The sequence below is a fragment of the Mesoplodon densirostris genome, chromosome 10 (genome assembly GCF_025265405.1).
Source record: "Mesoplodon densirostris isolate mMesDen1 chromosome 10, mMesDen1 primary haplotype, whole genome shotgun sequence".
Lineage (NCBI taxonomy): Eukaryota > Metazoa > Chordata > Mammalia > Artiodactyla > Ziphiidae > Mesoplodon > Mesoplodon densirostris.
The window spans coordinates 69,241,746-69,382,596 of NC_082670.1; the positions used below are offsets into that span (position 1 = coordinate 69,241,746).

At 44.8% G+C, this 140,851-nt stretch overlaps 2 protein-coding genes across 7 annotated transcripts; one reads left to right on the forward strand and one right to left on the reverse strand.

Moving 5' to 3' along the window:
- Positions 1 to 15,003: 15,003 nt before the first annotated feature.
- KIF9 (kinesin family member 9) lies at positions 15,004 to 64,046 on the reverse strand. Of its 3 annotated transcripts, XM_060109422.1 has the most exons (21): positions 63,663 to 64,046; positions 59,371 to 59,468; positions 57,536 to 57,701; positions 55,375 to 55,481; positions 53,314 to 53,538; positions 45,785 to 45,868; positions 45,582 to 45,674; positions 44,673 to 44,820; positions 43,508 to 43,572; positions 41,413 to 41,490; positions 35,749 to 35,817; positions 34,805 to 34,909; positions 33,026 to 33,081; positions 32,154 to 32,244; positions 31,534 to 31,667; positions 29,785 to 29,976; positions 28,403 to 28,617; positions 25,215 to 25,391; positions 24,670 to 24,785; positions 24,151 to 24,255; positions 15,004 to 15,774 (listed from the first exon to the last, which is right to left on the reverse strand). In XM_060109422.1, exons 2-21 carry the CDS (start codon positions 59,461 to 59,463, stop codon positions 15,724 to 15,726), a joined length of 2,370 nt encoding a protein of 789 aa, XP_059965405.1. In that variant the 5' UTR covers positions 59,464 to 59,468; positions 63,663 to 64,046; the 3' UTR covers positions 15,004 to 15,723. The 3 variants fall into 3 exon arrangements, with proteins under 3 accessions (XP_059965405.1, XP_059965406.1, XP_059965407.1); XM_060109423.1 differs by lacking the exon at positions 24,151 to 24,255; XM_060109424.1 differs by lacking the exons at positions 34,805 to 34,909; positions 35,749 to 35,817 and having other exon boundaries at positions 63,663 to 64,045.
- Positions 63,936 to 118,246, forward strand: KLHL18 (kelch like family member 18). 4 transcript variants are annotated; one of them, XM_060109427.1, is made up of 10 exons: positions 63,936 to 64,264; positions 95,017 to 95,147; positions 98,312 to 98,452; positions 102,878 to 103,076; positions 105,272 to 105,432; positions 106,678 to 106,814; positions 108,350 to 108,587; positions 112,451 to 112,555; positions 114,159 to 114,270; positions 115,007 to 118,246. In XM_060109427.1, the coding sequence occupies exons 1-10, from the start codon at positions 64,136 to 64,138 to the stop codon at positions 115,391 to 115,393; spliced, it is 1,740 nt and encodes a 579-aa protein (XP_059965410.1). In that variant the 5' UTR covers positions 63,936 to 64,135; the 3' UTR covers positions 115,394 to 118,246. The 4 variants fall into 4 exon arrangements, with proteins under 4 accessions (XP_059965410.1, XP_059965411.1, XP_059965408.1 ...); XM_060109428.1 differs by having other exon boundaries at positions 108,365 to 108,587; XM_060109425.1 differs by lacking the exon at positions 63,936 to 64,264 and adding an exon at positions 88,252 to 88,342.
- The last annotated feature ends 22,605 nt before the right edge of the window (positions 118,247 to 140,851 follow it).

A 140,851-nucleotide genomic window follows, 5' to 3' on the forward strand; every position in this document is an offset into this window, starting at 1 on the left:
AGTTTCCAGTGAGAAGTGCAGCTATGAACTGTAAACAATTAATACAGCAGCTGAGGGATGGGTGCATCAGCTCTGAAGAGGGGATAGGATAGAGCCCCACAGAATCCACTAGAGAGAAAGAAGTCTAGCCTGCAGGCAGTGATGTCAGACAAGTATTCAGCATCGCACAGGAGGTGGAGCTCAAGGAGCAGAATTAGAACAGGCAAGGGCAGCTGGCATTTTGGCGTTAGAAACAGGTCCTGGGAACAGCTTACTGGGCATGAAGAGACCACATGGTGTGAGAAGGTTCTGAGCTGGACATTTTACTTCTGGCCTGTGTGTTTAGGGGCTGAATGGTCCAAGTAAAAAGAAATCGCAGGATCTCTCAGAGTTGCTTCCTTTCAGTTCATTAACTTCAAGTGGCAGTTGTGATTTAGTTATGTGTTGCTTTCCTCCTTGAGTATTGAACTTAAGACAGTTGATAAATTGACCTCATAAAAAATATAAGCTCAAGGGAAATTCCCTGGCTGTCCAGTGGTTAAGACTTGGGCTTGGGACTTCCCTGGTGTTGCAGTGGTTAAGAATCCGTCTGCCAATGCAGGGGACACAGGTTTGATCCCTGGTCCGGGAAGATCCCACATGCCACGGAGTAATTAAGCCCATGCACCACAACTACTGAGCCTGCGCTCTGGAGCCAGTGAGCCACAACTACTGAAGGCCACGCACCTAGAGCCTGTGCTCCACAACAAGAGAAGCCACTGCAATGAGAAGCCCGTACACCACAACGAAGAGTAGCCCCCGCTCGCTGCAACTAGAGAAAGCCCCTGCACAGCAACGAAGACCCAATGCAGCCAAAAATAAATAAATAAATAAATAAATAAAGTGATAAAGGTCTAATATAATTAAGTTATCCATTTTATAATTTTATTAAAAATAAGATAATACATCAATATATTGTTTCTTACTAATTTCTAATAATGCAGTGTAATGTGTAGCTAAAATTATACATTACTTGTGAAACAAGGAGTATGATAAATGCATGGTTTCCCTGAGTAAAGAGTACATATGTGGATGTGGATGTGATTCAAATTCTAGTGTTTAGCTTTTTAAAAAAAATAAATAAAAATCAAGTATAAAAAGAGTAAATAACTCCGTTATAGGAAATCTTTTCCTATTTAATGAAATAGAAACGTATTTACTGCTAAACACTAATTAAACTAGCCTGTACTTTCTTTTTTTTTTTTTTTTGGTCAATAGAAGGTAGACAATATTTAACAATTTTTAGAGAGTTCTCTTGCTGTCCAGTGGTAGTACTCGGTGCTTTCACTGCCGTGGCCAGGGTTCAGTCCCTGGTCAGGGAAATAAGATCCTGCAAGCTACATGACGCAGCCAGAACAAAACCAATTTTTAAAACAATAAGGATTTACCATTATAACAAATACTTCATGATATGATTTTTTTTTTTGGCTGCGTTTTGGGTCTTCATTGCTGCACGGGGTCTTTCTCTAGTTGCGGCGAGAGGGGGCTACTTTCGCCGCGGTGCTTGGGCTTCTCATTGCGGTGGCTTCTCTTGTTGCAGAGCACGGGATCTAGGCGCACGGGCTTCAGTAGTTGTGGCTCGCGGGCTCAGTAGTTGTGGCTCGCAGGCTCCAGAGTGCAGGCTCAGTAGTTGTGGCACACGGGTTTAGTTGCTCCGCAGCATATGGGATCTTCCCAGACCAGAGCTCAAACCCGTGTGCCCTGCATTGACAGGTGGATTCTCAACCACTGTGCCACCAGGGAAGCCCATCATGATATGATTTGATAAAAATGATTTTAACTACCTAATCAAGTAATGCACAACAAATCTAAAATAAATCAGATAAAAGTTTTATCCAAGATATCTGGAAAGATTTAGTAGTCCCGTGAAAACGTTCCAGGTATATTTAAAAGAATCACTGTCAACAGTCCATACGTTTTTTCTTTCCAAGAATGATCATTTAAAGACCTGCTTACATTAAATACATATAGAAAGACATTTTTGGCATTCAGGACAGAATTTCTTATCATGCTTTTTTTAAATTGAAGTATAGTTGATTTACAAAATCGTGTTAACTTCAGGTGTACAACACAGTGATCCAGTTTTACATATATATATTCCTTTTCAGATTCTTTTCCCTTACAGGTTATTACAAAATATTGAGTATAGTTCCCTGTGCTGTGCAGAAGGTCCTTGTTGGTTATTTTATATATAGTAGTGTGTATATGTCAATCCCAATCTCCCATTTTATACCTCCATCACCCCCCTTTCCCCTTTGGTAACCATAAGTTGGTTTTCTATGTCTGTGAGTCTCTTTCTGTTTTGTAAATAAGTTCACTTGTATCTTTTTATTTTGGCCAAGCCATGCGGCATGTGTGATCCTAGTTCTCCGATCAGGGATTGAACCTGTGCCCCCTGCATTGGAAACTTGGAGTCTTAACCACTGGACCACGAGGGAAGTCCCTGTATCATATTTTAGATTTCACATGTAAGTGATGTCATATGATATTTGTCTTTCTCTTTCTGACTTACTTCTCTTAGTATGATAATCTCTAGGTCCATCCATGTTTCTGCAAATGGCATTATTTCATCCTTTTTTATGGCTGATACTCTTGCCTTTTTTGTTCTGCTCTCAAGTGATTATCTAACAAGAGCTAGGCATTCTTGGGCAATAGTCAGGGGATAGAAGAGGCAAAATTATTGAATAAAAATTGTCAGTACTCCCACTGCGTCTATCATTTATCCAAATTCAAAACTTGGGGCAGAATGCCCTGGTCTTAATTTAACTTTACTCTTAACAGAAATGAGCCCAAGACAGGGAGAGACAGGAAGCCCTCTCCAAGAGTAAAGAAGGGTAATGCCTTTTTCTTATAAAGGGACAGAGGGCTATTGGTGATCCAGGCCTAGACTTGGGCCAACCAATGTTAGAAAATTTATGGGCAATGAAGAACTGGAAACATGTATCAAAGCCCTAAGAAGGCCTTCTCATGCCCCAGTGGAATCAGATCCTGGTTTGAAGACCACATATCTTGGTCATAGTGGAGCTGGTGAAGTGATATTGCCTCTTCACTCTACCAGATCCAGAAGGAATTGGAGGTAAATCCCTCGGCCAGAAAAGGGAGGGACTATGACCTTTTAATGAGTAATTAATAATAATAATAATAATACCTTTTCTTCTTAATTTATTCATAGGTTTTCATGAATAAACTATATTCTATTACTTTTTATTATTTATGCCTAGTGCTCAAACACACTGGTTTTCATGTTTACTTGACATTAAAATTGACAAGAGAGGTCTTTTAATTCTTTTAATAGTTAGCCAAAATTTGATTTTCTCTTCAGAACTTTTTTGTTTGAAGATCTGTAATCATTTTGTGACTTTGTTTAAGTTCCTATATTGAGATCACCCCAGAACACTTTTTAAAGGGGACTCTCAACCACTGCACCACCAGGGAAGCCCACCCCAGAACACTTTTTAAAGGAACAATCTACCTAAACTGTTACACTTGGGAAATGGCTCAAGAGATGCTAATTTATCAACATAATGAAATACCATGCAGTCAACAGAAACGGCAATGTTGAAGGCAAATGATGTGGTTGTGTACAATAGCATTTTAAAAAATTTTATTGGAGTATAATAGATTTACAATGTTGCATTAGTTTTAGGTGTACCACATAGTGATTCAGTTATACATATACATATATTCATTCTTTTTCAGATTTTTTTCCCATATAAGTTATTACAGAATATTGAGTATAGTTCCCTGTGCTATACAGTAAGTCCTTATTAGTTATCTATTTTATATATAGTAGTGTGTGTATGTTAATCCCAAGCTTACAAAGCATCTTAAATGCAGAAACTAGAACACTGATATCAGTGAGTCAGGTTATGTTGGTTCAGAGCTGAATTGGAGAAATTTAACATATTAAGTGGGAGATATATGAGGAATTTTTTCTCTTAAATCATTTTCTTAATGTGGTCAAAATATGTGTTGTACAATAAAAATATGCAGTGAATGTTGAGAGCAATGATCACTGTTAATGAGTAAACAAAAGTGTTCCTTGCAAATTAATTAGTAAGTAAAAGGACTTTCAAAGGGCAACGAGCTTAAGTTATAAAAGGGAGAGGTGGTTATAGAAAAACCTATTTGGCAAAAGGCTGCCAAAGAGACCCTAAAACATCTCTCCAGGGGGTAAATTCAAGAAAGGCCGAAGTAATAGGCTTATGGGGTAATGAACAAATCTGCAGAATGAAGGTCCAAGGACCTGTTGCTATTGATAAGCTTGAATATTTTGACATCCCCTCTCAAAGCAAGAAAACTAGCCAAGACAAAGGCAAATGTAGTGTGTATAAACTCAACAACCACATATCAAATATGTGTAAACCTCTGCCTCTGTGTTTCAGCATTTGCCCCCCTCTCAAGGGTTCTCCTCTTTCCTCTTTCCCTCCTTCCTGGGATCCTGGGTAAGGAAGCTTGAACAGGGGGAGTGGTTGGTCGTTGCTCATTAACCTATTTATCCCACTTGGATTCTGCCTCTGCTCTGGCACCTCACTGGGATGTGCTGGCCAGTAAAGCTTACCTCAAGCTCCACTGCCTGGGAGTCTTCCTCAGCCACAGTTACTCTACAGCTCAGTTGCCTTGTTGGTTCTGATGTCATGTTGAATGTAGCACCATGTTGAATAGAGTACCACTATGTGGTAGGGCCCTTCGGATGCAGCACTATGTTGGTGGTGGCAGCATGTTAGAGGAATTCCATGTTGGATCGAATGCCACATTGGCAACAGTGCCATGTTGGATGTAGCACCATGTTGGCAGTGGCACCAAGTAGATGGGGGCATGTTGGTGGGCCATCTGTGATTACTGAGTGCTGCACGGGCTCTCTAAATGACTGCTCTAGGGAATCCAAGACAAGCTGTCTACTCTGGGATTTCTCATCCCACCCCAAAACTGTGGGTCCTTAATACACATACTGTCCTTGGAAGTTCAATCCTGAGAGAAGTGTGGAACTAGAGCCCCATCTCTGACTTCTTCCTCTCTTCCAAAAAATCGTAAGAAAGTAAAAATCACCCATCATTCCACCCTACATAGATAGCTACTGTTGATATTTGCATAATAATATTTTTATTTGTGTGTACATTTGAATGAAATGGTACATGTTATACATAATGTTTTATAATATTTTTATTTAGTAATATATTTGTCAGTCTTTGTGTATGTGTGTGAGATCTTGTTTTTTTAATTTTTCTTGAAATATAATTGATTTACAATGTGTTAGTTTCAGGTGTACAGCAAAGTGATTCAGATATATATATGTGTATATATATATATATATATTCTTTTTTAGATTCTTTTTCATTATAGGTTATTACAAGATATTGAGTATGGTTCCCTGTGCCATACAGTCCTTGTTTTTTATCTATTTTACATATAGTGGTGTGTATATTTTATACTCTTTTTTCTTTTTTTGCGGTACGCGGGCCTCTCACTGTTGTGGCCTCTCCCGTTGCAGAGCACAGGCTCCGGACGCGCAGGCTCAGCAGTCATGGTTCACGGGACCAACCACTCCGCGGCCTGTAGGATCTTCCCGGACCGGGGCACGAACCCGTGTCCCCTGCATTGGCAGGCAGACTCTCAACCACTGCGCCACCAGGGAAGCCCTGGTGTGTATATTTTAATCCCAAACTCCAAATTTATCTCTCCCCTGCCTTTCTCCTTTGGTAACCATAAGTTTGTTTTCTATGTTTGTGAGTCTATTTCTGTTTTGTAAATTATCTTTATTTTTAATGGCTGTATACGCTTCCATAGTATAAATGTACAACTCATTTAATCAATTCCCTCTTCATTTTGGGTGCTAACAATTGTTCACTCTTTTTTTTTTTTTTTTTTTTTTTGCTGTACGCGGGCCTCTCACTGCTGTGGCCTCTCCCGTTGCGGAGCACAGGCTCCGGACACACAGGCTCCGCGGCCATGGCTCGCGGGCCCAGCCGCTCCGCGGCATGTGGGATCTTCCGGGATCGGGGCACAAACCCGTGTCCCCTGCATCGGCAGGCGGACTCTCAACCACTGCGCCACCAGGGAAGCCCTGTTCACTCTTATATAAACAGTGGTGTATATCCTTGCAGAGAAATCTCTGTTCATCACCACGATGTTTTCATTAGTAAATTTCCTAGAATTAGAATTTCTGGGTCAAGGGATAAACTAAAGTGATGCATGCTCACTGTAAAAATTCAAACAATACAGAAGTTTATGTTGCTAATAGGTGTATACACTTCCAGCCTTTTTTCTCTGTATGTCCACACACATATGTGTGCACACACACAGACACACATTTATAAAAGGTAAAATGGTATCATACTATGCATATTATTCCACAGCTTGCTCTTTTATAAAAACTAGAGTAGATCATGAACATCCTCCTAGTCTATAAGTTTACCTCATTTTAAGTTGCAGAGTATTCCAGAATAAAGGTATATTTTGTAAGCCATTCCCCAGTGGACAGACATTTAAGTTGCTTCCAGTATTTCTCTCTTATAAATTGTGTGGCAGTAAATATTCTTGTTTGTATAACTTTGCACACTTGTGTGAGTAATTCTTTAGGATAAATTTCTAGAAGTGGATTTCTGGGTCAAAATGTGTTAGGAACATACTGAAGTTCAGTCTCAGCCTTGGTATTCTACCAAAATTTGATATTTGCGTTTGGTTTTAGCCAAAGAGCAAAATGCCTATCTTGTGATCACTTCTGACTTTCCTGACCTCGTCATCAGTGATCACATGGTAGCCCTGGACATCAACAAGTCCATCTAGTCAACCAAGCTCCTGCTTCGCTTATTGACTCTGGTAGGTAGAATAATGCCCCTCCCCCAAAGATGTCCATTTCTCTCTCTTTTTAAAAAATTTTATTTATTTATTTATTTATTTATTTTAATTATTTATTTTTGGCTGCATTGGGTCTTCGTTGCTGCATGCGGGCTTTCTCTAGTTGCAGCGAGCGGGGGCTACTCTTCATTGCGGTGCGAGGACTTCTCATTGCAGTGGCTTCTCTTGTTGCAGAGCATGGGCTCTAGGTGCACGGGCTTCAGTAGTTGTGGCTCGCGGGCTCTATAGCACAGGCTCATTAGTTGTGGCTCACGAACTTAGTTGCTCCGCAGCATGTGGGATCTTCCCGGACCAGGGCTCAAACCCCTGTCCCCTGCATTGGCAGGCAGATTCTTAACCACTGTGCCACCAGGGAAGCCCAAGGTGTCCATTTCTAATACCTGAAACAGTGAATATGTTAGGTTACATGGCAAAGGGGGATCAAAGGTGCAGACAGAATCAAGTTTACTAATCAACTGATTCTAAAATAGATTATCCTGGATTATCCAGATGGGTACAAGATAATCACGAAGATCCTTAAAAGTGAAAGAAGGAAGCTGAAAAGAAGGGTCAGAGGGAGACAAGACTATGGAAGAACAGTCAGAGAGATGGCTGTGTAGATGGAGGAAAGGGACCATGAGCCAAGGAATGTAGACAGCTCCTAGAAACTGGAAAAGGCAAGGAAATGGATTCTTCCCTATTGTCACCTTGATTTTAGCCCAACGTCAGACTTCAAACTATAAAATAATAAATTTGTATTGTTTCAAGCTACTAAATTCGTGGTAATTTGTTACAGCAGCAATAGAAAACTAATACCATGATCAAGAGATTTCTGGTCTAACAGAGCTAATCTGATTAAGTAAGTATTTATAGAATGGAAAATCGATCAAGAAAATGTTTCATGAGTGTCCTTGACAATGGAACGCACATGGTAAAGCTTGTGAGTGGTTTTGGAATCAGAGACATACAGTGCTCTGTCTATACCTTTCAGATGTTTCTTCAGACAGTCCCTTTAGTGCAGCAGGTTGTGTTGGTCAAAGGCAGAGAATGGGCTGCTTTCATCATTTTTCTTCAGGCAAAGACATTACCTGACCTGTCAGAGATTTTGGGAACTGTCTTGTCATACATATACAAGTTGAAATGGCAGCCATTAGGTGTTTAAGTACAACTATAACAAGAAGACTTTTCACTATTTTTCAATAATAATACCAACACAGTAGGACTTACTAACAACCAGTTGTTGCTTACGATAAAAATAGTTTGCAGGAACCTGATAAAGAGAACTGAAACCAATTTAATTTCCTCTCTCTGGATTAAAAAAAGTACTGGGTCCAGGCATACTTTCCTGTCATTATACACGGAGAACAAGCAAAAATAACAGCTATTTGTTCCAACAAATACTTGCTCCTAGAAAACTATGAACTAACAAAAAGAGCTTACTTATCAAAACTAGCATTTTACTCATTGACGCTTGCTTAAAGACTGTTGCCTCACTGTGCCTACCAATCCAAAATTATTGTTATAAATTCTGCCTAATCTCGATCAGTTTCCTACTTTGCAAGACCCTCCTTTAAACTACCCAGTTTGGACCCTAAAGCCCTGTAAACATCCTTCCCTGACTTTCCCCCTCTGAGAAATTTTTATGACTTTGTCAATTTGGCATTCTCTTTAATGCTGTAAGTTTATTAAATTTAACTTAACTTGAACAGGTTTTCAGGGGGTCTTTTGGAGTCTTTTCCCGATAGAGGTAATCTTGAGGGTGCTAGTATACTTTCCATGAACGCTACTCTAAAGATTCTCCTATATTCTCACTCCAGGGAAGATACTGAAGTTGGTGTGTATGCAGTGGAAGCTGAGTATCATATGGATATTCATATACAGTTTTATTTCCTTAAACACAAGTCACCTTGCTCCACAGCAACAGTTCTAGGTCCAAAGTCAAAGGAATCTATTTATTAGAAATAAAAATATGTAAGTGAAAGTAGCAATGTTACATCTACTATTTAGTAGGTGTTTTCTTCAAGCAAAGCAAAGCTCTTCAGTTTGTGTGTTTGCTTCAGTGAAATTGTATCATCAACTTAGCCTCAAGTCCAGGAATTGAAGAGGAGATAAATCTTTACCCAGTCAGCTCGCTATTAGAGAGGAAGGAAACTTTAATAACTTGATGACAACATCACTGTCAGTTGAACACTTTACTGCAGAACCTACAGAAATAAATCTGGCTCCTCCACTCACCTTTGCTGACTATACTGAAAATGAATGACTGTTTAGTATCACAAAAGTACACGTAGCAATCGAGCAGCCCATGTTACTTGGAAATTATGGTGCCCATAAGTATTAAAATGTAAAACTTAAAAAATTTGGCTACTAAAATAAAATAATTATAATTATTTATAAAAATAATTACTATATAATAATAATTTTGAAATAATTCTAATTAAAATTTGTATTTGAACAAAATGTGTTTATGGTATACCTCTGTTAACACAATTAAAATTGTTAAAGGTATCACCAAATTTTTATCCAAGAAGTTTGTACTAATGTAAAAAGTATGTACCAATATACATTTTTAAGGCTCTGGAGATAGACTACCTAACTGTCCTCCAGAAAACATGAGCCATTTGATTCTGCAACACTGAAGAAGAATGTCCATTTATGTGTTGTTAAAGGAGAATTTTTCAAAAAAGTTATAATCGTGAACAGGAATAAATAATGGGCATTTATGAATTGCAAAGTCTTCATAGACATTAACTTTCCTGGTCCTTTTAGCATCCATGTAGTAGGGAGGGCAGTAACAGCTGCTGCCTCCATTTTACAAATGCAGAGATTGAGCCTCAGAGAAGTGGCACCTAAGGTCACAGACTCTGAGTGGTAGCATGTGGACTTGGCATAGGGTTCTCAGACGCTGTGTTCCTTTTTCATGTACCTGGCCACTTATGTGACCACATTCTCTATGCTCTCAGCGTCTTTGGGAGCCTTCCAGTTCCTCCTTCAGCCCGTCTCACCTTCTGCAGGAGAAGGCCAGGCACAGCCCTATAGCAATGACAGTTTCTTCCACCCTTGCCATCTCTGCCCTTGCCATCATTCCCAAATTTAAGAACAATACTTGTCCACTTGGGACTACCCTGGTGGTCCAGTGGGTAAGACTCCATGCTCCCAGTGCAGAGGGCCTGGGTTCAATCCCTGGTCATGGAACTAGATCCTGCATGCATGCCGCAACTAAGAAGTCCACATGCTGCAACTAAAAGATCCCTCATGCTGCAACGAAGATCCCGCATGCCTCAACTAAGACCCAGTGCAGCCAAAATAAATAAATAATAATAATAATAAAAGAACAATACTTGTCCATTCCACACACACTCAACTCTAGCATCCTAATGCTTTTTGCGGCTTTTCTGGACAGAGCAGATTCTCCTTCAAGGGGTGTATAATAGGAAAATCCCACTTGTTTCTTAAAAGCCATTTAGTTATCAAATCACACAATCATGGCTGGCCTTTGAGGTAAGCCCCTTCCCTGCATGCAATACTCCCTCTTTTTTCTTCCAGCCGTTGCTGATACATTTCTGCAAATAGTGTGCCTCTCCCTTTATTGTTGGAAAGCTGAGCTGGTAAAAATGTTTTTCATCTGCTCATATAAAAATATCTTTCTAAATTAAATGTTATTTTTGTTAAGAAAAGCAAATTATATTTAACAGAAAAATTTAAAAATATTTTAAAATTTAAGGGGAAAAATCACTTCCAGTTTCATCCAGAAATAACTACTTTTGACATTTTCGTCTTTTTTATTCATATATATGTGTGAATATCTCTGTATATGATATAATTTTCAACTGATATGTTAAGTAACTTTTCCACAACTGCTTTTATAGAATCACAGAATCTAGATTTAGAAGAAAACTCGAGGCCTTCAAGATATTTCTTCCTGGTTTGAGGGCTTTGATTGGGTCTGCCTAGACACTGCTTGTATCCTCCAGGGACTGGGAGCCCAGTTTGTACCAAGAGAATCCATTCCTGGTTTGGAAAATTCTCATTCCGTTTTTGTCTCCTGAAATGACAGAATATGAATATGAATATGTCCTATTTGGATTTCTCTTCTCAGATTGAATATCCCTGGTTTCCATGATTATTCCTTGCTTGACAGAATTTTCAGAGCCACTCATGATGCTGGTCACCCTCCCAGGGGAGTCTGTTCACTTATAACACTGCCTCCAGTCCCTGACATGAAGTCCCAAGTGCAGCCTGGCAGATGTGGTGTGTAGTGGGGCTGCTGCTTCCCTAACCCCAGACACTTGACCTCCAGTAACACTGCCCAGGATGGCACTATATTTTTAGCAGCTACTTTTACTGTAAACTTTTGGGTTGGTCTTAAAAAGCCATCAGTCAGGATTAATTGGAGAAAGATAATGCCAGTCTGAATGCCAGCCTTCTCAAATCCAAAATCTATTTTGGGGAGTGGAAAGGGAGCCTAACATTGGTTGGTGTGTGTGTGTGTGTGTGTGTGTGTGTGCACATGTGTGTGTTTGTTCACCATCTATCAGATGTAATGCTGAGCACATTCATATCTTTATTATTATTATAGTTATTGTTACTGTCATGGCAGTTTCAGTTGGTTGAGGTCCTACTGTGCACTAGGCATAAATTAATTTCATTTCACAGAGCCCCAGGATAATTAATTGTTGTTTTACACATGAGGAAAGGAAGGCAGGGAAATTGGACAACTTGTTCCAAGGTCCCACACCAGTAAGATGTTTACGCCCATATTCTACCCCTATATCATATTGCCTCAGAAAAGTGCAACCACTGATCAACAGTCAAGTTCAGAGTGAGACTCCCGGGAATTCCCTGGCAGTGCAGTGGCTAAAGACTATGCGTTTTCACTGTGGAGATCCTGCAAGCTGATAAATGATCAGATTTTTAATATAGTTCAAAGGTTAATGTCCACGGAATTTCTTGACAGATTCAATGTGGGGTGTAAGAGGAGTGAAATACAAAACTAAGGATTTTAGCCTGAGCAATAGGGCTGAGATAAAGAAGGCTGTGGGTGGAGCATGTTTTGGAGTGGCATTTGAGCATTTAGGGGTTTTTTTTTGTTTTTTTAAAAATAAATAAATTTATTTATTTATTTTTGGCTGTGTTGGGTCGTAGCCGCCTGTGGGCTTTTCTCCAGCTGGAGCAAACGGGGGCTACTCTTCGTTGCAGTGTGCAGGCTTCTCATTGCAGTGGCTTCTCTTGTTGCAGAGCATGGGCTCTAGGTGCACGGGCTTCAGTAGTTGTGGCACATGGGCTCAGTAGTTGTAGCTTGTGGGCTCTAGAGCGCAGGCTCAGTAGTTGTGGCTCATGGGCTTAGTTGCTCCACAGCATGTGGAATCTTCCCGGACCAGGGCTTGAACCTGCGTCCCCTGCATTGGCAGGTGGATTCTTAACCACTGCGCCACCAGGGGAGTCCGAGCATTTAGTTTTAAACATGCTGATTTGTAGATATCTTAATAGACACTCAAGTGGAGATGCCAAGTTAGCAGTTAGCTATACAGGTATACCTTGTTTTATTACATTTTGCTTTTTGCACTTTGCAGATACTGAGCTTTTTACAAATTAAAGATTTATGGCAACACTGCATTGAGCAAATCTATTGGTGTAATTTTTCTAACAGCATTTGCTCAACTTGCATCTCTGTGTCACATTTTGGTAATTCTCACAATATTTAAAAAATTTTCATTATTATTATACTTGTTATGGTGATCTATGATCAGTGATCTTTGATGTTACTATTGTGAAAGATTACAACTCACTGAAGGCTCAGATGATGGTTTGCATTTTTTAGTAATAAAGTATTTTTTAATTAAGGTATGTACATTTTTTAGACATAATGCTATTATACACTTATTAGACTACAGTGTAAACATAACTTTTATATGCACTGGGAAACTAAAAAATTCATATGACTTGCTTTATTGAGATATTCACTTTATTGCAGTGGTCTGGAATCAAACCCACAGTATCTCCAAGGTATGCCTGTACAGTTTTGGAGATCAGGAGAGCAGCCTAAGCTAGATATATAAAATTGAGACTTGGCACATGGATGATGCTTAAAGCCACAAGGCTGGATGAGGTCACCAAGAGAGTGATCTCCCTATTATCTCCTCTGGATCTGTGATTAGATGTTTCCTAAATCTTCTCATTCTCTCCACCATGACTCTTATCCGTGCTTTCAATTTTCTTTCTCTTCCTCCCTCTATGCTACAAGTCCCAGCAGTTTCTTCAGATCCAACATCTAGGTCATTAATTCTCTCTTTCACTGTTTATAGTCTGTCATTTTAACTTTTAGAACTACATTTTCTTCATTCCTAGAAATTTTTTTAAAAAAATATGCACTCTATTTTAATAGCCTTTATCATATGTTTGACACATACTTTGTCTTTATTTAAAACATAACATATATATTGTATAATCTTTATCCAGTAATTTGTTATCTGAAGTTCTTAACTCTGAAACTCTGATTCTGTTTACACTGTGCCTCCATCATGCTACATTGTTTCCATGTATGCCACATGTGCACACATGCATGCATATGCATGTGTGTGTCTCTGTGTGTTAATCTTTGGAGCTCATGTTTACTAGGGCTTTGTGGGAATGCTGTGTAGCTGGATAAAGGGCCTGAACACTAGATTTTAAAATTTGATTCTACTAGGTGTTTCAACCTTGGGAAAATATTTTTTTTCTGTCTAAAAACAAACCTTTAGATCTCCAGTTTTATTGAAGCCTTGGGCTAGTTTTTATGCTAATTCTTCAGCCTGGTGGCTCCTGGACCACACAGTGTAAATTTGAATCCCAAACCTGTGCATGGTTGCAAATTCTCACAGGACCTGTTCTCCCTCATCCCTGGGGAAATGTTATTTCTCCATGTCAGTGGGGAAATTTTTTTAGCTCACCTCTTCATCGGGTGCTACCTTTATGCAAGGGGTCCCATTTCCATCTTCCTATGAGGCATGGGCCATAGTCTTATTTCTCACACTTATGTGGGCATTAACACTCAAGAGCAACCGTCCACTCACACACCTTCTACTAGCCACAGCCGGTTCACACACTGACCACTCTGGTTTTCAATTCTCCAGCTCCTGGCAGTTCCCTTTCTTTCCTGCAAATTTAGCTTTGCATTTAAAAGAATGTTATACTTTAGACAGTATCTGTTTGTAGCCAGAGTGTTTTCAGGTTACCTGATCTGTCACATTGATGGAATTGGAAGTCCCTTTAGGGGTGAATGTGATGGTCAGATTAGCTCAGCAGGAACTATTTTCTAGAACAACAGGCATGTTTGAGTGGATATCATGCCCCCTAGCTCCCTGTCATGTTGGAAGCATCTGCTTCTGTGAGGAGTTTGCATGGAGGGTGATCTACAGAGCACTGTTTGGCTTATTCCTGTGGCTCTGCCCACGCTGATGATTGTTTGTTTGTGCCAGAACTGACTGAGGCGTATGTGGTGATGAATGAGCTAGAGACACATGAGACCAACTGCCATGACAGAGGCCCAGCCTGCCCTGACCTGCAGGCCCCAGGACTGGCTGTCCAGGAATTCTGTGCAGGGACGTCCAGCATGCCATTCTAGCCAGTGACAGGGAATGAAGGGAAGGGGGACTGGTTATACCACAAATGGCTGCTTCCTGTGGCTCCAGCAGGATGATGTACCCCTGTTTACTATGTTCTATTTCCTGAGCTGCTCCAAAGATGCGGGAACCCCAAACAAGTCCTGGTAAGGGCAAGGGCAGCCAAGAAGGGAAAGAATCTGAAATCTCTAAGGCCTCCAACTCATCAGCTGGGATGATGAGCAGAGCCTGGACATATCTGCCTGTTTGGCCACATTTAAAGGAAACATGAGGACTGACATTCCCCGTGTGTCATCCAGGGGAATGAAGTCAGGGGACTTCAAAGCTGCTCCGGGAAGCCTTGGCATAGAAGGAGTCTCTGAAAGCTGTTTCAGGACCATTGTGTATCTGCCAGTCAGTGAAAGAGAAAGGGGGTGGATAGGAGAGAGGGCAGAGACCTTAAGGAAAGTCTTCAGCTTTCTCTCTTCAACAAAACCCCCATCTGGCTGCTCACTGATGGGCTGAAGAACAGAACCACAGTGTCTTTGATTGGAAAGATGCCATTTAGTTCAACCTTCCAGCTAGTGCAGGTTCTGCAATCTCCTTGCCAGACAGCCTCCCACCATGGGGTTCTCACTGCGAACTTCATGGTAGGAATGATCTCATTTTAAGCCTCTTCTTATTTTGAGGTAAAAATCTGCCTTTCAGTCATTTCCACCTACACCCCATCCTCTCCTGGTTGCTGAGGAAGAAGCACCTCCTGCCTTCACTGGCTCAGGAACACAAAGAGGATTCCCTGCGAGAACCTACAGTCTCACCCATGAGAACCAGGGCTCCTCGGACCCAGCTCATCCCCAGGATGGCCATCCAGGAAAGGAAAGAGGCTGACCAGTGGGACAAAGGCCTGCCAAAGGGAGACTGGCTGAGCTACTTTTTCACTTTCTTACTGGAGACTCAGTTAGGACCCCACCTGTACATAGGGAAGACATCCTCCCAGATAGGAAATAAAATAAAGTTCTTGGATGAGCACCGAAAGCCAAACTAGGAAGTTATTTTATCCTGTCCCTGCATATAAGATAGTGAATTGAAACCAAAAGTGTTCTGTGAAGATATTCGAAGGTGTCCTTTGAAGGCTGTTCCTCCTGGCAGGCAGGCCATTGTGTGTTCTCTGGGCTGCACCCAGCCTTGGAGCAGAGGGATTGGAGTCTGGGCAGGTGCTTTGGCAGTGCCTCTAGAGCAGGCAGGAGTAGCTGGTGGTTTCGTCCTTCAACGCAGTGGCAGTGACTCCCTATTTTCTATGTGTCTGCTGGAGGCCCATCATGGTTTTCAGATAATTGTGCTAGACACAGAAAAGGGGAGAAAACAGAAGTTAATTAGGACATGCGGACCTAACAAGGACTCAGAAGCCACACCACTTATATCCACCCCATCATTCTTCCTGCAAATATCACTGTTTGAGGACAAGGATTCCCTCTGACTAGCCCGTTCTGTGAGAAATAATGTTCCATTCAATCCCTCTCATTCTTTCATGCTAAAGAAAGTGTGTAAACCTGTTTTTAAATGTTTAAAAGGAGACAGGCGTGTTTCAAGGGCCCACTTGAAAGCTTCTGAAAAGAAGTAGGTTCAAAAAAAGAAAAGGGCTCTCTCTCCAGAGGGGTGGGGGCCCATGTATTCTGAAGGGCCTTCCCTCTGCAAATCAACTAGATGTTCGTGAATCCTACCCTTTTAATGAACTGCTAGGCTCTTGGAAAGCATGTGGAAAAAGTAAGCTGAAACAGAATCAGTGGGAAGGGCAGTGAGCAAGCAAATGCTAAAAGGAACATGGAATTTGGAGGTGAATCCTAGATTCCCCACATGGTGAATCTGAACTGAAACTGAAGCTCCCACATGAAGCTGGAATTATTTTACCCCAATTTTTTATTGTGGTAAAATACACAAAACATACAAATTTCCATCTTAACTGTGTTTAAGTGTACAGTTTAGTGGTATTAAATACATTGATAATGTTGTGCAGCCATCACTACCATCTATCTCCATAACTCTTTTCATCATCCCAAACTGAAATTCCATATGCTTTGAACAATAACTCCCCGTTCCCCTCTCCCCCCAGACCCTGAAAATCACCACTATACTTTCAATCTTTATGACTTTTTTAAGTCAATCATTTAATTTTTAAATTATTTTTTTAAGTGTTATTGGAGTGTAGTTGATTTACAATGTTGTGTTAGTTTCAGGTGTACAGCATAGTGATTCAATTATACATATACATATATTCATTCTTTTTTAGATTCTTTTCACATATAGGTTATCCCAGAATATAGGTTGTCCCAGAATATTGAGTAGAGTTCCCTGTGCCATATAGTAGGTCTCTGTTGGTTATCTATCTTATATATTGTAGTGTGTTGTCTGTTAATCCCAAGTTCCTGATTTATCCCTCCCTGCCACATTTCCCCTTTGGTAACCATAAGTTTGTTTTCAATATCTGTAAGTCTGTTTCTATTTTGTAAATAAGTTCATTTGTATCATTTAAAAAAATTAGATTCCACATATGAGTGACATCATATGATATTGGTCTTTCTCTGTCTGACTTACTTCACTTAGTATGATAATCTCTAGGTCACACCATGTTGCTGCAAATGGCATTATTTCATTCTTTTTTATGGCTGAGTAGTATTCCATTGTATATATGTACCACATCTTTATCCATTCCTCTGTCGATGTACATTTAGGTTGCTTCCATATCTTGGCTATTGTAAATAGTGCTGCAATGAACATTGGGGTGCATGTATCTTTTCGGATTTTGGTTTTCTCTGGGTTTATGCCCAGGAGTGGGATTGCTGGGTCATATAGTAGTTCTATTTTTAGTTTTTTTAAGGAACCGCCATACTGTTCTGTATAGTGGTTGTACCAATTTACATTCCCACCAACAGTGTAGGAGGGTTCCGTTTTCTCCACACCCTCTCCAGCATTTATTTATTTATTCATTTTTATTTATTTATATTTTTTTGGTGTGTTAGTTTCTGCTTTATAACAAAGTGAATCAGCTATACATATACACATACCCCATATCTCCTCCCTCTTGCGTTTCCCTCCCATTCCCTATCCCACCCCTCTAGGTGGTCACAAAGCACCGAGCTGATCTACCTGTGCTATGCAGCTGCTTCCCACTAGCTATCTGTTTTACATTTGGTAGTATGTATATGTCCACCAGCATTTATTTTTTGTGGACTTTTTCCCCCCCAGATTTATTGAGATGTAATTGCCATATAATATAATATTGCATAAGTTTAAGGTGTACAGTGTGTTGATTTGACACACATATATTGTAAAGTGACTGCAACCATAGCATTAGCTAACACCTCCATCATATCATATAAGTACTATTTCTTTTTTGTGGTGAGAACATTTAAGATCTACTCTCTTAGCAACTTTCAAGTATATACTACAGCATTATTAACTATAATTACCATGCTATACATTAGATCCCCAGAACTTATTCATCTTATAACTGGAAGTTTGTGTCCTTTGACCAACATCTCCCCATTCCCCACCCCCACCCCCAGCCCCTGGTAACCACCATTCTAATCTCTGTTTCTATGAGTTCAGCATTTTGTTTGTGGACTTTCTGATCATCGCCATTCTCACCAGTGTGAGGGGATACCTCATTGTATTGATAGTTTTTGTTTGTTTGTTTGTTTGTTTTAGTTAGTTATTTTGCCCAAGCAGTGCAGCATGTGGGATCTTAGTTCCCCGACCAAGGACCGAACCTGCATCCCCTGTGTTGGAAGCAGGGAGTCTTAACCAGCGCCAGGGGAGTCCCCACATTGAGGTTTTGATTTGCATTTCTCTAATAATTAGTTATGTTGAGCATCTTTTCATGTGCTTTTTGGCCATCTGTATGTCTTCTTTGGAGAAACGTCTATTTAGATCTTCTGCCCATTTTTTTGATTGGGTTGTCTGTTTTCTTGATATTGAGCTGCATGAGCTGGTTGTGTACTTTGGAGATTAATCCCTTGTTGGTTGCTTGACTTGCAAATATTTTCTCCCATTCTGAGGGTTGTCTTTTTGCTTTGTTTATGGTTTCCGTTTCTGTGCAAAAGCTTTTAAGTTTAACTAGATTCTATTTGTTTATTTTTGTGTTTATTTTCATTACTCTAGGAGGTGGATCAAAAAAGACCTTGCTGCAATTTATGTCAAAGAGTGTTCTTCCTATGTTTTCCTCTAAGAGCTTTATAGTGTCCAGCCTTACATTTAGGTCTCCAATCCATTTTGAGTTTATTTTTGTGTGTGGTGTTAGGGAGTGTTCTAATTTCATTCTTTTACATGTAGCTGTACAGTTTTCCCAGCACCACTTATTGAAGAGGCTGTTATTTTCTTCATTGTATATTCTTGTCTCCTTTGTCATAGATTAGGTGACCATAGGTGCGTGGGTTTATCTCTGGACTTTCTATTCTGTTCCAATGATCTATATTTCTGTTTTTGTGCCAGTACCATACTGGGTTTTTGTTTGTTTGTTTTTTTAACATCTTTATTGCAGTATGATTGCTTTACAATGGTGTGTTAGTTTCTGCTTCATAACAAAGTGAATCAGTTATACATAAACATATGTTCCCATATCTCTTCCCTCTTGCGTCTCCCTCCCTCCCACCCTCCCTATCCCACCCCTCTAGGTGGTCACAAAGCACCGAGTTGATCTCCCTGTGCTATGCGGCTGCTTCCCACTAGCTATCTATTTTACGTTTGGTAATGTATATATGTCCATGCCACCCTCTCACTTTGTCACAGCTTAGCCTTCCCCCTCCCCATATCCTCAAGTCCATTCTCTAGTAGGTCTGTGTCTTTATTCCCGTCTTACCCCTAGCTTCTTCATGACTTTTTTTTTCTTAGATTCCATATATATGTGTTAGTGTACGGTATTTGGTTTTCTCTTTCTGACTTACTTCACTCTGTATGACAGACTCTAGGTCCATCCACCTCACTACAAATATCTCAATTTTGTTTCTTTTTATGGCTGAGTAATATTCCATTGTATATATGTGCCACATCTTCTTTATCCATTCATCCAATGATGGACAGTTAGGTTGCTTCCATGTCCTGGCTATTGTAAATAGAGCTGCAATGAACATTGTGGTACATGACTCTTTTTGAATTATGGTTTTCTCAGGGTATATGCCCAGTAGTGGGATTGCTGGGTCGTATGGTAGTTCTATTTGTAGTTTTTTAAGGAACCTCCATACTGTTCTCCATAGTGGCTGTATCAATTTACATTCCCACCAACAGTGCAAGAGTGTTCCCTTTTCTCCACACCCTCTCCAGCATTTATTGTTTCTAGATTTTTTGATGATGGCCATTCTGACTGGTGTGAGATGATATCTCATTGTAGTTTTGATTTGCATTTCTCTAATGATTAATGACGTTGAGCATTCTTTCATGTGTTTGTTGGCAATCTGTATATCTTCTTTGCAGAAATATCTATTTAGGTCTTCTGCCCATTTTTGGATTGGGTTGTTTGTTTTTTTGTTACAGAGCTGCATGAGCTGCTTGTAAATCTTGGAGATTAATCCTTTGTCAGTTGCTTCATTTGCAAATTTTTCCCCCATTCTGAGGGCTGTCTTTTCATCTTGTTTATGGATTCCTTTGCTGTGCAAAAGCTTTGAAGTTTCATTAGGTCCCATTTGTTTATTTTTGTTTTTATTTCCATTTCTCTAGGCGCTGGGTCAAAAAGATCTTGCTGTGATTTATGTCATAGAGTGTTCTGCCTATGTTTTCCTCTAAGAGTTTGATAGTGTCTGGCCTTACATTTAGGTCTTTAATCCATTTTGAGTTTATTTTTGTGTATGGTGTTAGGGAGTGTTCTAATTTCATACTTTTACATGTACCTGTCCAGTTTTCCCAGCACCACTTATTGAAGAGGCTGTTTATTCTCCACTGTATATTCTTGCCTCCTTTATCAAAGATAAGGTGACAATATGTGTGTGGGTTTCTCTCTGGGCTTTCTATCCTGTTCCATTGATCTATATTTCTGTTTTTGTGCCAGTACCATACTGTCTTGATTACTGTAGCTTTGTAGTATAGTCTGAAGTCAGGAAGCCTGATTCCTCCAGCTCCATTTTTCTTTCTCAGGATTGCTTTGGCTATTCGAGGTCTTTTGTGTTTCCATACAAATTGTAAAATTTTTTTGTTCTAATTCTGTGAAAAATGCCATTGGTAATTCGATAAGGATTGCACTGAATCTGTAGAATGCTTTGGGTAGTATAGTCATTTTCACAATATTGACTCTTCCAATCCAAGAACATGGTATATCCCTCCATCTGTTTGTGTCATGTTTGATTTCTTTCATCAGTATCTTATCATTTTCTGAGTACAGGTCTTTTGCCTCCTTAGGTAGGTTTATTCCTAGGTATTTTATTCTTTTTGTTGCAATGGTAAATGGGATTGTTTCCTTAATTACTCTTTCTGATCCTTTGTTGTTACTGTATAGAAATGCAACAGATTTCTGTGTATTAATTTTGTATCCTGCAACTTTACCAGATTCATTGATGAACTCTAGTAGTTTTCTGGTAGCATCTTTAGGATTTTCTATGTATAGTCTATCTTTATGATTTCTGACTACTCTAAGTACCTCATGTAAGTGGAACCATACAGGTATTTGTCTTTCTATGACTGGTTTATTTCACACAGTGGCTGTACCATTTTACATTCCCACCAACAGCTCACAAGGGTTCCAATTACTCCACATCCTTGCCAACACTTGTTCTTTTCTTTTTTTTTTTTTATTACTAGCCATCCTAATGCGTGTAAGGTGGTATCTCATTGTAGTTTTGATTTGCATTTCTCTAATGATTAGTAATGTTGAGCATTCTTTCATGTGTTTACTGTCCATCTGTATATCTTCTTTGGAGAAATGTCTATTCAAATCCTTTGCCCATTTTTGAATTGGGTTTTGTTTTCTGGTTGTTGAGTTTTAGGAATTCTCTGTATATTCTGGATATTAATCCCTTATCAGGCTGGAATTCTTGAAGGAGTTTAAAATGGTCCTGTGTTGGTAATGCCGCATGGCAAAAGCAGGTGCAAACTCTTTCAGGAGGAAAGTAATTTCAGCTTGTACATTCAGGACTCTTAGAGCTGAAGTTCAATCACATTTATGGTCAACTGAATTTCAACAAGGGTACCAGACAATTCAACAGAGAAAGAATCACTTTTTCAACAATTGGCACTGGGAAAACTGGATATCCACAAGGAAAAGAATAAAGTTGGACCCCTGCCTCACATCATATGCCCCCTCCTCTGAGCCCAGAAGGGGTAGGCCTCTCTGTGGTCAGACAAGGAAGCTCCTGCATAGTGGTCACAGTCAAACAATGTCTGAGGCTGGGCTGCCTATGCCTACTTGACCCCACTCCATTCTCTCCCATAGAGCCCTGCCCTCCTACAGGTCTGGGCTTCCTTGATCCAGGACTGATCTGGGCTTCCCTTCAGGGGCCAGAGTTAATAAAGCTTGATGCTCACAGCATAAGGCTAAATGGCTGCCTGGATAAAGCCATCCTCTCTCCTGATGAAGGAGTGGGCCCAGGCAACTAGGATGGGCAGGTGACCCTGCCCCAAGCCACAGCTGACTGAACCAAGAATGCACACTTAACCCAAGAAGAGTCAGTTAGGCTTCTCCCTCCAGAGAGACACAAAGTAAGTAGTCAGGTGATACTGGGCACTGGGGCTGTGAAGTCTTGGAAAATAAGGGCATGCCAGGACCAAGGCTGGAGCTAGAAATTGAGAGGTGGGGAGGGGAGAACAGATAGATGAAGGATCAAACCTCAGGGAGAAGCTAAGGTCAGATCTGGAAGGAGAAAGGCCTGGAGGGAGAGGAGCCTGGGCCCTGCTTCCTACAGATGAGTTCTATGGCCTGCTAATCAAAGTGTGGTCTTGGACTAGCTGCATGGGCACCATCTGGGTACTTATTAAAAGTGCAGACTCTCAGATTCACCCTGGACCTGCTGCATCAGAATCTGCATTCTAACAAGACTCCTGGTGATGTATGTACACAGCACAGGGTGAGAGGTGCTACTATGGAACCTTCAAAATCTGTGTTAACAAACCCCTTCACTCAAGCTTCTTTGAGTGGGCTTTAGCTCCTCACAGCCATCAAAGGTCAGTGAAGGTATCAGTTTAACTATAAATGTAAAGAATGAACTCAGTCAGGAGAAGGGCTTTCTAACTATAACACAAAATCCAGAAGCCAAGAAAGACAAGACTGATAAACTTGATTTCATAAAAATCAGCAAAATAACTGCAAAAAAAAACGTAAGTAAAGCCAAAAGACAAATAGGGGGAAATATTTGCAACTCATATCATAAAGAGCTAATCTCCCCAATATATCAAGAGTTCCTATAAATTAATAAGAAAAATACCAACAACCAATAGAAAAATGGGCAAAAATATCAACAGGCAGTTTATAGGAAAAGAAATTAAAATGGCCCTTAAACATATGAAAAGAAGCTTGACTTTACTGATAATAAGAGAAATACAAATCAAGGCTAGACTGAGAGACCATTTTCACCTTTCAGATTGGAAAAACCCAAAAAGCAGGATACTGCATCTTGCGGAGAGGCTGTGGGGAACTAGCATCCTGTATATGCTGCTGGGGGGTGGGGTGTGGGTGATGGGTTCAGCTCTAGGCAGGCAATTCGGCACCATCTATCAAAAGTACAAATGTCCTTTTGGCCAAGAAATTCACTCCTACAAACTTGCCTTTCACTCCTGTGTGAATTCACATTTGTACAAGGTTAATTATCACAGCAATGTTTGTCATAGTAAAGAAATGGAACCTCCTAAAATCCCTCAATATGAGATGCATTAAATGAATTCTGATAGATCCTTGCAACGGAGTACTACCATGCAGCTGTGAAAAAGAACACAGCAGCACCAACAGGTTGAAAGGGGATGATCTTCAGAATAGACTGTTAAGTGGAAAAAGCGAGATGCAGAACAATGTGCAGGAGGAACACTAGAAATAAGTGACAGCGGTTCCTTGTCAGAGGGGACTGGTGGGAGCTGGACTGATGGGGGACTGGGTATTAGTATTTTCGTGCTTTTTAGTGCTTCAGTTGGATCATCCTATTGAAAATGTAAATGAATACCACAAAAATATTTTTAAAACAATGAGCTCACTTGGGCAGTCACCCCATGTACCGCTGCCACCTGCCGTATAAGAACTGCCTCTGGGCACAGAAAAGCACACAGCATACAGGCCTCCTGTGTTCTGGCTCCAGGCTGAGCCTCAGCAGAGCGGAGACCCTTTGTTCCAGCCCGCTCAGTGAGGAGAGTACCAGGCCACGTCTAGCTTTGCCTTGGCTGCCTGTGGTCCTCTGGTCCCCTGCCACCTGTGCACAGTCGCCTCCACTGGAGAGGTTCTCCCCAACAGGAAGTGGCCTCAGGGGAGCCCCAGGCCCTGTCCTGGCATGTTATTCACACATGGGCTGTCTTAGCACTCACCAGCCATGTCCAGGCCTGGCCAAAGTCTGTGGGACCCCTATTGGTTCCAGCCCAGCCCCAGGACTCTGGAGTTGGCAGAAGATACCCACTGACTCTGGGTGACTCTGGATTTCCCTGGACTGGCTTATTCCTCCTCTGCCTCTCTACAGTGGGGAGTGTAATCCTGGGTGTCCTAGTAATGAGGTCCCTGAGGCCTTGCCTTCCTGGAGACATGAATCCCCCGAGTTACCTTCTGTTCTGTCTTGACTTTGGCATTGTAGAAGGAGACAGAATCAGGGCCCTCTGGCAGCATCGTCTGCTGCAGCCGGCTGAACCTGTCCTGGTCATCTTCTCCCTACAAGAGTCCCAACACAGCACAGTTCCTTCAGCCTGGCATTGTCAGGATCCACTCTGACAGGGCCTGTGGTGAGCATTAGGGCAGCCTCTCGCTGGGTCTGCAGACCTCCACCCAGGATAGCTCACAATCCCCCAGCCTCATGTTTTCCAGTGTCATCACGGACACCCTGTAACCGCCACCAGGGCAAGATGAGCCACTCAGGAAGGGGTGCAGCAGCATGTGGTGTTTTCTGTGTCCTCATCCTTGATAACAGGGGAGAGACCTGTACCTGCCCACCTGCCTGGGCCAGCTGTAGGAGAGGCTGGGAGCCGCCGGTACACTGCCAAGCTTGTGGAGAGAACAGAGGACAAGGGGCACTGCCCACTGCCCTGTGCTTGTCCACCATCCCCACCCCTGCCCTGTGCCACTCACCAGAGACACAATCCTACTGAGAGGCATCATGCCTGGACGGATACTGCCACCTGGCTTCAGTGCCGCCTGCAGGTCCTCAGGGACAAAGAAGGACTCATTGTACCAGATGTCAAATTCTGCAGGGAGACAGGGAGATGGCACTGTGAGGGTGGGGAGTCCCTGAGGAAGCAGGTCAAGGCTGTGTGTGTCTGTCTGTCTTGTACTTGTCACAGCTCACCCTCTCTTCACTTCCTGCTCCAGGGCCTCACCCTTTCCCATCTCCATCTCCTGCCCTCAGAATCCTGGAAACACACATCTAAAGCCCTGTCCAGGGACTTCCCTGGCAGTCCAGTGGTTAAGACCCCAATGCAGGCTTTGATCCCTGCAGCGGGAACTAGGGGAACTAAGATCCCGCATGTCCCAGGGCACAGCCAAAAAAAAAGTCCTGTCCAGCCCCTGCCTCTGCCAGAGAAAAGTTCTGAAGCCACTTCTAGAACCCAGATGGTAGCCCTGCCCTGTGCCTCCTGGAACCCCAGGTGGCCAGCCAACCTTCCCAAACGGCACACCTGTGAGCAGGCGATGTCGACACTGATCCACCAGGTGCTGGCAGTACTCGATCTCAGCCCTGAGGTCCTGTAGGTCCTGATACTCTGTCCGGTACTGCTTCTTGAGGTCTTTAAGCTTCAAGATCAGCAGGAATTCCTCCTCATCAATGATCATCAGCCCCTTGTTCTCATACTCGCCTGCAAGGGGAAGGAGGAGGTTAGGGAATGAGGTGCCCACCTGAGGTGGTCAGAAAGAGGGGAGAGTGCTGGCAAAGCATGAAGACAGGACCTGGGAAGGGCTGGGGTGCAGCATGGAGGTGGACAAGGCATGAGAAGGCCAGGCTACTAGGATATGTCTCACAGGGAGAGGGAGCTCAGGTCAGAGGACCACACTGGCATTTTTAGGACAAACAGGAGGGGTGGGCAGAGGAAAGGGTAGAGATGGCCCACGTTCCATGATTATTTTGACCTTAAACCCCACTAGCCAAAGATATCCAGTAAATACCTCTATTATACAGGTGTTTACTTTTATAAATTATGTAAACAAGCTGCCCCCACCGGCTAGTACCACAAGGCAGTTGGGCAGGGTTCCTTATTAATAACAGATGTAAACCCACATTTCAAATTGTCTTCTTGACGATTTCAGCATTCGCCGGCTACCTTCTTGTCAGAGGCCATCAGACATCTTGTCGAATGGCTGTCAGAGGGCTCCAGGAGGAGAGGGGTCAGTTGTGCTATTAGTCATCTCCTCCGCTCACTGTCTCTTTGAATGGACCTTTTAAGGTCTGTCAGTGTGATGAAGGTTGTTAGGTTAAGACAAAATAATGATATCTGTGGAGCCACTCACCTGGCTGTCTACTGCTCATAGCACCTTGAAAGTTCAGCAAAGGCGTCATGTCAACACCGAGACCAAGGACCCCTGGAGAGTGAGTCCTGTGTGTGACCGAGGTGTGTGGCCAGGGTGCACGAGGCAGTCCCCAGGTACCGGAGGAAAGCATTAGCACTTCTGCTGATGTTTACAGGGAAGAAGTGAGGCACATTAAGTGTCACTGACACCATTCATGGAGAGGCAAGGGTTCCAATTCAAGGTGTTTGCAGTGGCGGGGGGAGTGGTGTCCAGGGTAGCCCTCACCTTCAGTGCAGAGCAACCTGGTTTGCATGCCGTGGGCCTGATGTGGTCACTTTGATACAGACAAATCCGTCAATCACAGAGTAGAGTCTTTAGAGTACTCTGTTGACATGGGGAGTGACAACATCTTTTGTACTACCCAGAGGTTCTCTGATTATCTCCACAGAAAACACTTATGAGAGCTGAACTTAAGATGATTTTTCTTTTTCTTTTTTTTTTTCACAAAAGACTAATTAATGTCTCAAATTCAGTGACTGTTCTGGGCTGATAAGTGGCTGTCAGTCAAGGTACCTAGAAAATATTTTTAAAAATGAATTTACTCGATCTGTTCCCTTAAGATAAAGGTATTTTACTTGCTATTTTAACAACCAATGGGAAAACAACTGCTTTCGGGGGGAAAGAGCAAAAATGTTTTTTGATACTGATAAAAGTTTAAATATTTTAAAATATTGTTTATTTCTTCTTCATCCCATCCTTTAAAAATGTCCATTTTCAGGTATATTGAGGAGTAAGTGATATATCAGCATAGCATACATATATATTATTTAAAATATGTAAATATATAATAAGGGGTTGCATATTCAAAGGAGGTGTGGGGGGACTTCCCTGGTGGCACAGTGGTTAAGACTCCACGCTCCCAATGCAGGGGGCCCGGGTTCCATCCCTGGTCAGGGAACTAGATCCCAAATGCGTGCCACAACTAAGAGTTCGCATGCCACAACTAAGGAGCCCACGTGTCACAACTAAGGAGCCCTGGAGCTGCAATCAAGGAGCCCACCTGCCACAGCTAAAAACTGGCACGACCAAATAAATAAATATATAAATATTTGGGAGAAAAAAAAGGTGTAGGCAGAAGGCACAGAGAAGTGCTTGTTGGTCCTGCAAGGCCTTCACTCTAGAGGTTCTGGGTGGGGGCATGTCTGGAGCCATCATCACCCACCTTCCCCTACTTCCCAAACCCATGGAGGGCTTTGCCCTCTAGAACAGTGTGTTACACTTGGTCCGTAGGGTATGAGCAAAGTAGCCCCAAGAATTTGGAAATAAAGTTGCCCTCTGAGAAATAAGTGAGTAAAATGCAACCTCTATGAGTGAGATGATCCCCCTGACCTGCAGAAAACCAAGTGCCACCTGGAGATGACCAGGTGATCAGTGAGATCATTCAAGAAGGCTGGCCTAGCATAGGGTTGCGATTTAGCAAGGGAAAGCCCAGTAACCGGTCGTGTGCCCTGCCTGTGAACAAGTGTGGCCTCTGAACCACCAGCCTCAGTGTTGGGATGGTTACTCATTAAAATGCAGGTTCTGGGCCCTGCTCCAGATTTCCTGAGTCAGAGCCACTGATTGCAGCCTAGGAATCTGCACTTGACCAGCCCTCCCAAATGAGTCCTCTGCTTACTCAAGCTTGAGGGTTCTTGGTGCACATTGAAGGTATGGGCAGTGTCTGCCACTGGGACAAGGGCACCAGGTCAGGGTAACCAGGTGATCACTCTCCCCACTCCCCACACAGAGGTCCCTGCTCGTTGAGCCTGAGGGCTTCCCACACCACCTGCCTTAAGAGACGAGACTTTGCTAGGCCAGTTTGTTGCAGGGTTGGCATGAGGAATGGTCTTAGTGACAGTGGATCACTTGGCCCTTGGTATCCACATTCTCATTCCCTCCTCAGTTTCTCATGTCTTGACTAGCACCCCTACCCCAATCAGACCACTGTGGTCAGTGAGGAGACAACACCAGGACCCATGGACCTTGTGGTGGCTGCCAGCCACCCATCTCCCTGGGGAAGTGTCTACAAGACCAACATTCTGTCCCTCCATGGGCAGAAGCACATATCAGATGGAAGGTCCAGCACTTAGATCTGAGATAATGCAAGAAAGGGGACTTGCAGGCAGAAGCTAGCTGACAGGGAAGGACTCTGTGGTTCCCCAGGGCTGACTAGAGCCAAGTGATGACCTAGGGATGAAGCCTGCACCCCAACATCCCCTGCTGGCCCCCTACCAACTCAGTCCTCCAGTGCCCAAGTCTGCCCCATCCCGAGCAGGATGACTCAGATGCCACTGTCCCCCAACTATCTTCCCATCACCTTTACCTTGCTTCTCTCGTAGTGACTTGTGGAAATTTAGTGCCTCCTTGGTCATGTCGATTTCCCGCTTGATGGCATTGATGCGCTGTGTGGTCTCGCTGGCCCTTTTCCTCCGCTCGTTCAAAATGGATTTGTTTTCTTTGAAGATGCGGTTGATCTCACTACCCCGTTCGTTCTTAAAGTCCTCAAAGGCCACAGGCTTGGCGGGTGGGGTGCTGGGCCTGAAGATGGAGGGGAAGGAGGAGGGAGAAATGGGGCAGCTGTCTTGGAGCCACCGGGCACTTCACCTTTCTTCCCTGGGGCTTCCGTAAGCAGGAGGTCAGAATTCCTGGGCACCACCTACCCCAGATGGGAGCTAAACTGTGTAGGAATCATTCTCTCGTCTCGTTTTACTGAGCACACAAGGGCACGTGACTGTTGCAGAAAATGAGGAAAGTAAGGAAAAGTTACCCAAAAAACCCCCCAAAATACCACTCATTACCTATTGGCAACCACACTTTGGTGTATCTCCTTCATTTCTTTGATAACTGTTTTAATATTTGGAGTCATGCAATATATATAATTTTACATCTTACTTTTTTCACAGAAGCATTCTTTCATGCTATTAACTCTTTGAGAACTCTAGTTAATAAGATGTAAGATGAAGTGCTGGGCAGGGGAAAGTAGATTGTCTGCAACGTACTTTGAAATCCATTTTTTAAAAAAAGATGGATGGAAGGATGGAGAGAAAGACACATGATGAAATACTATAGTAACATTAACGGTAGAATCAAGAGGGTGTTCACTATACAATTCTTCCAACTTCTCTGAATGTTTGGAATTTTTTCCCCAGGGTGGGGAAAAATTCTTCATGTACATCTTTGTACATTTCAAGGGCAGAGAAAATAATTCACTTAGTGCCCTTTCCCTAATGCCAACTATTGAAGGTGTTACCAAAAATTTTTTATTTTGCTTTTTAAATTAATGACACAATCTTTTTGTATAAATCTTTGTCTACATCTCTAAATATTTCCTCAGGATAGATTCCTAAAAACTCAATCACTGACTCACCACAGAGAGGAACTGGGTGGCTGGAGGAAGGGTCTCATACCTGAGAATTTTGTATCTTTTGAATATATTACTTATTCAAAATAGGCAAATTTAATTATTTAAATAATTGCTATTTGGAGGGTCTAAAATGATTCCGTGTGTAATTGTGTATCTTGGATGACTCCTGAGGTTGAACCATTTTGCACGTGTATAAGCCATCATATTTCTTCTTTTTTGGACTGTGCTCCTAGTCTTTGCCTATTACCCCCATTTTATTTCTCTTCTATCTGCAGGCGCTCTTTTCTTGTCATACTCTGATTTTGTATGATCTGGTGCAGGAGTTACTGTTAGATGGTCACCTGGGTGGGCGTAATTCCTCCTTTGGGGATTCCGAGGCAAGGGGCTCAATACTGGAGGTCTCCCGGTCCTGCAGAAGCATGTCTTTGACATCTCCATCCTTGGAGGATGGGGTCAACTGGGTCTTGGAGGTGGAAGCATCCAAGTCCTTGCCACTCACAGGGCTGCTGGCACCCTCCTTTCTTGCCAAGGAGCTGGAAGGAGAAGGCAGGGAGACCCCAGGCTCAGTGTCTCTGATGCTGAGGGGAGTAATCTTGCTCAGCACTTATACACCAGAAGCCCCAGCCCGCTCAGCTCCTATCTTGAACATAAACCCAGGCCAAAGGGCAAAGAGTACAACCCTAAGCCATGCAGATGGGGAGGAAGAGGAGAGAATTTCTCTCCCTTTTATCAGAACAAGAAGTCCTCCTTCCAGCAGTCTCAGCAGGAGACACCTGGGAAGAATGGGCAGTCTCCAGTTTGGAAGCATAAGGACCTTTGGGGTGGGCCACAGGCTTTAAGGAGCATCATGGCTGCTGAGGTATTAGTCACACAGGCATCCCTGGGAAGGAGTAGCAGATCCCCCACCCAGGGTGCGTCTGTCTGCGGACCAACAGTAAAGAGAGACACGTCTGCCCCGCTGCTCTGATCAGTCCACGACTTGCTCTCCCACCTGTCAGTGCCCACACCAGCTCCCCAGAAAGTAGTCATCCTCCCTCTCCAACTGATGGCACCTGGGGTCTTCCCTCTCAGAGAGGTACATGTGAGCAGGACTGAACTAAAGGGAGGATATACATGGCTCCTTCCACTGTTTCCTTCTCTTTTCTTCTTGCAACAGGTGTGGCTTGGGGGAACCAAGCCTTGATCCATTTGTTACTGCACTAATTACCCAACGGCAGAACAGAGAGGGTGGGGGTGTGACCTCCCTTCCTGAAGAGGCAGGAGGAGGCCAGGGCATCCTCCTACCCAACTCCAGTACTGCATGTGACAGTTTTCTACAATCAGCTCTGGCCCGTGTCCTTTTACAAGTGATAATAATGGTAACAACATATTTGTATTGAGGTCTTCCAGGGACAGGGATTGCATTTACTCACTTATCCTCAAAACCACCCCAGTGACTAATGCTATTATTATTATTATTCCCATTTTAGGGATGAGGGAACAGAGGCAGAGAGGCTCTTATACCTCACAGAGGTGACCCCCTTGGGTGAAAGAACTACTGAGCAGAGAGGTGAGCCCAGGAGTTACCTCCAGAGCGTGTGCTTTGTCCACCATGACACAGCACTTCCCAGCGAGGCTGGTTCATTAAGGGAACCTTGACACCCTCCATCTACAAACGAGTCTTGCCTGAAAGGTGAGCTGGAGTTTTTAGGTGATGTGGGTGCCAATTAGCCGGGTCACAGAAGGAACCTGGTGGTGGGGGCTGGGTTTCCACATGAAGTACCGGAGGGCGAGTGCCAGCCTGGCTTCTCACTTCCACACTACCGCACCTTAGCAATGTGACCTTGGAATGAATTCCCCTCTCTGAGCCTTGGTTTTCTCAGTTAAAATGGAGACATGAACTCCCACCTCGTGGAACTGCTGTGAGGATGACAGGTGACCAGCCCCAGCCTGGGCCCCACAGATGCTGCTAGTATTGGCAGGAGAGGTATCCATTGTGACCACCCCATAGCTAAGATACCAGGGGAAGGGAGGGACAGCTTATGTCCTCCCTTTCACCAGCCAAGGAGGGCCAGGTGCTGATCAGCTGGAGCAGCAGGAAGGTCATTCACCTGAGCTGCTCTTTGAACATCTTCTTGGACTTGGATTTCTTCCCGGGTCTGGTAGAGAAAGGGGCGACTCCGAGTCCGAAGCCTTGTCCGTCAGGCTCGCCCACTAGGTGGCCGTCAACGTCCATGAGCCCTGCCTGGACAGAGGCCAGTTGCAGGTCTGTGGTTAGATTAAGGGTTCAGGCTCCCTGGGGAACCAGGCGTATACGGACCAAAGGTGGACATGTTCATCCCACACACCGAGATGTGGCTCCTGCTGATGTCACTTCAGGCTGTCCCCAGCAGAGCTGTCTCTGACCACCCTACCCAATGTCCACTTCCTACATCAACTCCTCTCATGGTCTGGTGTCTCATTCCATACGCTGAGGCTTTTGGGGCCCGTTTCCAACCTAACTCTGGGAATTGGTCTTGTTTACTACTAGCCACATCTCCATTTTATGGAGAACATTTTGAACTCATATGTGGTTTACTCCTGCCTGGATCACCCCATGCTCATGCTGGTGTTACCTTTATCTGTCGCAACCCTAGATCTGCTTTAATGCAAGACACTCACTGTCTCTGGAAAGATCTGGGGATGGAAAAATCTGATGTGAGTCTTGTCGGCAAGAGGCAATTGTGCTTACCTTCTGGACAGCAGAGATGGCTGCAAAGTCATTCTTGTCTATGAGGGTGTACTTCTTGCGCAAAGTGGACTCCACTTCCTGTTCCTGTTGGCTTGGGAGAGAGAGTGAAAGAACCCCTCACAGCTGGGGCCATGCTGAACCCACTGGGGCGAGCACCAAGTACTGGAGTTAGAAGTCGTTTGTGTGTGGCCCCTGCGACAGAGCCACATCCTCATCATGAACCAGACCAGACCAAAAACGCTCATTCCCCTGCTCCCCACTCCCCAGTGCGTGTACCCATTGTCCAGCCCCCAAATCTGCAGGGGCCACCTTATGTGCCAAGCACAACTGCTCTAAGATGACCTTTAACAAGGACCATAAGCCTGCCTCGGCACCATGCTTTCCCACCTGTCTGTCCCTAACAGGCCCTTCAAAATCACATACCCATCTTCTGTGATACCATCCAGCATCAGCCAGTCAGGCTACAGGTATGTCTGTACCCAAATAAACCACAAATCCCTCCTGAGGTAGGGAGGAGGGTGTGGGGAGTATCAAAGTGTCCTGCTCCGGCCATCTTCAGGGCTGGCACTCCATAAGGACCTCCTGTCCAATTAATAAACTCAGGAAACCGGGGACCACCTCGTTTCTGAGTAGCCCTTGAATGGAGGGCTGTCCTCCCCACTTCCCCCAGGGGAAGGGAAGGGCAGGAGGATATAAGAGCTCAGGGGCAGAGGCTATCGGGGACACCCAGGGCCTGCCATACCCAGAGGCCTCTGATCTGGCTCCTCACACACCAGAGAGAAGGCAGTGCACTTGGAGACCGGCATCCATACCATGGGAAATGAAAATGGCAGCCTGACGTAGCAATGGGGTGGATGGGGTGGGACCCTTACCTCAGAACCACCCGGAACTGGTTGAACACCTCCTGGATCTGTCTGAGGTTGATTATCTGGAGGGAAGAGAACAAGGCAGAGGTTAGACCAAGCACACCATGGGACCAAGGCTGTGTCTGTGTTAGTAGAGAAACCAGGACCCCTTGGCTAACCCGTGGACCATCTGTCTCAAGAATGAGACATCTGGGACTTCCCTGGTAGCACAGCGGTTAAGAATCCACCTGCCACCGCAGGGGACATGGGTTTGATCCCTGGTCCGGGAAGATCCCACATGCCGCAGAGCAAGTAGGCCTGTGCGCCACAACTACTGAGCCTGCACTCTAGAGCCCGTGAGCCACAACTGCTGAAGCCTGCACGCCTAGAGCCCGTGCTCCTCAACAAGAGAAGCCACAGCAATGAGAAGCCCGCACACCATGATGAAGAGTAGCCCCCGCTCACTGCAACTAGAGAAAGCCTGTGCACAGCAACAAAGACCCAACGCAGCCAAAAATAAATAAATAAATAAATATTTAAAAAGAGGGCTTCTCTGGTGGCACAGTGGTTGAGAGTCCACCTGCCGATGCAGGGGACACGGGTTCGTGCCCCGGTCCGGGAAGATCCCACATGCTGCGGAGCGGCTGGGCCCGTGAGCCATGGCCACTGAGCCTGCGCGTCTGGAGCCTGTGCTCCGCGATGGGAGAGGCCCGCGTACCGAAAAAAAAAAAACGAATTGGACATCTGCCAACACCCTCTCAGGAAAGTGGCGGTCCAGCCCTCCTCAAGAACAGAGAAACACCTGATTAGTAGTTGTAAAACTATTTACTGCGACTATAAAAATCACCTTTTCTGAGTGAAGACCTCTATAAAATTAAAATGACTCTAGTTCTTGAGAATACTAAGAAAACATTTAAATAAAATTTATTGTCCTCAGCTCTCTCCTGCTTCCAAAAGGTTCCATTACGAACTTTTCTGTGTGGGCACAGACACACTCACCTGTGGCTGGAGGAAGGCCATCAGCCTCCCTCTTGGGCCTATAGCCCACCAGCATTACCCTCGATGCCTTGGTCAGTCTGGGGCTGCCCTTATTAGGAAGACCAGAGCAGCCTGCCCCTCAGTTGTCCCAGGCTTGCCTCTGGCAGCTGCTCACAGTAACAGGTCAGGCGAGGTTCTGCCCATGAGCTCCCTGATAAGAGGTCTGCCAGCTTGTGCTATAAAAACAATGCATCTTTCCCTGTGTGGCTGCTGTCTCCTCCTCCTTGGCCCACTCCAGCATGGGCCCTGGGGGGTCTGCCTTGTAGACAACCAGCATGACTGTCATCCTTTAATGCCCTCACTCTGTCTGGCACAGTCAAGCCCCTGAGGTGCTGCATCTCAGTTCATCCCAGCTCGGTTTCCCTCCCCACCACACCGTACAGGTGAGGCCACCAGAGTACACAAGCTTGAGCATTTTCCTGAGGTCACTCAGCAAGGAGATAGCTGAGCTGAGATTCGATCCAGGGCAGCCTAGCTCCAGGGTCCACACTTGTGCCCCCAGTGATGGACCACCTCCTGTGTATTCAAGGCTGTTTAAGGCTGTCAGCCACTCTGTGGGTCACCCACAGCCCTGCAACCCTAAACAGGGATGCCGAGACCCTGAGGTGGGCTAAAGGGCCCTGAGGCCAGGAGTCCAGCACCACCTACCCTACACCCCCTGTACCCTCTCAGTGTGAGGTTACAAGGCTAGCATAGTACGCATCGGGGTGTGGCCAGGAGATGGAGGCCTGGGCCAGCTGGACACGGTGGTCCTGAGGGGCTCCTTACGTCAATCTCGTCCAGCGTTCCCTCCAGGTACCTCCGCACCTGGGAGTTGATCTCGGCAATTTGAATTTCATCCATGGGGTCATAGTTAACGAGGGTACGGTTGGCCTTGGAGGAGGAAAAGGAACATATTGTTAAGCTCCAAGCACCCGAGCCCAAGTGGGGTGGCAGGGACCATTCTGAGAACCAAAGTGGGGAAGTTGGGCACAGACCCTGGCCGCCCAAGCCAGCTCCATTCCCTTCATCACCACATCCTGGCAAGGAGGGCCTGACTCACAGGCCAGGTGCTCATGTCAGCAAGGGACAACCAGGTAGGGCGGGGAAGGAAAGGGTGCCCAACAGGGGGCCTGCTACTCCAAACAAGGGGGTTCTGCTGACTGAGTCTCAGCAGACTCTGTAGGATGAGGGCCACAGGACGGAGGGGGCAGCCTCTGCCTTGAGGCTCCTCTGAACCATGAGCATTAGCTCAGACAGGCTACTGGAGGACTCCTGCCCCCACCCCCTACCTTCATGGCTCCCTGCTGGTGTTCCCACCCGACCATCCAGCCTTGGTCAGGGGCCACCTCTCCTGACCTTGACCCATCATGCTGTCTGCCCCTGTACCCCTGCCAGGCCTCTGGCCCCTGCCCCTCATCCCCCCTGCCTACTGCCTGACCATCTGACACCCCTGTCCACATCTTCTTGTTTGTCCAGTGTCCCTGCCTACCAGACATTCCTGGTCCCCCAGCACTTCTGCCCCACCCCCGAGTCTCTCTACTCGGCCCCTGACCCATCTGGCCCCCTGTCCACCCAGTCCCTCTGCCGACCCAACCGGCTTTGCTCATCCAGCATCCCTGCCCTGACCCTTTGCCCCCTCCCAACCTAGCCCTTCTGCCCACCTGGTACCCTGACCCTAGTCCCTCTAGCATTCTGGCAACCACGCCCCACCACCACCTCTAGCCCCTTACCAGGCTGTCATGGATGGCTAGTTCCTGCTTGAGCAGTGCCAGCTCCTTCTCCAGGTTCTTGACCATTCGCTGCCAGGGAAACATATTGTGGGGTCGGGGGGGTGGTGAGGGGGAAAGCAGGGAGGACAGTCAGAGAAGCCACCCTGCCTCTTCCATATCAAGCCTATAATTCCCCACCCGTGCCTGGACATCCTGGCTCTTCCAGGTAATCCATGGGGTGTGATCTCAGCATCTGGATGATTCCCTCCCCACTGGTGACTTTTCCCCAACTGGGTGACTTTAGGGTTTGAGGAGGTCTCAGCAGTCCTTTGGCCTCTGCCTCTTACTGCAGAGGAGACTGAGAACAGAGTGAGCACAGGCACCCCTAGGGCCACCTCAAACCCTGACTCCCAGGAGCTCCAGGATACTCCAGTCCAACAGGGTAATGGCCCTCTCAGTGCAGCCTATGCCTCCAGGATGCACTGACCCTCATCCTTCCCAACCACTACACAAAGCATTACCATTCCCCACTGATAATCAGGTATGCCACCTCCAATTTATTGCTGCTACAAAAAATGCTGCAAAACATCTTTGCACTTACATCTTTGTGTACGAGAACACAGTGATGTATGAGCTCTATGTGATCTGCCCCATTACTTCTTTCCTACTCTTTTCTCCCTGCTCACTCCATTCCCACCAAATGGGCACATTCCTGCCTCTGCATTGTCTGTCACTCTTCTCCCAGGTATTTCCATGGCTCACCTCCCTCAAGTCTTTGTTCAAAAGCTTCTAAATTAGGCGCATCTCTATCACCCCATGTAAAACTGCAATCCCCTCCCCACCCTCACACCACTCTTAAAAAATCTTGCTCTACTTTTCTTTCATAGAACATACCCTAGAGCAGTCTTGTCTAATAGAACTTGCTGTAATGAGGAAAATGTTCTGTGTTTGTGCTGCAAGCCACATAAAGCTATTGAACACTTAAAATGTGACTGGTGGGACCAAGTAAGTGAATTTTTAATTTTATTTAATTTTAGTGATTTCAGGGGACTTCCCTGGTGGTCCAGTGGTTAAGACTCCGCACTTCCACTGCAGTGGGCACGAGTTCGATCCCTGGTTGGGGAATTAGGATCCCGCATGCCGTGTAGCACAGCCGAAAAAAAAATTTTTTTTACTGATTTCAGTAGCCACATGTGAGTAGTGGCTACTGTATTGGACAGTGAAGCTCTACAACTTACCTATTTTGTTTTTAAGAAAAATTATATATATTTAAGGTGTACAACATGATGTGGTTTTTGTTTGTTTGTTTGTTTGTTTGTTTTGCAGTACGCGGGCCCCTCACTGTTGTGGCCTCTCCCATTGCAGAGCACAGGCTCCGAACGCGCAGGCTCAGCAGCCATGGCTCACGGGCCCAGCTGCTCCGCGGCATGTGGGATCTTCCTGGACCGGGGCATGAACCCGTGTCCCCTGCATCGGCAGGCAGACTCTCAACCACTTCACCACCAGGGAAGCCCTATAACATGATGTTTTGATATACATGTACACAGTGAAATGATTACTACAGTCAAGCTATTAACATATCCACTAGTTACCATTTTTTGTGTGTGTGGTATGAGATCTGCTTTCCTAGCAAAATTTCAGTATACAATACACTACTATTAATTATAGTCACCATGCTATATATTAGGTCCCCAGAACTAATTCATCTTAGAACTAAAAATATGTACCCTTTGACCAACATCTCCCCATTTCTCAGCCTGCCCCCACCCCACTCTTGGTAATCACTGCTCTATGTCTGCTTCTATGAATTTGACTTTGTTAGGTTCCACATATAAATGAGCTCATGCAGTATTTTTCTTTCTGTGTCTGGCTTATTTCACTTAGCATAATGTCCTCTAGGTTCATCCATGTTGTCGTAAATAGCAAATCTAGAAATGACTGATTTCTTATGTTTATTATATCTATCTCTCCCACCCCCAGCAGACTGTCAGCTCTTCAAAGACAGAGATTTGTGTTTCTGTTGGTACACTGATACATCCCAAGTGCTTCAAAAAGTGCCTGGCACATAGTAAGTACTCCAGAAATTTTAGCTGAATGAATAAATGATACATTTCTAGAAGCAGAATTGCTAAGTCATTTTACATTTGATAGATACTGTCCTTGTGTTTTTCATATAAGAAGCACAAGGGACTTCATGCTGAGAACCTTCACTGTGAACAACAGGGCTTCCTTTAGTTGTCAAAAAATGGCCACTGGAGGGAGCCCCTGACAGCTGGTTCTCAGGACTGGTGACCAAAGCTGTGACCAGTCTGTAGCAAGGGGTCCTGGTGTCCTGGTGGCTCAGTGGCAAATCAGGGCACAAAGCCTGAACTCAAGACACATGACCAGGGTCCAGATTCTGACTCTGTCCCTCTGGGCATCCTCAAGATGGTCCTTCAGGTGGACTCCCTGTGAGGTGAACGGGAGAGGACTGGTGGCTGGCCCCAACTCATCTCCATCCCTTCCTCTCAGCTGAGGGATCTCAGCTCTAGAAAATGCACTATGCCCAGCTAGGAAAAGTCCGGCTGAGCTTCTGGGGACCTCCAGCTGGATGACTCTGTCCAGTGTGGCATGAGGAGCCAGGTTAGACCTCTGGGCCAATCAGGTGATGGTGGAAATGAGCCATCTGCTCCCATGGGTCACCAGGCTCTATGCTGCACCCTGACAGTATGGAAGCCATTTCTCCTACTACCTGGCAGGCTTAGTGGCCTCTAACTTGCCCTCTTCTACTGACTGGAAAGAAGCTGCTTGGAAATAGGGCTGAAGCAGAAGACCACACAGAATAGGGTCTGGCAGCACCTCCTGGCTGACCAACTCCCTTATAAGAAACAGGGGCATTTTCTGGATGGAAAAAAAATGCCTCAGAGACAGTACAGACCCATGTAAGATCCTTGATGGTTAGGTGTTTCCATCATAAATGTAATGAGGATAATTCAGAGAGTTCTGCTTAAGTCCACGCCAGGTTGTGAGCAGCTATCAGCCTAAGAAGTTTCCCTATTTTGACCCCACGGCAGCGTGCAGGTGTGCTTCCTCTTGGCAGAGTAGGGTACCCCAAGTCTCTCTGCTGTCTGTTTATGCCTGTGGCTCACAACCCTTACGCCACCTCACAGAATCACAGAATGACACAGTGGGAGGGTTGCTGGAAGTCATCAGTCCAACCTCCTAGTTCACAGATGAATATCCTGAGGCTCAGAGCCTGAGCAACTCACCACAGAGAGCTGGTAGCAGAGGTGGATCAGGAACTCAATCCACCACCTTCCAGCCAGCCCCACCAACCAAGGAAACTCTACAGAAGCTATTCCACCCCCTTGAAAACAGGTGTCAGTACTGAAAATGGTGCTGGAAACCTGGGAATACTGGCTACACTCTAGGAAAGGCAACAACCAAAATAATTTTCCAGGTCTCTCTCGAGAACTCATACATATAAAGGAAAATGCTTATCATAAAGATTATAAACACATTTGCATTTGGTGACATGGCAACTTGGCTGTCCAGGAACAACAGTGCAGATTTCAGAACAGGAATTACATTAAAATGAAAGTCCTCACTGCCAGGTGCAACGTCCACTCAGCCAGGTTCACAGGTGGTAATGTGGTAGTCCTAAGCTAAGAGAGCACCAAATAAGAAAATAAGAAAAATAAATAAGAAAAGCTCCAAGCTACAGAAAAGCATAGAAAATAATGCCATGAAACCTTGGGAAGACCACCCTAAAATCTGACTTTAACAGCATGCCACCATGTTGGCTTCAGGTGTTTTTGTTTTTTTAAGAAATAAAACATTTCAGATAAATGTGAAGCCCCTGGCTACCCCACTCCAAATTCATTCCCCACCCTGACATCCAGAAGGAACCTCTGCTCAGTTTGGTCTTTTCACTCCCATACATTTTTTCTTTGTACATACATCTATCCACTAATGATGATCAGCATTGCTTCGTATGTTCTTATACTTGGTATAAACGAGAGATGCCACCATTCAATCCCCAAGTTGTTTTCTCACTAGAGATTATCCATGCTCGCAGCTCACTGACTCCCTCCCTCTGCAACCTACTTAGCTACTTTTCTGTTAAAGGCTATTAATCATGTTCCTAACTTTTCACCATTACAACAAGCAGTGCAGCACCATCTTCTATAACTCTTTATGTGCATATGTGAGAATGCTGCTAGACTATATACCTAGAAGTGATACTGCTGGTCTACAGAAGTGACTATAGTGCTAGCTAACATTTCCTGAGCATTTACTCCATGACAGCACTGTGCTAAAAGATTCCTACCCATTATCTTGTTCTTCACATCTCTTTGAGAGTGAACTCTGTTACTCCTGCCTTAGAAAGAATAAGTATCTCGCTGAGGTTATACAGCTGACGAAAGAAAGAGCAGGCTGCTGAACCAGGATAGCCCAACACAGGGGCCAGCGCTCTTAACTACTGTGCCCCTTATTTTCCAAGTGTGGCCCCAGAACAGCAGCAGCAGCAGCAGCACTGGGGACACTCATGAGAAATTTGAATCCTCAGCCCCCACCCCAGACCGATGGAATCAGGAACTCTGGGAACGGGTGCAGTGACCTGTGGTTCAATGAGCCCGCAGGGTGATTCTGACACCCATTCAAGTTTGAGAACCACTGCTCTAAGCTCTACTTCCTCCTCAACCTCCAAACCATGGGTTAGATCCACAGAGCCCCCGGACTGTTATTTTTTTATTTTTATTTTTTTGGCGGTATGTGGGCCTCTCACTGCTGTGGCCTTTCCCCTTGCGGAGCACAGGCTCCGGACCTGCAGGCTCAGTGGCCATGGCTCACGGGCCCAGCCACTCCGCGGCATGTGGGATCTTCCCGGACCAGGGCACGAACCCGTGTCCCCTGCATCGGCAGGCGGACTCTCAACCACTGCGCCACCAGGGAAGCCCCGGACTGTTATTTTCCTTCAGGATTTAGAATCTAGAAAGTTTAGCTGGTTTGTCATGGGTTTAGGGCATGTATATGCTCCTGTCTCCAGTAACTATGATTGCATAAGCATCTTAAAGGAAAACCAAATTATTGGTAAATGTGTTTTTACTTTACTAGATGTTGCCAAAATGCTCTCCAAAGTGGTTGTCAATTACACTTTGACCAGAAATAAATAAGCATTGCTGTTTCTGCACATACTCACCATTGTTTCTACATTGTCAGGAAATTTCTAATTTTTGCTAGTCTGAGGGTGGAATTCCACTAAGGTTTTAACTTGCATTTCCCTGGCTAATGGTGAGGCTGATCATTCTTCTGATTGGTCAGCTGTTTGCTGAGAGGCATCGCTCAGGCTGGGAAGAAAGAGGCTCTGTAGTGACCTAACCAGATGAGTCTGAGAGATGGTCCACACTGATTTAACTCAGAAACAATTAGCTCTAAGGACTCTCATGCAGAAGCCCAGGGGCACTCAGAGGACTTGAAGCCCCACATATGAATTGGGTGGGGGCCTGACCTAGCCCTTTCACCTTTGTGGCAGCCCCCAAGGGACTCTAAACACTGGTCTATCCCAGAGCAGAAAGGGACTGACCCAGGATCACATGCGTATCTTTGGTCAAGGCAGGAAGGGAAGCCAGGCTCTTGTGACCCAGCCTGCAAACCCATACACCTTCCCCACAGCGAGATACCTGCCTACAAGCCCCTTAGTACCTCAGCGTCATACTTTTCGGTGATGGCAGGCTCAGTGGTGACCAGCTTCATCCTGCTGGCAAACCGCAGTGAAGACAGCTGAAAAACACATCAGACAGACCTCTATGTTCTTGGTCAATTACTTGTGAGTAGAGATATGTGCAAAACAGGTTAAAGGATTCCACTAGAAAACAAGTCTCCCTGCAGAGAGGAATGCTCCATGGCCCCATGGAGTGACATCTGGGGGTCCTGCCTGAGTCCCTCTGGGGGCACAGCCAGCCAGGGGTAATTATGGCTGGGGGGCCCATGGGGTGGCCACAGAAGTGGGCACTTGGGAAACAGCCCCACTGTGTTGATGTTCCATGAGGAGTGGAGGGCTGCTCCCTGGCAGTGAGGAGCAGCCAGTGGCACATGAGCTGCCAGTGAGCCCTGACATCCCAGCCTCATACTGTGCTGGGCTGACTTGGAGCCCTGAAACAGGGAAGCCGACTTGGAGGGGGGATGGGTAACCCAGAAGTAGCCTGAGGAAGGCCTGAAAGGGCTCTTCCATTGGACAGTCTTGCCTAGTAGTTAAGAGCTCTGCCACCAACCAACTGACTGCACAACCTCAGACAGGTCTTGTAACTTCTCTGTAAAGTTGGGAAGACCTGCCTCACAGGGTCACTGGGAGACTTAGTGCTGAGGTATGTAATGTGCTCTGGACAGAACTGGCCCACAGAGAGCCCTCAGGAAGAGACCCCTGTCATTTTAGTTGGAGTTGCTTCTGTGAGGGTGAAATCAAACTCTCCTGCTGTAAGCACAGCAGCAAGTGTGGCCACGACTCCCTCATACACACATGCATGTTCACTGCATAAAACAACACGAATCATGACAGGAACAGTTTTAAAGTTTTAAAGCATTTGGAGAAGAGAATCATGAGCTTCTGCACCCCCAATATGCCTTTGTCCCAACCCCCGAAACTCTTCCAGCAGCTCCTTAGGGCTCCTGTGGGCTCAGTCCTAATCAGAGATCCCAGGTGGTGTGGGCACAAGCCTCAGGGGAAAGCAGGTACCAGGAGAGCTGCTTCCTATGTGACCATCTCAGGGGTGGGGATAAGGGGAGAAAGGGTCTTCCACGATCTTGGAGGACGTATTTCTTAACCAGGCAGCCAGGAGGCCCAATATTCATATGACTCCTCTTGGGGTTCACTCATGCTTTGTTATGCTGTGAGACCAGTAGGTGCCTGAAGCCTTCCTCTGGGGATGCTGTCTGCACGTCAGCTGGAGCTCCCCTCCCTGGCCTCCCAAGTCCCAGGGCACTGGGTATGTGGCGGGAGAACTCCCCCTGGAAGCTGGGATGGTCCCTAATGCACCAAGCTGGGAGGCCCTGTAGGAGCATCTTGCCCTGCAATGTCCCTGGAAATGACCTGTTTCACCTAGTGGATTCTCCAGATGACTGAAGCTTGCCCCAAACATCCACATTTGACCAAAATGTCTAGGGAGAGATTTACAAACCTATCTTATTGAGGATGGGTAGGGAGGAGAGGGGGGAGCCCCAGCCCGGGTGCCGAGCTATGTGGACTCACCCGTGTCACTGGCTCACTTCGTATTCCTGCCTCTGGTTCTCATAAGCTTCTCACCTCCCCAGATCACCTGTTTACTGCTGCTGGATTAATCTCCCTGAGTCACAACTCCGGCCACAGCCCTCTCCTACTAAAACCCTGTGACAGCCCCAGCCACCTGCAGCAGAATAGCCAAGGCCTCAGCATGGCCGCCAGGGCCCATCCAGCCGCTGCACCTTCTTCTTCTTCCTCTCCTTCCTGAGCTCCTCGCTGCAGTGGCAAAATACTCCTGGCATGGGCCAGAAAACACAGTCCTTGCCCCACAAAGCTGGCTCTCAGCCTTCTCTTCTCACATAGGCCCCCACACTGAGCTTGCCACCTGCCTTGCCTCTTGGCTTCTGCCCCTTGGTGCTTGGTATTTGGATCCTGGCTGGGCCCCCTTCAGCAATTTTGGCTCAGACTCATCCCTGGATCCCTCCACCCTTGACCATGTCTATAGCTACTGTGTCAGTTTACCCAGCCCTGGCATGCATGAGAAGGGATGCCATCCCAGTTGCACTGGCTGTCTTTACATACCGTCTCTTCTAACTGGGCGGCTTCTCCATAGATGTTTGTCACAAGGACCATATTGCAATTTCCCCCTGCAGAAAGCAGGACACAGAAGGGCCATGAACCATGTGGGTTTTCTGCCAAGAGATTCCTTTGAGGCGGGTGGGTGGCGGGGGCGGGAGGGCTCTGAACATTTGTGTCCCTTCAAAATTCATATATTGAAGTCCTAACCCTCAATGTGATGGTATTTGGAGGTGGCACCTGCAGGAAGTAATTAAGTACAAGAGGTCATGAAGGTGGAGCCCCATGATGGGATTAGTGCCCTTGTAAGAAAAGAAAAAGAGACCAGAGCCCTGTCTCCCTTTCTGACCTCTTTCTTTTCTTTCTCTCTCTCTCTCTCTTTGCCATGTGAAGACACAACGAGAAAGTGGCCATCTACAGGCCAGGAAGAGAGTTTTCACCAGGAGCCATTCCTGCCAAATCTTGACCTGGGACTTCCAGGTTCCAGGACTGTGAGAAATAGGTGTCTGTTGTTTAAGCCACCCAGTCCGTGATATTTTGTTCTAGCAGCCTGAGCTGAGACAGGGTCAGAGAGGACAAACGCAAGCATGCATGAGGCTGGGAGGCAAGGGGAAGAAGAAGAGAAGCAGGAGAGGCTGTCAAATGTACCTAAAAGAGGAGCTGGGGGAAAAGCAGAGGAGAGAAGGCCTGGGGTAGGGCAGAGGCCTCTAGGCCAGGGCTTTGCTTATGGGGGGGTGGGGGGGAGCACTCAGTTAATAATCACACACCAACCACCGTGCCATTGGGCCCAATGCAAAAGCATGGGAACACAAGGATGACAAGACACAGCCCCAGCTCCTCAGTCAGGGAAGGGAGGACGTCACAGGAGAAGCCCTCCACCTTGGTCTTCAAGGTGATGAAGGATTCTGCCAGCTGGTTCAGGGATGAGGGGAAATGAGAAGGTACTTCCGGTAGAGGCAAAAGCTTAAGCAAAGGTTCTGAGGAGTGAAGAGAATGGCATGGGGGACATGAGAGGGCACTGTGCTTGATTCTGCCTTTCCAGGTGTGCCTGAGGTCACTGTGAAAAGGCTGCAGTTAAGTCCATGCCACCAGGAGGGAACAAATCCATTATCACCAGTAACAGACATGCCAGGCCTGTCCATCCCCTGCTGTGCACCAACCACACCCTCACCTAAGGAATCCTTCAGGGCGTGGGTGAGCTTGCACTGCCGGAAGGGGATGTGGTCTCGCTTCTGGTCCCCGAGGGCAATGATGGCCTGCTCCAGGAATGACAGCGACTTGTTGATGTAGGTGGCTTCCTTCAGGACTCGGCCCTCAGACTACAAACCAAAGGTCAGTTCCTCATCAGACCAAGTGGAGAGGCTGCCCCACAAAGAACACTGCAGGTCTGTGGCCAGGCCAGAGCCTCCTTCCCAGAACCAGGTCTTCTCTCCCTGTCATGGGATTGTATTGTATCCATCTTGGGCTAATGGGAACACTCACAGGAACACTCGTGCAAATATTCTTATGAATGAATGCTCATGTGAATATGAATACTTATGTGAATATGTATATGAATACTCTCAAGAGTCACACTATTATGAATACACATGGGAATATTTGTGCAGATACTTGAGCAAATAATCCTGGGAATATACATTCATTCAATACACAAATACAAACATTCATAAGAACGCACATAGGAATGCTCATCTGAATGCTCTTATGAATACTTATGTTAATACGCTCACATGAATATGTGAGATGAAAAATTCATGCAAATATTCATTGTGTGAACACTCACACTGATAAATAGAGAAACGCTAATACGAGCATGGAGCATTGACTGAGCACTGACTGAGTGCCAGGTACTTTGCTAAGAATTTAGAAGCCATTATCTCATTTAATGTTTACAAAAATCCTGCCAGGTAGGAACTGCCTCTCTGTTTCACCTCTGCTAGTTCTGTCCCTCCAGCTCCACTGCTCCTAGCTCGGGATGGTGCTCACGAATGCCCTATGAGGGACGGCCCAGGTGCACAGAAACTAAGCCGGAAACAGAGCTGTAGCTTCTTGAGGAAGAACTTCCTGCTCCCCCACTTACCGCAGACTTCCCCAGCCTCTCGGAGCCTGCTAGATCCACCAAGTTAATTTTGGAAGTGAGGTACTTTTCGTCTGATAAGGTCCGCGAATGGGCCTACGAAACACCCAAAAAGAGGTTAAACTGTCACAGGGAGAAGGTTCTTACTGAGCAGGCCCCATGGGAATCGACAACCCCTCTCGGCTCTTCAGAGAGCTTGCACTTACCTCCATGTAGATTGTGAAAATGCAGTGTGACCTAGATGAGTTCTTGTTCATTGTGTGGGAGGCTATAATCCTGTTGGTCTCTCCCTGAAGAGGACGGAAAACACAGACATTTTGAAATATTAAAATAACATGGCATTTGGATAATTTTTCAATCATGCAGAAATGATATTTATATCACTGCAATCAGCCAGGCCTTCCAGGGAAATCTCACTTATAAACTAGTAGAATAGAAGACAAATTGGAGTCCAGACCTATACTTTCACTCACTGCTAGAGATGTGTGAATTTGTATAATAGTTTTCTTTCCTTCTTTTTTTTTTGGCCACGCCATGCAGCTTGCGGGATCTTAGTTCCCCGACCAGGGACTGAACCTGCACCCTTGTGAGTGAAAGCTCCAAGTCCTCACCACTGGACCACCAGGGAATTCCCTGTATAATATCTTTCTGAAAAGCAAAGCAGCAATAAGAATTAAGAGGCTTAAAATTGTTCATGAATATTGAATCATAACCAACGTACATATCCAACAATTAGGGAATGGTCTAGTTGTACAATGAAATGTTATGCAGCCAGGAGAATGCTGACAAATAGTTTGTTGTTGTTGTTTTTTTTAATACATTTATTTATTTATTTTCAGCTGTGTTGGGTCTTCGTTGCTGCAGGCGGGCTTTCTCTAGTTGCGGCAAGCGGGGGCTACTCTTTGTTGCAGCGCGTGGGCTTCTCACTGCAGTGGCTTCTCTTGTTGTGGAGCACGGGCTCTATGTGCACGGGCTTCAGTAGTTGTGGCTCAAGGGCTCTAGAGTGAAGGCTCAGTAGTGTGGCACACAGGCTTAGTTGTTCTACGGCATGTGGGATCTTCCAGGACCAGGGCTCGAACCCATGTCCCCTGCATTGGCAGGCAGATTCTTAACCACTGAGCTACCTGGGAAGTCCCGACAAATAGTTTTTAATAACAGAAAAATGCAGAATCCAAAATCATAGCAAACTGACTTCCACAGCACAATAAAAGGACTATATACCACAACCACATCCTTGCATACCCCGGGATGCAAGGATGGTTTGACATACACAAATCAATCAATGTAATACACTTCATTAACAAAATGAAGGACAAAATCATATGATGGTACAATCTAAGGAATGCAAAAGCATTCACAGAAGAAAGAATAGACAGATGGTGCTACCAAGATGTTAATAATGGTCACTTCTGGGTTGGAGTTTATAGGTGAATTTTTATATATGAGGGCTTGTGCTTTCATTTTTTTTTTTACAGTGAACATGTATTACTTTTATTTATTTATTTATTTATTTTTGCTGTACGCGGGCCTCTCACTGCTGTGGCCTCTCCCGTTGCGGAGCACAGGCTCCGGACGCACAGGCTCCGTGGCCATGGCTCGCGGGCACAGCCGCTCCGCGGCATGTGGGATCTTCCAGGATCGGGGCACGAACCTGTGTCCCCTGCATCGGCAGGCGGACTCTCAACCACTGTGCCACCAGGGAAGCCCCTTACTTTTAAAAGTTAGGAAAAGTCAATGATTTGTTTCTTTAAAGGGACAGCAGGCCCTTGCCTCTAATTCAAAGGATTGGGCACTATGACCAGAATACACTTAAAAGGAAATGTGGTGGAAATGGCTGTTCTTAGAGAAAGAGATCCTTGCAGGAGGGACTCCGTCTCCTTAAAGGCCCCTTAGAGGTGCTATGAACAAGCCTCAAATCAGTGATGCCACGTTCCCCTGGGGAGAGTGGAGTACCCGAAGAGGAGGGGAGGCCCTGGGCTGTGGAGGAGGCCTAGCTGGCCTCCAGGCTATACCCTCATTGTCTCATACTGTCCACCTCTCCTGCAAATTCAGTGACATTCACCAAGAGTACAAGGGGTCACTTCACCTTTATCCTTCAGTCTCCTCTTTCTGAAGTGCCCTCTTTGCTTGTCTTTCTGCCTTCTAATTAAGCAACCTCTGAAGGCCAGAGAACTGTCGTTTCCTCCATGAAGAGTCCTTTGCTGACTGCCCTCACCCTGGCCACATCCATCCAGGTGTCTGTCACTCCTGGAGCACAGTTCAGATTGTGCCGTGGTTGTCACGGGTTTCTTCCTCATCCTTCTCCACCCCACAGCGAGCCTCTTTAGGCCTCACATTTATCCTTCCACCATCATTGCCTAGCAAGGACATGGCCCTTGAGGAACTACTGCTGCAAACAAAATGCCTGGTTCAATTCTAAATATGAGTGCTCAGGCAGTGCCAATCATGCTTCTGAACAGCATCCACTGAGCACTTATTGTGTGCAAGGCTCTGTAGTCAGTGCTCAAAATGCTTGATCCCATCTGGTGCCTCTGTTATGGGAAACAATGCGGAGGCTCTTCAAAAAAAATTTTTTTAATTTATTTTATTTATTTTTGGATGTGTTGGGTCTTCGTTGCTGCGCACAGGCTTTCTCTAGTTGTGGTAAGTGGGGGCTACTCTTCGTTGCAGTGTGTGGACTTCTCATTGCGGTGGCTTCTCTTGTTGTGGAACATGGGCCCTAGGGCACGTGGGCTTCAGTAGTTGTGGCTCGCAGGCTCTAGAGCGCAGGCTTAGTAGTTGTGGCGCACAGGCTTAGTTGCTCCATGGCATGTGGAATCTTCCCAGACCAGGGATCAAACCCGTGTCCCCTGCCTTCACAGGCGGATTCTTAACCACTGCGCCACCAGAGGAGCCCTCTTCAAAAATTTAAAAATAGAACTACCATATGATCCAGCAATCCCACTTCAGAGTATTTATAAAATAAATCACAGGGATGTAATGTACAGCATGGTGACTATTAATAATACTGTATTGCATATTTGAAAGTTTTAAAGTTGCAAAGAGAGTAGATCTTAGAAGTTCTCAGCACACAGAAAAAATGTGTAACTATATACGGTGACGGATGTTAACTAGAGTTATTATCGTGATCATTTGGCAATATATACAAATATTGAATTATTATGTTGTACACCTGAAACTAATATAATGTTACAAGCCAGTTATACCTCAATTTAAAAAAATATCTGATCCCATCTGATTCTTATGACAATGTTTTAGGGTAGGTTTAAAAACAATGTCTCCACTTTTATAGATTAGCAAACTGAAGCTTGAAGAGATTAATGATTTGCTCGACATTAAGGCTTCATAGATTGAAAGAAACCTGAATTTGAGCCCAAGTCCCCAATTCTAAGTTCTATACCTTTTGCACTGTATCACAGCCCAAAACATCAAGGGGGCCTTCCAGGAATACAATGGACTAAATATTCAGAAAACTTCCCACTGCAAAACACCTAAAGATGATAGAGAGAATATTTAAAAATTCCTTTTGAATGCATGGCTGAGACTGCAAGAAAGTAAGGCCAGTACCCAGGGCCAGACACAAAGCAGGAGCAGGAATCCAGGAACTGCAAGCCAGAACCAGTGCTCTTACTGCCCTGAGGGCACCTGCACACGGAGGTGCTGTAAGATAGCCCTTGCTGGATTTCTTGGTGATTCTCTGAGTAATGAAATTGACATGTTATAAAGATAGAGAATATCTCCTTTTGCTCCCAGAGCCATTTGCTCTTCACATTCTGAGGGTGGTAGACCTAGAGCCACTTTTGTCTTCCCTCACCTCCCTCCACTCCCATCCCCCCACCCAAGCCATCTGTTACATTCAAAGGGTGATAAGATCTTTCTCCTTCAGAAACAAAAGCTTAACTTCCAGGTAGAGACCTTGCCCTCCTTTCCTAAGAGAGGATTTACTTACATTTCAAAATAAAAGCACATGCTCTCTCTCATCCTCCCTTTCTGTCTCTAGCTTTACCAACCGCCACCTCCGCCCCACCCCACGCTGCAATCTCTCTCTATCCTAACAGAGGGGAAGAGGAGTAAATGTACCAGCTCCTATATAAGCTCTGAGATTCGTAACTTTGGAATTCCTCTCCAATAGTACAGACACCCTCTCCCCTCTGTAGGGCTTCCCTGGTGGTGCAGTGGTTAGGAATCTGCCTGCCAATGCAGAGAACACGGGTTCGAGCCCTGGTCCAGGAAGATCCCACATGCTGCCGAGCAACTAAGCCCGTGTGCCACAACTACTGAGCCTGCGTGCCACAACTACTGAAGCCTGCGTGCCTACAACCTATGCTCCACAACAAGAGAAGCCACCGCAATGAGAAGCCTGCGTACCGCAACGAAAAGTAGCCCCTGCTCGCTGCAACTGGAGAAAGCCCGCACGCAGAAACGAAGACCCAACGCAGCCAAAAATAAATAAATTAAATAAATTAAAAAAAATTTTTAAATCTGATTTAAAGAGGCCCTGGATTGGTAATGTTCCCTAGGCTCCTGAAAGAAAAAACTATACTCTAAAGTAATATAGTCTCAACCCAAGCCTCAAAAAAGACCCACTGATAAAGGGCCAAGGGAGTACAGCTTATAATCAAATTACAAAACATACTTGTTATGATAAGGTAACATTTTATTTTGATTCATAGAACGTTTGGAAGAAATATACAGGGAGGTCCTCTCTACCTTCTACTCAGCCTCTCCTATGATTAACATCTTGTAAAATGGTAGTACAATGTCAAAACCAAGAAATTGACATTGGTATAATCCACAGAGCTTATTCAGATTTCACCAGTTATACAACTTATTTGTGTATGTATGTCTGTATGTGGGTGCATTAACTAACTATGCAAGTTGTTATTTCTAGGAAAAACGAGAGAGAAAATATAAATATGAATGAATATATAACTTCCAAACTAGTAAAGAGGGAAACAAATATAATAAAAAATAAAAATATATAATAAAAAAATCCAATGAAAAAGAAGGCAAAACAGGTAAGAAAAATAAATGGGACAAAGAACACACAGTCAAATGACAGATTTAAACCCAAGTATTTCAGAAACTACGTTAAGTGCAAATGGAATGAAATGCTTCAGTTAAAAGATAAAGACTGTCAGAGTAAATTTTTAAAAATCCTCTCATATGCTCTTTACACAAAAAGCCAAAACAAGAAATTTATACACATTCAACTAACCTAAATTTAAGAATTTTTGTTCATCAAATAACACATCAAGAGAAAAAAAAGTCACAGGAAATAGAAAACATTGTAATACACACAACTGAAAAAAGAACTAGTTTTCAGAATATATAAAGAATTTATACAAACAAGTAAGAGAGAAAAAAAAGACATCTGTAAAGAAAATAAACAAATGACATGAACAGGGAAATCCAAATGGTCAAAAAATACATAGTAAGGTCCTTAATCTCACTGGTAATCAGGGAAATATAAACCAATGAGTGGGACCACAGTGGGAAACACTACACATCAGCCAGATTGGTCAAGATTTTAGGGTCAGAATAATGGGAATTCTGATAACGTGTTGTGGGAGTATACCATTATGGAAAATAGTTGGTATCATTTAAGAAAGTTTAAGACACACACACTGTATGACTCAGCAATTACAGTTCTTGATTTTACCTAGAGAAATTCATGCTTATGTGCCCCAGATATACATACAAGAATGTTGCTAGTTCTCATTCCTAATGGCCGTGTCTGAAATACACCCAATCTAGGAAAACCCAACTGTCCATCAGAAGTAGAATGGATAACTAAATTGTAGTATATTCACACAATGTAATATGATGAAAGTGAAAAATATACAGCAACATCAGATGAATTACACATAAAAAGTAGTTAAAAGGTAAAAGAAATAAGACAGAATTCATCCTACGTGATTCCTTGTATATAAATTTCCAAAAAAGTAACTTATGCTGCTTGAGAAAACATAGGTGGGATGCTCCAGGTGGTAAAGCTATAAAGAAGACCAAGGAAATGATTACCATACAAGTCAGGAGAGTGCTTACTTCTAAGGGTATGAATAAATAATTATTCATGATTAAAAAAACTCTTGGGCTTCCCTGGTGGCACAGTGGTTGAGAGTCCACCTGCCGATGCAGGGGACGCAGGTTTGTGTCCTGGTCCGGGGGGATCCCACATGCCGCGGAGCGGCTGGGCCCGTGAGCCATGGCCGCTGAGCCTGCACGTCCGGAGGCTGTGCTCCACAGCGGGAGAGGCCACAGCAGTGAGAGGCCCGCGTACCGCAAAAAAAAAAACCTCTTCACAAACTTGGACCTTCTTTAAACTTAACTTAAGCCACCAAAAACCTACGGCAAACATTCTTCATGGTGAAATGTCAGAAGCAACGATAAGACGAGAATGCCTCATTGCTGCCACCTGGGAGGCTCTTTCTTCTGTGTACATGCAAGGGATCCAGGTTTATATCACCCCTGAGGACACCTAAATGACATTTAAAAAAAAAGTTTTATTTGACATATATATATATATATATATATATATATATATATATATATATATATATATATTTTAGGCTGTACCGCGTGGCATGTGGGATCTTAGTTCCCCAACCAGGGATTGAATCCATGCCCCTTGCATTGGGAGTGTGGAGTCTTAGCCACTGGACCACCAGGGAAGTCCCCTACATGTATTTTAAATACCATAAGGCTCACTGTTTAAAAAAAAAAAAAGACTCATTGTTTTAAGTATACAATTCAATGATTTTTAAAATCAGTAAAATTACAGGGTTGTGCAACCATCACCACAATTCTATTTTTAAAATGTTGTATCACTCCAAAAAGTTCTCTCAGGTCCATTTGCAGTCACTTCCTGTCCCCTCCCCCAGGCAACTACTAATCTGCTTTCTGTCTCTATAGATGGGGTTATCTGGACATTTCAAATGAATGGAATCATACAACAGGTAACTTTTTTATTTCTTTTACTTAGCATTTTTTTGAGATTCATCCAAGCTGTAGCATGTCTCAGTGCTCCATTTCTTTTTATTGCTAAACAGTTTTCCGTTGTATGGATGTACCACATTTTGTTCATCCATTCTCCATTGAGGAATATTTTGGTTATTTCCAGTCTTTGGCTATTATGAATAGTCTTAATATGAATTTGTGTACAAGTCTTTGTGTGCACATTTCATTTCTCTTGGGTAGATTTCTAGGAGTAGAAGTGCTAGGTCCTATGATAAAATTAATGTTTAACTTTTTAGGAAACTGCCAAAATGGTTGCACCATTTTACATTTCACCAGCAATGCACAGAGTTTTAATCTACATGATTTTTAAAAGAATAACGTATCCCGGGGAATTTTTTTATTGATTTGTAAGAGTTTTTATATACCAAGGACATTAATTCTTATTTTTTTCTATACCACAAATGCCTGTGATTTAATGATAACTAAAAAAAAGGACAATTTCAACTAAGTAAAGAAAAAACTTCACAAGAAAAAAGACTAGAAGGAAATAAGCCAAAATACACATTATTGTTGCCATATGTAGAAAACAGATGAGTGAATTCTTTTTTTGCTTCTGTATTTTTCATTACTATCTGAACTTGCTAAACAAGCATATATTAATTTTCATTCTGGTTATCAAAGTAAGTAAAAAACTAAGGAGGGAGGAAAAGAAAAAAAAAAGTAAAGGAGGGAGGAAAGGTAAGGAGGAAGGAACCGGTAGACTTGATCATCTCACCTCAAAAAGGAGGCTGAATGCATCCTCCTCCTGACTTGTGAGGTGGACCGACAAGCCCTTAATGAAGACCCCCTGAGGACTTTCCACGATGGCCATAGGTGTGACCGAGGGTCCAACGTAAGGCAGAGTGGACAGGAGATCAAACAGGCTCTCATTATAGATTTCCAGGTAGGAAACACGAACAGTGATGGCCTGTGTGGGGCGTTCTTCGATCATCTTAAAAACCTAGATGGGAGATTAGACAGCAGTCACTGAGAGCAGAACTCCAACGGCCAGCCAGTGCTAGGGGAGTTCTTACCTTAGGAAGGAATCCTTGCCCTAGAAGAATTTACAGTCTAGTTGGTGTGATGGTCATCAGCAACAACAATTAGTAGTAGTTGCAGTTTATCAGGCAGTATTTATTATCATCTTGTAGTTTTTTGAGGCCTGACTTACAGATTGGCTAATACTTGTACAGTCTCAAGAAGTAGAGGCATGATGAACAGAAAGGACTCTGGAGTGAAGATCTCTTGTTTTGTGGGGTTTCACCACATATAAGCTTCTTTCACATCCATTTTTTAATTCTACCCTCATGATGCCACTGCGACTGAAGCAGGTCAGGGGCAATACCCATCTGTGGTGGCTCAGCTACTAAGGGAAGAAGTCAAGCCAGAACTCAGCCTTCTCGACTCCTAATACCCTCCCCAGTGCTTATCAGCAGGTGACTTTGGGCTGGTCTTTTCCCCTCTCTAGACCTTAACTTTCTTATCCGTTAAATGAGGAGTTGGGCTGGATGATCCCTGAAGTCCCCGCCTTGCTCTTACAGGCTAGATTTGTGCTGTCCAATATGCTAGACACTAGCCACAGAGGGCTGCTGAGTGCTTGAAATCTGGCTTGTGCAAATGAGGAACTGGATTTTAAATTTTATTTAATTTTCACTAAAAATTTAAAACTGATCCTAAATTCAGTTATTGGTAAACTTTTAAGTATGTTTGGAACAACTTGGGTTTATAAATCTACCTTTTCAACTGTAAATTTCATGAACTGTAAATACACAGCAGCTCTTTCTGATGAATATTTAGTGTCTTAAATAGAAATGGGCTGTAAATGTAAAATACATACCAGATTTCAAAGACTCAGTATAAAGAAAAAGAATGTAAAATATCTCAATAATTTTCATATTGATTACATGTGGAAATGCTATTTTGGCTATATTGAGTTAAATAAAATATATTATTACATATTATTTGAAAATAATTTCACTTGTTTTACTTTTTTAAATGTGGCTATTGGAAAACCTAAAATTGCATATGTGACTTACATTATATTTCTATTGGGCAGTGCTGGGCTAGACTATAAAGTCTAAGATGCTGAGATACTGAAGCATTGACAGTGGGATGTTAAGGATATTGCTTCAAGAAATTATCGCATGGATGGTCATACACTAGAGGGACATCTACACTTCTTACAGCACAGGGCTATAAAACCTCAAGATGCTTTTTAGGGAAAAGTCCTTTGCCTCCCACCTTCAAAAAGAGGGTCCTCACAGAACGCAGGCTAGCAGACTCTGAAGGAAGGCCCATCTGTCCTGTCTTCAGTCACACTTCCCAGACCCCCAAGGCTGACTCGGTCCTGAAAGCTCATGTCGTGCCCTGCTTCTTCCCTTTGCTCTTTCTGGGGCTGTGGTGGTGCAAGAAACCAGAGCAGGCCAGTAAGGAAGCTCTGCAAGGGTTCATACCTCCCTCATTAAAACCAGGAAGGAACAGGATTAGGACCTCTGAATCCTCAATTACAGGGTCACAGACCATCAGAGCAGCAAGAAGCCAGTCAGCACATCTGACTGCCTCTTTAACAAATGAGGAAACAGGCTCAGCATGGGCGTAGGTCAGAGCCTGGAACCTAAACTCTTGGTTTACACACACACACACACACACACCCCACCATGGGTAACCTGTCTCCCCTACAGGCTGCAACTCCTTTGAGGCTGGACCCCACTGTCTCCAGGAGCTCGCCTGGGACGGGCAGCATGTATAGTAGAAAGAGGGGACCTATGTGGCATCCCACCATGGGCCCACTCTCTACCTGTTGTAGGGCACGAGGGAGTATCCCCCGGTGCTTGTAATTCTCAGTTGCCCCCGTCATGGTGTATGTCTTGCCAGCTCCCGTCTGCCCATAACACATGATGGTGCCTGCAAACATTTCAAAACACGTCTTGGTGACATCCAGAAAAACAGCTCCAAGGATAGCTCTCCCATCCCCCAGCATGCCCAGTGCCAGCCAGAACCCTAGTGTGAAGGTGGCCATCAGGAGCAGCCAAGGACAGCAGGAATTCCTGCCATGGAGGGTGGGTGAGCAGGGAAACAGGGATATAAATGGTCAAAACACAGACAGCTGCTCCGAATCTGTGGTCCATGTAGTTCTCTACTGCTTCCTCTCCAAAGAGGGGATCTGATCCTAGGGCTTCTGAGGAGAGCAGGGAATTCCAGGGAACACTGGAATTTTCCTAGAAAGATGAGGGAGATAAGAGCATTGAACTCAGCCCTTCTTTAGCAATATCATGAACACCCAGGCTCTCAGGGCTTGGCCTCCCTGCAGGGCAGCCCAGGCAGGAGGAAAGAAGGGCTTTCAAAATCCCCAGGAAGAGATGGGAGTCAGAAGGGCATTTTCTGTTAGTGATGGGAATTCTTTGTAGACTGCAAGTTCCCACTGGACTGAAGGGCTGCTAGTTGGTCCCAGGCCACTTTCAGAAATGGAACACCATGACCAAGCCCTGATCTGTCACATTGCCCTCTCTGGGAAGACTTTCACTTGCACCTCTCTCATGCTTTAGGTCTACCATCACCAGGCTCTGGGACACAAACCAGTCACAGGCTCCGGTTCCCATCTGCTCTTCTTCCTGGCTTGAGCAGCCTGAGCCAGACCCAACCCAAAGGCTGCTTCTGGGCATTTACAAAACAGATCTGCCCGGGCAATGCTGGGCCATGGAAATCAGTGTTTGCCTTTGCCACGTGAAGTTCCTGGGATTGGTAGGTTTTACACAAGGGGTCTTAATTCAGCATCTGAGCTGGAGTCAGAAGCAGTGTCTATTAATCCTGCAGAAATGTGCAGGAAGGAGTCAGTTCAGCTGGGACTCAGAGCCCACGACTCTTAGCCTCCCCGGGCCTTAGCTCCTTTGTCTCTGCTTCCTCAGGGCCACATCCCCTCAGGACCAATGGAGACCATAGCTATATATCACACACAGGATACGTTACAACATTTAGGCATCTACACTCAACGGACTTTTAAGCAGAAGACCTAAAACTTGCAAACAGGGAACATTCTAGTCAGGAGCCACCAGACGGGCAAAGTCTACAGACTGTGATATACTTTTTTCTATGTATTTTTTCTTTCTTTTTTTGGTCACGCTGCGTGGCATACGGGATCTTAGTTCCCCGACCAAGGATCAAACCCGCTGTCTCTACAGTGGAAGCACAGAGTCTTAACCACTGGACCGCCAGGGAAGTCCCTCTATGGATTTTTAAATCTTTTTAAGATTTTAAGGGACTTTCCTGGTGGTCCAGCGGCTAAGACTCTGTGCTCCCAATACAGGGGAGGCAGGTTTGATCCCTGGTCAGGGAACTAGATCCCACATGCTGCAACTAAGACCTGGTGCAGCCAAATAAATAAATAAATGAATATATTTTTTTAAAGATTTTGAAACAGTCTTAGAGTGAACTAGTTTGTAAAAATTTCCCAATAAATTTTAATTTGTTAAAAAAGCTTTTTAGTTAAACTTTTAAGAAACTCAAACTGTACTCAAGTCTTTAGTGATATATGTAAATAATACTATAATACAATGGAATAGATTGATTGTGCTGGTAGAATGAATGGAAATATCCCCTAGCAGGTAGCCAAGAGAAAAATGTTTTGACTCCATCAAATTTATCATAAAGACTTTATGTTCAAAACTAATATTCAGGGATTTGAAACAGGATAATAGTTGAATCCCCATGACCTACAGAGAGTCAGGGTCATATAATCTTCCTATGAAGGTAGGATCCCAGGACCATGGATCAAGCCATGCCCACAGTATCACCAAGCAAATAAGTTTTCCACCATAAGAACATGGAGACAGACAAATAATCAAACAAAAGTTAGTAAGTGAAGTTGTATTTTATTCACCATAAAATACTTGTACCTCTTCCTGGGTGGGCAGAGGTTCCACAGGTTCTTATGTAAAACAACAATTAATTAACTAAATTACCATTATAGCCATTGAGGGCTTGAGAAACCACATCCTTGGCGACTGTCTCATAAACCAAGTCCTGGGAGGCATCATGGAGAACTCCATCCAGCTTGAATGACCAGTCTGTCTGCTGGTTATTGACAACTCCTCTCCGAGTATCTTTTTTTAAGTGAATATCAATGGTCTAGGAAGAGAGAGAGATAGTTGTTAAGAAACTGGTATAAAAAAGTCACTGATAGCCAAGGCCTGACCTGGAGGAAACAGAGAAGGTGAACTTTAGGAAGAACAGGGACTTGCACGTATTCTGGACGACCTTTGGGAGGTGGGAAGGAAGGCACTGCTGGGAGGCCACACACCCTCAAGGTGGAAGGATCAGGAGACTGGAGCACTTGCTGGTTTCAGCACATCTCACCCTAGTGTTCAGGGTGCTGTCTGTCTTGGTTCCCCCATTTCTGATATGGGGTCAAGCATATTTATCACATATCAATATTTATCACATTAAACAAGCTTTAGATAAATTCAATAAGCACAGGGAGGCCTTGAATTAGGCCAGAGAGAATAGCAGGCTTGGTGATAGAGGCCTGGGCTTGAGCCCCATCTCCCTCGTGACTGGCGGTGAGGCCTCCCTCAGCACTGTGGTGAGCACTTACTTCCACACACACGCTATGGGCTAATGTGAGCAATGATGAAGTGATAGCCACAGGAAAGGCTCTGGACTCCTCAGACACAGTTACTCACTGGTATTAAATTGAGGGTGACTACCTACTTGTAATCAGCAGATTTTTAGATGCAAAGATTTCTAAAAAAATTTTTTTAGAGTTTTAGATCCCTCCATAGCAAGCCACTGTGGCAGCAGCTAGTTTAGAAACATATTGGGTTAGGTCAATGGTAGATTCCTATCTTCGAAATGGGGACTTCTAAAGTAAACAGACTCTCACTGGAATCTTATACTGGCTGCCCTAGTCCAGAAGCCAAGACACAGCCACACGCAGAAAAACTAAGATCAACAGAGAAAGGCTTGGTCTATTCATACATTAAATGCTCTGTGCTTCAGTCATCACTGAATCCATGTCCAGCAGGGTGCACTTCACAGCGCTGCATGTGAGTTTCTTTCTGACTGCCAGGATTTTCGAACCTTGAGAAGTTGGCCTTTGAATTCCTCTCTTAATGTCTCCATGCTGCCCATAGTAGATCCGCAAATGTTTGCTGAATGAAAACATCCCATAGTCTTGAGGTGTCCTAAGCCTGTCACAGCCTTCAGAAGAGTTGTCAGGACAGTGGTGGGGACAGGGGGATGGATAGATCTTTCCAGTTCTCTCCATAAGAGTTTCTCCCTCCCTTTGGTAAGTTTAATAATAATCATCTGAAGACATTCCTGTTGTACTTCCTGGGAGATCTGATCACCAGGAAGTTTTATGAGTGTGCATAAACGTCAGCTTCCTGTGTCAGATACAAGGATAAAGGTAAACTTTTTTTTAACTTTTTATTTTACATTGGAGTATAGTTGATTAACAATGTTGTGTTAGTTTCAGGTGTACAGCAAAGTGATTCAGTTATACATCTAACTATTCTTTTTCAAATTCTTTTCCCATTTTGAGATTGACATGTACACACTGCTGTATCTAAAATGGATAACCAACAAGGACCTACTCCCATTAAAAATGGGAGTTTCATGAGTTTCCTCATCAACAACATTGTGGGGGAGTGCTTTGGCCTTGAATGACTCTAGATTCCATCTGAACTTTTACCAATTCTGTCTTGGTCCTTAAAAGGTTGCTTGGAAACCTTAGAGGTTGTAGTGAGGAGGGACAGAGAGATGCCCAGGCAGGTGAAGGCAAACACACTGTACTTACTTTGTTGTCATCTCCATATTTGATCATTTCATGAGCAAAGTCATCAGTAGGTTTGACACGGACAAATGCATGAACTTTTTTCCTAGTACCCATTCTAGCTAAAAAGAAGAAAATAGAAAAATTTTCAGTAGTCATCCTCCAACAACCATTAGAACGGAGGTGTCATTCATCAAGAAGATCAGAAAACATGATGTGCAGTCCATGTTTTCCTCTCCCACTGAGAGCCAGTCTTCCTTTTGCCCCCCAGCATTTCAGTGATCTGTCCACAGGATGCTGTTCAACAAGTCCGTGTACTTCCTACTTTACAGGGTGCCTCACCACTCTCCACCAACAACCCTCTAAGAGACCGAAATACAAAGCAAAAAGAATGCTTCCTTTAGTGGCCTAATTTTAGATGTGGTTTCTAGAAATGTTCCGTATCAGAGTTTACCTACACTTTGACTTATTCACTATATTTTCCTCTAAAATACTATGAAATGCATTAGAACTAATTTTTTTTTCATTAATATACCTTACTTCAGATGTAGCACCTCCTTCTCTACCTCCATTAGACTAACTTAGCTCAGAAAAAGATTCCCTGGAAGTACATTTAATCTAGCCCATAGTCTAATATTCTTTCTTCTCTGCCACTCCATTGAGAGAAAAATCTCAGTCCCCTACCTCCTCTGCCTCTCCTAAAACGTAATTATGTATATTCTCATCATTTTCTTTCAGGCAGACACACATATATTTGTATTCCTTCATTTATACTATCACAAGTAATTACCATGTATAATAAAATGTTAAAATAAACATTGAATGTAGCTTCATCGAATAGATTGAAAGCTTATAGTTATAAATGACAGGGAGGGAGACTTAGGTAAATTAACTTCTTATTATGTGGAGTTTTCCTATAGTGGGAAAGACTTTCTCAAAGTAAGGACCATAAACACTATAAACAGTCAAGCAAGATGCCAACTAGCAGAGATGCTACAAAAGGGATTGTTTGTATTACAGGGAGAGTTAATTGATCTCTAATATCCTGTCCAACTAAAGTATTTCATAAACATTTAAAAAAATTGAATTGTACAGGAATTCCCTGGTGGTGCAGTGGTTAAGAATCCACCTGCCAACGCAGGGGAAATGGGTTCAATCCCTGGTCCGGGAAGATCCCACATGCCCCAGAGCAACTAAGCAGTGCGCCACAACTACTGAGCCTGCGCTCTAGAGCCCGCAAGCCACAACTGCTGAGCCTGCGTACCACAACTACTGAAGTCCGTGCGCCTAGAGCCCGTGCTCCACAACAAGAGAAGCCACTGCAATGAGAAACCCGCAAGCTGCAACAAAAGAGTAGCCCTGCTCGCTGCAACTAGAGAAAGCCCGCGCGCAGCAATGAAGACCCAACGCAGCCAAAAATAATAAATAAATAAATTTATTTTAAAAAAAACAAAACTGGGCTTCCCTGGTGGCACAGTGGTTGAGAGTCCGCCTGCCGCTGCAGGGGACACGGGTTCGTGCCCCGGTCCGGGAAGATCCCACATGCCGCGGAGCAGCTGGGCCCGTGAGCCATGGCCACTGAGCCTGCACGTCAGGAGCCTGTGCTCCGCAACGGGAGAGGCCACAACAGTGAGAGGCCCGCATACCGCAAAAAAACAAACAAACAAAAACCCCAGAACTCATTTAGAGTTAATGCTCCACAAAGTACAAAACAGACTTTGAACAGAGACAATGCCTGAGGGTCAGGATGTGTGCTGCATCATGCACTTCTCTTTTGATGTCCCTGACAGCGTTGGGCCAGTTCCATAAGAAATGAGGCATTTGCCCCTAAAATAACCTGTACTTTCATGGGGCAGGACAGAGGAGTTGAGGCTAACGAAAACTCCTGGATACTTCTGAAAAAGACAACCAGCAAAGGAATTGCTGAATTTATGAAGAGGTAGGGAAACATGAGGGATAGGGAGCTGACTCAATTTCATCTTCAAATTGGTAAATAGCAATACCATCACAGTTGTTCAGAAAGAAATAGCTTGTTTGTGCTACTGCAAAGTGTTCTAACAAATAAACTGATCAGATGGCCAATATTTTTAAAAAGCTAATTTGCAAGACCTTGACTGTTAAAAAATTAATGTCCCTCCACATTTCTAGACACAACTTGTGGTGACCACTTGATTTCCTCATACAATTATCTTAGCTATCATCAAGTGGCATTAAGTATCTCTACAGAAGCAAATTAAATAGAGAAAGGCCCTGCCCATTCAGTTTACAGTTTCAATGAAGTGGGCAAAATAAAACTCTAACCCCTATTACAAACCCTTCAGATGTCACATTAAATAAGCAAACTACTTTCACACCTGCCTACTGTAGAGTGTGAGTCCACTTCCCACAGTCCTCAAGTAATTATTTCATGGAAGTCTTTTCCTGGTCACTGTGGGATCACTCAGATCTTTTAATTTTTAGAAAGTGAATCTGTAAGGTATTCAGGTGAGTAAGGATAATGGCTTGTCCAATTTCAGGTCTAAGATTTTTGTTTGCAAAATTGAGCTCTAGAAATAAAAAGCCACAAATAGCTCTAACAGGACTCCCAAACTGAGGAAACTTAAGAGATGATCTCATCTCCAAGTTCACTTTGATCTAGGCTTTTGGGAAGTGAAGAGTGGAGAGAGGTGTGCTGACTCAAGCAAACAATAACACTCAATTTCTAAAGTTCTGGGAACCATTCCCCATACCAGTCCGACGGCCCATCCTCCTGCCCAGGGAAGTTAAGATGCTGCCCAGGCTGCCCTCTGAAAGGGACCATGAAGAAGTAGGGTGGTTGCTCAAGCCTCCCTCCTGGCAGCCCCTACCCACAGACAGCCCAAAGGCAGCACAGGCCAGCTCCAAGCATTACCCTCCCCTCAGAGCCTGCCCCTTTTCTGCCCAGCAATTTGCCAACATGCACATGCAGTCATTCTATCTGTGCTTCCCAATTCTCCCCATGCTCACGCCCATGGCTCCAGGCACGCCAGGAGCCATATCCACCTGACACAAGCCTTCTCTATTAACTAAATCCCTCCTGCGAATCCACCACCCAGCAGCCCCTCAACACCCAGTCATTTGGAGACCCCACGCCAACTTGCACTTACTGAAATAATGCTTGTTACCGTTCTTACACCACATCATTTGAGTGGGTTTCAGCTCCCAAATTAAATTACAAGCTGTTTGAGGGACAGGACTGTGTCTTTTATTTCTTTTGAATTCCCCCTCAAAGTCCAGAACAGTGCCCAGCACAGAGTAGGTGCTTAAGAAATGGTGATTGGTGGTGATGGTCATGACTGGAAGTCAGAGGGTGGCGGAATCTCCATACGTGGGTCCATCTTCGGTCATTACTGAGAGAGTCCCAAAGGGCACATGATGTCACTCGCCTCCCTCACCGCCTCCAACCCCTGAGCCCACAGCCCTTCCAGGAGGACACTGGGTTTCCAGGCCCACTTGCAAGAAGCCAACTTCAGCCCCTCACCACGCTCTCCCTTTTAGTAGGGTCCTTCTCTCTCAGGACCTTGTGGGGAATGCCTCTCCCTCGTGGACACCACCCTTAGATATTTCTGGTGTAAATAAGTGAACCTTTGAGTGGCCACCTAGAGCCCTCTCTGCTGAAAGGTTCACAGTTTCCTCATTTGTTTTAGAGGTGGGAATGAACAGATTGCCACCAAGCACCCCTGAAAGATCAGCAAAAGGAGAGGACCAGGTGTGTCCCTATCTTCCAGCGTTCCTGTCCAGAACAGAGGCTCTCAAGGAGAACAATCGTAGCCACCAGCAAGGTAGCAGCATCTGAACCCCCCAAAAGAGGGTCCAAACGCACGTGGACTTGGACTAAACAAAAGACTCGGACCCAGGCCAAACTGGTCTTTCTCCTTTTTCTAACCCAACATGCTGGACCCCTGTGTAGTGTCTGGGAGGCAGTGGGCCTTGGGACCATTCCTGTGACTCTCCGGAGCGATTTCCGCATTTGTAAAGCGAAGGGCCGGCATGGCAATCCCGAAGCCCCCCTCCAGTTAGAAAACCGAATACAGAAGAGTCCAGAAGACCAGAGATCTCTGAACCTCAGGGGCGACGTAGGACCCTCGTGGGGCCAGGGAACGTCAGATCCGAAGACCCTAAGCCGCAGCATCGACGCCTCGCCCTCCTCCGCCCGGGTTTCACAGATCAGCGAGCCAAAGCTGGGGGACTCCCGGGTGGAGCGGTGTTCAGATTCCAGCAGCTGCCCGCCGCCCGGGCGGACACCTCCTTTCCGGCCTTCTTTCTCCCCACCCGGACCGCGCGTGACCCCTGCTTACCGCTCCGGAGGCTGGAGCCCTTCCGCAGCCCGACCACTGCATTAGCAGCTACAGAAACCCGGCAAGCTCGGCTGCCGGGCTGTGTACACAGTCGCCGTGGCAACAGGCCGCTTCCGGAGATTCCGGAAGTAGGGGGTGGTGGCGGAAATGAAGTCCGTGGTCCTCTGTTGAGATACGAGTAAGGCCAGGGCCGAATTAGGAGGACGGGAGATGGGACCGATTAATCTAAAAAGACTGCGGCAGCTGCAGGCGCGAAGCCAGGGTAGGGGTAGCGGGGGAACGAAGGATGCGCAAGAACCAGGAAACGGGGTAGCCGGGCTTCCGGCTCACAGCTGTTTGAGACTACGGCGGCCGCGCAGCTCCGCCCAACTCCAGCCTTGCGCTCCGAGCTGCCGTCCATAGGCGCCCTCGCCCCGCCCAGCTTAGCTTCGAGCCAGCCGGCCAGGCCTGCGCAGTCGCGGCGGCCGGGGAAGATGGTGGAGGACGGCGCGGAGGAGCTGGAGGACCTGGTGCACTTCTCCGTGTCCGAGTTGCCTAGTCGCGGCTACGGCGTCATGGAGGAGATCCGGCGGCAGGGCAAGCTGTGCGACGTGACGCTCAAGGTCCCGGGTGCTGGGCGGCGCGGGGCTGAGGGCCAGGGGACTGAATGGGGAGGGAAGAGAGGCGGGGGATAAGGGAAGAGAGGTCTAGAGCTCAGCGGGGTGGGGAAAGGAGGTTGGAGGGTGAGCGAGTAGGGGAGAGGGGGTGCTGACTGGGAGAGGGGGATTGGGACTGAGTGGGGAGACGGACAGGGACAGCCTCTCAGCCCTTAGAAAGAAAGGCTGAGAGGTGCGCCGCTGAGGCCCTCGGAGTGGAGACATTGGGGTGCCCGCCTCCCTTTTCTGTCACTCAGACGAGAGAAAATGGACTTGCAGCTCCTCTATGGACGAAGGGGCTGTGGCTCTGTCTACATTCTGATGGGCACTACGGAAGCACCTTTTCTTGCCACTACAGACGTTTCTTTGTGCCCCTCGAAGTTAGCTGCGCTGTGGTAGAGGCGTGGGCTTTTCCTGAGGAGTCATTGCTTGCCCTTGACTGATAGATTACTACCTTGTCTCTTAAGAGCTTTTAAAATCTCATCTGGAAATCTTTTGAGGTGGGCAACCACTCTGCCTCGCACTAGAAGGCACACTACCACCACCAGCAGCACCACAAAGGTCTCGGAGAATGGACTGATGGGCTGCGTGGGGAGAGGGCTCTCTTAACCACCTGTTCCCTATTGGCATTCTGGGCGCAAGAGCCAGGCTTCCTCCCGTGCTTTGCATCCATTCCTGCTAGAGAGGCATGCTGTGCTGCTCCTTGGCCAAGCTGTTGAGCCAGGTGGGGCTCTCCAGGCGGGGAGATGCTGCTGCAAACCCTGTTCCCTGTTGGGCTTTGGCTAGAAGGCTGTCAGCATCTGTGAAGGACCCTGTTTAAAAAATAAAACTATGCAGAGATCTGTTTGCTCTTCTTATTTTCGACAACGTTAAGGAAACTTCCTCTTCCACATATTTGAGTCAGACCTCTGGAGACAGTAAAGTAGAATGGTTAAGAGTGTGGCATTGAGAATGGTATATGGTTCAACCAAAGACTAAAAAAAAAAAAAAGAAGAAGAGTGTGGCTTTGGAGATAGAAGGATTTGGATTAAAATCCTTGGGAAAGTTACTTAATCTCTCTAAGCATCAGCTTTCCCAGTGTAAAAATGGATGATTCCTAATTCTTCGTATTCATACGAGGATTAAATGAGAAAATTGGTGGTATTCTTTGCATAATGCCTGGACTAAGGTTTTCATCACTATAAACCCCTCCTGAAGGAGATTAGTTTTCCAGTAGAGGAGTGAAGTGGACTGAGAGGGGAGAGCATCTTTAGTGGGGAACCAAAGGGTTTGAGAAAAATGAGCTGGAAGGAAGCAGAGAAAGTAAATATAAATGAGAGATTTTTGTCCACAGTGATTACATGGTAGTAGATGTCGAGGCTACTAGAGATTTGTCAACAAAAGAATGATCTGGTTGTGGCAGTAACACTTGGGGCGAGTGGGGGCGAATTTTCGGATTAAGATTTAGGCTGTAAGGGTAAGCCAGGGAAAGCTTATAAGACACAGAGAAGCAAATAGGGAATGATAGAGTGAGATGGTCACACTACGTAAGTTAAAGCATTGCATTTTGTCTCTGCACTTAATGCACATATAGAGTATAGCAACCCCGTAGCATAAAAATGCTTGTGTGTTTTTTCCATTGAAATACTTTTTGTTCACTCAAAGGGACAAGTAAATTATCAGAAGTGATTCCAGCTGAGAATGCCTGTCTAAATTGCTATATTAGTTTCAAGGATCTGGGACATAAGGACCAGTATAAAGGCATAGGCTAGAGCTGGACAGGACTGTAGAAAGCTCTGCTTCATTGGTTTTCTGACTATTCTGTGGAGCCTGAGGAGCAGTTCAATGCCCTGTTATGGTAGGGCCCAGAGAGAGGCCACGCAAACCAAGCTCTGCCTCATTTCACTCCCCTTCCCTAGAGCTGCTCTGTGAAATCTGTTGCAGTCTCTCTCTCTCTTTTTTTTCTTTAATTAGTTAATTAATTAATTAATATTTGGCTGTGCCAGGTCTTAGTTGCGGCATGCGGGATCTAGTTCCTTGACCAGGGATGGAACCTGGGCCCTCTGCACTGGCAGCGCAGAGTCTCAACCACTGGACCATCAGGGAAGTCCCTCGGTCTCTCTTTTTCAAGATAGAGTCTTTCCTGAAACTTCTGGTGATTCCAGACTTTCTTCCAAATAAATAGAAACTGAAAAGCTGGTTGGAAGCTTTTTGGCATGGGATGGGTTTATTGATTAGTGGGCCTCCCAGTAGGGCTGTGGTTCTCAAACTTTAGCGGACATTAGAATCACCTGGCAGCCTTGTTAAAAAAACAGTTGTTCAAACATTGTTCACCCCGGAATTTCTTATTCAGTAGGTCTGGAATGGACCTGAGAATTCACATTTCTGATAAATTCCGCAGTGATACTACTCCTGGTCTCGGGCCACATCTTGAGAGCCATACCTGTAAGGTGGTGGACCTGTCCTTTTCTATGGGATATGTTCAGAGTCCATGGATCTTCCTTCAGGCTTCTGCCTACATGGAGTAAGCCTGGCTGTTATCATTCTAGGAGCTGATAGTGGGAGGGGACTGGGAGCTCTTGCTTCTGTATGCAGACTTTCCCTTAATCCCCCTGAATAGTACCACTTCATGTCTTCCTTGGTGCTCTGGTTGCCCAAGTCTGGAGTCTCTGGTTCATCCTGTCCAGAGAATAAACCTCCAGACTTCTGCTGGGGCAGTGACAGGGCACTTGCCTGGGGCAGGGAACCAGTACTGCCTGTTTACAGCCTTCCTTATGTTCACACCTTCAGAGGAAACCTGTATCTTCAACAGTTGAGTTTTGGAGGGTGTTCTGGAGTGACTTGCCATCTAGAGCACTCAGTATTCTCCATATAAGTCAGTTACTATCCGTTTGTCTGCTTTTCATCTTCCAAAATATGGTGACATTTCTAATCTGCTCTCTCAGCTTCTTTGTACTTGGGAGCTTTGCTATTCCTTGATTGTCAGTCTGAGAGATAGCGCAACACAGACTCGAGCCAGATTGCCTGGGTTTGAATACTGGCTCTGCCACTTATTAGCAGTGAAAACTTGGACAAGTTCCTTAAATGCTGGTGATTCAGTTCCTTCATCTGTAAAATGGGGATCATCACCTACCTAGTAAGAGTGTTGAGGATTCCACTAGTTAATGCACTTAAAACAATCATGTAGTAAATATTCAGTAAGTAGAAGATATTTATGAATAATAACTTAATGGGATTTCCTATTAAGGGGAAGTGGAGATAAATGCATGTGTTCTGCCTGCCATTTTGAATTCGTTTTAGACTCGGTTTAATTCTAGATGGTTTTATCTAAACATTATGTTCATTGCCTTAAAAGCATTTGCAAAGCACTGATCTACTTCCATAGCTTGCATTTTACAGATGAGGACCAAGCCTAGAGGGAGAGGGGACTCATCCAAGGTCACAACTTAAATTGGGTAGAGCTAGAACTAGAGACTAGACTCCTGGTGTCCAGACTCCAGGTCAGGTGTTCCTTCCTGCTCTCCTGTTGCCTCTTCTATCAGTGACAGTGACTGAAGTGATTTCAGCTGCTACCATTTGAATTAATCTACCTCAGGTCAATTGTACTCATCCTTAACAACATGTCACCTTTTCTATCTTTCCAAGTTTTAGGGAGAGTGTGACAGCATTAGCAAGCGTGCCACTTTCTCAAAATTCACTGCCAACTCTTGAACCTTGCTTAATTTTCTTTTTGGAAATATTTGAAATTTAAATTCCTTAGATGCCTGTTGGATAGTTAAGTAGAGGCATAACAGAAAAGAGTAATATTGATATACTGGATTTTTTAGAATCACATTTTATATCTATGGTGACTTGAACTTCTTTGAGAAACTGAAAGCACTGAACTCTCTCCCCAGAAAAATGCACATACTTACATATGTGCAAACTTTTGCATTCAGTCATAAGAGCAGTTCCCCTGGAGCCCATCTTTGGATCTTGGGTTATGAATAGAACTGAGTATTATTCTTCTATTAGGAAAAAAGCCCATGTCTTTTTCCTTGGCAAATCATTTTATCTTAAAGGTTAGAAGGATAGTAGTGCAAGACTTCTTGGCAGCCTGTAACATAAGACTAAGTCTGGGTAGAGAGGTTTGCAGTCACAGAGGCTCTTATCTCCTCTTCCCAACAGTTGGTTTCATCCCCTTTCCTCTGGGCTACCAGGAGCCCAGTGCTTAGGCCGCATCTCTCATGTTCATCTGGATCCAGCAAATTGGGCAGACTCCCCAGATGCAATGCGTGTTCTCCACAATCTCTTATTCATGAGATTTAGACTCACCAGATTCCTATATTTCTATTCTTTCCTCACATATCCTTTCTTTTTCTTTATTTGTGAGAGCAGAATGGGATCACCGCATATACATACTATTCGCTGACCCATAAGCTTAGAAGAGACAGGAACCTCCTCTACACACACACACACACACACACACACACACACGCACGCACGCACACACACACACACACACTTTTGCAACCACTAATAAAGGGTTCCTCAAAGATCTGCTGGCATCAGTCTTCCCAGCATTTTCCCAAGGCCCTTGCTAAAGTTTTGAACCCAGATCTGAGAATTTAGCCTTCAGAAGGAAATATCTTTTCACGGGTGAAAGGCACAGTATTAGAATATTTCCTTTTGCCCCACTGAATCCAGGTACACAATTTTCACTGAAACTGACTTCAAGAGCCTCACATTTGAGTGTGGAATCTTGCTTAATTTGCTGTCATGCTGATTTTGTGATGAAAGAGTAGGTGGAGAAGGATGTCAGGAAGTGAGGTAAGGACTTGTTGATGCATGCCATTTTTATGTTAAGTGTAGTGTGGTGAGTTACACGGGTGTAATTATAGAGCTAGAATAATCATATTAAAAGGAGCCATAGAGGTCTTCTATCAAAGCCATCCATTTTACAGGTGAAAAAACCCTGAGGCTTAGTGATATTAAGGGATTGCCCAAGGCACAAAGCTATATTATCTGAGATCCAACACAGCTGTTTGGTGGAAGCTTGCTTTTACATCCTCTGTCAGATTACTCACCTGCCCTGCTAATGGTATAAAGCAGAGCAGGGAACAAACACCATCTGCAGTGTCATCTGTGAGCATGGAGGACAGTGATGTGTATGGCCAGATGCAACACCACTGTTCTATTTCAGGAGAGAAGACAGATGCAGGCTTTTTCTGCTAGTTTTCTGGACATATGAATTTTTGACTGTTTCGATTTGGAAATAACACTGTATTGGGAGATATTGTGCCTCTGAATATTGCTCATTCCTGGGGCTTTCTACTGTCTTTCTTCAGGTAATTGTGTTTCATTTTCAGCCTTGCCTCTTCTTAATGAGTAATTAAAACTAAGGGTAAGAATGTGCTCCTTTAGAGCATGTGCACACATATCACAATGTGCACTTGTGATATGAATTCATATCAAAAAGTCAGTTTTGCTCTTTTTTCTGTGAGTTATGTTGTAGGTGATGCTGTTAAATTTGGATACCAATTAGATGAATGAGAGAGTTTGATGCTTCCTGACACGTAGGTGGGGAAAGAGGGTTGGAGATTGTATGGTTAGGGCACTCAAGATGGCTGTTCTCTTGCTCTCTGTACATCCCCTGCCCGGCCAGGGCCTGCTTCACCTGTACCCTACTCGTATGACTGACCTTCCTACACTCTTTTCCCCACCCCAGCTGGTGATTGTTCTTATCAAACGAGCTGGGAGGGGTGTGCCCCTCTGCTGGTTTCCGTGGTAACTAATGAGCCCACCTGACGTCAATTCCCCTATAACTAGCAATCTCCCCTTCCATGTGGGAATGAAGACTGCCACGCTGTCCTGCCCGCTGTCTGCCGCACACGGTGGGGTGTCACTCCGGGACCTTGCTTCAGACACGTAAGGTCCCCCATCCATTACACCATTGATGTCTCTGTTGCTGCAGACTCCGGGCTCTTTCTTTGGTCTTAAAGCTGGACAAGTGCAGGCCATGTTGCCTGTTGTGTGCAGCCCAACAGAGGTATCTTGGAAAATTAGTTACTAGCTGAGCAACATTCATGGCATTCATTCTGAGGCTTCTGGAGCTTTGCCGTCCAGTTGGGTGAATTTAAGAAGCCTGTGTTTGGGGATGCTTCTTACTGCAGGTGGTTCCTCTATTGTTTTCTGCGTGAGATTCCATTGTTTGCCCCTTGGCCGTGCCTGGTTCAGCTTGTGGGCTGGTTGATGGAAAATGAGACCACAATGTTTTTCTGAAGATGTGTTCCTGTAGCCCCTCCTGAATTACAAGTATGGCATCTACCTTCCTACTTTTGGTTTGTTGACTGTTGGCACTCACATTGCCTCCTTGGCATAGAAGCCAGCCGGCTTCCCCACAATCAGTTTAGGCCTTTTCTACCCAAACAGCTGATCACATCATTACTTGTTTCTAGGTGGGGAGAAGAGAGAATGAACCAAGATGTGTGAACCAGGAGTTGGCAAGCATTTTCTGTAAAGAGCCAGATAGTAAATATTTTAGGATTTGTGGGTCATACAGTTTCAGTTGCAGCTACTCAACTCTGGTGTTATAGCACTAGAGCAGCTGTACACAGTACATAAATGAATGGGTCTGGCTGTGTTCCAGTAAAATTTTATTTACAAAAACAGGTGTGGGCCAGACCTGTTGCCTTACCCATATTGTATACTGATATGGCCTTTGTAAAGTTTAAGGTTTTTGGAGTAGATTACAGTTGCTTTATTGCCCCGGCGTATACTTCAGAAATTGGAAGCATCTCTTGTTAAAGAGTACGGGTGAACCAGAAGTGAAAAACTTTCTTTTTCCAGCTTACTGCAGGTGATCATGGGACTGTCCTGGTTGGTGACTGAATAACTGACATAGGAGAAGTTACTGTTATATTTTGCATCTCATCTTTAAAGTCTTGTAGCTCTGCTGAAGCTTGAAGCAGACTATTCCAAAGCATTAACTAAAGACACCGTGCTCCCTTTCTGTCTTAGTTGAAGCTGAAGATGCTTAGCTGCTTGCACAATGGCAGGCCAGAGGAGACCGTGATGGCTCCTGTGTTCCAGTGGACCTGAGCGGCTGTGTGCAGGGCCGTGAAGGTAAGGGCCAGAGTTTGGGCTTTTGGCAGGCAAAGTAGATCAGTAGTTCAGGTATGGCCCAACTTTCTGGGCAGTGTGCTGCATATCTGATGAGAACACAAAAATGCTTTTTAGAAAATAGGCTCAAGAACAGATATTTGTGCAAGCATGTTCATAGCATAGTTGTTCACAGTATGCAAAAGATGGAAGCAGCCCAATGGTGGACTGCATCAGTGGTTGAATGGATAAAATGTGGTACATTTTGTTCCATACGTACAATGGAATAATATTCCATATATACACTGGAATATTATTCAGCCTTAAAAAGGAAGGAAATTCTGACACATACTGCAACATGGATGAACCTTAAAGACATTGGTCTGAGTTTTGAAATAAGCCAATCACAGAAGGACAAATATCGTATGATTCTTCTTAAATGAGGTAACTAGAGTAGTCAAATTCATAAAAATAAATAGTAGAATGGAGATTTCGCAGTGCTTGGGAGAAGGAGGGAATCGGGAGTTAGTGTTTAATGGGTACAGAATCTCAGTTTAGGAAGATGAAGAAGTTCTGGAGATGGATGGTGGTAATGATTGTACAACAGTGTGAATGTACTTAATGCCACTGAACCGTACACTTAAAAATGGTTTAAATGGTAAATTTTATGTATATTTTACTACAATTAAAAAAGGAGAGAAGCTGAAGAAGACTTGTTAGCAAGTGGGCGAATGAGATTGCTCATAGTGCTTTGTGATTGGAGAGACACTAAAAACAGAATTTGTCTCTGTCCGGATCCACTGATCAAAAACATTTCATGCTAAGGAGTAATCTTCTTTAGCTTTTGCAGTAAGCTGCTTCAGCTGTTAAGAGCCACATTTTATTAGCTCAGCCCTGTGGCTGCACTTCAAGTGGTCTCTTAAAAGGAATTGACTTCTAAGAGATACACATTTAAGTGATGCACACATATTATAAGCTTATTTTTCCTGTACTGATTTGTAAAATCTGAATGTCATGTAACCTTTAACAGAGCTATCCTGAGGATCAGCGAAACATACTGTGGTAACCTGTCTTCTACTGAAGGTTTGTTGGCATAGTTTACAAGTTACAAATGACTTTCAGATCTTTGCTCCAACCGCTTATTTTGGTCCTAAACACTAGACCTGCATTTCCATTTGTCCTGTTGATCCTTATGCTCATTAAGTCTAAAATGAAGCCTCTTTCCCTTCTCAACAATCTCTTCTTTTGTTCCCTTTGTGTAAGGATGGCACACCATCCATCTAGTCATGTAGGATTGAAACTCCGGGATTGGCTTTGGCTTGTCCCCTCTCCTTTAGGTGTATTTGTGGCATTTATCATAATGACAGTTACATAATTATTTACAGTATTGTAACTGTGAGAGCAGGGGCTGTGACTGAATCGTTTACTGAGGTGTCTGCATAACAGGTGCTCAGTAACCCACTGTCCTAATTCAGACCCTCTTCACCTTTTACCTAACCTGGGGTTTCTTTAACCCTAGCAGCTTGCTGAGAATTCTTATAAACCCTTTAGGGGATGATCCTGGTATAGCTAAGGGATTGTTTTTCAGCTCTGATCATGTCATTCTCCTGCTCTGAGTGACTTCCCTTTCATTCTCATTCAACAGTGTATCAGCAGATATGTCAGCGCCTTCCATGAGCCAAGTACTGTCCTAAGTGCTGGGGCCGCAGCAGTGAGCAGAGTAGGCAGAACCTCTGTGAGTGTGAGCTTACCTTCCAGCCTGGGGGTGTGGGGGACAGGACGACACAATAAACAAATGAATAGATATAAAATGTCCAGTGGTGATGCGTACTATGGAGAAAAATAAAGGACCATAAGGGGACTGAGTGCTGTTTTCTCAGAGGGACCAGAGCCAGTCTCTCTAAATAGAGACCTGAAGGAAGGGAAGGAGGGATCCATGAGTGTATCTGAGGGAAGAGTATTCTAGGCAGAGGGAATAATCAGCACAGCTGAAGCAGGAGCATAGTTGGCATTTTGGGGAAATAGCAGGCAGCTGGTGTGATAAGAATAGCATGACCCAGGAGAAAAGGGGAAGGACACAAGGTCGGAGAGGTAGCCCCAGGCCCAGCATAATTCCTAGTACAGTACAGCACAGCTCAGTAGATACTTGTTGAATGAGTGAATGAATGAATGAATGAAGCTAGACAGTATTTATTTATTTATGAATGAGTGAATGAAGAATCGGCAGGGCAGGGTGAGTCTTAGAGGTGTATCTAAGAGAGGTAGGATGCATTTTCCATAGTTCATGAAGCAAGCACAGCATATCGTTTCCATTTTCCCCTTCTTGTCCGTTCAGGAGAGATAATGGTAATGGCCAGAGCAAGAAAGACCAATTCTGGCTTGTTGTTGAAGGAACGTCTGTTCTTCCACACCACAGAGAAAATCAGAGGTTAGAAACTTGTCAGGGGAGCAGGAAGTAGAACAGAGCTGCTCGGCTCTTGGTGGTTTTCAAAGGTGGTCCTACCCATGTTGGGTAAAGCTTGCCTTTTTTTCCACATGTCCATAGGCTATCACTTTAAGTCAGCAAGACATCTGGGAAGAGCCATGGGGTAGTGGCAGTGCAGGAGCAGCAGCTGCTGGCTGGTTTTCTCTAGGATTATTGGAAGGACTGCTGATTTAACTGAATCTCTGATTATTCTAAGCTGCTCACAGAAATCTGTCACTGCCTTCTGTGAGATATAAGAGGGAGAAGCTTAAGGATGTTCTGTTGGTGTCGACTGCCACTCTGGGTGAATTTTCTAGGATCTCCACCTGTGTTCTTTTTTATAAATTTATTTATTTTTGGCTGTGTTAGGTCTTCGTTGCTGTGCGCGGGCTTTCTCTAGTTGCGATGAGCGGGGGCTACTCTTTGTTGCAGTGTGCGGGTTTCTCATTGCGGTGGCTTCTCTTGTTGTGGAGCACGGGCTCTAGGTGCGCAGGCTTCAGTAGTTGTGGCTCGTGGGCTCTAGAGTGCAGGATCAGTAGTTGTGGCACACAGGCTTAGTTGCTCCGCAGCATGTGGGATCTTCCCAGACCAGGGCTCGAACCCATGTCCCCTGAATTGGCAGGCGGATTCTTAACCACTGCACCACCAGGGAAGCCCTCCATCTGTGTTCTTGATAGTTCAGTTCCTTCAGACTTGGCCCCTCTCTGCCTTTCTCCCCTAGTTGCACACAGTCTCTGCCTGCTGGCTGTCTCTAAGGACCTAAGTTCTCCAACTTCTGGGGCTCTGCTCTAGTATTCCTTTGGCTTGGAGTACCCACTCACCTCGGCCAGCAGAGTCCTACCCACGCTTTAAAGCTCCTTTTGTAGTTTTCTCTTCTTAAGGGGAGAGAAGCGGCCAAACACTCCTTCCTCTCTTCTCCTAAAGCACTTTGCATTTGTGTCTGTTCAGCATTGTCTTGTGGTCGAAAGTTTGCTTGCCTGACTCCCTGCCAACCTGTGTTTCTGTTGGGCAGAGACCTGTGCCATCTTCTTTCTTTTGCCCTATCACAGTGGGGAGTTGTGTGAAATCCCATCTCTCTGAAGAGTTTTCTCATTCCTCCAGGTGCAGTTAATCTCTCCCTCTCCCACTTTAACCCCTTGTTACTCAGAGTATTGTCATTGCATCAGCATTGCCTGAGAGCCTGTGAGAAATGCAGGATGTCGGACCTACTAAGCTAGAATCTGGTGATTCTTACGTCCTGTGCACCTGAAAGTTGGAGAAACATTGCCTTAACACTTTGCACCTACCCCCCTTAGCATACTGAGCAGAATGTAGGTGTGTTAAGAGAGTCTTTCTCCACCTCTAGATGTTGAACTTTGGAAGCACGTGAAGCATCCATTAGTTAACACAGTACTTGGCGTGTTTCAAGTGTTGAAAAGTGTTTGCTGAATTACCCTCAAGGGCCCCTGCCATTATGTTCGAGACGCTCCTTCAGTCAACATATTGTTGAAGTGCATTTAGCTGTGCATGGTGCTTTGCTAGGTACGTGAGGCACCCTGCTATGAGTAGGAGTCAGCCCCTATCTTTGGCATTTAAAGATTGGTGAGAGAGAGAGCTACCCATCAGTTAACTATGAGACAAGGCAGAGTGTGATTAATTCTGTAACTGCCCCGGTATCACCAGAGGCCTGAGGGAACACCAGAGAGACGGCAGTTATTTCCAGTTTAGAGGGTTTGTGATGGTTTCATGGAGAGGATGGTGTCTCATTGGTACCTTGCAAGATGAATAGGACTTTGACAGACAGATATGGTAGGAAGAGGCATTCCATGCTGGGGAGAGCCTGTTCAAGGGCCCAGGCATGAAAGTGCGTATGCAGGATGTTTCTTGAACAGGTAAGACATGGAGGAGCAAGGTGGAAGGTGTGTTTGGGGAGGTGGGTTGAATGCAGACTGAACTCCTTGAATTCTCATGGTCAGGAGTCTGAACTGGTAAGAAACATTTGCAAATCACATGTGGTTGGTACAGTTAGATGTTGAGTGGTTTCTGATGACTCCTCCCTCCTGTCTCCTACTTACCTCCCATTCTACCTTGCTGGACATGGGTGAGCCAGGGAAGGGTTTGGAAGAGGTGGGGACAGGCCTGAGTGTTTAGCCAGCTCTTTACTGGCTCTTCCCGTGGGACCATAGCCCCAGGTCTTTTTTTAGTGCTAGCTGGTCAGCCACTTCCTCTCTCACCCCCTTCCTGAATCACTTACCCCGTGGGGCCCCCTAAAGCAGAGACACCCAAGCTCCATCACAGAGGGTTTCACACAGTGTGCTTTAAATGCCATCAAAACCCCAGACCAAACCAATTCCATATGTTTCATTGTACTTGTCATCTGTTTCCCGGCCCCATGGGTTTGTGAGGACTAAACATTTCTGCGTAGAGTAGGATGGATGAGCATCCCTCTGACCATGTTCTGGGCTGGCAGGCAAGCTATCCAGCATTCAAGATGAAGTGACACCCCTGCCACCCCATTTCATTACATGCCACCTTGTTAGACATGCACCTGAACTAGACAACCGTGGAGTGGCTTATTTCTTCCAGGGTTGAGAATACACTGTTAGCTTGGAAGGCAAGCCCTCTGCCAGTTGGCCCCAAGCCTTATCATCTTTTTCTTGAGGCTTTTACTTCAACTAATAAATTTTCAGATAAGGTTAGAGAGTAACACTCCTGATGCTTTCTGTAGTTAAGGGCCAGTGCCTTCCTCCCACCAGTTCCACCAGCCCTGAGCCAGAAGACCAGGATTAAAAAGCAGAGGTGAAACTCATAGAAGTTTTGTTATCTTTATCTCAGATGAAGGACTGAGAGCTACCTTTTAGATGAAATCGTTTTAGGATTCATTAAGAAGACTCGAGAATGAGGCACTAAGTGCTAGGATACAATCCTTTCCATGGGAAGAATATTCAGCCTTGATGCAGAGACATTCATTAGGGACAACATAGTGTGGTATCTTGTGTGCTAGAGGCTTGTACCAGGTGCTACAGGAAGGGGAGAGCTGACTGCCTGGAAGTCAGGTTAGCCCCTCAGGAGGGAACATTTGAGCTGGATCTTCAAGGATGAGGAATAATTCACCAGGCAGAAAAGTAAGGGATAAGGATCCAAGCAGAGGGAATAGAGCGATGTAAGGGAATTGGCAGAGGCTTGGAAGAGAGGCCTGGTGGAGAATAAAACTGGTTAGGGTAGATTGGCGCCAGTTTAGAATTTGGATCTGACTCAGGCAGTAGGGAGCTCAACAAAATGGAGACTGACACGACCAGACTCAATTTTAAATCGAGTTGATTCATTCAGAAACTTCATTCATTCAACATATACTGAGTGTTAATTGCTAGACTATTCCAGGAAACATGAAAGATTGCTCCCTTGGTGGGACTCGTGTTTTAGTAAGATAGGTAAGTTCATATTGTCAGGCAGCCACCATTTGCTCTTGTCAAGGTTACCAGTGACCTCCACTTCCACGATGTAGAGCTATTCCGTGACCACAAAGATCTCCCTTGTGCTACCCCTTTATCATCAGGCCCATCTCCCTCCCACCCACCATCTCTAATCGCTAGCAACCACTAACTTGTTCTCCATATCTCATTTCAAGAGTGTTGTATTTGACCTTTGAGATTGGCTTTTTTCACTCAGCATAATGCATTTGAGGGCCATCCAAGTTGTTGTATCGATAGTTTTTTCCTTTATAGTTCTGAGTAGTAGTCCATGGTATGGATGCACCATGTTTTGTTTAACCACTCACCCACTGAAGAGCATTTAGGTTCTTTCCAGTTTGGGCGTATTATGAATAAAGGTGCTGTGAACATTCATTTACAGGATTTTGTATGAATGTAGGTATTCATTTCTCTGGGATAAATGCCCAAGACTACAACTGCTGTGCCACATGGTAAATTCATTCTCAGTTTTAGAAGAAATCACCAAACTGCTTTCCAGAGTAGCTGTACCATTTTACATTTCTACCAGCATATGTGAGTGCAATGGTTAATTTTGTGTGTCAGCTTGACTAGGCTTTGGTGCCCAGTTGTTTGATCAAACACCAGTCTAGATGTTGCTGTGAACATATTTTTTAGATGTGATTAACATTTCAATAGTAGACTTAGAGGGGCTTCCCTGGTGGTGCAGTGGTTGAGAGTCCGCCTGCTGATGCAGGCGACACGGGTTCGTGCCCTGGTCCGGGAAGATCCCACATGCCGCGGAGCAGCTGGGCCCGTGAGCCATGGCCGCTGAGCCTGCGCGTCCGGAGCCTGTGCTCCGCAACGGGAGAAGCCACAACAGTGAGAGGCCCGCATACCGAAAAGAAAAATAAATAAATAAATAAATAGTAGACTTAGAGTAAAGCAAATGACCTTCTGTAATGTAGTGGGCCTCATCCAATCAGTCTAAGGTCTTAAGAGCAAAAACTGAGGTTTCCCAAAGAAGAAACAGTTCTTCCAGGTTGCAACATAGAAACCCTGCCTTTATTTCCCACTTGCTGGCAGATTTTAGTTATTTTTTGTATAAACTGAGGTTTATGTCAAAGTTCCTTTTTTTGCCTAAAGACGTCCAATTGCTCCAGTCCTATTTGCTGAAGAGACTGTCTTTCCTCCATTCAAGGTACACAAATGCTTGTGTACCTTTGTCGAAAACCAGTTGGCTGTACCTGTGTGGGGCTACTTCTGGGTTCTCTGTTCTGTTTCATTGGTCAGTGTCCCTATTCCTGCACCAGTACAGCACAGTTTTGCTTATTCTAGCCGTCTGTGTAATAAATCGTGAAATGGGTAGTTACTCCTCCCACTGTACTATTTTATTTTACCTTTTTCCCCCATTGTAACTGTTTTTAATTGTACAATTCAGTTTCATTAAATGTATTTACAATGTTGTATAGCCATCACTGCTATCTATTTATAAAAACTTTTTCATCACCCAAAGCAGAACTCTATAAACATTAAGCAATAATGCCTCAATGCCCCTTATCCCAGCCCCTGGTAGCCTTTGTTTTATTTTTTGTCCCTATGATTTTCCCTATTCTAGACCCTTCATATAACTGGAATCATAAAATATTGTCCTTTTGTCCCTGGTTTATTTGGCTTAGTATAATGTTTTCAGGGTTCATCTATGTTGTAGTATGTATTAGAATATCATTCCTTTTTTAAAAAAAATAGTCTTTTGTTTTGTTAGAGCAGCTTTAGGTTCACAGCAAAAATGAACAGAGCACAGAGGTTTCCCATACACTCCCTATTCGCACTGCACACACAGCCTCCCCCACTATCAGTATCCTGCACTGGAGTGGTACATTTGTTATAATAGATAAACCTATATCGAGACATCATTATCACTCAAAGTCCATAATTTACATCAGGGAGCACTTTTGTGATAAATGTGTGTCATATGTTTATCAAAAACCATATTCTGTGGGCTTCCCTGGTGGCACAGTGGTTGAGAGTCTGCCTGCCGATGCAGGGGACACGGGTTCGTGCCCCAGTCTGGGAAGATCCCACATGCTGCGGAGCGGCTGGGCCCATGAGCCGTGGCTGTTGAGCCTGTGCATCCGGAGCCTGTGCTCTGCAACGGGAGAGGCCACAACAGTGAGAGACCCGTGTACAGCAAAAAAAAAAACCCCCATATTCTGTGCCCTAAAACTCTGCCCTAAATGTCATCTGTGCTCCACCTATTAATCCCTCCCTAACCCCTGGCAACCAGTGATCCTTGTACTATCGCCATAGTTGTGCCTTTTCCAGAATGTCATGTAGTTGGAATCATACAGTATGTAACTTTTTAAGATTGGCTACTTTCACTTAAATATGCATTTAAGGTTCCTCCCTGTCTTTTCATGGCTTGATAGTTCATTTCTTTTTTTTAAATTAATTAATTTATTTATTTTTGGCTGCATTGGGTCTTTGTTGCTGTGCGCAGGCTTTCTCTAGTTGCGGTGAGCAGGGGCTACTCTTCATTGTGGCTCGTGGGCTTCTAATTGCAGTGGCTTCTTTTGTTGCAGAGCACGGGCTCTAGGCATGCGGGCTTCAGTAGTTGTGGCACGTGGGCTCAGTAGTTGTGGCTCGCGGGCTCTAGAGCGCAGGCTCAGTAGTTGTGGTGCATGGGCTTAGTTGCTCCGCGGCATGTGGGATCTTCCTGGACCAGGGCTCGAACCCGTGTCTCCTGCATTGGCAGGCGGATTCTCAACCACTGAGCCACCAGGGAAGTCCTAGCTCATTTCTTTTTAATGCTGAAAAATATTTCATTGACCTGATGTACCACAGTTTATTTATCCACTCACCTACTGAAGGACATCTTGGTTGATTCCAGGTTTTAGCAGTTATGAATAAAGTTGCTATAAACATTTATGTGCAGATTTTTATGTGGACGTACGTTTTTAACTCCTTTGGGAAAATCCCAGGGAGTGTGATTGCTGGATTATATGATAAGAATATGTTGAGTTTTGTCAGAAGGTGCCAAACTGTCTTCCAAAGTGGCTTTACCATTTTACATTCCCACCAGCGATGAATGAGAGTTTCTTTCGCTCCACATCCTTGCCAGCATTTGGTGTTGTCAGTGCTCTGGATTTTGGCCATTCTAGTAGATGTGTATTTTTACCTCATTGTTTTAATTTGCGTTTCCCTGTTGACGTGGTGTGGAGTATCTTAATATGCTTCTTTAATATGCTTAGTTGTCATCTGTGTATCTTCTTTGGTGAGATTTCTGTTAGTCTTTTGCCCATTTTTAAATTCAGCTGTTTTCTTATTGTTGGATTTTAAGAATTTTTTGCATATTTTGAATAACAGTCCTTTATCAGACATGTGTTTTACAAATATTTTCTTCCAATCTGTGGCTTCTTTCTTGATTTCATTCTTTTTAGTGCTCAGTGATAATCTGTTGTATGTATATACCATGTTTTGTTTATCCGTTCATCTATTGATGGGCACTTGGGTTGTTTCCATCTTTTGGCTACCGTGAATAATGATGCTGTGAACATGGGTGTACAAATACCTCTTTGAGACTCTGCTTTCAGTTCTTTTGGATACATACCTAGGAGTGGAATTGCTGTGTCATATTGTTCTGTGTTTAACTTTCTGAGAAACCACCAAACTGCTTTCCACAGTGGCTACACCATTTTGCATCTCACCAGCAGTGCACAAGGGTTCCAGTATCGCCACATCTTCACCAACACTTGTTATTTTCTGTTTGGTTTTTTTTTTTCTTTGATAATAGCTATCCTCGTGAGTGTGGTGTGAAGTGGTGTCTCATTGTGGTTTTGATTTATATTTCCCAGATGATTAATGATGTTAAACATCTTTTCATGTGCTTATTGGCCATTTGCACTTAATTTTTGTTAAAAATTGTTTTAGCTGTTTTTGTTCCTTTGCCTTTCCATATAAATTTGAGAATAATCTTTATATCTATAAAAATAATCTTGCTGGAATTTTGATAGGAATTGCATTAAATCTGTACACCAGTTTGGGGAGAATTGATGTCTTTATTGCATTGAGTCTTGTCATCCTTGGACACAGTATGTCTCTCCATTTATTTAGATCTTTGATGTCTTTCATCAGCATTTGTAGCATCTAAGTCCTCTAAATCAACTTGTTGGATTTACACTGAAGTATTTACTTTTTTGAACAATTATATAATTATATTTCAAATTCTGGTTTACACACGTTAATGGATAGTATGTGGAAATACAGTTGATTTTCTATGTCAGTATTGTGTCCTGTAGCCTTATGTACTGTGTCCTTGCTGAACTCACTCATTAGTTCTAGGTTAGTTCTGTGTGGGGTTTGGTGTTTCTGTGTGGGGTGGGAGTTGGTAGATTGCTTTGGATTTTGGACATAAACTGTCGTGTCATTAGCAAATAGGGATAGTATTATTTCTTATTTTCTAATGTGTATTCCTTTTATTTCATTTTGTTACCTTACTGCACTGGCTGGAACTTCCAGAACTGTGTTAAATAGCAGTGGTAGGAGTAGACATCCTTGCCTTTTTCTTCATTTTAGGGGAGAGCATTCAGTCTTTTACCAGTAAGTATGAAGTTAGCTAAAGTTTTTTTGTAGACATTCTTTATCAAGTTGAGGAAATTACCGTCTACTCCTAGTGTTTATCATGAATAGGTGTTGAATTTTGTAATATGCTTTTTCTACGTTGATTGAGAGGATCATGTGACTTCTTTTTCTTTTAACTTGTTAGTATGGTGGGTTATATTGATTGAGTTTTGAATATTGAACCTGCCTTGGATCCCTGAAATAAACTGTACTTGGTCACAGTATATAGTTCTTTTCATATATTGCTGAATTCTATTTGCTAATATTTTGTTAAGGGTTTCTGCATCTATATTCATGAGGGATATTGGTCTGTAGTTTTCTCTTTTTTTTGTACGATCTTTGTCTAGTTTGGGTATTAGGCTAATACTGGCTTCATAAAATAAATTTGAGTTGTCCCCTCCTCTTCTATTTTCTGGAAGAGATCGTTTAGAATTGGTATTAGTTCTTTTTTAAATGTTTGGTGGAATTCTCTAGTGAAACCACCTGAGCCTGGAGACCTTCTTTTCAGAGGTTTTAAAATTACAAAATCGATTTCTTTATTAGCTATAGGGCTATTAAAATGATCAGGGTCTCATTTTGGAGGGGGAAGGGGAGGGGGAGTGTGAGCTAGGAGTAACATTTCTTCAGAGTCTACTGTTCACACTTACAGAGGAGGACACTAAGTAGCCCTAGCTCCTGTCCATCTGACCTCAGGCAGGTCACATACCCCAGTTATGATGGGGATTCAGATGCTGGGTTTGGCTATCCCTATCCAACGTTACGATATTTTTCTCAGAAGATAAACTGCTAGGAATTCGAAAAATGAGTCATCCATGCAACAGGTACCTGTTGCCCATTTCAGCATCCCCCACAGTGTTCCCAGTCAGTAAAACACTGTGTTTGCTTTATGCCTATGATGCCTGTAGCGGATGCTGTCACCCTGGTGTTTTCACACATGGGATCCTTTAAGACCTAACTGTTGAGCAGAGTGGGGGCCTTGAGGCACCACCAGGGTGCAATCAGAACCGAAACCACTTTTAGTTAGAGCCCATCTATTAAGATCAGGAAGGAAGGTCCCCCTTTCCTGCATTTCCCCAGGGCTTTCTCCAGACCACAGTGCTCAGAGCTCTGGCTCTTAATGGCAGAACTAGCCTCAGTAGTCTAGACCAATCATTTATTGGCTCATGTAATCAAACAGGAGAAAAGATAGGGTTGATGATGGGCCTGGGGGACTGAAATGCTGCTAAGACTCGTCCCTTCTGTGGTCAGCATCCTTCTCCCACTGCAGACTGCTTCATCACACACGGAAGGGGATGGAGCACCCGATAGCTCCTTGGTACCTGGAGGGATTGTCCCTCTTCCTTCTTCCTTATTTGAAAAATCCTGAGGAAGGGTCTAATTGGTAGGGCTTAGGTCATATTTTGTATAGTGTGGTGGGAATGAAGATAGAAGACATTCCCAGAAGAAGGTAAGGCACACTGAATACAGCTGACATGAGGTAGAGTCCATAGCTAGTCATGTTTGTTTGGAAGGTTTTTAGTGGCATGTATTGAAGCTACAAGTGTTTCTGTTAACCTTCAAGTAACCTAAAACTGTTAATAGATCATCATCATCGTACTATTATAGATCATTCATGGTTAATATATTATTATAGCAGTATTAATACATAATTAATAGCTAAATTTATACTACATAGCTATATAGAGATCATATGATATCTAGTTGATAGTAAATAATAATAATAGATTGTTGTACTAGCCCTCAAGTGTTGTGGTTATTTGAAGATTTACTGTACCTACTTATATATGTAAGAAGATTTTGAAGGAAATGAGTAGAAAAATCACAGTGCCTCCTTCTCAGTCTTCCATATCCTTTTGTAAACTTAACTGAAAGAACCTGCAGTCCATTTTGACTATAACTTTTAGTGAAACTGCCTTTTTGTCTACAGGGTTAATTTATTTTCACAGGGAATTGTTGATTTTCTGGGCAGCTATTAAGGATAAAGTTGGTATTTTAATTTCAATAAATATTTACTGAACTGTTTAGGGGATGTACAAGACCCTTATTACCTCAAAGAGTTTGAAGTCCACTGGAGTAGGTAAGAACAGAATAGTACAATTCTTTTTTTTTTTTTTTTGCGTTACGCGGGCCTCTCACTGCTATGGCCTCTCCCGTTGCGGAGCACAGGCTCCGGACGCGCAGGCTCAGTGGCCATGGCTCATGGGCCTATGTGGGATCTTCCCGGACCAGGACACGAACCCGTGTCCCCTGCATCGGCAGGCGGACTCTCAACCACTGCGCCACCAGGGAAGCCCAGAAAAGTGCAATTCTTGAGACTGAAGCTTCCCATCTCTAACATGGAGTAGCCTTACTTGTCTCACGTGTAAGATTTTGGTTGCCGTGGAGAGGTGGGCTGAGCTGGCTTTGTGCTGGGTGGTCGCTGAATAACGTGGAGGATAGGTTGATACCTGAGGTTGGAAGGCAGATGCTTCAAGGCATCTCCACGCAGTCCATCTCCTATGTATCTGATGGACAAGGCTGCATTATTTGCTGAGGCTAATTAGCATTGAAACTCCATGGGGGTGGGGGGTTGGAGAAAGAATAATTGTATAACTATGATTAAGAAACTGAAGTTTTAGGGACTTCCCTGGTGGTCCAGTGGTAAAGAATCCGCCTTCCAATGCAGGGGACCTCGGGTTCAATCCCTGGTCGGGGAACTAAGATCCCACATGCCCTGTGCACCACAACTGAGCTCTCACGCCGCAACGAGAGAGAGAAAACCCGCAGGCCACAACTAGAGAGAAGCCCACGTGCTGCAACGAAGAGACCACGTGCCGCAACAAAAGATCCTGCATGCCTCAACCAAGATCCCTCATGTTGCAACTAAGACCCGATGCAGCCAAAAAAATAAAGAAAATAAATAATAATTTTTTTTTTAAAAAGAAAGAAACTGAAGTTTTTAAAACAAGGCATTTGGGGCTTCCCTGGTGGCACAGTGGTTGAGAGTCCGCCTGCCGATGCAGAGGACGCGGGTTCGTGCCCCGGTCCGGGAAGATTCCACGTGCCGCAGAGCGGTTAGGCCCGTGAGCCATGGCAGCTGAGCCTGTGCTCCGCGGCAGGAGAGGCCACAACAGTGAGAGGCCCGCGTACCGCAAAAACAAACAAACAAACAAACAAAAAAATAACAAGGCGTTTGGTGGTTACAGGCTATTCATGACTCCAGAGTGAATGCCTTAGCTCACTTCCTTTTGAAGAGGAGCAAGCGTTGTATAAGACACTTTATCTCAGTGTTGGATTCCACAAAGTGCAGACAGATCATACTGGTTTGGCAGGGGAGTCTGTGAATACCAGCAGAAAATCAGGTGTGACGTGGGTGGAGAATGGGGGGGGTCTTAGATAAGTGATCAGCATCTTCTTCTTTCTAGAGAATGTGTTCACATCCCTGTTCATAATATTTCTTCCTGTGACTCTAGAGCAGTGGTCAGCAAACTTTTTCTATAAAGAAGCAGATAGTAAATATTTTTGGCTTTGCAAGCCGTTGGTCACTATCACACCTACTCAGTTTTGCCATTGTATGAGCATGTCTGTGTTCCAATTAAACTTTATATATGGACACTGAAATTTGGATTTTATACAATTTTCACATGTCATGAAATATTAGGGTTGATTTTTTTCAACCATTTAAAAATGTAAAAACTACACTTAGGGGCTTCCCTGGTGGCGCAGTGGTTGAAAGTCTGCCTGCCGATGCAGGGGACACGGGTTTGTGCCCCGGTCTGGGAAGATCCCACATGCCGCGGAGCGGCTGGGCCCGTGAGCCATGGCCGCTGAGCCTGTGCGTCCGGAGCCTGTGCTCCGCAAAGAGAGAGGCCACAACAGTGAGAGGCCCACGTACCGCAAAAAAAAAAAAAAAAAATACACTTAGCTCATGGGTCACAGAAAAAACCAAGAGGCAGGAAGGCCAAATTTTGGCCCATAACCATGGTTTGCCAACCCTTTCTCTAAAGGTCTTAAAAATAAATTCTATAAAGTTCTCAATTTAAGGACATTTTATTTATTTAACAAGCACTTATTTAGCACTTAATATGTGCTACGCACTGTTTTAAATGCCATGCATTAAATGCTAATTTAATCTTCACAATAACCCAATGAGGGAGGTACTGTTTACCCCATTTTTGCAGATTTCGTGAATTGAGGCACAGTGAAGCTAAGTAACTAGTCCAGAGTTACACTGCTAGTAAATGGCAAAACCTAGATTTGAACCCAGGTAATTTAGTTCCAGAGTATGTTCTTATCTACCATGATATACTGTCTCTCTTAATTATTGACTTTCTAGCCCAAAGGAATTTTAGAGATTAACCCATCGCTACTCATTCTTACAGGCTCATTCTTACACACAAGATTCATAGCCTTTATGATTCAAATGTGTGCCTTAGTAAAATTATGGATTACTATTTATGCACTTTCAGCATCTCTTGTGACTGCCTAAACGCTTAGTCTTAAACCCCACTGATCCCAAGGGTTTTCTGTCTGCACAGGCAGGGCACTTAACTGTTCACTTATTGTTTAATTTATGTTCATTGTGGGCTCCTTGAAGGTAGGAGCAATAGTATCAAAATGTTTTCCATCAAAGAGAAATCAATTCTGGGTGTGCTTTCTTTGGGAACACCTGTCTCAGATTACTTCCAACTTAGATTTTGTCCTGCTGCTTTTCCTGCTTGAATAAGCAACTGGTTGAATCTTGCGCCTCACCTGCCTGTGATAGGGAACAGAATTTGTGGTGTCACGCTACACTATCCCTGTTGATCCAAAGATACCACCAGGGCAGGGTCAGGAATGGAAGATTTCCCAGTCTTTCCAAGGAAGAAAATGGGAGGATGAGTGTGTGTGTGTGTGTGTGTGTGTGTGTGTGTGTGTGTGTGTGTGTGTGTGTGTGTGTGTGTGTGTGTGTGTGTGTGTGTAGAGTTATTGCAGGGGGCCCTCAAATCTATATGTGCACCAATCTGTGGGCCAGATAAATTATATCGTTTAGGTGTAGGTACAGTTATTTTTCAAATGCATGTAGATTCCATCATGATTAAAAAGAAAGCTTTACTGAATTCGTGATAGGCTACTGTTATTAACACAGCTACTACCTTTTGAGAACCCTGATCCAGTTAAAGCCCTTTATTTACAGATGAAGAAACTGAGGCTCAGGGATAAAGGGAAGAGATTTGCCTGGGTCATACAGAAAAGGAACAGCTGGCCTTGAAATCGGTGCAGTTTATATGTATCATGTGGCTTGTGCTCTCCGTCTCCTCTGGCATGGGCACAGGTAGAGACTGGCAAGTATTTTGACCTTTGACCCCATGCTGAACTTTCTAATAATGCCTAATAGAGTGGTTGATTGTGATATTTTTTCCAGTATTTTTGGTGCTGCTTTTAAGAAGTTTTTTTAAACTAGTATATTCCTTGCTGTGTGCATATAAGTAATAATCCTATATTCCAACCTGGAAACCTGAGGTGTGGTAAAATTAGGCAGCTTGCTTGTATCTATAGTAGAGCTGGCCCTAAAACTCAGAGATTTAATCTCTCTACCAGGGTTCTATTAATCAGACAGAACTTGAGAGGATTTCAGTTATTTATATCTTGGTCTTTCATGGCCGTTGCTCTCAGCTGGGTGCAACAAAAAACTTTTAAATCTCTGTTAAGTGCCTGATGCTGAGCTGGGTGTTTTCACATGTATTGTATATAACTTAATTTAACACGACCAAAGTTGCAATGCTGAGGCCCCTCTCAGAACAAGCTAAATAGCACTCTGCTCCAAAGCCCATCCATCCAGGTATTTATTTATTTATCTGTTCACCATTATGGAGCACCTCTGTTGTTTGCAAAAGTGCCCTTGAATTATTCCCATTGGTGGCCAGGCTAGGACAAATCAGCACAGATCCATCCCTCCAAACAAGACCCAGGATTGACAGCAACATCAGCTTGGTCTGCACAGGACAATACTTTTTTCCCATTGGAGCTTCAGGAATTTGGAGTGACCCTGGTCATTTGGTCAAATGATGTTCATATCAACCATTCTTAAATTAGATCTTCTCAAATACACTTGAGAAGTCAGATGAATAGGAATGGTCTCACTTTTTTAGTTGGGAAGCCAAATTTGGAGGGGACGCGTCTGAGGTAACATAACTGGTGAGGGCCTTCTAACTCCAATGTTGATGCTACACCACCTGTCTGGTGCACCACCACTGCTCAGGAAAAGGCTCTGTGTCCACTCTTTGTAGAAGCTAAGTGGCAAGAATGCTCAGTCTTTGCTGCAGTTTTAGTGGAAGTGGTTTGGGCTTTCCCGTTTGAATTGATTTTTTTTTTTTCTTAGAAGCAAATTTCGCAGAATTGTATATACCTAGGAAGTCTTGTGATTGCCCCTAATTTGCTCCACAGATGCTGGTCATTGCAAATCATCCCACAGTGGTTAAGTGGCTGGCGCTGATACACACGTAGTAAGTGGTCCTGTGAGCACGGGCACTAGAGGTGTGTTGTGTACCTAATACCTTGATCCCACCTGGGTAACTTCCACATGTGTGTTCATGAGTTTAGCTCTTTCAGTTCAGAGTGTTTCATGACACCATAGATTCATTTCTTTCCTTCCCTCCTATCTTGGACTTTGAACCTGGGTCTTCCCAATACTTTACTATCTGATTCCATTTAATTCACTAATATTTAATTAAATTCATTTAATTTACTGTCTGATTCAATTGCATTGCTAATACTTTATGATTATAATAAATATTGTTTTATTAATATTTATAATATTGTTTATTTAAAGGTAGGTATAGCAAAATGTGATTAAAGGTAGAGATATATGCCAGATAGCCTTAACTTTTCTGACCAATCAATTATATGTTGCTTATTGATTATTTTTTCCTAACTTCTGTAGCAGCAGTTCACATTTCTTTGCCACCTTAGGGATGGAAAAGGGAGGAGATTTGCAGTAACAGTGTGTAATTGAAGATCAGTGGAGAAAGTAGCCTTTGCATGGGCCTGTGTAATTCAAGATGTTAAAATAGGGAACACACTGTCCTCCTGTATAAGCTGTAGTTTACAATATTAGATTTATCATTTGGATTTCCCATTTGCTTTGTCCCTTTTTTTTTTTTAGGGAACGTTTTATTTTGAGATAATTGTAGATTCACATGCAGTTAAGAAATATTAACAGTGAGATTCCCGTGTACCCTTTGCCCAGTTTCCCTCAGTGGTAATATCTTGCAAAATTATAGTACAGTATTACAAGCAGAATATTGACATTGACACAATCAGCTACTCTTATTCAGATTTGCCCAGTTTTACTTTCATTCACCTGTTTGTATTTAATTCTATATACTTTTATTATGTGTGTTAGTTTATTTTTCAATTCTAAAAATTTCCCAGTTGGCTGAGAACTTGAGCTGGGAGGGGTGTGTTATTTACTGGGTCCCTCTCAAACTCCACCAGTAAACAACTCAAGTACAATTTTCTTTCACATAATAGCTACTTAACTGGGGCAAGTTAATTCTAAATCTTAGTTTCCTCATCTATAAAATGGAATTCACAGTAGCTACTTAATGCAGAGGGTTGCTGTGAGGACTAAAATGAGAAAATATGTGTAATGAGTACTTAGCAAAAGGAACTTCATAAATGATCATCTCATTTTTTTTTTTTTAACTAAGAGTACAGTGAGAGTATTTGGGTTTTTTTTAAGCTTTTCACCATAGTGTATTATCCTAGGATTGTAGAACTGGAAGTTCCCTTAATAGTTTTAGAATCAGTGAAGGACTTCCCTAAACGTTCTTAGGTAATAAGCTGTTATTCTTTGTGATAAACTAAAATGTGCCTCCTTGTAACTTGCAGATCTGCCCTCATCCATGTGATAGCCCTTCTAGTCTTTGAGGACAGCTATAGTCATCCCTAAATTACCTGTCCTTTAGCCATTCCTCGTAAGATGTAGCTTCCAGACCCTTTTCCATCTTGGTCTCCCTCTTCTAGATAAAGACAAATTAGTTGTTCCCCTTAACTGAACACAGAATTCAGATGTAATCTGCCTAGCATATCCCAAGATAGGCCTGTCTTCTCTTTAGCTGAGCTTTTTTGGGAAATCAGGTCACCTAGTTCGTGCACATACAGCTTGTTCTTTTGTCTTCTGTTTACTTTGTAGATGGAAAATAAATGCATAGCAGTGTAACACAGCAAACTGAATGCACATTTTGCCCTCATTTCCTCCTGTAATCCCATTAAAATGATAGTAAGAGGGAAAAGAGAGATCAGCAAATGAGAGGTCAACGGAATGTTGAAGCCAGGAAGCAAGTGTGATGAACTTAGTGGGCCAGAGGAACTGAAGGTGCCTGCTTTGGCAGGGAGGGGTGGCGAGGAACTAACAAAGAGGATTTGTAATGCAGAACCCTGGAATAGCTCCAGAATCAGAGAAACCAAATATTGAAAACAGGAAGATTAGTTGAAAGTCTATGTGAAAAGCAGTTAGATGCCTACAGCCCCTCCTCTACTCTCTCAGGAGACAGATATTTTAGTCTTAGATATTGAACCAGAGGCACACCAAGCACAGAAGATGAGATGGAATATGGAGCAAAACTGAAAATAGGGGCTTTAAGACAAAGTTCTATATAGTGATTAATAGGACCATTCCCCTTTCTCACAGTTTTCAGAATATCTGCAGGCAGGTGCTCTCATGCAAGAGACTGAAAGATCCTTCTCTGATAAATTTAATCCCAGAGAAAAAGTCTTAACGATACTATCTACTTTTGGGGATCCTCAATAAAATGGCAGATTCTTCTTGCCTGATCACCCTAATGTGAAGCGCACAAGTTGGCAAGCTTAGCTCCCATACACAGAGCTTTCAAACAGCTTCTAAAAGTATGAGCAGATAGCCAAGTGTCATGAGACATTTAAAGAACATAAAAGACAGAGTCCCAGAGACTTCCCTGGCGGTCCCGTGGTTAAGACTCTGCACTTCCAATGCAGAGGGTGTGGGTTCCATCCCTGTTTGGGGAACTGGGATCCCACATGCCGCATGGCCAAAAAATAAAATAAAATAAAAAGTACTGTTCTGAAACTCTAAATGGTTCCTTAGGGGGAAAAAAAAAAGAGTCCAAATCAAATGGAGGTGAAAAGAACTCAGGAAACAGTAAAATCAGGGAGGAGAAGAAGGAAAGATTTTAACTATAATATCTTGAGAGAGATTAGAGAAAATATTGCATGCATAAAAGATGAACTAGATTCTTTAAAAAAAAAAAAAAAAGAACCTCCAGAAAACAAGACCTCTTAGAATTAAAAATATGATGCCTTCCTCGGCAGTCCAGTGGTAAGACTCTGTGCTCCCAATGTTGGGGGCACGGGTTCGACCCCTGGTTGAGGAACTAGGATCCCACGTGCCACATGTCACGCCACCCCCCCAAAAAAGGAATTAAAAATATGATAGCAAGTATGAAAAATACAACACAGAAATATTGAAAGGTAAAGTTAAAGACGATTCCCAGAAGATAGACCAAATGAAAGAGATGGAAAATTGGGGAGAACAGATAAAATAAATTATAGAGGATCATTCCAAGAGTTCTAACACCTGACTAATGGAAATTTGAGAAGAAATAAACAATAGAGAGGGGGAAATTATCAAAGAAATAGTATGAAAAGATGTTTTCAGAACTAAAATCATATATATAGATTGATACAGCACAGTGAATGAAAGAAAACCAACTCCAAGTTACAGCCCTGTGAAATTGCAGATCTCTGAGGATAAAGAGAAAGTCCCAAAGCCTCTAGAGAGAATAGTCATATAATGTTAGTATTCAAAATGGCATTAGCTTGCTCAAAAGCCACAAACTAGGGCTTCCCTGGCGGCGCAGTGGTTGAGAGTCCGCCTGCCGATGCAGGGGACACGGGTTCGTGCCCTAGTCGGGGAAGATCCCACATGCCGCGGAGCGGCTGGGCCCATGAGCCATGGCCACTGAGCCTGCGCTCTGCAACAGGAGAGGCCACAACAGTGAGAGGGCCTCATACCGCAAAAAAAAAAAAATTCTGACACAGGTGAATTCCCTGGCGGTCCAGTGGTTAGGACTCCTTGCTTTCACTGCCGAGGGCGTGGGTTCGATTCCTGGTTGGGGAACTAAGATCCCACAAGCCACATGGCATGGCAAAAAACCAAAATATTCTGACAGAAAAAAATATTCTCAACTTAGAATTTTATAGCCAGCTAAACTGTCACTCAAGTTTAAGGATAATAAAGACATTTTCAGACATTTTGTGCATATGCCCTCTGATATTGTGATATAATGAGAAATGTGTTTTTGGTCTTTGTCCCTGGTTCCTGGCACAGAGCTCCTAAAATCATTATAACTTCCTGAGTAGTAAGGGTAATAAGAGCATCTTTTGTTGTAATATATGCCCTTTGTTCTCAGTTCCTGACACAAGAGCTTCTAAAACCCTTGGAATTTTCTGAGTGATAGGGGTAAGAGGAGAAGTCAGCTAAGTTTACACTAATGAGGTAACTCTTTGTGGGCCCCTAGATAGCTTCAGGTTGGGGGCTCGTTGCCAGAAGAACCAACCATGTAATCAGAGGGTTGGAACTTTCAGCACCACCTCTCTGCCTCTGGGGAGGGGAGAGGGGCTGGAGATTGAGTTAATCACCAATGAGTTAATCAGTCATGCCTACAGAAAAATCCCATTCCAGAAAATTATCAAACCTGAAGAGGAGGTTTTGGGGACACCGCCCACACCCTGACCTTATAGCTGATGGGTCAGAAGTATGAGTGGCCCAGTTAGCATCTGAAGCAGGGGCAGTCTGGTGGGACTGAGTCCTTAACCTGTGGGGTCTGCACTAACTCTAGGTAGTTAGTGTCAGATTTGAATTAAATTGTAGGATACCAGTTGGTATCTGGAAAGTTGGAGAATTGGTTGGTGTGAGAACAAACCCACACATATCGTGAAAGAAGTGCTGTGAGTTAAAAACAGTTTATAGTACACCCTTTCTTAGGAAGCTCTGCTAGAAGACACTTTTCACTAGAACAAGGGAATAATAAAGAAGAGGACTAAATGGGATCCAGGAAACAGGAGTTCCAATATAGGCAAGGGGAAAGGAATTCCCAGAAAGACAGAGTTCCAGTATGGATGTCACAAGAACAAACTGATAGGGTACCTGATGGAACATATTAAAGGGAGTTTTACACTTTATTATTCTCTTCAGGGAAAACAGAAATTATACCAACAAAGAAATGTAATAGTATACATCCTGGCTTGTCTACAAATAGTATTCACATAGATCTAATAATGCAATTCTTAATGTTAATTTGACCAAAATTTGGCATAATTCTATGGGAAAATGGAGATAGTATGTGAAGTAGTATGGAGTAGTATGTGAAGAGAGCATGTCAGAGCAAAATCCTAATCTTCCATCATAAGAATTAAATACGTAACATAATAGTTATATTTTGCCACATAACAAATTACCCCAAAACTTAGTGACTTAAAATAACATATTTATTATCTCACAGTTTCTGTGGGTCAGGAATTGAGAAGCAGGACTTGAGAAGCTCTCATGAGGTTACAGTCCAGGTGTCACCTTGGGCTGCAGTCATCTGGGCCTCTCAGGATATGTTGTTATCTGGCTTCCCTGAGAGCATGTGACCCAGGAGAGACAGTTAGAGGAATTTGCAGTGTGTTTTATGACCTAGCCTTAACGTGACATACCATCAGCACTTCTGCTACGTTCCATCAGTCACACAGACCAACCCTGAGACACTGTGGGAGGGACCTGCACAACTTGAATACCAGAAGGCAGGGATGAGTTGGGAGCTATTTGGAGGCTGACTACCACAAGTAATAACTAAAAGTGAAAATTCAAGAAATAATATTAGAGGCATATTACTTAGAAAGATAGAGATAAATACCAGAAGAAAGTGGCTGCCCTGGGAACAGAAATCAGGGAAACAGAAACTTCTGGTTTTCATTATAAGCCTTGTAGAACAACTTTAAGAAATATTTGCATTTATTACTGTGATTTTTTTTTAATTATGAAAAACCCTCAAAGCATGCAGCCATTTAATGTCCCCAACACTGGTAGTAGAACAACACATGGATTATATGAGGAACTCCTAGAATCTGAATCTAGTAAGGATCCTTTGGTATTTGGATGGTTGTGTGCTTGATCTTGAAGGACAGTTTACAGATAATAAACCTAAAGTTCAGTGAAAAAGAGGACATAGTGACAGAACCTGAGCTAGAATCCTTGAATAAATATGACACAAAGAGATGAGCATCAGATAGTGAGATGGCTCTGGCATTTCACTAATGTGGAACTTAGGTGAAGGGGAAGAAAAAAAAGACTGTTTGCTCTTTCTGAAGAGTAGAAAATTCTGAAGTGGAAATGTTTATGTGTCTTGGAGCTATAAATGGCAAAGTTAAAGGGAGTATCCTTTTGGCAGATAGTTGGAAAGCACTTTACGGAACTCCCCAGGCTAAGGATGTGTTCCTGAGCGTTTGGTACAAGTTAGAGAGAGAGTCTGCCTCTGTCCACATGAGCCCTGTGGGCCATGCAGGGCACTGGCCAGTCCACAGCCCCAGTCCTTCCAGCTGCTGCTGCCAGGGTCATGTTCCTTAGAGGACTCTGGGCTCCTTGTGGTCTACCACAGCCTGGTTGGTGCCCAGGGACCCCCTAACATCTGTACCCACAATGCCTCCTCTGTCCTTGATCCCCACATGCACCCTCTATTCAAGCTTGGTCTTGTTTCTCCTCATCTCTTCCTGTCATTGTCTGTTTACTCTTCTGGAGGAACCTACTGTTAGGTGCTTCAGCGTTCTTGGCCAGTTTGTCTCTTCCATCTGCCATCTAATAAAATTGGAATCAGGATAAAGTGTTCGAGAAATCAGGTCTTTGAGTTGGTGGGGGGAGTTTGGAGGGGTGCAGTGAAGCTTGCCATATAAATAAAAACTTTTAACCATTTTAATACCTTATGAAAATGTGTTGTCTACATTCTCCTACTATAACCGCGTATGTTGAGTTTAAAATACTTCAGGGTCTCCATGAAAAGCCTCGGCTGTCACATACTGGGATGCCTTCAGTACCACTCCAGTGGGCAGAGAGTTGAGCTGTGGAAGGGGCAGGGTGGGTTTTTGTATTTGCATTCCTCAATATCTGTCTTTGTATTTTACTTTGCCCGCAGATTGGGGACCACAAATTCAGTGCTCACCGGATCGTCTTAGCAGCCTCAATCCCGTATTTCCACGCTATGTTTACAAATGACATGATGGAGTGCAAGCAGGATGAGATTGTAATGCAAGGAATGGACCCAAGGTACTAAATTCCTCCATCAGGTTTCACAACCTGCTTTCTAGGTGCAGTTTCAGCCTTGTGTTTGGTGCCCTTTGAGGGCCTTCCAGCAGGACCCAGTATCTAGCACAGCTCCACACACATAGTAGGTGACCAGTAAACAAGCTAGAACCTCAGCCAGTGGCCTGAGACAGGGTTAAAATAAGGAGAGTTTTGATGTGTTTTAACTCAATGAGAGTAACACGTCTCATAGGAACTAGAGTCCAAGATACGTTTTTAAAACTAGGACTGGGTACAAAGTTAGTGGTATATTATTCTCTTCACTTTTCTGTGCTAGGCTTTTTAGCTGGCAGACTAGTCTTTCAAATAAGTGTCTTCATTCATTACCCTTCCCATCAGTCCAGAACATTGTTGTCCACTCTTGTCCAACTTTCTGCCTCGATGGAGATGTTCTGTTTGTCCTCTCCAAATTGGTAGTCACTAACACATGTAGCTGTTGAGCGCTTGAAATGTGACTAGTGGGACTGGGGGACTGAATTTTAAATACTATTTAATTTTAATTCATTTAAATTTAACTTTAGGGGAATTCCCTGGCAGTCCAGTGGTTAGGACTCCATGCTTTTACTGCCGAGGGCCTGGGTTCAATCCCTGGTCGGAGAACTAAGATCCTGCAAGCCACGCAGTGTGGCCAAGAAATAAATAAATAAATAGATAGATAGATAGATAGATAGATAAATAAATAAATAAAACATAATCATAAATTTAGTTTTAATTAGCCACGTGTGTCTACTGGCTGTTAATGGGATGACGCAGGTCGAGAAAGTAGCAGAAATCATGGTTATTTGATGGGTGAGAAAACTGAAGCCCGGGACTTCCCTGGTGGAGCAGTGGTTAAGAATCCGCCTGCCAATGCAGGGGACACAGGTTTGAGCCCTGGTCTGGGAAGATCCCACATGCCGCAGAGCAACTAAGCCCGTGCACCGCGACTACTGAGCCTGCATTCTAGAGCCCACGAGCCACAACTGCTGAGCCCGCGTGCTAAAACTGCTGAAACTCGTGCGCTCTAGGGCCCATGCTCCGCAACAAGAGAAACCATGGCAATGAGAAGCCCGCCACCACAACGAAGGGTAACCCCCACACGCTGCAACTAGAAAAAGCCTACGCGCAGCAATGAAGACCCAATGTAGCGAAAAAAATAAATAAGTAAAATTTAAAATAGAAGAAAACTGAAGTCCAAGGAGGTCAAGCCCAGAGTTTATCCCATCTAAATGTCTTTCAGTGTCCCAGAAAGCCCTCCATAACGGAATCATTGGCTCCAAATGTCAGTAGTGCTGAGGTTGAGAAATTCTGCCCTAGATAAATTTTAGGGTCAGGAGGCAGTACTATAAACCCTGAAATTGCATCATTTACACACTTACTTAGAGTTATCCTTACATCTAGACCCTCTTTACAGAAATACTTTCCTGACTTCTGTATAAAGGCTTTATATAAACATATTCCACATTATGCCTTTTGGGGCCTTGAAAGGAAAAAGGCATATTTTATGACTTAAAAGATTTTACTGCAAGTCTGTGAGCCGAGGCTGTGTGTTTATAACCTAGGCTACATCCAAGGGTCCACTGTGCACCTACTATGTACCTGGCATTGTTCTGGGGTCTGGGCATGCAGCAGCAAACAGGACACGCAAGATGATTCTTGTTGGGAGAGAGACAATAAATAAACCAATAACTCCAAAATATTAGCCAGTAAGCTGTCATTTGTTGCCTAACGTCTTAATCTCCCCGTGGTGAAAACTTGAAGGAAAGGAGCTAGGAAACTGTACGGTACCTTCTGGATGATTGAAGGTGATTTGCCCCAGTACATGGAGAGGATCTGTATACCCACTGCAAGGGTGCAATCTCAGGCCAGCTACTTGTAATGAAAGACATAGAAGTGTGTCTATATCCAAGGGCAGTTGTACACTCTCATCTCTGAGGTCTGTGTCTGACAGAGCCATGCTAATCACCATGCACCGTCCAAGTGCTTCATTTAACAGACTGAGCACCTGTGATCTGTGCTGCTGTAGGTACTGAGGTATAGCAGAGGAAACAGAAAGCACCTCTTATTATTCCAACTTGCTAGTAGTGGTGATCTGGCAGTAAACAAATACATACATGATATGGCTGGGAAGTGAAAGTGATACGAGAAAAGTAAAGCAGAATAAAGGCTAGCGAATGATGGTGAGGGTCTGTGCTATTTCAGGGTGATCAGGAAAGCCCTCTGTGATGAGGTGATATTTGAGCCAAGACCTTAGTTGGAGTGAGGGAGCAAGACATCTGGGGGAGGAGCCATTCAAACAGAGGGAGTAGCCAGTGCAAAGGCCCTGAAGTGAGAGTGTGTTCAGCATATTGGAATAGAGTGTGGGGGAAAGAGTAGAAGGTGATGAGGTCAGAGAGATGGAAAGGGGCCAGACCACATACAGCCCTATAGACAGAATTTGGATTTCATTCTTGGTGTGAATTGGAAGGCAGAAAAAAATGTTGGAAACCTCAGGCTGGAAACTTATCCCAAAGAAATAATCCAAAAATGTTATTTATAATAGCTATTATGCTTACCAATAAAGGAAATAAATTATAGCACATTTACATGTTGGATTACTGTATAGCAGCCGTTGAAAATGTCAAACATGGGGAGTTCCCTGGCGATCTAGTGGTTAGGACTCAGCGTTCCCACTGCCATAGCCCACGTTCAATCCCTGGTCGGGGGGAACTGAGATCCCACAAACCGCGTGGCACTGCCAAAAAAAAAAGAAAGTTGAACATGAAGTCAGTGTAGAAACATGGGAAAGGGCTTCATAAGTATTACATGATTATATCCATACAACTTAGGCATGCAGGCAAATAGGAAATGAAATTTAATCTAGAAAAATGACTACAGTTGACTCAGTAGTGAGATTCTGGGTCATTGCTTTGTCTTTTCAGAACCTTCTATAATAAAATCATTTGGGCAGTAAAGACAACCTAAGAAGTAGAATGATAGCTATGGTGAAGTAATTATTCCATTCAGGTAGATTCTCAAAGGGCGTGGGCTAAATGTATTTGAGAGCGGGGCCCACCCGTTCCTCAGGTAACAATGTCAGCTTCCTTAGGGCCTGAGTATCCAGTGGGCTGAACACCATCTCTGAAGAGCGTCTTTCCTCTTTCCTCTAGCGCCCTGGAAGCTCTGATCAACTTTGCCTACAACGGCCACCTTGCCATTGACCAGCAAAACGTCCAGTCGTTGCTGATGGGGGCAAGTTTCCTGCAGCTGCAGAGCATCAAAGACGCCTGCTGCACATTCCTCCGAGAACGGTGAGGTGATGTGATGGGCTTGGCCTGTGTCGGGGAGCAGACCGTTTCATTTCTGGGACCCCCTGCCAGTTTGCTGAGTCTTTGGGGGCATGGAGAGTCGCAAGAAGGGAGTGAGCTGGGAAGATAACTCTGCGGAAATGACCCTTCTTGAAATCAATATCAAGCAGTACCCGGTTCTTTGGGATGAACCTTTCAGGGACATGATTTATGGAGCCTTGCCTGCACTCTCCCTTGGTCTGACATGTACCTCTTCTTCTGGTCCTCTCTGTCCAATCTAACCAGCCACCACCAGATTTATTCAGTGCTCCCTAACTGTCCCACAGCTGTCTCCCTCTTTGTTTAGGTCCTTCTCCCTCCTTGAATTTCTTGGCCTTCTTTTTTCCTTCTGCTCTGCAAGAGCCCACCCAAATTTCACCTCCTGAAATTCTCTGTCCCCTTCAGTCCCTGGGAGCAATCATTATATGCTCCTTTAGAGTAAGGCCATGGATTATACCCCTACCTACGTCCAGTACTTGGCCATGACCTTTTGAGGACTGAGCAGATAAGAAGGCTCTTCCTCCCCCTCAAGAGGCAGAGCTCTTAGCCACAAGGTAAAAGCCACCTTTAACCACTAGAGGCTTGGGGGTGAGGGTTAGTGCTGGGCTACACACAGGCAGGGAGAAACCAGAACAGTGCCCCTCTGTGGTCTCTCCAAGGCCTGGCTCCGCCTGAGCTCCTCTGATCACAAGGCCCCTGGCCTGAAGACCAGCATTCCTCTGCCTCAGACCTGGCCTCCTGAACCTCATCCCTTCTTAGAGCCAACCTCTCCCTCCCCCATTTCTGTTCCACCAGCTCAACTCACTTAGCAGCTCTGTGGACCCTTCCTGAGGTCCACATCCTGCCTATGGTGCTCACGGGCATCAGTGAGCACTGCTGTGTGTGCAGATGGTCTTAACGACCGTGGTAATGATGCTAACACTCAGGGGCACTCTGTGCTGGTTTCGTTGGGAGGTCTGTTCGGGGTTTGCAGCTGGAGACCACGTAGTGAGTGCAGCCCCAGAGCCTGGCTTAACCTGCCCTAGGATGCCTTCTGGGTCAGGCTAGAGAGCTGCGTGTGATGGGCTGTAGGGCACACACTGTCTGTCCTACATTATTTGCGAGCTTAAGGACGCAGACTGGACTTGGTTCATCTCTGTATTCCCACAGAATTTGGAGAATGACTAAGGCCCTGTGGAAAGGACGAAGTTGGCCATTCTCACAAGGGGACAACAGCTCCACCTAGGGGCTTTTGAGTTCCTCACTGTCAACACTGGATCCAGGCTCTATTATAAACTAGTGTCATGTAAAAAGATGCTTAGAAGTGATTTTTAGACCAGTGCAGTTTTTACATGCACCAGTGACATATTAGGAAAAGGTACTTTTAGCACAAATCCTGATGCTTTGAGTCTGTCCTTGACATTTTTCCTTTCAGCACTGGGAGCCCCCTTCTGAAGCCTAAACTCACACCTTATTCCTGTCTTTATTCTCTGCCACAGGCCCCAGAGGTTTGGCCTTTCTGTTTTCTTTTCAATAGCTACCATCACTGCCTGTGTTCCTGGGGGTGGTTTTCCCTGAGCCTGGCTGCAGAGTGTGATGGAGTCTCCCAGCTGCCCCCTTCCTGTGTGTTCTTGAAGACAAGCATGTGGGCCCTTCAGTTTCAAGGTTTGATTACTGAAGACTTGAGGGAAACCATCCTGAGCGGTTGTGAAAAGGACAGGGCATGACAGCACAGAAAAGCTGCAAAGCCGTCAGAGTTCTTAGAGCAGTAGTTCCTGAGGCCATTTTGCCTGTTAGATATTCAGCCTGCTGATTTTTTTTTTTTTCCCCATGAGGTTGGGGTTGATTTTTTTCTGTGGCTCCTTATCCAGCCTTCAGATGAATGGACCTCCTTATTTTTAAGTGAGGATTGGAGGTGTGTATTTTCCAAAATTCTTCTCTCAGAACTGGATCAGAACATCAGATGCGTCAATGAACCAAGCCAATAACTTATTTAATTCAAGTCAATAAAGCATTACATCTTATCATGGTCAAGCTATGTCCGCAAGGAAGGAGGTTGTAAAGTGGCTGTTGACAGATATGGGTCTCTATCTGCCCTTTGGGTTATTGTCCCTCTTGTCTTCCTCCTTCTCCTGAATGGTCCCCTCTCCTGCATGGCAGCTCTCCCTCCCTTTTCCCCACCAGTTGGCTTACAGACAGGCTCCCCACATCCTACCCTCTTAGATGTGAAAGCCCACTTCAGTGGAAAGTGTGTTTTGTGCTTAATTATTCCAAGCCAGTCAAAGACAACCAAAGGTGAGGCACAGGAATCCTAACCTGGGAGGGAAAGGATGGAAATGTGTGCCAGTCAGCAAAGTGGATCATCCTGTCCTGTGTCTTTGGACTCTATCCAGTTTCTTATCCGTGGTATTTGAACCCTCCTCTTGACTTGATGTCAGAGTAGTAGGGATGAGTGAAGCACATGCTGTAGAGGCCCAGGGAGGGTCTGTCCTCGTATCTGATCTGCCATACGTGCTTTTAACAAGTCTCAACCAGGAGAAAGGCTAACGTTACTTGACAGATGACTGAGCTGACATTCTGACCCTGAGTCCCGTATTTCTCCCTGGCCATGCTGCTTGCCCAGGGGTGCTCAATGCTTATGTTTCCTTGGCCTTTGGAAATGGCCTAGGTTTCCAAAGCAATGGACAGAGCCAGTTTAGGCTGGAATGAAACAACAGCTATGCAGAATTTAGACTAGTCATAAAGCCAGGCTCCTGAGATGCTCTGCCCTTTCAGTCCCTGACAGGTTTGCTACTTACTGGCGGTGGGCAATGGTGAATATTGATTAGTAAGTATAGCTTACTGTAACCCTTAAATCAATATGGGGGGGAGGGGGAAGAGAAAGCGTTCTCACAAAGAAGAGTAAACCTGGGCAATTTTAATCTAATATGTACCATCTCCCATCACAAGATTGTCAGTCACAAAATCAAAATAAGAAAAGCCATATCCCCCATGGTCCACTGCTGTCCCCAAGATTTTGGAACCACATTGGGCTCATTTGGAATTTTCTCAAGTGTAATAGTAGTAAGAAAAACAACCATATTAAAAATAAAACCAGAAGCTAACTTCATACCAAGCACTATGTCGGATGCATTTCCTACATTCCTACTTAGTCATGGCCACAGCCCTAGGAGGTGAGTAGCTGTTGTCATCACCTTTTCTAGGCAAGGCTATTACTGACACTTGAGGAGCCTAAGGAATCCACCCAAGTTGCCCAGTGTGGCAGGGTCAGAATTTACCCTGGGTTTTCCTGGCCCTGATGAGTGCAGGTCTGTCTCGGGACTGTGGGAATGTGCACAAAAGGCCAGAGTTCAGTCTCAGCACCACCACTTGCTTGTAGAGGGACGATGAGCACGTTTCTTAGTTTCTCCGAGCCTCAGTTTTCCACCTAAAAATGAGAGCAATTACTACTGTGGAGTGTTGTTTAAAAGATCCTGGAGAATGTGTCTAGAAGCCCTGGCAAAGTACTTGACTCACTGATGGTGCCAAATAAGTGATAGCTGCCGCTGTTGACTGAACAGTCAGGCCCATAGAGCCTCTTTTTGTTTAAAAAAAAAAAAGGAAAGAAAAAAGTGTAAGGGTCCTGACATTAAAGAAGTCATCTCTCCATGTGGTTTAAACTCTCATTCTACATCTTCAGGGCCTTCCCGGTGACCAGAGGCGGACATTCAATCAAGAATGTCAACCACTGAAAGAAAGCAAAGTTTTCCAGTATGTGCTCTATTCCTCTCTCCTGAGAGCTGCTTCCCAGGACTTCCCAGAGAGCTCACTCCACATAGACACATGGAGCACTAGGCCCAAGAGGCAGGCTCCTTTGAGGATAATCTGCCTTTTTTTTTTTTTTTTTTTTTTTTTGGCGGCGTTGGGTCTTCATTGCTGCACGCGGGCTTTCTCTAGTTGCAGCAAGCAGGGGCTACTCTTCGTTGTGTGCAGACTTCTCATTGTGGTGGCTTCTCTTGTTGAGGAGCACGGGCTCTAGGCATGTGGGCTTCAATAGTTGTGGCGCATGGGTTTCAGTAGTTCTGGCTTGCGGGCTGTAGAGTGTAGACTCAGTAGTTGTGGTGCATGGGCTTAGCTGCTCTGCAGCATGTGGGATCTTCCCGGACCAGGGCTTGAACCTGTGTCCCCTGCATTGGCAGGCGGATTCTTAACCACTGCGCCACCAGGAAAGCCCCTGCTTTATTTTTATACCTTTACAAGTTGAGTCCCAGAGAAGCTCACCTGATGTCACACAGGAGGTTTCCACTAAAGCTGAGGACAGAGCTTGTTTTTTTTTCCATTCTGTAACTCTACCCAGAACCAACTTGAGAATGATCAAAGATAACCTTCTTTCTCTAACTTTTTTCTTTTTATCTTCTCTTATGCCAAAAGGCTTCACCCCAAAAACTGCCTGGGTGTACGCCAGTTTGCTGAGACCATGATGTGTGCTGTGCTATACGACGCGGCCAACAGCTTCACCCACCAGCACTTTGTGGAGGTGTCCATGTCGGAAGAATTCCTGGCCCTGCCCCTGGAAGACGTGCTTGAGCTGGTGTCTCGGGATGAGCTGAATGTGAAATCAGAGGAGCAGGTCTGTAGAGCAGTCCAGAGGTGACGTGGGGGCTGCTGCTCTTTCTAACCTTTGTTTTCTATTTTACTTTTTTCAAAATGTAGATCATGGTGTGTGCACAGCTGTTGTTTATTATGGGTTTGCTTTATCATACCATATGCATTTTTCATGAAAACTTTTTACACATTTTAGTGTCTAAATAATATTCAGCTGATTTTTATCAATCCTGTGACCCTCATTCTTCAATGTTCAGGTTATTTCCAAAATTTATTATTAGAAATAATGTTTCTGTGAACTGGAAATGAGCATAGATAACTTTCTGGAAGAGTCTTACTCTAAAGGAGAGTAGAGCGTGGGGGGGGCGGAATATGAAGTCAAGAGCGTTTTGGTTTTTTTAAGATGAGAGAAATTACAGTACAGTTGGACTGCTGATGGGAATTTTCCGGAAGAGAGGGAAGAATTGGTAATGTAGGAGAAAAGGGAGAATGGTGTCCTGGGGTAGGTGAGAAGAGACAGTGTAGGGCACGGGGTGTGTGTTTGAGAGGAGCTTAGGCTGTTCACATCCACGGCCACAAGAGGGAGAAGGAGAGCACATGCCCTGCACAGGGGGAGGATGGATGGGTGGGAAGGGAGATGCTGGGAGTTTTTATTCACACTCTCTTCTTGTTTGTTTCTGTGTTCTCATCTGAGAGTGAGGATGAGGGAGGAATGTTAGACGTTTGAGGAGAGATGAAAAGGTATGAACCAGTCCTCTAGGAAAGGGGGAGAGTAAATGGATGAAGCTCGGGAAATGGAGAGGGCTGGATAGGAAGCAGGGCCAGATGAGATTTTCAGTCACAAGTTCAATATGAGCTGGTCAGCCCTGTTGTGTGTTTTCTATCAGCTGCATATACTGGTGCAGGGTAGGGGATGAATTGGATATAAAGAGCTGGACTTCAGCAGGGTACACATTTTTTTCCAGGTAAGTGTGATTAAGAGAGATAGGAGACTAGCATGGCAATAATGACCCTTGGAATCCGTGTCGGGTGAGAGAAAGGTGAGGAAATAGGCTGCAGGGGACCTGAGAGGGAGCCATGCCCAAGGCTAAGTGGAGTTGGTTGCATGGAAGAGGAGGTGAAGCTATTGGCAAGGTGAGGTGTGGGTGATCACAGGGTCCTCTGAGGACAAAGAAGACATCTTCTTGAAGCGGTCAAGAAAAGATTAAATGAGAGTGTAGGGTGTTAGTAGCCAGAGAGGAGTGAAGGACATCTTTCTGTTCACCTGAAGTTTGGTGCAAGGTGTCTTAAGAGGACAGTGAGTCAATGTTTCTTTGAGCAGAGGGTGACGAGGGCTGAGCAGTGAAGGGCGTCGGATGTGGGGGGAATTGGACCTGGCCCTGCAGGCACCCAGAGCACCACTGCAGCAAGGCCTCTGCTCGTCTCGTCAGTTGGTCATGAGTCCTGGCCTATCATGAAGCCGTGCCTCGGCAGAAGGAGCCCCAGGCTCCAGGAGGCAAGCCGTTGGGATGTTAGTCCCAACTCAGCTCATTTCCTTAATGTCTGAAGAGTCCTCACCCTTTCGTATTAGTGACCGTTAGAAAAGTGAACTCGGAGCTCAGCAGTGTGGGCCCTGAGATTTGTAGGAAAGAACCCCATCCCAAGAGCAAGGGGTTCTGTCCCTGGCTCTTCCACTAGGTAATATGACCCAGGGCAGCTCACATCTGTTGCAGTGATGCATTCTACAAGGGCTGTGGGGCTTTAGAGGGAGATATCCTTGTGACCAGAGCCATTAGGGAAGCCTCCTTGGAGAACACGGATCTGGATCCAGGCCTTAAAAGAAATGGGAAAGGATTTAGATGGAAAGGAAGAGATGGGGGTATTGGAGGTAAAAGGGACACCTGGCCTGGCTAGAGAAGAGGGTGCAGGAGCAGTGGGAGGGAAGGTCAACAGCACTTTGTTACAGTACAGGAAGGAAGAAGGAAGCTTTGACAGGTTTTTGTTAGGAAGTCATAATGAAAGCCAGGAAGGTGTTGCAGTAACCTAGGCTTGCCTTTCAAGAGAGTGGACTGAATGGGGTAGCTGGGGACGTGGAGAGAAAACAGTGGATTCAGGAGACAAATAGGAGGAAAGATTGGTGGGCCCAGTATAGGGAGCAGAGGGTTTGAGATTGGGGGGTACAGGGCTGTGGCGTATGGGTGGAGGAGTTGCCGCCAGAGCTTCCCGTCTCTGTTGTGGCAGGTCTTTGAGGCCGTGTTGGCCTGGGTCAGATACGACCGGGAGCAGAGGGGACCCTGCCTGCCTGAGCTGCTGTCCAATATCCGCCTGCCCCTCTGCCGGCCCCAGTTCCTGTCAGACCGAGTGCAGCAGGATGACCTGGTGCGTTGCTGCCACAAATGCAGGTGAGCAGAGGTGGGGCCTGCACGAGGATGATGCCGAGGGTCTGGACGGAGAAGAGAACTTGGCCACTTAGCTCGGGGGAGGAAGGATTTGGAGTGGTCGTTCTTAATTCACAGCACACAGATTGATCTGCCTTCTGTCTAGAACCTGGAAGAGCCCGAGTCTCTCACCTTGGGCAAAGAAATGTGCCGCATGGGAGCATCAAGGCAAAAGGTGCTTCCTCCCCTAAGTTATCTGAGGATTTTCTAGCATCTCTTTCCATTGAGCTGTTTATGGACCTACAGGCGTCTATACTGCCTGCCCGGACCCTGTCCACACCAGCAGCTGACTTATTGGTGACTTCCTGGGGCTCCTCATCCTCTTCAGTAAACATTAGTCAGTGTGCTGGCCTCAGGTGGGTCTGCCCAGCTACAGTGATGGGCAGGGGTGGGGCATGTTTAGCAGCATGCAAAACTGTTAGCCAGAATAAATCAAAAACAACAGGGTGCAGCAGAGCCACCAAAACAGCTCAGGACACGGCAGCCCTGTAGAAGGATGGTTATAAAAGTAGAGCAGCAGAGGAAAATATGCATCTTCCTTCAAACTGCTCCTCATATTCACAGCTGGTTCAGGAGGAAGTCAGTGGCGTGGTCCACGCAGCGTGAAAGTGTGTGTGTCAGGGAGGGGTGGAGGTGTGGCTGGAGGTAGCTGAGACCCTGTGATGAGCAGTCTCAAGAGTGCTGTTGGGGAGTTTGAGCTTTGTTCTGTAGGCAGTGGGTAGTTATCGAAGGGTCTTAGAAAACCAGCTTGGACCCCAGTGTGGAGGCTGGAATGGAGGGGTGGGGCTGGAGGCAGGGAGATCTCTCAGGAGCAGTTGGCTTCTGCTGCCACAGTCCAGGTGAGATGGTTAATTGCTGGGTGTGAGCCATAGGGATGCAAAGGAAGAGCGGGGCCTGAGTGGCAACAGGATGCAAGCAGCTTGTTGAACCTCCCCAAGGCTGGCTATTTTTGGGAACACCCTGTTTTTCTTCTATTAAACTAACAGGGATGGGCTCTGCTCATCTTGCCTCTCCAATGCTGAGCACATCCCAATAGCTTTGTATAGTTTTCCCTGGACTCACCTGGGTTCTTTGAGAGCAAACCTTCCAGAAGGCTTCTCCTCCCATGTTTCCCCTGCAGTTGTGGTTGGGGGAGCCAGGCTCAGACCTACAAATGTGGGCCAAGTGGAGAGAATATCTCCTGTCCTAGCATCTTGCACTTTATTCCAGGGACCTGGTGGATGAAGCAAAGGACTATCACCTCATGCCAGAGCGCCGGCCCCACCTGCCAGCTTTCAGAACTCGGCCTCGCTGCTGCACGTCTATCGCTGGGCTCATCTATGCCGTGGGGGGCCTCAACTCAGCAGGTATCTTGCAGCTCCCCTTTGTAGAGCTCTGTCTTGGATGCCGTGGTTGAAGAAACACCAAACAACCTAGCCTGGCTCTCTGCTTCCTCCCCCTTGCATGTCACCACCTTTATCCCTCTTGATTTTATATAATTGTTCTGCAGTTAGCGCATGTCAGATATTAATACCATTGAAGCAGAATATCAGCACAAAAGGGACCTTTAGAAACTCCAGAGGCCTGGCCCCCTTCCTTCACAATGGGGAAGTAGAGGCCCAGGGAACTTTAGCTATGTTCACACAAGTCTTTTGGCTGAGCAAGGACTAGAACTCAGGTCCTGGTTCCTGAGCCTGCACTCTTCCCCTAATATCACGTCACCTATGGGATTTACTCAGCTTTGGATAGGATATAATCAGAGACCCAATTCTGTTACCAGGCTAATCACATTCGGTCATGTGGATCTCTGGACTTAGACTGTGAGAGTGTCACCATAAGAAGGAAGATTCTCCAAATACGCATGGTCTGCACTATCAATATTTTTTACTCTTCACCTCTTACCTCCAGTGAAACCCACATGCCTTGTAGTCCATGTGTTATTGGCAGTTCTAGTGTCATACAGTCAAGTTTTCAGGAAACCTCCATGGGGCACCCCCACTCCTGCCCACCCCAGGCACCACTGCAGGGCAGTAGCAGTCTAGGAGAGGGCAGTGGAGACACGTGAATCCTTGCAGTGCAGTGGCACAGGGAGTCGTCACCTCGGATGTGAAGGCCAGGCCTTTTCAGAGTCAGCCCAAGCTTGTGGGAGGTGGGGAGCTGGTGGGAGGTGGGGAGCTGGTGGGCAGTCCTGGGCAGTTTTGTTTTTAATTGAAAGTTAATGGGAGGGGGGTACTGGCCTCCGCTACTTGTTAACCATATGATCTGGGAAAGGTAAGTCCTCAACTAGTAAACGCTAGAGCTTAGCAGGTGCTGAGTGTCCCAAAGCAGAATAAAACAGGGAGGGAGTTATTTTATTTGATCTTAAAAAACTGATGAAAACGGTAGGGTTGGAGTTATTATTCCTTGCTTCTGTGACTACTATTTATTGAGTACTTAGTATATTCTAGAACTGTGCTAGGTGTTTTACATATTATATCATTTAATCCTCATGGGAACTCTGCTATGGAGATTATTTCACATGTGAGAACAGAAGATGGGGATACAAAGCAGCTTGCCCAGGGTCACCACTAGGAAGTGAGAGTCGCACTGGAAGCCATTTCCTGCTCTGTGTCGGGGAAATAGTGGATCCATTTGCCTTCACCTCTGCCTTTAAGCAGGTGAAGAACCTCCTTGCAACTTAAAACTGCCCTCTCTAGAAAGTAAATAAATGACTCCTGTCTGATTCTGATTTTCCTTAAACAATTAAGTTTGAGGTTAATCATGGCTGCAGTTTCTTAGTGTGCCCTCCTGGCTTGAGTAATTCTGCGGGAAGAGCTGATAGGACGAAGTTGAACATTCCGTATAATCATTGCACAACAGCTGTGATCTAAACGAGCGGTCTCATTTGTTTTAATTTGAGTAGCAAATTTTTATGCAGGTGATTCCCTGAATGTGGTGGAAGTGTTCGACCCCATCGCCAATCGCTGGGAGAAGTGCCATCCCATGACCACAGCCCGCAGCCGTGTCGGTGTGGCCGTGGTGAATGGGCTCCTCTATGCCATCGGGGGGTATGACGGCCAGCTGCGGCTGAGCACTGTGGAGGTCTACAACCCAGAGACGGACACGTGGACCCGAGTGGGGAGCATGAATAGCAAGAGAAGGTATTCTGGGAGCCAGTCTGTATGTCCTGAGCATACACACCAGGCCTCTGGGGGACACCATGCTAGACAAGCAGGGCACATTATAAAGTAGACGCTAGCTTCAGCCTGGGGATCCCCTGCAGCCAGGCCAGCCACTGCCCGTACCTCCTAGAAGCCAGCCCCCATCTGCTTAAAAGTAAAACCCCTGCCTTGTCCTTTGAGGAACTTGGGGAGACAAGACAGGGAAGACAGGGACGTGTGGAAGTTGTATTATTATTTAAGTGCCAGGTAAGGACTAAAGGTTTGTATTATGGAAGACGCGAGGCAGGAGAGAAGCTGGACTGGAACGTCTGGAAGATTTCAGGGAAGAGGTGAGATTAAAGTTGAAACCTGAAGAATAAGGAGAATTTAACTTTATTAGTCATAAAAGGGAATCCGAGGTGCTCCTCTTTATACTTTCTTTCCCCCAGGATCCCTGACCCACATGTGCTTTCACTACCAGGGAGTTGTGTGAACCACAACAGTGCTCTTTACTTCTGGATGCCACACGTCCCCCAGGCATGAGCACACAGCTAGTTGTGAGGTGGACCGAGTTTATGTCTCTTTTTTTAAAAAATTTATTTATTTATTTATTTATTTATTTATTTATTTATTTTTGGCTGCATTGGGTCTTCATTGCTGTGCTCAGGCTTTCTCTAGTTGCGGCCAGCCTTACTCTTCCTTGCGGTGCGCGGGCTTCTCATTGTCGTGGCTTCTCTTGTTGCAGAGCGCAGGCTCTAGGCACCCGGTCTCTAGAGCGCAGGCTCAGTAGTTGTGGCACATGGGCTGAGTTGCTCCGCGGCATGTGGGATCCTCCTGGACCAGGGCTCAAACCCATGTCCCCTGCATTGGCAGGCGGATTCTTAACTTCTGTGCCACCAGGGAAGTCCCGAATTTATTTCTCTTAACGCCTTCCAGCCACTTGTCTCCTCCTGCTCACATTTCCTGAGTAAGAAAACATAGTGCCTCCATTTAGTCTTCTTAGTGCCAAAGTGACTGGCAGCATCCTTCCTTACGTCAGCCGTGTGTGGGGTATTGTCATGGTTGGACGGCAGGAGCTTTGGAGGGGAAGAGTGTAACTGGACAGGCTCTGTGTTCTCTTACCCTTGGGGTAGCCGCCCCAGATTGTGGTGTTTTGTTTGTTTGTTTGTTTTTGGCTGCGTTAGGTCTTCGTTGCTGCACGTGGGCTTTCTCTAGTTGCAGCGAGCTGGGGCTTCTCTTCGTTGCGATGCGTGGGCTTCTCATTGCGGTGGCTTCTCTTGTTGTGGAGCATGGGCTCTAGGCGCACGGGCTTAGTTGCTCCGTGGCATGTGGGATCTTCCGGGATCAGGGCTCAAACCCGTGTCCCCTGCATTGGCAGGCAGATTCTTAACCACTGCGCCACCAGGGAAGCCCCGAGATCGTGGTTTCAGATGACGCTCTGATGTTTCTCTTCCAAAACTAACAGAAGATAGGTCAGCCATCCAAGGCCCCCTACCTGTTTAACCAGAACAGCTCTGCATTTATCCCTTTATGTATTGAGCTTCCTTGACATATGCCCAACTTTAGGAGGCAAAAGGTAAATGAAATTTTTTTTTGAAAGAGGCAGTTCGAAAACCACTGGACCAGTTGCCCTTTAAAGGCCTTTCTGCTTTGTAATTCTCTCGTCTGAGTGTTTGCCTTACAGACCCCTTTGTCTGGCCATGATTTGGGTTTTCTACTTGTAAGATCACATGACCACCAAAAAAAAGATCAAGTCACTGACTGTGGTCAGGAAGAAGAGTCATGTTTCAGTGTGGAAGTCCTTTGCCACATGAAGCTGTCACACAAAACTGTCACACATGGTCTGTGATACACATGGTGTATCACGTTCAGTAGTGTTTGTTCGTGGCCTTGAGCAGGGGGGAATCTGCCTTCGTACCAGTAAGATTCACCAAAGGCCAAAGTAGCTTCGTTTTTGGAAGAAAAAGTATGTATATAAGATCTACTCCTCCCAAAGCCGTAAGCTACACTCTCATGGTTCCTTCCTTCCCCGCCACCTCAGCCTCCGTGCTTCCCCTTCTTGCTCCTTGGATACTTTGCAGCTTTCTGTGGCCTCGAATGACTCACTGCTCCATATATATCCCCAACGAGGAGGACCTTTTTCACTTTGATGTCAATCAGTTGTTCTTCATTGTGTGTCTGCTCTGGGCCACTTGCTAGCTGTGATGTCGCAGGGTTTGGAGTGCTGTCTGGGAGGGGCCCTGTGGGTAGCCCTTTCCCTCACTGTGGTTAATGCCCTGTTATTAGTAGCGTGGGCCCAGCTCCATTTCGTCCCCTTTAAATTACAGGCTACCTTAAAATGTTCATAGTCACTTTCTCCCCTGATGAACCACACACCCTTTGTCCTGCCAGTTGGTGACAGCCTCTTTTCTGCCGTCATTCCCTGTCCTTCTCCAGTCTTCCAGGCTGCTTGCGTGGAGCCTTCTCCCATGCCTTATCCAGTCCACACTGGTCAGCATTTCTTCCCCTTATCTCTTCACACTGTCTTTACCGTTCATTGATAGTTAATCTCACACAGTTTTGTGGCACCTATCAATTCTTCCTTACATTTTTGTTGAACTCCTAAATTGTTACTTTTGTCCACTTCTAGAAGGATAGTGACATGTCTAGTGAGTTTGTGACCTTCCCACAGTCCTCTCCCAAGGCAGGTCCTTTTCCTCTTTCAGGCTGGTTCAGGGACATCGTGTGGATCACTTTGATTTGCTGTGTACATTTGAAAGGGGGCTGTAAAGCCTGGTATAGTTTATTTTCCTATTTGTTAGGCACCCAGATTCATTTTTAATCTTCTCCAGCATCAGGTTTGAAAACAGTGAATCGGGCAGCTTGGCATTCATGTTTAATTTTTCATGAGGCTTTATGTAGAAGATTCTTAGGAGAGCTTGGCATGATGAACAGTGTGGGAATCAGACTTGTGTCATTGAAATCTAAGGCATGCCTCTCTCTGGGCAGCCCTGAGAGGATAGCCCAGGCTCCCCAAGCCACAGCTACTCATCTATACAGTGGTGATGGTGATACTTCATGTAGGATGTGTGAGAGTGGAAAATAGCAAGTGTGGAGCACCTGATGTGTGTAGTAAGTACGAAACAAACAGAGGCTGTTGCCTCACCCACTGAGACAAATTAGGGGACATGCAGGGCCATGTATGTAATGAAAAGATGTCTGTCAAACTTTATAGTGAATTGCGTGGGGAAATCAAGGTAACACAACAAACGTATGTTGAGGGCTTGTTACGTACGAAGCACCACACTAAGTACTGTCAGGGTCACACTGATAGAGACCCCAGTCTTCCAGGAGGTCCCCACTTGTTAAGAGATGGCAGGTCGATTCCTGGTACCCCGTGGGCAGGAGTGTGGCTTGCTCAGTTCTCTAAACCTGGTGCGTGGTGTGCCTCATGAGGGCCTGATGAAAACGTGCTGAACGAATGGACGACTGACAGGAGCTGTGATAAAGGAGCTGCTCTGGGAGTGTGGGGTTGGGAGGGAGTAATTCTTGCTGGGGGATTCAGGATGGCTTTTGGAGGAGGAGAGAGAGGAATTTGACCTGGGCCTTAAAGGTAAATCAGACCCTGAGCACGGCAGGGTGGAAGATGAGCATATCAGGGACTGAGGAGGAGGGAGAGGAAGTAACCCCAAGAAGGGGGGCGGGAGGCAAGAGGAACCACAGGGCAGCTCCTTTCCCCTCAGTGTTACACTTTGCTTAGTCACATTCCTGGGATTTAGGTCTGTTCTAGAAAGAGGCAGTTGGGGGCTAGGTTTACTTCTCAGTGAGCGTGAGAGGTTGCCCCAAGAAGTCTGAGGCCCATCGGGATGACACCTCTGTTTCAGTGCCATGGGGACGGTCGTGCTGGACGGGCAGATCTACGTCTGTGGTGGCTATGATGGCAACTCTTCTCTCAACTCTGTGGAGACCTACTCACCTGAGACGGACAAGTAAGGACTCCAGCTCCCCCGGGGCAACTGGGGCTTGCTAAACAGAGTATGAAAAATCAGAACTGCAGTCTTTTAATCATGCTTCTCAAGGACAGGGAATATCTCACCTATTTAGCCCCTGTAGTACCTTGCATATAATAGGTATTTAATAACTTTTGGTTAAATGAATGAATGATTAAATAAATTCTAAAAACAGTCTGCTTAGATACTTGGAAACAGTTATTAATGCTCTGTACCTCTTAACTAAATCAGCGCATTTTAATAGAAATGCAGGTGAAAGGGGATGAGAAATAGATGAACAGCACTTTCCAAAGTGGGTAAGATAGGATTTGGAAAAAAAAAGTTATGTTTCAAATACTCAAAGAAGCTTGGGAAACATTGATGTCTGTACCACCAGAGGCCTCATCTTCCCATAATACATATTACTATTTTAAAGACTGAAAAATTATGCGGCAGAGAAACCTCTTAACTTCATTTTATCTAACACCTATCACCATCTGGTGGACTTATTTTGCGGAACACTCTTTGGAAAACACTGGCAAGGTTAGCCCGAGTTCTTCGTTTCAGTATTTGAATCTGCTTTTACTATAACAATATAAGCACATTAGTAGAATGGATTCATCACAGTGCTTTTAAGCCAATATTCCATTCACTTAACCAACTTACTATGTATCGGGCAGCGAGCAGGGTGTCTCAGCTCCTTAAGTAGCACCTAGTCTGTTGGGGCCACAGCACAAGATGATCGTCCTCCCTTGGGTGCCTATGTCTAGAGCTCTTGGGCACAGAGTGGGGAGGGCTCCCATCTTCCCCACAGCTGGGGGGGAGAGTCAGGTTGCAGAGATGTCTTCTAAGGGGAGACCCATCGTGGGTAGTGGGAGACGTGCATCCCAGGTCGGGGGACAGCAGGAAGAGAGGCTTGGAGATAAGAAAGAGCTGTGTGTGGTTGAGGAGCATGTGTGGGTGGCGCATGGCAGGAGGCGAAGCTGGAAAGTGGATGAGGACCAAGTGGTAAAGAACCACATTAAGGAACTTGGATTCTGCCTTAGAGGAAACAGGAGTCCTCACTAGAGGACCTGCTGTGCAGGATCAGAATGGGGATGGTCTGAAAGCCAGACCACCTGTAAGGGGACTGTTGCAGTGGTCCAGTGAGAGGCCAGAGCTAGGGCAGCAGTAGTGGGATGGGGACAAGCAGTGACTAGGAAGCAAACCAGGGGGGTCGTGGTGACCACAGAATGTTGAGGATGATGGAGAAGAGGTCATGAAAATGCTGAGATTATAAGTATAGCAACTAAGTAGCTAATGGTCCCATTATCGAGACCAGGGAGTGTGATGGAGGAGCAGATCTATCAGAGAGGTCTTGCTTGGGCAATGCTAATTTTGAGTGCCGGCAGAGGTGACCAGCTATGGGCCCGAAGCTTAAAGTGAGAGGCGGCAGCCAGAGTGAGCCCTTAGCAGAGGCGGTGTGGGAGGCGATAAGAAGTGGGGAGATCATCCAGGGTGAGACGGAGCACAGCACAGTTCCCCTGAATCCTTCTAAGCTGTCTTGGGAGGACAGGAACACCAAATCTCATGGCTCCCCTTCTACTTTGCCTCTTTCCTGAAGGTGGACTGTGGTGACCCCGATGAGCTCCAATCGCAGTGCTGCGGGGGTTACAGTCTTTGAGGGCAGGATATACGTGTCGGGCGGCCATGACGGTTTGCAGATCTTCAATAGTGTGAGTCTGGGCTCCTCCTGGGCTAAGGGCACCTACTCTTGTTATCTTTGAGAGTTATTTTGAAAGGATATTCTTTGGAAAAAGCCTCAGCCTTGCCACTGCTAGGTAAGGTGTCATCTAGAGGCCTCAGGTCATCTGCCACATGCTCCGAAATGCCTCCAAGAATGGGAACCAGTGTGCACAAAGGAGAGAGATAGGGTGTGGCCATACCACCCACACCCCCACCCTGTTCAGTTCCCCAGAGGATGCTGCGTGAGACCCAGTGAAATTCCTGCCCAAAGTAAGCCCAGCCATATACAGAGGGTGAATTTTCAAATAGTTGCATTCTTCTGGATAATTTGTTTGAAATTGCATTTATTCTTTTAAAAAAATCTCAAGAGCCATTTACTGGTCCCTCCAAAGTCAGTCAGTGCTGTGAGGGAACACACTGCATGGATCTCAGGAGACCCTGCTCTCATCCCGGCTCTGTCACTACATAGCAGTGCATCCTGGGCAACTCCTTGATTTGTTTCCTCAGGTGTAAACAGAACTGGTCAGGTTAGGCCATCTCTCTCTCACCTGTCCCTATAAGCCCATGAGCAGGTGCGCAGCTGAGGAAACTGGGCATCGGGCAGAGCACACACTGGCAGAGCTCCTTGTCCCCAGGCCTCCCCCTGGGGCCTGATGCCAGGTGGGCCACCAGTGACCAAGCTTTGGCTTTGACTGTCCCGAACCTGCACCTCTCTCCCCGCTGCAGGTGGAACACTACAACCACCACACAGCCACCTGGCACCCGGCGGCCGGCATGCTCAACAAGCGCTGCCGGCATGGAGCTGCATCCCTGGGAAGCAAGATGTTTGTGTGCGGGGGCTACGACGGCTCGGGCTTCCTCAGCATTGCTGAGGTGTACAGCTCTGTGGCGGACCAGTGGTGCCTGATAGTCCCCATGCACACACGCCGGAGCCGGGTCTCCCTGGTGGCCAGCTGTGGGCGGCTCTACGCCGTGGGGGGCTACGATGGGCAGTCGAACCTGAGCTCGGTGGAGATGTACGACCCAGACATGGACCGCTGGACGTTTATGGCCCCCATGGCATGTCACGAGGGAGGGGTCGGTGTGGGCTGCATCCCTCTCCTCACCATCTAAGGCGAAGGGTGGGATGTGGTGGGGTAGGGATCTGGTACAAACACAGTCACTTCCTTCCAGGGATAGTCCCCCTCGGAAGAGGTGGTGGACCAGAAGACAGGGTGAAATGTGAGCTCGCCAGAGGTACAGTTTTTCCAGGTGCTTAAGTCCTCCCTCCCTGTGCAGCCCTTGTGACCATCAGGCCTAGGTCATCAAGATGCACAGCGTGGGACAGAAGCCCCTCTGGGTCCCGCAGCTGGTGACACAGGACTGCTTTGCTGGTCCACATGTCCACAGGCTCCATCCAAGCCCAGCTCTCACCTGCCACAGCTCTGTGGGTCGCCCATCTGCAGAGTGTCTTCCATCTGACACTCCTTGCCTACTGCTCAGCAGCTGTGTTGTGGCCAGTTTGCGATGGGGTGGCTTCAGTGGCCAAGCGTGTTGGAAACTGTGGGGTGTGGGTGGGAGAGGAGGGACACAGGCCGGGTTGTCCTCACTGCAAGGCTGCAGCCACAGCAGTGCTGGTTGCACACACGCACCTCCTCCTCCCATCCGAGTGCACCGAGAATTTTGTCTGCATTGCTGAGTAAGCAGGAAGAACAGAAGCTTTTCCTGTGTCTAATTTTGGGATTTCAGTGAGGTCTTTTTCATCTTGTTCAGGAGAAACAGAGGGAGAGGATAAAAGATACTTGAAAGAAACTGAAGGAAAGTTAAAGAAACACTTGAAAGAAACTGAAAAGAAAAATAATTTTTTAAAGTGAACATTTTTTTGCAAGAAGAAAACATAAAAGACACTAGAGGCAAATATGTGTTTAAATGGAAAACCACCCAACGTGAAAAGGGTGGTATCCGCTCCCACGTTCGGATCCCAGGGTCCTAAGGCCTCGCATGGCACTCGGGGTTCCCTCTGAGCCCCTGCGTGTCCAGAATCAGTGCGCACTCGACCAGTCCTGTAGCAAGGTGCTCGTGGGGTTTGTCTTCACACCCACTATCAGAGGACTTTTTTAATCGTAGGCTTAGTGAGTTGGCTAAGTTACTGCCACTCTTCTAGGTGGGAGCTCCAACTTGTCGCTGGAGGCTCCAGATGCCCCTGTGGTTATCTCCCACTGCCACCATGGCACTCATGCAGATTCCCACCCCACTTTCATTCCTTCCTTATTTGACCAGCAGGAAACAGCAGGTCTGGCCAGATTCTCATTTGCCCATCTATCATTCTTGGGTGGTTTTCTTCATCGTGATGCTTCTGAGGTACATTGACCATTTGTACCTCTAGAACCTAACCAGAGACTTGGTCCTTCCACCAGCCACGGCTGGCGTGGTCCAGTAACCTTATCTACCCTGCCAGTCCGCTGCTCCTCCATCCACTCGCCAATTCCAGGGGTCTGGTCTCCCCTCCAGCCCTTGGCAGACTGACCAGCAAGGTGGACCTTTATATTCTAGCAAAGCTGGCTTAATGACATAAAGAACTAAAAGCCGAAAGAATCTCTTGCTGCTGCAAAGAACAGATTTTATATTTCTTCCTATGATCTTAGCTAATGACCTCTTGAAGAGACTCCATGCTCCTCCTTCCTCCTCCCTGGATGGGACCTTGATGCTGCACAGTGGGACCCCAACAGGAGGACTCTTCTCTTACCAGTGCACTGGGCAGTGGAGCTGTCCTTCAACTGCTGCTGCCAAAATTCGGTTTTCTAAAATTCTTCCAGTAGAGACTAAAAGAGGATACATTTCCAATGCAAGACTGGGTCTCAGGGTCCCAATCTCTACTTGGTTGGTCTCCTGCCCATCGCTGCCTGCCTGGGTGTCCTGGAAGCCTGTTCAGAAAGGCACAATGTGACACCTGAGACATCTCTCCTACCCTGGAACTGTGAGGTTTACCAGTGTGTGCAATCGCCATGTTTCCAGAGGGAAGTACCTTTGTTACCTGCCACTTAGGAGCTGGGCCTCTGCTAAAAGCACTTGAAAATGATGTTTTTATTTTAAAAGACTTAACAATCTGATATAGTTTAGCCTGGGCTCGTGGTAGAGCTCTGGCATTTCTCGCTCCCTGTCGGTTTGCCTGTTAGAGGTAGACTTGGAAGGAGGGCAGGGTCTGTGTTTCCTTTTAGAGAGGAGTTATCAGTGCTTGTATTCTTATTATAAGCCCCTTTCTTTTGTGAATTTGCAACAGCACTGACAAACCTGGGTTGTGAATGTGTTAAGAATCAGCCAGTGGGCCTCACCAGGTCCTTAGGATGCTGACCCAGATTTTGCCATTGGGGTTGAGAGATCATTTTCCCATGATCTGCTGCTCTTGTGATAGCCTTCCCACATCTACTCCCACCTCCTGGTGTAGAAGTTACACTGCTCCACCTGGGGTCAGTGTTTCCAAGTAAGGTGAAGCCAGTGCCTTGATCTGGGCTCTGAGCACAAGTGAGCAAACACTAACATTTTCACACTCTCCACAGTTGGTTCCTCAGTCTGATGGTGATGACTGTTTACAGGTGGCTGGTCTGATCCTTTGGTGTTGGAGCCTTTCCAGTAAAACCATGAAAAGAAGAGATGCTACCCCTAGATATTGTGAAAAGGGTATAGGGCAGATACTGTGGACAGTGAACCTTGGGGTCCAGCCCAGCTCTGAGCAGAGGACTGTGGCATTTGCTGTCCTAGGGTATTTCCCCTTAGATAACACAAGGAGCCTTCTCTTCTGGGTTTCATCCGAGAGCAAAGCCAGGATGGGAGCTGAAGTCCAACCTTTTGACTTGGCCACAGAGATGTGAGTAGGTAGGAATTCTGATTCCCCCTCCCCCCAATTTATTGTTTCCCAGAAAAATCTTAAATTCCTTTTATTTATAGAACGCATGTCTTTTGTGTTAAGAAACCAAAGAGAAATAAAGAGTACACTCGTAATATCTTCTTGCCCTTTCCTGATTTTATTCTTTTAAATTAGAGGTAAGTCATATTTTTATTGTAATTCAGTGAAAAAATATTGGACAAAGTGAAAATCTTTCTGTGAAAATAAGGAAAAAGCCCAGCAGCATGGCAAAAGTAGGCTTTGGAGAGACGTGTATTTTATAAGAATGGGTTCTGATGAAAAATACATGCAAAAGAGTTCATGAGCGTGTTGCATATTTGCTCCTGTCCGGATCACCACTTCTCTTGGATTTCCCCTTTTCTTCACTCCTTGCTATAAAACTCCTAGAGTTCCTAAGTGGAATGTGACTGCCTGTGACCGCCTGGAGCCAAAACCCCCAGCTCCTTTTTTATACCTCCAAGCCAGAGGTGCTTAGCTTTGGTGCACATAAAAGTCACTGGAAATTTTTTAAACCACAGGTTGACTTGTAGAACCCTCCCCAGAGACCAATTCCCTAGGGCTGGGGTGCAGCTCAGGCCCTTGTGCAGGCAAGTTTCCGCCATGGTTGGTATGCTTATCCCGGTGTGAGAACCGGACTCCAGTGTTTAGTTTCCTCTTTCCCAGATAGAGCCACATTCCGGATCTGCCTTCCTGAGATTGCATCCTGGTTACTGTGGTGGTGGATTTTAGGAAATTCTTCATTCACACTTTACCAAAAGTCAGCTTATGGTCAACCTCATCCAGTGGGTAATGGTTGTACTCTTGGATGACAACTTTCTTTTTTTTGTGTGTGGCTGTGTTGGGTCTTCGTCGCTGCATGTGGCCTTTCTCTGGTTGTGGCAAGCGGGGGCTACTCTTCGTTGCAGTGCACGGGCTTCTCATTGCGGTGGCTTCTCTTGTTGCAGAGCATGGGCTGTAGGCGCGCGGGCTTCAGTAGTTGTGGCATGCGGGTTCAGTAGTTGTGGCTCGTGGGCTCTAGAGCGCAGGCTCAGTAGTTGTGGCTCACAGGCTTATTTGCTCTGCGGCATGTGGGATCTTCCCAGACCAGGGATTGAACCCGTGTCCGCTGCATTGGCAGGCAGATTCTTATCCCCTGTGCCACCAGGGAAGCCCTGGATGGTAACTTTTTAAAAAAGTTTTTGGAAGGGTATGTCACTCCCACATACACACCCCCCCCCCCAGCACGTTTCACATATAAATACTGTTGATTCTCACTTGGTCCTCTCAGTAACCTCTGTGCAATAGGTGACATAGCTCATTTTAACATAAATTTTCTCAGAAGGGCTGAATAACTGACCTGATTCATCAACTAACTGGTAGTATCGTCAAGAATTGAGACCAGATCTTCACATTCACAGTCCAGTTCACCTGAGGAAAGAGCAGTGTCTTCGTTCTCTGGAGCAGCTGATCCATCCAGCCTCCATGCCCCGAGTGTGGAGGTCTGCTGCCCAGTACTGTGATGGCCTTCGAGAAGCAGACTGAGCAGCGAGAGAAAGAGAAGAACCCTGTTTGGATTATGGAAACAGGTACCTTTGTGTTGAAACAGGGGAAACCAGATTATCTGTGGGCTCTACTGTGGGAGAAAGGTCAAATGCCTCTAAAGTATTAACAGCCCTTTCCATGTAACCTACACCCCTTTGCTCAGAACCAAAGAGCTCATGGGTAGAGAGTGGACCAGTGAACTTTAGCTAGACTCATCTGCTTGACTTTCCATTTCTCTGTTGTTGTTGTTCTTTGAACTACTCTGCTTTCCCAACTAGCAGCAGAGCCCACTCCTCTTCACCCCAAAGATCAACAGTACTGGTTTTTACTGCTGCTCACAATAACATAACATTACCCAATGGAAAAATGGCAAGGGAATCTCACAGTTCTTACAGAAATTATCCCAGGCTTACTGTTCCCTGTTTTATCTCTAGTGATACACAAATGTTTTCCTCTAACGGAGCTCAGTTCCCTATTTAATTCTCTTTTTCCAGGTTTGCAGTTCAGGATAAAAACCCAAACTACCTAGCATGGCATAGAAGGCTGCTGTGGTCTGGCATCTCTGGTCAGCCTGGTACTTCTCCTCCATGCTTGTCCCTGACTGAATCCCAGCAGGGCAGTGGCCTGTTTGCTTGTCTCACCCACTAGATGGTGAGCTCCTTAAGAATCTCCACAATTGTGTACCAATACCAGACACATGGAAGAGACACAACCATTATGTTTCTTGACGAACTTGAGGTCAGGTATAGCCAGATTCAGATTTCACCTAATCATGCTTCCTAGTTTCCCTTTGTTTTGCCTCACTGTTGGTTGTTTTTTTTTTTTACAATTTTATTGAGGTATAATTTACATACTTTAACATTCACTCATTGTAAGTGCAGTTCAGTAGTTTGTAGTAAATGTGCAGAGCTGTGCAACCATTACCACTACCCCAGTTTATACTATTTTCATCAATCCATAAAGTTTCCTCGTGCCCATACACAGTCCCCATTCTCACCCCCATCCTTGGGCAACCACTATTTTGCTTTCTGTTTCTATAGATTTCCCTGTTCTAGATGTTTCATATAAATGGAATCATACAATATGTGGTCTTCTGTGTCTGGCTTCTATCCTTAGAATAATGTTTTTGAAATTCATTCATGTCATAGAATATATCAGTAGTTCTTTTTATTTTATTGTTCCTGAATGGTATTCCACTGTATGGATATACCACATTTTGTTTATCCATTTTTTTTTTAACCAGTTGATGAATATTTAGGTTGTTTCCAGTTTAGGGCTTTTATGAATAGTACTGCTATTATGTACAAGTTTTTGTGTGACATATATTTTCATTCCTCGAATATATTCCTAGGAGTGGAATTGCTGGGTCATACATACGGTAAGTTTATGTTTAACATTTTAAGAAACTGACAATTTGCATTTCTCTAACAACTAATGGTTTCTGAGCATCTTTTCATGTTCTTGTTAGCCATTTGTCTATCTGTAGGAAAATATCTACTGAAAACTTCCCCATTTTTAAATTGGGTCATATGTCTTATTGAGTTAAAGAATTCTTCACATATTCTTGATACAGATTCTTTCTCAGATAAATGATTTGCAAATATTTTCTCCCAGGCTGTGGCTTGTCTTTTTATTTTCCTAATAGTGTCTTAATAATGTTGTAGAAGTTTTTAATTTTGATTAAGTTAGTTTTATCAGTTATTTCTTTTATTGATTGTGCTTTTTGGTGTCATATCTTAAGAGCTTTTGCCCAACCCAAGGTCATGAAGAAATTCTTCTAGAAGTTTTATAATTTTAGTTCTTGTGTAGGTATATAATCCATTTGAGTTAATTTTAAAATTCATCTTTTTCTGTACGTGGATATCCATTTGTCCCAGCACATTTGTTGTAAAGGCTATCTCTTCCTCCATTGAATTGCTTTGGTACTGTTGTTGAAATCAGTTAACCATAAATATAAGTGTTAACTTCTACTTCTAGACTCTCAATTCTGTTTCATTGATCTCTATGGCTGTCCATGAGCCAATACCACACTGATTGTATGGTACTGAGTTTTCCAGCTTTAAAGTAAGTCTTAAAATTAGATAATGTAAGTACTCCAACTTTGTTCTTTTTAAAAATTCTGTTGAATATTTTAGGTACTTTGCATTCCCATATAGCTTTTATAGGTCAGCTTGTCAATTTCTACAAAAAGTTTTCTGGGTTTTTAATAGATATTGTCTTGAATTTATAGTTCATTTGGGGAGAATTACCATACTGACAATACAAAGTCTTCCAATCCATGAACATGGAATGTCATTTGTTTAGATCTTCCTCTATTTCTCTTAGCAATATTTTGCCATTTTTGTTGTATGAGTGTTGCACTTCCTTCTGTTAAATTGATCCTAAGTATTTTTGTTTTTATGCTGTTGTGGATGGAAGTGCTTGCTTAATTTTAATTTGGGGTTTTTTGGGGGGCTAGTATATAGAAATACTGTTGTTTTTTTGTATATTGATCTTATATTCTGTGACTTTGCTAAACTTAGCTATTAGTTTTTCTTTTTTTTTTGGCTGCGCCACGTGGCTTCAGGGATGTTCCCCAACCAGGGATTGAACCCGGGCCATAGCAGTGAAACTGCCAAAACCTAACCACTAGACTCCCAGGGAACTCCCTATTAGATTTTATCTTTTAAAAACAAAAATTGGGGCTTCCCTGGTGGCACAGTGGTTGAGAGTCCGCCTGCCGATGCAGGGAACACGGGTTTGTGCCCCGGTCCGGGAAGATCCCACATGCCGCGGAGCGGCTGGGCCCGTGAGCCATGGCCGCTGAGCCTGCGCATCCAGAGCCTGTGCTCCGCAATGGGAGAGGCCACAGCAGTGAGAGGCCCGCGTACCGCAAAAAAAAAAAAAAAATGTATATGTGTATTCCTTGGGATTTTCTACATGCATGATATGTCATCTGTGAATGAAGACAGTTTAACTTTTTTTCTTTCCAATCTAGAAGCCTTTAATTTTTTCCTGCTGTGTTGCACTGGCTAGAATCTCCAGTACAGGGAGTTCCTTGGTGACCTAGTGGTTAGGACTTGCCATGGCCCAGGTTCAATCCCTGGTTGCAGAACTGAGATCCTGAAAGCTGCACGGCCTGGGCAAAAAAAAAAAGAACCTCCAGTACAGTGTTGTGTAGAAGTTGCACAACTGGACATTCTTGCCTTGTTCTCAGTCTGAGGGAGGAAAACATTAAACATTTAGTCCTTCACCATTAAATATGTTAAGCTGTGGATTTTTTATCAATGTCTTTTTTCAAGTTGAAGAAGTTTTTTTGGGGTTTTTTTTGGGTTTTTTTTTTTTTGCGGTACGCAGGCCTCTCACTGTTGCGGTCTCTCCTGTTGCGGAGCACAGGCTCCGGACGTGCAGGCCCAGCGGCCATGGTTCACGGGCCCAGCCACTCCGCGGCACGTGGGATCTTCCTGGACCGGGGCACGAACCCACGTCCCCTGCATCGGCAGGCGGACTCTCAACCACTGCGCCACCAGGGAAGCCCTGAAGAAGTTTTTTTCATGAATGGGTGTTAGGTTTTATCAAATGCTTTTCCTGCACCTATTGAGATCATCATGTGGTTTTTGTCCTTTAAGCTGTTAATATGTATATAATATTAATTGATTTTCAAGATGTTGACCTAACATTGGATTCCTGGGATAAATCTCACTTAGTAATGGTGTGTAATCCTTTTTATGTTGCTGGATGGTTTGCTGATTTTTTAAGAGTAGTTTTTACATCTGTGTTCACTAGAGAGCTATTTTCTGTAGTTCTCTTTTCTTGTGATGGCTTTGGCCTTTGATACTGGCCTTATAGAATGAGTGAAGTGTTTCCTACTTATTTCTCTAAGAGTTTGTGAAGAATTAGTATTATTTTTTAAAATATTTGATACAATTCACCAGTGAAGCCATCTGGGCCTGTTATTAGAAGGATGATTTTTAATTTCTAATTCAATTTTTTCACTTGCCTGGGGGCCTCCTGAAGGTGGGTACCCACTTCTCTTAGAAGGTTGGATTCTTGTGGTTAGGGCTATTCTTGCACCATTAACAGAGATTGATATTACCAGAGTGGGCCTGGTCTGTGCCCTTACAAGCCCCTCACTTTCCCTCTCTCCCTTGTCTGGAGATGCTTACCTCTTCTTGTCTCAGAGATCATGATCATCTCTTCTCTCCACTTTGGTACTGCCCACTTCCACCTCTTTCTAACTTCCAAATATAAAGAGGCCTCGGAGCTCAGAGTGAGCTCTCCCTAGCTGATACTGCCCTTTCCCATATGTGAGGAAGGCATCTGGAGTCTTATCTCTGGGCCAGCACAGATTCACATATGCACTTGGATATGTCCCAGTATGACCATGTCCAAAGTGGAACCTCAAACCTGGTCAGCCCTTAGTTTTCCCCATCCTCATAGTGTATCTCTCATCTTCCCAGTGGTTTAGTCAGGAACCCAGTGCTGGGTTTTAGAGGGGGGAAGGGATGAAAGTTACTCATCATCATCATCTCCATCAGCTAAGCCATGACCTAGTTCTGTTGACTCTATTTCCAATCCAGTTCTATCCTCTGCTTCCATCCTAGTCCACACTGTCAGCATATCCCTTAGAACCTGGATCACTACAGTGGCCTCCTAAGTGGTGTCCCTGCTTCCACCCTTGTGCCCCCACTTCCACCCTTGTGCACTCTGCAGTCTATAGGCAGCAGAGCAGTCAGAGTGAAATTGTAAAGTTATAAACCAAAATTGTGTCACTCTCCTGTTCATACCCCTCCAGTGGCTCTCCAGGGCTTCAGGGCCTGTTCTCTTCTTGGGATGGTTTGGGGAGAAGTTCAGACACAGTTGCCTTAGCAGATAAGATGTGTGGCCCCCTCCATCCCAAACAGAGCTCTCCTTGGTTCTTTTTTTTTTTTAATTTATTTGTTTTTGACTGCATTGGGTCTTTGTTGCTGTGCGCGGGCTTTCTCTAGTTGCGGCAAGTGGGGGCTTCTCTTGTTGTGGAGCACGGGCTCTAGGTGCGCGGACTTCAGTAGTTGTGGCTCGCAGGATCTAGAGTGCAGGCTCAGTAGTTGCGGTGCACTGACTTAGTTGCTCTGTGACATGTGGGATCCTCCCGGACCAGGGCTCGAACCTGTGTCCCTGGCACTGGCAGGTGGATTCTCAACCACTGCGCCACGAGGGAAGTCTCTCCTTGGTTCTTTATAGAGCATTGCATATCAGGTCTTGTCAGATCCTCCCAACAGCCTGGTTGAAGAGATAGCAGGGATATCCCCATTTTATACATGTGCACATAAAGGCTGAGTGGGGAGGAGACCTACTCAAGGACACTCAATAAGTGGTAGAGAAAATAGATAAAACAGATAACAAATTGTGATACATCCATACTTGGCAATAAAAGGAATGACTGATGTATTGATACAACATGAATGAATCTCAAAATAATGATGCTTAGTGAAAGAGCCAGACAAAAAAGGAGTATATGCTGTATGCTCTGTCTTGGTCTGTTCAGGCTGCTGTAACAAAATACCAAAGAATGGGCTTCCCTGGTGGTGCAGTGGTTGAGAGTCCGCCTGCCGATGCAGGGGACATGGGTTCGTGCCCCGGTCTGGGAAGATCCCACGTGCCGTGGAGCTGCTGGGCCCGTGAGCCATGGCCGCTGAGCCTGCGCATCCGGAGCCTGTGCTCCACAACGGGAGAGGCCACAACAGTGAGAGGCCCGCATACTGCAAAAAAAAAAAAAAAAAAAAAAAACCAAAGACTAGGTGGCTTATAAACAACAGAAATTTATTTCTCACAGTTCTGGAGGATGGGAAGTCCAAGATCAAGGGACCAGCAGATTCACTGTCTAGTAAGGTCCTGCTTCCTGGTTCACAAACAGCTGTCTTTTTGCTGTGTGTCCTCACATGATGGGCATGGCAAGGGAGCTCTCCGTAGTCTCTTTTATAAGGACACTGATCCCATTCGTGAGGGCTGTGCCCTTATGACCTAATCACCTCCCAAACGCCCTCCCCTCCTTACTTTAGAGGTTAGGATTTCAACATGTGAATTTTGAGGGAACAAAACCCTCCATTCTATAGCAGATTCCATTTACATAAAACTCTGGAAAATGCAAACTAATCTGTAGCAGCAGAAAGTAGATCACAGGTTGCCTGAGGACAGCAGGATTGGTGAGGAGGGTATTGGGGAGGGGTCAGGGGATATAAAGGAGTGTGAGGAAACTTTGGGGGATGGTGGATATGTGCACTGTCTGTGGTGATGGATTCACAGATGTATACTATGTCAGACTTACCAAAATGTATACTTTGAATATGTGCAAGTTATTGTATGTCAATTATAGTTCAATAAAGCTGTTAAAAAAAAAAAAAGTCGGACACTGATTTTCCACTGTGGCTTCTGAGTCCCCAAGGTCTGCTGTCTCCTCTGGGGCTCCAGATCCTGGGGTGCAGTTCAGGCCGAGATGGTAAGGCGACCTGTGGACTCCAAGGGCATTGTGGTCTCCATCACGTGGGGACAACCCCAGCTTAGCAGCTCCTTTGCTGGAGTCAGGTGTGTCCTCCATGTGGGTTAACTTCAGAATCCTGCTTTTGTCTTTTGACACACTTTCCTCAATATTACATGGGCTTCAAGATTATCACAGTTTTGAAATGTTTAATTCCTTTATGCATATGCTCACCTCATACATACCCCTCCTATTTCATATAAATGCAGAAGTGTTCCTCATAGTCATCCTTGCTAAAGTGCAGCTCCCACTTTTTTCTTTTCCTTTTTTGCTGACTCCACCCTTCATTCTCCTACCTCTTGTATCAGTAGCTTCCCCACAATAACCCATGTTAATACCCTGGGGTATTTTCTTCTCTATTTTCGCTACACCAATATAAAGCATCTGTATGTATCTGCAGGTCCATATTTGGGAGTTTCTGTTTTACAGAAGATGGATTCCATTGTACATAATTTTTGGAGCCTTCTTTTCCCCACACCTTCTGCTGAAGCCCTAATCCATTTTTAAAGGCTGTGTCATGTCCCAGGGTGTATATGTCCCATCATTTATTCAGTCATTTCTCAGCTGGTGGTTTCTTTGTTTCCATATGTTGGCCATTGGGTTTTCTTGAAAGATGTTATTTTATTTTTTTACACGTGAGTCTTTAATCCAGCTAGAATTTTTAGATACTGTATTTTTCCCTCCAGATGATGAACCAGTTAGGCCTGCCTCATTTATTAAAAAATCCACCCTTTCCCCACTGAATTGAACTGCCAGTTTAGAACTTACTGCCTATGTTTTCTTCTAGGAGTTTTATGGTTTCAAGTCTTCCATTTAAGTATTTAATCCATTTTGAGTTTATTTTTGTGTATGGTGTGGAAAGTTGTCTAGTTCAGTTGTTTTGCAGGTAGCTGTCCAGTTTTCCCAGCACCATTTATTGAAGAAGCTGTCTTTTCCCCATTGTATATTCTTGCCTCTTTTGTCATAGATTAATTGACCAAATAAGTGTGGGTTCATTTCTGGGATCTCTGTTCTGTTCCATTGGTCTATATGTCTGTTTTTATGCCAGTACCATACAGTTTTGATTACTGTAGCTCTGTTATATAGTTCAAAATGTGTGATACCTTCAGCTTTATTCTTCTTTCTCAAGACTGTTTTGGCTATTTGGGGCCCTTCGTGTTTCCATACAAATTTTAGAATCATTTGTTCTAGTTCTGTGAAAAACGCCCTTGGTATTTTGATAGGGATTGCATTGAATCTGTAGATTGCCTTGGGTATGTTCATTTTAACAATATTAATTCTTCTAATCCACGAGCATGATATAATATTATTTTTGATGCAATTGTAAATGGAATTGTTTTCTTAACTTCTCTTTCTGATAGTTCACTGTTAGTGTATAGAAATGCAACAGATTACTGTATATTAATTCTGTACCCTGCACTTTACTGAAATCAGTTATTAGTTCTAATAGTTTTTTGGTGGCATCTTCAGGATTTTCTATATGAAGTACAGAAAATGTTGTCATCTGCATACAGTGACAGTTTCACTTCTTCCTTTCCAATTTGGGTTCCTTTTCTTCCTTCCTCCCTCCCTCCTTTCCTTCCTTCCTTCCTTCCTTCCTTCCTCTTTCCTTTTTCTTTTCTTTTTCCTGCCTCCCTCCTTCCTTCCCTACCCCTCTCCATTCCTTCCTTCCCTACCCCTCTCCATTCCTTCCTTCCTTCCTTCCTTCCTTCCTTCCTTCCCTCCCTCCCTCCCTCCCTCCCTCTCTTCCTCTCTCTCTCTTTTCCTCCCTCCTTCCCTCCAGCACTATATTGAATTACAGGACTTCCAGCACTATATTGAATAAAAGTGGCAAGAGTGGGCATCCTTGTCTTGTTCCTGATCTTGGAGGAAATGTTTTCAGACTTTCAACATTGACTATGATGTTGTCTGTAGGTTTGTCATATACAGTCTTTATTATGTTGAGGTATATTCCCTCTATACCCACTTTGTTGAGAGGTTTTTTCTTTTTTTCTTTTTAATTTTATTGAAGTACAGTTGATTTACAGTGTTGTGTTAATTTATGCTGTACAGCAAAGCAATTCAGTTATACACATATATATTCTTTTCCATTATGGTTTATCACAGGATATTAATTACAATTCCCTGTGCTATACATTAGGATCTTGTTGTTTATCTACCCTATATATTAGTTTGCATCTGCTAATCTCAAACCCCTGAGTTTTTTTTTTTTTTTTTTTTCTTTTTGCGGTATGCGGGCCTCTCACTGTTGTGGCCTCTCCCGTTGCGGAGCACAGGCTCCGGACGCGCAGGCCCAGCGGCCATGGCTCACGGGCCCAGCCGCTCCGCGGCATATGGGATCCTCCCAGACCGGGGCACGAACCCGTATCCCCTGCATCGGCAGGCGGACTCCCAACCACTGCGCCACCAGGGAGGCCCCCCTGAGTTTTTTTAATCATAAATGGATGTTGAACTTGTCAAAAGCTTTTTCTGCATCTATTGAGATGATCATATGATTTTTTCTTCAGTTCATTAATGTTGTGTATCATATTGATTGATTTGTTGATATTGAATCATCTTTGAATCCCTGGGATATGTCCCACTTGATCATGATGTATGATATTTTATTGTCGGATTCTGTTTGCTAATATTTTGTTGAGGATTTTCGCATCAATGTTCATCAGTGATATTGGCCTGTAATTTTCTTTTTTTGTGATGTCTTTGTTTGGTTTTGGCATCAGGCTTTTTAGAATGAGTTCAGAAGCATTCTTTAATTTTTTGGAATAGTTTGAGAAGAATAGGTGTTAACTCTTCTTTAAATGTTTTGTAGGTAATTCCCTGGTGGTCCAGTGGTTAGGACTTGGCGCTTTCACTGCTGGGGCCCAGGTTTGACCCCTGGTTGGGGAACTAAGATCCTGCATGCTGCACGGTGCAGCCACATTTTTTTTTTTTAATGTTTTGTAGAATTCACCTATGAAGCCATCTGGTCTTGGACTTTTGTTTGTTGGGAGGGTTTTTTTTATTCTTATTATTCAATTTCACTACTGATAATTAATTGGTCTATTCATATTTCTATTTCTTTTTTAAAAAGATTTATTTTATTATTTATTTATTTTATTTGGCTGTGTCAGGTCTTAGTTGTGGCACACAGGATCTTCGTTGAGGCATGCGGGATCTTTGTTGTGGTGCATGGGCTTCTCGTTGTGGCGTGTGGGTTTTCTCTCTCTAGTTGTGGCGCACAGGCTCCAGAATGTGTGGGCTCCGTAGTTTGCAGCACGCAGGCTCTAGTTGAGGTGCAAGTAGTTGTGGTGTGTGCGCTTAGTTGCCCTGCGGCATGTGGGATCTTAGTTCCCTGACCAGGGATCGAATCCGCGTCCCCTGTGTTGTAAGGCAGATTCTTTACCACTGGACCACCAGGGCCAGGGAAGTCCCTATATTTCTATTTCTTCCTCAGTCTTAGGAGAGTGTACATTTCTAAGAATTTATCCATTTCTTCTATGTTATCCATTTTATTGGCATATAATTGTTCATAGTAATCTCTTATAATCCTTTGGAATTCTGTGGTGTCAGTTGTAACTTTGCCTCTTTTATTTCTGATTTTATTTATCTAGGCCTTCTCTTGATGAGTCTGGCTAAAGGTTTATCAATTTTGCTTATTTTTTCAAAGAACCAGCTCTTAGTTTCATTGATCTTTTCTATTTTCTTCAGTCTCTATTTCATTTATTTCTAGTCTGATATTTATTAGTTCTTTCCTTCTACTAACTTTGGGTTTTGTTTGTTCTTCTTTTTATAGTTCCTTTAGGTGTAAGGTTAGATTGTTTATTTGAGATTTTTCTTGTTTCCTGAAGTAGGCTTGTATTGCTATTAAACTTCCTTCTTAGAACTTCTTTTGCTGCATCCCACAGATTGTAGATCATGTGTTTCCATTTTCATTTGTCTCCAGGTACTTTTTAAAATTTCCTCTTTGATTTCTTCAGTGGTGCATTGGTTGTTTAATAGCATATTGGTTAGCCTCCACGTTTTTGTGTTTTTTGCAGTTTTTTTCTTGTAGTTATTTCTAGTCTCATACTGTTGTGATCAGGAAAGGTGCAATCTTCTTAAATTTATTTAGACTTGTTTTGTGGCCTTGCATGTGATCTGTCCTGGAGAGTGTTCCATGTGCACTTGAAAAGCATGTGTATTCTGCTGCTTTTGGTGGAATATTCTATATATGTCTATCAAGTTCACCTGATCTATTGTGTCATTTAAGGGCAGTATTTCCTTATTGATTTCCCATCTGGATGATCTGTCCATTGATGTAAATGGGGTCTTAAAGTTCCCTACTATTATTGTATTAATGTCAGTTTCACCCTTTATGTTAATATTTGCTTTATGTATTTAGGTGTTCCTTGATTGGGTGCATATATATTTCTAATTGTTATATCTTCTTGTTGGATCAATTTCTTTATCATTATATAATGTCCTTTATCTCTTGTTACAGTCTTTGTTTTAAAGTCTATTTTGTCTGATATAAGTATTGCTACCCAGGCTTTCTTTTGATTTCCATTTACATAAAATACCTTTTTCTGTCCTCTAAATTTCAGTCTATGTGTGTCTTTAAATCTGAAATGAGTCCCTTGTAGGCAGCATATATATGGGTCTTGTTTTTGTATCCATTCAGCCACTGTTTGTCTTTTGATTGGAGCATTTAGTCCATTTACATTTATAGTAATTTTTTTTCAATTACATCATTTGCATTTATTTATTGAAGGCCGTACATGCCATATAAAGTAATTTTTTTTTTTTTTTTGCGGTATGTGGGCCTCTCACTGTTGTGGCCTCTCCCGTTGCGGGGCACAGGCTCCAGACACACAGGCTCAATGGCCATGGCTTATGGGCCCAGCCGCTCCGCGGCATGTGGGATCTTCCCAGACCGGGGCACGAACCCGCATCCCCTGCATCGGCAGGCAGACTCTCAACCACTGCGCCACCAGGGAAGCCCTAAAGTAATTATTGATAGGCATGTACTTAACTGCAATTTGTTCACTGTTTTCTGGTTGCTTTTGTAGTTCTTTTTGTTTCTTTTCTTCTTCTTTTGCTGTCTTCCCTTGTGATTAGATGACTGTCTTTAGTGTTACGTTTGGATTCCTTTCTCTTTTTGTATGTGTGTATTTATTATAAATTTTGGTTTGTGGTTACCATGAGGCTCATATGTAACAACATATATATGGTTATTTTATATGTGGTTATTTTATATGTATATGTGGTTATTTTATATGTATATGTGGTTATTTTATATATATATAGCTATTTTAAATTGATGATCTCTTTAAGTTCAAATGCATTCTAACAACCTAAAAATGCAATTTTTACTACCCACCCCACACATTAATGTTTTTGACATCATATTTTACATATTTTTGTGTATCCCTTAACTGTTCATTGCACATATAGATGATTTTACTACTTTTGTCTTTCAAGCTTCCTACTAGCTTTATGAGTGGTTGATCTACTACCTTTACTGTATGTTTGCCTTTACCAATAAGATTTTTCCTTTCCTAATTTTCATATTTCTAGCTGTGGTCTTTTCCATTTAGCAAAGTCCTTTTAACATTTCTTGTAAAGCCTGTTTAGTGGTGCTGAATTCTTTTGGCTTTTGCTTCTCTGTAAAACTCTGTATCTCTCAAATGTGAATGATAGCCTTGTTGAGTAGAGTGGTTGTAGGTTTTTTTCCTTTCATTGCTTTGAATATATCATGCCACTACCTCTGGCCTGCAAAGTTTCTGCTGAAATGTCAGCTCATAGTCTTATGAGAGTTCCCTTGTAGGTAACTAGTTGCTTTTCCCTTGCTGCTTTTCAGATTCTCTGTCTTCAATTTTTGCAATTTTAATTATAATGTGCTTGGTGTGGACCTCTTTCGGTTCATCTTGTTTGGGACTCTCTGTGCTTCCTTGACTTGGATGTCTTTTTTTTCCCCCAGGTTAGGGAAGTTTTCAGCTATTATTTCTTCAAATAAGTTCTCTGCCCCTTTCTCTTTTCTCCTTCCAGGACCCCTATAATGCAAATGTTAGTATGCTTGATGTTGTCCCAGAAGTCTCTTAAACTATCCTCATTTTTTTAAATCTTTTTTCCTTTTTTCTGTTTAGCTTGGGTGATTTCCACTACTCTGTCTTCCAGTTAACTGATTCATTCCTCTGTAACATCTAATTTACTGTTGATTCCTTCTAATGTATTTTTTATTTCAGTTATTATATTCTTCAGCTCTGTTTGGTTCTTCTCCATATTTTCTAACTCTTTACTAAACTTCTCACTGTGTTCATCCATTCTTCTCCCGAGTACATTCTGCATCTTTATGATCATTACCTTGAACTCTTCTTCACTGTGTTTTTCTTCTGGTGTTTTGTCTTTTTCCTTCATTTGGAATATATTCCTCTGTCTCCTCATTCTGCCTAATTCTTCGTATTTATTTCTGTGTATTAGGTAGGTTGGTTTTGTTTTTGATCTTGAAGAAGTGGCCTTGTGTAGGAGACATCCTAAGGGGCCCAGCCCCTTCGGTCACCAGAGCTGTATACTCTAGGGATGCCCCCTATGTGGGCTGTTCTGTTGTGGTTGACCTGATTACTGTGAGCATGCTGGTAGGTCAGGCTGGCCCCTACCCCCACTGGCTGCCAGACCTTGCCTTGTGTGGTGGCTACCAATCTTTGGTGGACAAGGCCAGGTCCTGGTGTGGCTGGCTGCATAGCCCAGGGGAACCTGGGGCTGGTCCCAGCCTACTGGTGGGCAGGTTAGCCCTGGCACTAGTAAACTAGAGGGAGGACTCCAAAATGGTACTTGCCAGCACCAGTGTTCTCATGGTATGAGCTTGTTGAGCTCCCAAATGAGCTCCCAAAAATGAGCTCCCAAAAATGGTTCCAGCCAGCATCTATGTCCCCAGGGGGAGTCCCAATTGCCTCCTGCCTCTCCAGGAGACTTTCTAAGATAAGCAAGTGGGAATTCCCTGGTTGTCCAGTGGTTAGGATTCCATGCTTTCACTGCCGAGGGCCTGGGTTCGATCCCTTGTTGGGGAAGTAAGATCCCCGCAAGCTGCGTGGCATGGCCAAAAAAAAAAAAAGATGAGCAAGTAGCAAGTAGGTCTGACTCAGGCTCCTTTCAAATTACTGCCTCTACACTGGATCATGTGAGATTTTGCACATGCCCTTTAAGAACAGAGTCTGTTTCCTACAGCCCCCCAGCTCTTCTGAATGCAAGCCCTGCTGGCCTTCGAAGCCAGATGTTTTGGGGGCTCACCTTTCTGATGCAGGACCCCTAGGCTCAGGAGCCTGATGTGGGGCTTAGACCCCTTGCTTCTTGGGGAGTAACTTTGCAGTGGTGATTATCCTCCTGTTTGTTGCCTATCCGAGGGTGTGGGTCTTGACTTATATCACATCTCCGCCCCTCCTCCCCATCTCATTGTGGTTCCTTCTTTGTATCTTTTTTTTTTTTTTTTTTTTTTTTTTTTGGTGGTACGCGGGCCTCTCACTGTTGTGGCCTCTCCCGTTGTGGAGCACAGGCTCCAGACGCACAGGCTCAGCGGCCATGGCTCACAGGCCCAGCCGCTCCGCGGCATGTGGGATCTTCCCGGACGGGAGCACGAACCCGTGTCCCCTGCATCGGCAGGCGGACTCTCAACCACTGCGCCACCAGGGAAGCCCCCTTCTTTGTATCTTTAGTTGTGGAAAACGTTTTCTGCTGGTCTTCAGGACATTCTCATAGATAGCTGTTCTATAAATGGTTGTAGTTTTGGTTGCGCCTGTGGGAGGAGGTGAGCTCAGGTTCTTCCTAAGCTACCATCTTGGCCACACCCCTTATACTATCTTTAGGTTCTACTATTAAGTGTATTCTGAGAGAAAGAAAATGAATTGAGGCGCTTTCCATCTTCTTCCTTGATTTTGAATTGAATAATTTACGCACAGATATATACTTGTATGTGCACTTTATATAAACTGTTAAGGAAGTTTAAATAACTTTGGAATTATGTGTCCTTTAAAGCCTCCCTACTCCAGGTGTGGTTCATGGGTCAGCAGTGTCAGCATCACCTGGAAGGTAGTTACAAAACCAGATTCCTGGGGCCCACCCCATGCCTACTGGTCTGGAGCCTCTAGTTCAATGACACTCCTCAGATGACTGTTATGTACATTGAGAAGCCCCACTCGAAAGACTAGATAAATCTCAGCTGTGGACTGTCTGCTCCTGGAGCTCTAATCACCTCTCCAGACTCTTGTGAGGAAATTGGCCTTTTCACATATTCCCCTTCAGGTCCTGAGTCAATGTTGATAAATCATGTTTAGCTACGAAAGCATTCGTTTCCTCCAGGTTTTCATATTCTCTGTGGGTGTAAGTAGTCATAAGCTCTTAAATCCTGTCACTCCTGTATCTATGGCTATCCCCTTTCATGTAACTTGAGCTCTTTTTGCCTTCTGTCCCTGTTTTCTTTAATCAGGCTTTCTGCAGTCTAACACAAGCATTTTCTTTGATATAACATTGTCTTCAAATTTATCTTAAAACCTGTACAATATTCAATCCAGTGAATATAATACAAATTACTTAACCATTCCCCTATTGGGTACTCAGGCAATTCCCTATTTCCCAGCAGCGTAAATAAAACTGCCAGAAGAGCAGTATTGCTAAACTACTGTCTATAACTCTAGATAGTAATTTAGCAATATGTTAAATTCTTTTTTTTTAATTTATTAATTAATTTATTTTTGGCTGACTTGGGTCTTCGTTGCTGCACACGGGCTTTCTCTAGTTGTGGTGAGTGGGGGCTACTCTTCGTTGCAGTGCATGGGCTTCTCATTGCGGTGGCTTCTCCTGTTGCGGAGCTGTTGGGGAAGTAAGAGGCTTCTAGGCTCTAGGCTCTAGGCTCACGGGCTTCAGTAGTTGTGGCACACGGGCTCAGTAGTTGTGGCTCGCAGGCTCTAGAGCGCAGACTCAGTAGTTGTGGCACATGGGCTTAGTTGCTTCACGGCATGTGGGATCTTCCTGGACCAGGGCTTGAACCCGTGTCCCCTGCATTGACAGGCAGATTCTTAACCACTGCGCCACCAGGGAAGCCCCTAAATTCTTAATATGGTCATACACTTTGATGCCATTTCCATTCTAGGAACTTATTTTCATCTCAGCATTGTTTACAACAATTTCAAAGCAAAACAAAATGGAAACAACTTCGACAGCAGGAGTGATGTAAATAAATGGAGGTCTAACCACCCAATGGAGAATTAGACAGAAAAAAAACATGGGGTGAGTCAATAGTGACTGAAGTGTGTTAGCTGACAGGTTAAATGAGAATAAGCTGGTTGTAAAATGGGCCATAAAATGACTGTGAAGTCATTTTTTCTTTTAAAAATAAAACTCACATTGTACCTGTATGTATGAGGAATGAAATGTGATTCCTACAGCCATTTAGATGTTGCCCTAGAGGTCTGTTCACCCATTGTGTTCCCACCGCCAACCCCCAGTGAATTTTTCCTTCTCAGTCTTGCTTCTGTGGGCCTGAAGACTTTCAGAAGCTGCCAAGGCCAAGAGGCTGAGCTGTATTTGGAGCCTTGATACTATCTCAGGGCCTGATAGTGTCTGGGCTATGAGAATACAGCAGAGTGGCCCCAGCAGAGCCTTGTGGCTGATCCTATAGGCCTGCCTCTCTTGCGGGGTACAGCATGATGGGCCTTGTGTAATGTGGCATTGACCACCATAGATGAGCCTTGAGCTTCCTGGGAGAAGTTGCTCAGCCCATTAGTGTCCAGGACCCCCCAGAAGACCTGGATGAGACCTGGAGGTACTCTTTCGGGGTGGGGGTCAGGCAAGGGAGTGATGTGTGGTGGTGTGCCCGCGGTGCTGGTGCCTTCTGCTCTCTGCAGGAGCGAGAAGTGGCCTTCTCCAGCTGAACATCATTGTCCCACCATGGGGAGAGGGTCTGGGGTCTAGTTTATCCTGCTCAGCCCAAACCTGCCCATTTCCCACCCCAGGGTCGCTCCCTGCAGCATCCCCCACCCCCTCTTGCCCACCAGTGGGGCTACCTGAGATTTAGGTGGCAAGGGAGTTGGAGTGTGGGCTATGGGCAAGTTAACCAATTTCCTTGAGGCTTAGTTTTCTCACTAAAAGTTGCAGGTGATGCATGCAGCTTGCAACGCAGTTCTGAGACCTGAGAAGTGTATTCCCATTCACTGTATGGGAAGTGGCATTATAAATCATGGTTATTATTATCATTGATGGAGAGGAGTCCTTGGCTTTCCTGGGATAATTACTAAAAAACCCATTTCCCCAGGGGCTCTGCACTATGGCCCCTCAAATGAGAGTTTCCCACAGATATTTCTGTAGCAAAGACTCTCGAAAAAGGAGCCTACTAGTGAGCAGAAAAGGGCATTCATCCATTCAACAAGTATTTACTGAGCAACTACAGTGTGTCAGGCCCTATTCTCAGGGCTGGATGCATCAGGAACCAAGGCCAAGGTTTGCTGGTGGACCAGATGTGGCTGTGAAAGACAGCAGAGAGCCAGTTGCTCAGGTGCTTGGATGGAGGCTGCCATCAGCTGGTCTGGGTTGGGCTGTAGGAAGGGTGGTTTGGAGGGAAGATACTGAGTGTGTGGCACACCTTGGACATCCATGGGGAGGCGTCCAGGAGGCAATCTGAAATGCAAATCTGGGGTTCAGGGAGAGGTTCTGGCTGGAGCTTAGATAAAGAAGGAAGCATAAAAGAATGAAAGGTGGTTGAGGAGGCTGGGGGCAGATTACTCTGCCTTCTTGAGCTTCCAGGGTAGCCCTCGGATGCCCCCCCAACCCGTGTTTCTTTTCACTGTCCCTGCCCTGACCTTAGGGAGTCTGTGTTCCCATGATGCACAGTGGAATCACCCCCAGGACCTGTCTCATTTGTCTCCTCACCCCAAGTCCAGCTGGCCCAGCTCTAACACCTTATTCATTCACATTCATGTAATCATTTATTTTAGAAACGTTTTATTGAGTTTCTCTCCTGTGGCTCTCACCAGAGAGTGGACTGACCCCCTCTTGGAGGTACCTGGATATATGAAGGGACATTTAGTTGTCACAGTGACTGGGCAGGGAACAGGGGCACTCAGGGTCCTGCACAGAAGGCACTGCCCTCCCAGGATTCAGGAGCACTTTGCTGAGCCGCCTGCAGCTGGCTGAGGAGGGCTCAGCTGTGAGTAAATACAGTGCTACGTAGCCTGGGACACAGCAGGTAATGCCAGGTGATGGTTTGAGGATCATGAATGCACAGATGAGGGAAGGACACTTATGCTGCCCAGGGAAGAGCAGAGAGGCTTCCTGGAGGAGGTGACTTTGGAGCTGTGCCTTTAAAGATGAGCAGGCTTTACAGACACAGGATGGGCAGGAATTGCAGACAGAGGGAAGCAGGTATGCGAATGCAGAGTATGGGTGGGCTCAGACTGCAGGAAAGGGAGTGCTGCGGGCAGCAGAGGAAGAGAATGGGTGGGAATAAGAGGTTGTGGTGGGGGTGCAGGGCATCCCTTCCCTTCCGCAGCCCTAGAAATTCCTCAGTATGTTGGTGATGATGTCGCACTTGGCTTTCTCGTACAGGTCCCTGACTGCAGGTGGCAGTTGGGAGCTCTCAGTTCCTGGAGTGTCCGCTCCAGGGGACCCAGCAGAACGCCTCACCCGGCGGACCTGCAGAAGTGATGCAGACGCGATCACCCTCCTTGATTGGCCCCCTTTCCTGTCCTTCCTGTGGCCCCTCTCTCCAGGTGGGGATGAGTGTGAGGCACCAGCAGTGACGTTGGTGATGGGGCTGGAGGTGGTCCCCAGTGAGACCCTTCCCCTCGGAGCCCAGAGGGCTCGGGAGGGCCTGAACTCTGCCACTCACTTCCACTCTGGCTATTCCACTCACTTGCTAGGAGGCTGCACCTCTGGCTTCAGTTTTTCCAAATGTGGGATGTGGAGGAGGGTTCCCAGAGCTCAGGGCCAGAGCAGAGCCAGTGTCCTGAGAAGTCTAAGCTCCCTCTCAGCCCCAGGACGCCCCTTAGCCTCGACCACCAGTCTCTCCTCCCCTCCCCTCCTGCCAAATGACTAGCAGTCATCAAGGTCCAACCGCGCCTCACACTCCACAAGCCTTTCACCTCCCGACGACTTGCGTTTAGAAGGGCTCGATCGGCCCGGTTTCCAGAGGAGGAAATCACAAGATCTGACAATGGATGGTTCACAGCCCCTCATGGATGTGATGTCAGCAACTTCTCCAGGGAAAGCCTCGCTGTCCATTTCCCCCAGGCCTTTCCCTGCTGGCAAAGCAGGGAGGCTGTCCCCAACAGGAACAGGGCAGGGATTCCTGGCTGCTGACATGGCCAACCCCAGGCAGCAGCTCACAAGAGGAAGAGCAAGGGCCTCCCCTTCCTCCGAGGGCTCCCATTTTCCTTGACTCCCTCAGTTACTGGGGTCTGCATGTTAACTTCCCAGCCCTTCCTTGGCTGCGGGGCTCCTGTTTTGCAGGAGACTCAGAAACTGGGGAGGAGGAGAGCAACTACCGGGTGTTTCCACTGAAGCCCCCCAGTGGGGAAACCAAGGCACAGAGCAGATCATGACTTCCCCCAAAAGCTAAGGGTAGAGCTGAGAAGGTCAGAGCCAGAAGTGAGGAAAGAAGGCAGAGCACAGAACAGTCCTCACAGGCCCAACAGGTCTTCAAAGGCCCAAGTCTCATCATAAAATCCATGCAGCCATGGCATATAATGGTGAAAAATGAGAAAAAATCTAAACGTGCTTCAAGGGATTTCCCTGGTGGTGCAGTGGTTAAGAATCTGCCTGCCAGTGCAGGGGACACGGGTTGAGCCCTGGTCCGGGAAGATTCCACATGCTGCGGAGCAACTAAGCCTATGCGCCACAACTACTGAACCTGCGCTCTAGAGCCCACAAGCCACAACTACTGAAGCCCACACGCCTAGAGCCCATGCTCTGCAACAAGAGAAGCCACCGCAGTGAGAAGCCTGCGCACCGCAACAAAGAGTAGCCCCTGCTCTCTGCAACTAGAGAAAGCCCGTACGCAGCAACGAAAACCCAACCCAGCAAAAAATAAAAATAAATAAATAAATAAATGTGCTTCAAGAGCAGATTGTTAGAGCAGTTGTGATATGTCCACCTATGGAATACTGCTACTACATATTGGAATACAGGTCCAGTTATTGGTGGGTCATTATGTTCATCACAGGTTCTTAGCTGAGGAATGAGGGTTTTGCTGCAGCTGGTCTTGTGTCCATCACAGGAAGTGTGAATAAGGAATTCTATGCAGCAGTTAAGCAGTGGTTCTCCACTGGGGTGACTTTGCCCCTTGACCCCCCAGGACAATTGTCAATGTCTGGAGACAGTTTTGATTGTCACAACTGGGGAGAGGGCGCAACTGACATCTAGTGGATAAAGGCCACTGGATGCTGATAATCACCCTACAATGCACAGGACAGCCCCAACAAGGAAGAATGGTCCAGCCCCAAATGTCACGAGTGCTGAGGTTGAGAAGTCCTGTGACAGAGCAACCAGATGGATCAATCTTAAACACATGGTGCTTGGTAACAAAGGAAAGAAACAGAATGAGATGTGTAACAACTCTCCCTCCCTCTCTCTCTCTCTCCATATATATGTATGGAGAATACATCAGAATACATCCTTCAAATTGATAAACATAACACCCACAAGGCGCAGGTAAGAATGAATGATGGTTGAGAGGGCAGGAAATGAGATTGGAAAAAAAAAAAAAAAAGCAGAGAGGGGGCTTGCACAGACCAAAGAAAACTCACCAATGCAGCCTGCAGTGTAAGGTTGGATTCCTTGTACAGAAAATTATACACTGATCAATACCCATAACAGTATCACTAGCAAGGTGTCTGAAAAGATGTTCACTAAAATATTAATGAATAATAAATATCCATACAGTTTTTCTCTGTATGGAGCTGGCAAAGGATTTTGATTCCTTCTTTCAACTTTTCTTTATTATTTGAAAAAAAATTACAATAAACAACTTTGTTTTACAAAAACGGCAAAAAAAATATATATATATATATATTTTGCGGCACGTGGGCCTCTCACTGTTGTGGCCTCTCCCGTTGCGGAGCACAGGCTCCGGACGCACAGGCCCAGCAGCCGCGGCTCACGGTCCCAGCCGCTTCGCGGCATGTGGGATCTTCCCGGACTGGGGCACGAACCCGTATCCCCTGCATCGGCAGGTGGACTTTCAATCACTGCGCCACCAGGGAAGCCCACAAAAATATTTTTTAAATACCCACATGGAGTCTACATTTTATTCCACATCTGCAACTATTTTTTTAAGTTCAATGGAACTCTTATTGAGATAAAATTCACATATAAAATTTACCCTTTCAAAGTGTACAATTCGCAACATTTTCATCATCGCAAAAATAAACCTTGTGCCAATTAGCAGTCACTCCGCATTTTCCCCTCCCCTTTGCCCCTGGCAACCAATAATCTACTTTCTGTCTTTATGGGTCTGCTATTCTGGATATTCATATAAATGGAATCATACAATATGTGGTCTTTGGTGTCTGGCTTTGTTCACTTAGCATGATGTTTTCATGTTCATCCATGTTGTGGATTAATTCCTTTTTATGACTGAATAAGATTTCATCATATGGATATATCACATTTGTTTATCCATTCATCAGTTGATAGTCACTTGGTTTGTTTTCACGTTTTTGCTATTATG

Excerpts from the sequence above, each read along its gene's own strand:
- KIF9 (XM_060109422.1), bottom strand. The coding sequence starts at position 59,463 with ATGGGTACTAGGAAAAAAGTTCATGCATTTGTCCGTGTCAAACCTACT. Across the intron at positions 57,702-59,370 it reads AATATGGAGATGACAACAAA|ACCATTGATATTCACTTAAA; the intron begins GTAAGTACAGTG and ends CTCTCTTCCTAG. Across the intron at positions 44,821-45,581 it reads AGAGGCTGGGGAAGTCTGCG|TCTGAGGGCCGAGTCCTGAA; the intron begins GTAAGTGGGGGA and ends TTTGGTTTGTAG.
- KLHL18 (XM_060109427.1), top strand. The coding sequence starts at position 64,136 with ATGGTGGAGGACGGCGCGGAGGAGCTGGAGGACCTGGTGCACTTCTCC. Across the intron at positions 105,433-106,677 it reads CGTTGCTGCCACAAATGCAG|GGACCTGGTGGATGAAGCAA; the intron begins GTGAGCAGAGGT and ends ACTTTATTCCAG. Across the intron at positions 114,271-115,006 it reads GTTTGCAGATCTTCAATAGT|GTGGAACACTACAACCACCA; the intron begins GTGAGTCTGGGC and ends TCCCCGCTGCAG.